This window comes from Eucalyptus grandis, chromosome 6, assembly GCF_016545825.1.
Source record: "Eucalyptus grandis isolate ANBG69807.140 chromosome 6, ASM1654582v1, whole genome shotgun sequence".
NCBI lineage: Eukaryota > Viridiplantae > Streptophyta > Magnoliopsida > Myrtales > Myrtaceae > Eucalyptus > Eucalyptus grandis.
The window spans coordinates 22,165,335-22,307,779 of NC_052617.1; the positions used below are offsets into that span (position 1 = coordinate 22,165,335).

General features: G+C 39.4%; 10 protein-coding genes across 12 annotated transcripts; 8 read left to right on the forward strand and 2 right to left on the reverse strand.

Annotated features, from left to right (window-relative positions):
• The first annotated feature begins 40,216 nt into the window (after positions 1-40,216).
• On the forward strand, positions 40,217-42,281 carry LOC104432551. Its single transcript, XM_010045008.3, has 3 exons — positions 40,217-40,711; positions 40,819-41,498; positions 42,053-42,281. The coding sequence occupies exons 1-3, from the start codon at positions 40,349-40,351 to the stop codon at positions 42,075-42,077; spliced, it is 1,068 nt and encodes a 355-aa protein (XP_010043310.1). The 5' UTR covers positions 40,217-40,348; the 3' UTR covers positions 42,078-42,281.
• Positions 42,282-43,618: 1,337 nt separating this feature from the next.
• LOC104435272 (leucine-rich repeat receptor-like protein kinase PXL1) lies at positions 43,619-47,016 on the reverse strand. Its single transcript, XM_039315222.1, has 2 exons — positions 44,303-47,016; positions 43,619-44,216 (listed from the first exon to the last, which is right to left on the reverse strand). The coding sequence occupies exons 1-2, from the start codon at positions 46,974-46,976 to the stop codon at positions 43,807-43,809; spliced, it is 3,084 nt and encodes a 1,027-aa protein (XP_039171156.1). The 5' UTR covers positions 46,977-47,016; the 3' UTR covers positions 43,619-43,806.
• A 6,498-nt stretch (positions 47,017-53,514) lies between these two features.
• On the forward strand, positions 53,515-58,439 carry LOC104432552 (exosome complex component CSL4). Of its 3 annotated transcripts, none has more exons than XM_039315792.1 (7): positions 53,515-53,774; positions 54,661-54,735; positions 54,950-55,038; positions 55,587-55,671; positions 56,485-56,566; positions 57,324-57,431; positions 58,297-58,439. In XM_039315792.1, the coding sequence occupies exons 1-6, from the start codon at positions 53,595-53,597 to the stop codon at positions 57,413-57,415; spliced, it is 603 nt and encodes a 200-aa protein (XP_039171726.1). In that variant the 5' UTR covers positions 53,515-53,594; the 3' UTR covers positions 57,416-57,431; positions 58,297-58,439. The 3 variants fall into 3 exon arrangements, with proteins under 3 accessions (XP_039171726.1, XP_010043314.2, XP_010043313.2); XM_010045012.3 differs by lacking the exon at positions 58,297-58,439 and adding an exon at positions 58,134-58,267; XM_010045011.3 differs by lacking the exon at positions 58,297-58,439 and adding an exon at positions 57,555-57,906.
• A 9,170-nt stretch (positions 58,440-67,609) lies between these two features.
• Positions 67,610-69,580, forward strand: LOC104432553 (ammonium transporter 1 member 1). The gene has a single exon (XM_010045013.3). The coding sequence runs from the start codon at positions 67,666-67,668 to the stop codon at positions 69,196-69,198; it is 1,533 nt and encodes a 510-aa protein (XP_010043315.1). The 5' UTR covers positions 67,610-67,665; the 3' UTR covers positions 69,199-69,580.
• A 7,388-nt stretch (positions 69,581-76,968) lies between these two features.
• LOC104432554 (dehydration-responsive element-binding protein 2C) lies at positions 76,969-78,114 on the forward strand. The gene has a single exon (XM_010045015.3). The coding sequence runs from the start codon at positions 77,047-77,049 to the stop codon at positions 77,767-77,769; it is 723 nt and encodes a 240-aa protein (XP_010043317.2). The 5' UTR covers positions 76,969-77,046; the 3' UTR covers positions 77,770-78,114.
• A 583-nt stretch (positions 78,115-78,697) lies between these two features.
• LOC104432555 (photosystem I reaction center subunit IV, chloroplastic) lies at positions 78,698-80,102 on the reverse strand. Its single transcript, XM_010045016.3, has 3 exons — positions 79,735-80,102; positions 79,032-79,097; positions 78,698-78,913 (listed from the first exon to the last, which is right to left on the reverse strand). Exons 1-3 carry the CDS (start codon positions 79,984-79,986, stop codon positions 78,812-78,814), a joined length of 420 nt encoding a protein of 139 aa, XP_010043318.1. The 5' UTR covers positions 79,987-80,102; the 3' UTR covers positions 78,698-78,811.
• A 13,707-nt stretch (positions 80,103-93,809) lies between these two features.
• Positions 93,810-96,944, forward strand: LOC104432556 (GDSL esterase/lipase LTL1). Its single transcript, XM_010045017.3, has 5 exons — positions 93,810-94,146; positions 94,246-94,373; positions 94,800-95,042; positions 95,443-95,695; positions 96,459-96,944. Exons 1-5 carry the CDS (start codon positions 93,906-93,908, stop codon positions 96,689-96,691), a joined length of 1,098 nt encoding a protein of 365 aa, XP_010043319.2. The 5' UTR covers positions 93,810-93,905; the 3' UTR covers positions 96,692-96,944.
• A 4,050-nt stretch (positions 96,945-100,994) lies between these two features.
• Positions 100,995-102,713, forward strand: LOC104432557 (GDSL esterase/lipase At5g18430). Its single transcript, XM_010045018.3, has 5 exons — positions 100,995-101,284; positions 101,377-101,504; positions 101,601-101,843; positions 101,965-102,217; positions 102,341-102,713. Exons 1-5 carry the CDS (start codon positions 101,032-101,034, stop codon positions 102,571-102,573), a joined length of 1,110 nt encoding a protein of 369 aa, XP_010043320.2. The 5' UTR covers positions 100,995-101,031; the 3' UTR covers positions 102,574-102,713.
• A 3,030-nt stretch (positions 102,714-105,743) lies between these two features.
• Positions 105,744-106,344, forward strand: LOC104435273 (two-component response regulator 24). Its single transcript, XM_010048056.2, has 2 exons — positions 105,744-106,052; positions 106,168-106,344. The coding sequence occupies exons 1-2, from the start codon at positions 105,744-105,746 to the stop codon at positions 106,342-106,344; spliced, it is 486 nt and encodes a 161-aa protein (XP_010046358.2).
• Positions 106,345-130,232: 23,888 nt separating this feature from the next.
• LOC104432558 lies at positions 130,233-141,685 on the forward strand. Its single transcript, XM_010045019.3, has 13 exons — positions 130,233-130,734; positions 130,945-131,116; positions 131,239-131,456; positions 132,073-132,133; positions 133,262-133,334; positions 134,334-134,411; positions 135,079-135,236; positions 136,262-136,430; positions 137,482-137,944; positions 138,094-138,480; positions 138,979-139,182; positions 140,165-140,298; positions 141,047-141,685. Exons 1-13 carry the CDS (start codon positions 130,312-130,314, stop codon positions 141,219-141,221), a joined length of 2,715 nt encoding a protein of 904 aa, XP_010043321.2. The 5' UTR covers positions 130,233-130,311; the 3' UTR covers positions 141,222-141,685.
• The last annotated feature ends 760 nt before the right edge of the window (positions 141,686-142,445 follow it).

Consider the following 142,445-nt stretch of genomic DNA (forward strand, 5'->3'; position numbering starts at 1 on the left):
TTATAGTTGATTCTGTAGATAATGTTATAGCTGTAGCAAATAATGCCGATTATGTCTTGTCTGTCATTGATTATTCATCGTTTGATAGATGGATTATGGATTCTGGTTGTTCTTTTCATGTTACACCAAATAGAAACTGGTTTACTACTTATCAGTATACAGATGGTAGTAAAGTGTAGTTGGGGAATAATGCTGAATGCGATGTCGTTGGTGTTGGCAATGTTAGAATCAAAATGCATGATGGTATCGTGAGGACATTGACTAGAGCAAGGCATGTTCTAGAGTTGAAGAAGAACTTAATTTCCTTGAGTGCCCTGGATTTAGCTGGGTATCGATATATTTCAGAATGTGGAATTCTAAAAATTGTTCGAGGTGCTTTGATAATAATGAAAGGAATCAAGCACAATGGCTTATATGAGCTTCAAGGTGAGACTGACAAATTTCGCCGTGTAGACGTCGGATGCATCTGTTTGATAGTCTGAATTGTGGCATATGCATTTAGGGCACATTGGCGAGAGAAGCCTGAAGGTTTTAAGTGAAAGAAATCTACTATGTGGTTATGTTTCTAATGAGCTGAATGTATGCAGGTGCTGTGATTTAGATCAACGGCGGAAAGTGTAGTTCAATATGAATGTCAAAGGAACCATGGAAATTGCAGAGTTAATTCACTTGAATGTTCGCAAGTTGTCATGTTTTCCTTCAAGGAAGAGTGCTAAATATATGCTAACAGTTGTTGATGACTATTCGATGAAGACATGGGTGTTTGTGCTTAGGCACAAGTTTGATACTACTGTCAGGATCAATAGTTGATAGCTTTGATCGAAAAGGAGACTGGTAAGATGATCAAGCAGGTGCAGACTGATAATAGTATGGAGTTTTGCTTGAAGCTGTTAAATGAATTATACATGAAAGAAGGCATAGTGAAACATCGCACTTATGCCAACGAACCACAATATGTTGCAGAATTGATGAGCAAAACGTTTCTAGAGACGACCCATAAAATGCTCTATAATGCTGGTATGGTTAGGAGATTCCTAGTAGATGCGATAAGTACAGCGTGCTACCTGATGAATAGATCCCCATCGACTGCGATTGGATACGAACTCCGAAGAAGCGTGGTCAGGTAACGTTGCTGATTATTTTGTTCTTAGAATATTTGGTTGCCCATGTGATGTTTGAGCGAGTGATGGTAAGCTCCATGGAAGGGTAAAAAAATGCATATTCCTAGGCTATGCATGAGGTGAGAAGGGTTATCGATTGTGGTACTCGGAGTTAAATTCACCTATTATTAGCAGAGAAGTTACTTTTGACGAGTCTTTAGTACTTCTGGCTAGGAGTGATTATAGTAGTATTCAAATGGATCTGAACGGTGTTCAGCTTGAGGTGGAGTTGCAACCAAAAACTCTTGAGGTAGCGTATACGGGTACTAGTAAAGTAATTGACACAGATGGTGCTTGTAGCGAGGTGGAGCCTATAGAGCCAATGGTTGCCGTAACTACTAAAATTAACAAGTTACGTATTCGATCTCCTGACATATATGGATGCAACAATGGTTTTGCTTTATCTGCGGTTAAGGAGGTTGCTTCGAAACATCCTTGCAGAGCAATTAAAGGTGTATGTGGAGTTGGTATTCTGATGAGGTCCTCGGTTATGGCGAAGTTCCAGCGAAGTTTAGACTTGGATAATATCTGTAGCGGTTGAGCCCATTGGGGGCTATGGGAGAGTATCAGTAAAGTTTGAATTTTAGTGAAGTGATTGCGACTTGGCTCCAATGTCGAGCCAAGGTGGAGATTGTTAAAATATGTCTCGAGTTTGAGCCCAATATGAAATTCCGAATATTCCGAATTGGATATGTTGCAAACGTCTGGAATTGAGCAAAGAATATCCAAAGATCAACTCCCCAAAATTTGAATTTGTATTAGAGAGTCTAGCCGTTAAAATAGGAAAGTCCAACTTTGACTTAGACTTGGATTTTGTTTAAAACATACAGAGATATGTTTTGGATAAAATCGTTTAAGATAGGAAACAAAATCCTTTGAGAGGACTATATGAGAGAACAAGAAAGTATAAATGATTAACAGATCTATAAAAAAGAAGGAATAAGAGCGAAATGTATAAGGGTTGTATAAGAACTAAATGAAATCTTGAGAATTAAAAATAATGTAAAGAGCAAAAGCAATATTAAAATATAAAGTAAGAGTATGCATAAACAAAAACCAACCATGAAGGTGGTATGGACTTGTATTATATAGAACTGAAATTACATGTATTGAAAAGTGCAGAACTAAAGCATCAAGTCATCCACTAGGGTGGTAATCCGCACTCCAAGGAGTATCGATGTTTGTATTACAAGAAATGGTTAACCAACTATCATGTAAGTTGGTAACCCTGCATAAACTATGCTAGATGTATTTGAAAACAAACTTACTTTGTAACCAGGGGTACAAGGTAAGAAAGCTTGAGGCTTGAAGGGATGAGGGTTTACAAGAGGATGAGGAGGAAGAAGAGAGAAGTGAGATCTGAAAATTTCGAGTCCCCTTCTTCTGTGTCAAGAGAGTGTATTTATAGGAGGTTCTATAGTGTTGAACAGTGTAAAGTAAACAATACTAAGTGAATAGTATAAATGTGGCACCCCCAAAACGGCCCCCAATCCGTTAGGGTTGCCACAGTCACTTTCTCTTGGAGCATACTACTCTGAGACCAAAGAAATTTTAACATAACTTATAATACCTGGGGGTTTTCATTTGTTTTCTTTACTGGTCCTTGTGCAAATGATATGGCGGAAGCATAATCCAACTACCCCTCATCAAAATATAAAGTGATGCACACCATACTAAAACTTTCATAAATTAGGCCGAACACTTTTATTTATATAAGGGATGGACTATGATAGTTGGTACAACAAAACGCCGAGGTCTTTTTGTGCCTGGCGATTACCCAAAAGAGAACCAACTTCTATCCTTGGATATCATCTGCATCCGTCCATCACCCATGTGTCAGCGTCTAAAAAATGCATCTCTTGCTACCCTTGACTCTAGGTCATATCCAGTCAGGTCCGTTGGTCGGTGGTGGCGGCAACACCCTCAGAAGGCGACCATCCATACGGACGAGAACTGATATGAACTCCTGGTGAATAGGCTCGGCAGAGAGGCCTACCTCAAAAGTCAGCAAAATCCTCACGAGCTCGAATACCAACCCGTGCACCCCAAGATGATGGTGCTCTGACCACTCCCACTGTAGGTCAATCAGGAGTCCATAAAACATACCAGGAGTCGCAGGTAGCAGCATCATTTTTCTTTTAGTTTGAAATGTTAGTCCCCAAGAGGGTGAGTACAACCACTCAGCAATAAAAGATCCATTAAACTATATTATGTAGAAACTCTAACTATCCAGATGCATGCAAAACACATGTCATATATATATATATATATATATGCATGCCATCAAGGACTAATTTACCTGCACCACATTCATAAAAACAATTCAATGCCATAACGAACGCATTTCTGATACCGGATGAAACCAACTCAATTTCATAGACAATTCTCATATCATGCCACATGCACACACATGCACTCGTTTAATGTACCGGATTTTAGCATTCAAAGAAAGGTTTCATTCCTTGGGGACCAGTGTTTGCGTCCCTCCGGGCTTTCGCACCCAACCTGGCATTGCGAGACCCTCCGGCACAAACCTCCGGGCATCCAGAGTGTGTTCCATCACACCCCTGGGCATCTCGCACCCCACCTGGCATCACGAGCTATATCCAGGGCTCGCCATGAAAATGGTTGCCCCTTCCCTCCGGATTTACATACAATCCCTACAACCGGGCATCCTAAAACTCCCGGGGACCCTCTGGCACAAACCTCCGAGCATCCAACGGCGTCGACTCACTCGACCCTTGGGCATCCCGACACTCCCAGGGCATCGTCGGCTCACACCTCCGACGGTAACATCCACATCATAATATACATCTCATTACAAAAGTACATTTTGATGCAATGACGTCAAGGGTTCCATGGATCTATAAGACTTTATCAAATTTTTGATGTCATGTGATATGCTGAATGTCACTGCATCCATCAAGTGAATAACAACTCAAGATACAATGACTCTTAGGACAAATTGAACAATTTTGAAATAAAACAGTGTAAAGGCCAGAATGCACGGTTTCAGTAGAGATTTCAAAATAACCAGCAAATGACCATGAAAAATTATGAAATGTTAACACGTTATAATTGAGATCTAGAGGAAAAGGTTTCATTAAGGACACTAAGCTAGATTAATTATGTACAAGTCACAACAGACCGTATATCACAGCTACAAGCTCAAATCAGAGTTCACTTTTCAATCAGGAAGATACCGCATGTTAGAATAATTTTCTGCCACCATCTGATTTCCGAAAAATCTAACAATAATTTATGTTATAGTTTAGGCAATTCTTTACAGCATTCATGAAGAAACCAAAACCAAAATCCTATTAGAAATTTTTTATAGGAAAATCGGCAAAACTACTAGGTTTCTCAAGATAAAATGTCGGACCATACAGATTCAATGGAATCCGAAACCTACACCTTGGTCTACTTACTTTCAAAGGCTCATCTAAACTCATATCTCACAACGTAGTTCATGAGGATTACAAATACGCATGGATAATCAGAGCATTTTCTCAATTTCTCAACCCATCACTACCGAAATCCAGCACACACCATCCATACTGGACAGTAACAGCATCACATTATATAGATTAATGGACTTTCACTTGCCTCGATGTCCTACGGTTCAACGGCGTGTGGTGAGATGGTGAGGAGTGTGCGGCTCAAAGACGGCGGTAGCGTGCACGCACGGCAGGGACTAATCTCCTTCCTTCCCTTGCCGACTCACTCTCTCGCTGCTCACTCGCAACCTTTCTCGCTCACTCTCTCTCGATTACTCCTGGTTTCGCTCACTCTCTCAATTACCCACTTTCACGAGCACAAGATCACTAGTTTTGCTAAAACCAGTCAACAAAAGAGAGACATGTTTCGGTGGTTGAAGGGGGAACGGATAGCTGGAATGGACGTGTCTTCAGCATGCCTCCCCGTGCATTTCGCTGGCTGTCCATACGCCAGCAACGTGGCATCACCTAGCCAAGCTTCAGTCATTCTCTTCCAATTAGTTGACTTAAATGTCGACTATTAAGGGGTTTTTGGGTTGTTTTGGGCTATTAGATTAGTGGACGCGCAGTCCTTAAATAACAAGGCCCAATTCTAAAAAAAACTGATCCTTAAACTTGCACAAATATGGAGCATTCTCGGGCCCATGGTCTTGGTGGTTCAATAATTTATCAAGTGTACTTATTCATGACTCATATTCTTGTATAGAAGAAGAACGAGATTGCACGGTGTTTCAATTTCTTTTCTTATCTCATGTGCACTCAAGTGGTATAATTGTGTCAAGTCATCGAAAGGAATATATATACATACGGTCAGCGAAGTCAATAGTCTATTCAACGATCGGACCCTTACTAAACATGAGATATCGGTCCGTCGATGGAATCAAACAATGCTCATGCAAAATACTAATGATACCATTCGGCGATACTTTTATTGATCAGGCACTGCCGTCGCGCATCACGGTTTGCGAAATTCTCGGGTTCCACAATAAAGTGAACAGTATTTTGTGGATATGGAATAGTGAACAGTATATGCCTATCTTACTAAAGTGCATAGCCTTTGCGCTGTTGCGACAGTGTTGGCATGTGATCTTCTATCTTTAATTTCTGTCTAGATTGATTCCGTAGCAGTTGTCTTCATTGGTGTTTCCACTGTGATGTGACTGTGAGGATCTGTCTTGATTGTCTTGTGATTTGCAAGATCCACATTGTGATTTTTTCGCTTCTGAGAGCATTGTTCTGAGGATATTGTAGTATTCCTCTCTGCTCTGAACTACAACAAGTGCTGCACTTTCTATGGATTTTTCTTGTAAAAATGATGTATTTGACGGGATTGTAGTTAGATGGGTTTTTTGGCTATTTAGCCAAGTTTTAATCGCAGCTTCGGACCCTTGTTCATGGTATTTGAATCCATCCCACCATTTTATTTTGTATTTTTGGATAAGTACTGGTACACCAGGTTTGGTAGATGTATTGTATTCAAATTCCCAAGCTGTTACCCATGAATTTTGAATATTATGAGAAAATGCATAAGGCATGGGAACCTTGTATCATGTGGTGTTGGTACAAAGTATTTAGGAAATATTTGGTATCTTTGATCGACTGTGGGGTGTAGTATTACTTCCAAAGGACCAAAGAGATCCCACCAGGAGTCAAACCAGTTTGGTAGGCTTTGCCTTGGGAAGTTGTCTTTGAAGAATACTAGCCAAGTATGTTGGAAATTTGTATTTTGTCTGAAGAAAACATTCCACCAAGCTTGTTGGTAGTCCCAATAGGTATATGAGGAGGAGTATGGTAGGCTTTGGATAAGTCTAGTTTGGAATTTTCTAGATGTTTGAGGAGAAGCTCCCCAGTGTGAGGGGTGTATGACTTTATTGATGGATATAGTGGAGTATATGATGTTTTCTGTATTTTCTTTGTCAGCAAAGTGAGTGAACCTTGCCGATTCTGTCTCCACTAGAATTTGCTCATAATAAGCAAGGGTTTTGTTTGTATTGTGTGGTTTGAAAAGCCAATTTTTTGGAAAGATGTTTTTTGCGAATTTGATCGGATCTTCATCGAAGAATCCATCTTCCACAGTTAGTATTTTTTGAAAAGATGTTTTGGGGAAAAACTTTGATTTTTGGGAATGAGGGCCCCTGTGGCCTAATGACCACCTCATTCGAAATTCTTTTGTATTCCGCTTGTTTTTTTTGTAGCAAGTGTGGAAGGATTGTTGCTTACCTCAATGGCACTAGATGGCTCTTTCTTTACTGTTTTTTTGTAAAGATTGGGCAAGTAACTCTAGTGTTTCTTTAGGTAGTATGGCAGCTAGCTAGGCTAGGGTTGGTATGGGTTCTTCTTTTGTAGGTGTATTTGGTATTGGATGTTGTTGTAAGAATGACTATTTGTTTTCTACCATTTTTAACCATGACTTGATAGGTGTCAAGCCTGTAGGTTTTGGTGGTGTATTGGAGGTTTCGGCAATGGCTTTGCCTTTGTCTTTTTTGGGTCTTGGTATGATGGTATCCCCTATAAAAATTCTCTTGTGAAAAAATCAGGTAATGAATTTGAAGAACCATTTATAATTTCAATATCAAAGTCAAAGACTGAAAGTATGGCTTGCCATCTGGCAAAAATCTGTTTTGATGCAATGTTTAATACATCTTTTTGTACAATGTCTTTGGCTGATTTGCAAACAATTCTCAATTGTCGCGACCAAATTTTCGGGTAAACTACCTAGGGTTTGGCTAATGGATTGTTAAGCCTAGACTTAACTCGGGCTCTCTCAAGCCCATACCAATTCGCGACTTAGGTTCAAGTTCTTAACATGCGATTGATTTTCAATTAGGAGTCGCCACTAATCTATTTTTGATGGGTCGCTTAGAAACCCAAATAAAGTAACGGGAGATTTACTTTACTCCTACGAACCAGAGATTTATGAGTTCGGGGACTTGATTACGCTAGATTTCTCTCATGCCCTTTCGGTACCTTTCTTTTTATTTTTAAAAATGTTTGGCAAGCAGCTTGAATTAATTTTAAGCTATTTCCCTAACATGTGAGGTTATCATGCGGGTGCGCAAACCACCAATTTAACACCAAAGTAAAATAATAAATAAGTTGCAGGACTTACCTCATAGCAACAAAAGCATCTGCGTTGTTAAATCAGAATTCACATCATCAACCCTATATATGATTTCTAATTAACACGCAATTTCTTTTCTTTTGTTTTCACTTATTTAATGAGAATTATGTGATGCAATGCAATTTGACTTAGTGACAAGTAATTTCTAGCTAAATGGACCTAACCATGATCACTAAATAACATGCATTTCATGAACTTAATTCTATATGGCATGCACATGACATTTCTTATTTTCCTAAAAAAAACATGCAATTTATCCTAAAGGTGGAAACTAATTTATACCTAAGACATTTTTTGTATTTTTCATGAAATTCGAAATTATTAAAATGTGAAAATTATCTACCGAAATTAAAATATCATCTAATTTGTATTAGGAATGAAGTTAAGTCAAATCCTAGTTCAAACTAGGATGTTACCCTAACTTAGAAATCCCTAACTAAAATGCAATCTATCTAAAAAGTTATCTAAACTTATAATAAATTCAAACTATTATCTAGAATTAAACTATCCTAATATACAATGCCCTAATTCTAATTTTTCTTCTTTTTTTTTTAAATAAAAATTCGAAATCAAAATTAGCAAATAATTAAACATGCAATTTAATTTAATGAAACGAAAATCTAACATCCTAAATGTATGCTTTTCGTATTTTCTATTTAAAAAAAAATCGAAAAAATAAAGTTCTTACCCTAAACATGCAAGATAACCCTAAGCATGTAATATGCTAACCCAAACATATTTCAAAATAAAGCAATCAAGACAAGACAAGCCATTTAAAATCATCAAAAGTATCACATATCGTTCGACTCAAGGGATAATATTTCGCTAGTAAAATTGATAAATTCATCTTGAGCCTTAAAGATCAAAATATCAATTTTATTTCCACTTGATTAATTATTTCATCTAAAGCCTTATAGATGAAATAAAAAAAACCCTGGCGCAGTTGCGAATCAGGTGATATATTGGGATTTCCAATTATGCATAGAGAAGTAGTTCAAACAAAGAAAACAAGATATACAAAGATAATAATAAAAAAAAATAACATAAACTTGCCTAATAAAATAAAGCAAAAATACCTAATTCGATTTTTCTTTTTCTTTTTGAAATAAAAAAAGGAAATCTTGACCGCCAATTCGGAGCTCCGACGAGGGTTTTTGGCGAGGGCACGACGAGCAGCACGTCTGGCGCGGGGCAGCAAGGGTTGACACCGGCGAGGGACTTCGGCGTGGTACGGCACCGGCGAGGGATGTTGCAGGGGCGCGAAGCTTGCTGTCAGGCACCGGGGGAACATCTGGGCGTGAAGTGTGGCAGTCAAGGATGTTGGGTCGCAGGGCTTCAGGTCCGGGTAGCAGGGTGTTTGGTTGAGTAGGAACGTTGGTCACTGGTGTCCGGGGCAATGGCGTTAGGTGTCGCTGTTGTTGGCGTCGGGTTGTTGGAGCAGAGGTGGAGACAGCAGCAGCAACGTCGTGGGTCAGAGTCGGAAGCCCAGCAACCGATAGCTACAATTGGATAGCCTGAGGACGGAGTCACGGCAAGAACAATGACTTCTGGATTCTGGTTGTAGGCGAGTTAGATCTAGCGGTATAGCAGCGTTGCAGAGGCTCGTAGGCGGGGCACGGCGGTAGCGATCGGCGACTCGGGATCTACAGGTGGGTCGCTGGGTCGTGGATTGCTGAGATGTCGTGGGCCGGCGCAAGCTCGTGGGTGAGGGGTATCTCCGGCGACTGGTAGGACGCCGGCAGAGAGGCGGTGGTAGAGCAATAGCGACAGAGGCGCGGAGGTGGTTGGTGGAGGCAGTGTCGACGCGGTCGATGGCGCTGGCATGCGGCGCCGGCGTGGGCAAGGCAGCCTCGCGAGGAAGATGAACAGTTGCACCCCCTTTTCTTCTTCTTCTTCTTTTCTCTTTTTTTCTCTCTCTCGCGTCACTCACCAGTCTTGTCTCTCTCTCCTGCTTTTCGGACGTGGGTTCACCCCACCAAAAAGAATTTTTTTTTTTAATTTCAGCTTCAAACCTCAAAAACCCTAAAACTTCCTCACGTATTTTCTCTCAAAAATTTCGAAATCCTCCCCCCCGGTCCGGACGCGCACAACACCTTTTATAGGGGAAAAATTTAAATCTTTAAAGCATATTTTGTTTCCAATTCAACTTGTGCATAATTCTCTGAATATATCATTGCACCACACGTGATATTCTTTTTTGTATTTTTCGCATATTCCATCCAAAATTTTCCTTTTTGCTCGAAAATACATCCTTTGGTGTATATTGCCTAAATATGTGAAAAGTCTTGCATTCATCGATGGTCCAATAAAATAAAATAAAATAAAATAGATGCTCCTAAACTATATGTTGTGCAATTTTTATTTTTATTTTATATTTTTTTGGGTAAGAAATTAACCCATTTTTTATGCAAAAATTTAGGTGCCAACAGCCGCCCCTCTTTGAAGATGAACACATAGAGGTTGCCTTCAAAGACAAATTGAGACCTAAATTTTGGTCATGCACATGCAATGAATGATTTTTGTTGGAAAATGAATTCCATTTTTTAATGCAATTTATATGATGCATGGAAATGCTAATGCAAATGATAAATGAACTTACCTAGAATAACTTACCTTCAAGGAAGGTAGAGTAATTCAAGATAGTTGATGTTACATGTCTAGGACCCGTACCATTCTACGGTCACCTAAAATAGTAACATGACTTTATAAAGAGACTGCTTTCTCAGAACCCGTACCATTCTACGGTCGCCTAGTATGGCAGTGCTTGGTTGTGTCTAGGACCCATACCATTCTACAGTCGCTTGAATGGGGAAATTGCTTTTCCAGGATCAGTACCATTCTACTGTCGCCTGTTAGAGCAATAAATGTTGTTTAGTGTGGGACCCCTTGACACGGCCCCCGATTCGCTAGGGTCGCCACAGCCTACTCACCTATCACTTGTCCTGATAACATTCCACTCTGATACCATTTCAATTGCAGCGCGTCCATACAACCTGTGGGTTTACATCTTTTAGATCTATCCTAGCGCAGTTCATATGACGGAAGCATACTCAACATCTCCCTAACCCGTACACAAACTAAATAATACGATGCAATACACACCAACTACAACCTTTCATATATATATATGCATTTTAGGGCCAAATCACTTTTATTTACATACTAAGATGGATTTCACAAGTCGGTACAACGAAAAGGGCTAAGACTTTAAGTAAGCTTGGCTAAACCAAAAAGAAACCCGACTATACATCAAACGTGAACATCATCCATCAGCTAGTGTCGGCCATCCCAAAAAGTGTCAACCTTCACCAGTCACACACTCCTATCACACCCATCCTGGTGCATCCGTCGGCGACAGCAGTAGCATCCCCATCATCCTCCCATTTCTACAAACATGGACAGACAAAAACTCTTATACAATGAGACCATCAAGTAAGCCCACATCGTACATGACCAAAACATGGACGCGGATAAACACCAAACCATGAACACCAACGCAGGGGTGCTCCGAGCACTCGACCTTGACATCAGACGGTAATCCATAAAACGTACCACGCGTGACGGGTGATAGAGGCATCTTTCAATCTGAAATGTTAGTCCCCAAAGGAGTGAGTACAACCACTCAGCAGTAAAGATCCACCAAACTACACAATACAACAAGCAAGACAATCAAGATATCACTAATAAAGCACATATCATCCATGCTATCAAGCATACATCACCATGCAGTCGTGCATATATCACCATGCAGTCATGCATATCTCACCATGCCATCGTGCATATATCACCATGCAGTCATGCATATCTCACCATGCCATCATGCATATATCACCATGCAGTCATGCATATCTCACCATGCCATCGTGCATATATCACCATGATTCATATCATCCATGCTATCAAGCATACATCACCATGAATCCATTCATGCCTTCATGGTCGCATTTTCAATATCAAATAGCATCAATTTACTTTCATAAGTAGATCATGCATCATGCCATATGCATACACCCATGCACATGATTCAATTTCAGTATTTATCTTTCACAAGGATCTCACTATTTTTCTTCCAGGGACCAATGTTTGCATCCCTCAATTTATCGCTCGCATCCAACCTCGCATTGCGAGGAGCCTCCAGCACAAACCTCCGGGCATCTCGCACCCCAACTAGCATCACGAGGAATCCCCCCGGCACAAACCTCCAGGGCTTCCGAAATTACGTACCGCCATACAACCAGGCATTCCCCCTGGACATTACGTATCGTATACCACCGGGCATCTCGAAACTCCCGAGGACCTCCGGACATGTATTCATAATACAACCAAGCATCCGACTCAAACTTCCGGGCATCCTGACACTCCTGGGGCATCGTCGGCTCACACCTCCGACGGTCTCGTTATTATCACAATTTATAATCACATATGTGTCTCATTTTCAACATGGCATTTGATGCAACAATATCAAAGGTTTCAACCAACTTTTGATGTCATATGATATGCCTAAATATCACCACATATGCAGTACACATAGCACTCATGATATCACATTTCATAAAGCAATTCATTGGTTTTTGAAATTAGAACCAATTTTCGGGTAAAACAGAATGCACCTCTTTAGTAAAAATTCTTGGAAAATTAGTAAAAAATCTCAATAAATTCTGAAAATTTGACATGATATAAAAAATATCCAGATGAAGATATTTCATGAAGAACACCATGTCAAGAAAGTTCCACATCAATCACATAGATCCACACATCACAGCAAAAGAAATTCCAGCACCACTTTTGCACAGTTTCTGAAATAATTTCGATTAAACCCTTAATTGAACTCCGAAAATTCTGAGATTTTAATATGTTATAGCTGAGATCTAGAGGTAAAAGTCTCATGAAGAAATATAAGTCTAATTCCTTCTTTATTAAAAGATAAAATTTTTGTAATTCTCCCTAACTCTCGGTTCACTGTCCAGATTCATCCTTTTCAAAGAAAATCATTTCCCCCAATCAATAATTGTCCGTTTATTCTAAAATTTTAGTATGTTATTCCTCAAGATGTCTTCTACAACTCTGATCAAGAACACGAGATCAAATTTGGACTGGTTAATTTCACAAAATTCACATTATCGCACTAGGTCAGCATAACAGTTTCGAGATCTAGCTTCTTCAAAGAAAATGATTTCACCGACCTATACTTGCTCATTTCGTCTCAAATTTTGATATGTTATTCTACAAGAAGTCCTTTACAACTTTCATTAAGAAGTCAAAGTCATATTTCAAATAGAACATCACATGCAACTCATGAAAACACTAAAGGTCGGACTGTTTTTCCCAGAAATAGAATACTAGGCTAGTACACAACTCCTATAACTTCGAAATTTCACACTTCATCCACATCCGAAATTCACCATTCATCACACAACAAACACAACAAGCAAAGGGTAGATCAATGGACTCTACTTGCCTCTAATCCAAGAAAAACACAGCAAGCAAACGGCGGGGCAAGGCGGCTCGACGGTGGCGACTCGGCGGCTCGATGGCAGCGACTCGGCCTCCCTCTTCCTTTCTCTCTTCCTCTCTTCCTCTCTTTCTCTCCTTCTCTCGCACGGTAGCTGTCTCTCTCCCTCTCGGCACTCCTTGCTCACTCCGCCCACTCTCCCTCTCTTTTCTCCCATTTTGCAATGATTTGCAATCATTAGATTGCATGCAAATGCCACTTGGCCAATCCCCTTAGCCACTTGGCATTTTTCCCATGCAAGATGATGGGCTAGAAGATGGGCCGGCCTCTCCCTCCTTTGGTCGATGGCAACCCCTTTGCTTTTGGGCTTCGTGGGCCAGGCCTAAATGGCCGAATGGTGGGGTCTTGCGGGCTGGTCTTGGGCTAAAATTTCGGCCCACTCCTTCCTTTAATAAGCTATTCTAATTCCCCACTTATATAAATACCTAATTGAAATTTATAAAACCATAAAACATGCAACATAAATTAATAAAATCCAACCTATAAATCACATAGCCAAGAATAGAATTTTCTTATCAATTAATTATCCATCAAAAGCTCGGCCTTAATCTTATTGCAAATCATGGGTCAAATGGCTTCAATATACATTGATGGTACTTCCATCACCTATCCATGGCTCATAACATATCTAGGGGTTGTCATGAAATTTTAGGATGCCACATTTAGGACCCGTACCATTCTACGATCCCTAAACTAAGGTTTTGCTTGGCTAGGACTCGAACCATTCTTCGGTCACCCAACGTTGCAGCATAGATCATCTTACTAGGACCCGAACCGTTCTTCGATCGCCTTAATCAGACTGAATTTGGAGAAAAATCTTTGAAGACAACTCAATTGAGTGTCAATGTATTCAAAAGGGGAATACCTGTGCAACGACAAGTACTTAAGGTATGGGTAGGGATATACTTACCTGGTGACATCTCTGTTCCTTGGGGATATGTCTCTTGCAAAACATGATCGTAGGAGAGGCAACATGCATTTGTAATCATAGACATGCATTAATACCAGTAAGGTTCATGTGTATTGATTTCTATCAACCATGCATCATCATAATTCCAATAGGAATGATTTCGAAAGATGATTCTAATATGAACTCATGAGCGTCATGGATGTGTCAAATGAGGGATCCTTCATTCTGAAAGGACTTTTCACTCATCCTCTTTAAAAGGGGTTGTTTTATCCTGACCTTTGATGCAGGATCTTGACAACCATTCTATCTCACCATCGTCATGCCAGACAAGGGTTTGAGCAATCTCGCAAGTGGTATGACCTTACCAATCTAAGGGATCTTTAACAGGGACCATATTGTTGGCTTGGTCAATAGCTTAACAAAGGGGACTCTTTGAGTCGAGGCTATTGCAAAAATGAGTGATGTTCCACAATCATCTTGGGGTTTACAAGTCAAGAAACATATGAAATGAAGCAGAAATTATCTTACTCGCACTTCTTCAAGCGATGCTTTCAAACATATGAACTCTTACGTTAATTTAAGTGCCCTAATTTGAAGAGACTTTGCAAGGGATGTAACGTATGCTTGGTTCATGGGTTGTGAAATGAAATGATCATTAGGCTCAAGAAGTGTTTAGAGGGTCAAAGTTGGTGATCATCTTGACATTTTCATCAATCTTCCTCCACCGTCAATGATTTTCTTCATATCACAACTCCATTGATTGCAACAGCATTTGAGTTTTTAGTACCTCATTGTTGGTGATACAACTCACTACATCAAGAGTTTGATTTTTTTTTTCTATTTTCTGGGGCATTGGCCTTGCTTTTACCAGGCACACTGTTTTTTCATGCCCCATTTTTGCACTTATTTTCTTTGGACAGAATCTCTATTTTTTGTCAACATTCTAGTTCATGCCACTTGAATGTTTTCGTCTTGCCCCAGTGTTGAGGGATGATCATCAACCGGGTTTAATATGAAATGAATTCATAAGCTCAAGTGGGCTATGCAATGGATAAAAGTGTATAGGATAGAGAAATAACTGCTCTTCATCATCCTAGGGCACTTTAAGCTATCATACGAGTTAAAATGCGAAAGCAATACTCGAAAATTGATGCAAGTGTGAGTAAGAAAATTCCTACCATTCATTTCAAATTTTGTCCCAATGCGGGATGATCCTTGACAGGGATGATTTAAAAGCTCTTCACGTGTGTAGGCTCAAAGGGCTAAATGATGGGTATACCTGTAGTGTTTCAGGTAGAAGAAGAAACTACCTCTCATCACCTTGGCTAGCGTACCCTTTGCAAGATCACCATTTTCCTTGCGGGCATGGAATTTTTCCACACAACTCACTGGGGATTAGTGTATGAAATAGCGTATGGGAATAAGGCTTGCCTTTCGTCATTCTAGAGTATTCCATTTGACACATTCAATTAATCTCACACAATTCATCAAGGAAAACATACAAGATTTGTAACAAATTTAAACAATTCAACTCATTGAGGCAATTTATTCATCATAGAAATGCTTGTAGTTCGAAACATGACATAACAAATTCTATTATGGAAAATACTTCTTGACAACATCAGAATTAATTGGAGTGGAAAACTCACGACCATCCATTTCTGCCAAGGTTAAGGCATCTCTAGGAAGTACCTTCTTCACCACATATGAACCACTGTAATTTGGGGCGAACTTGCCCCCAGGATTGGGAAAAATTGGCAACAACTTCCTTAGAACAAGATTATTTACCTCGAAATGTCTCGGTCGTACTTTTCGGTTGAAGGATCTAGCAACTCTTTGCTGATAAGCTTGGTCATGGCAAAGAGCCTTAAGTCTTTTCTCATCAATCAGGTTTAATTGTTCAAGTCTTTGTTGCGACCATTCAGCTTGGACAACTCTGCTTGGGATAAAACTCTCAGGGATGGAATCTCCACTTCCACAGGCAAAATTGCTTCCATGCCGTACACTAGAGCAAAAGGTGTTGCCCTAGTAGAAGTACGGATCGATGTCTGGTACGCCATTAGTGCGAAGGGTAATCTGTCATGCCGATCTCGATAATTCTCGGCTGTTTTAGCTAAGATTTTCTTAATGTTCTTGTTGGTCGCTTCAACAGCCCCGTTCATTTGAGGGCGATAAGGGGACGAATTCAAATGCTTAATCTTGAACTCGCTGAGCAACTCATCAACAATTTTATTGTTTAGATTTGTCCCGTTGTCAGTGATGATTGCTTCGGGGATGCCATAGCGAGCAATTATGTCACGTTTGATGAACTTCACAACATTGCGGGCAGTAACGCTTGCAAAGGAGGTAGCTTCAATCCATTTGGAGAAATAATCTATTGCTACCAAAATGAATCGATGCCCATTGGAAGCCTTAGGATTTATTGGGCCAATCACATCAATACCCCACATTGAGAAGGGCCATGGCTTGAAAAACTGATGCAGCTCAGTTGGAGGAACGTTTATCTTATCACTATGGATCTGGCAGCGGTGACAACTTCGTACATGCTTGATGTAGTCACTTTCTAGTGTGAGCCAATAGTAGCCTAATCTCATAATCTTCTTAGCCATCATGTGCCCATTCATATGAGAGCCACATACTCCTTCGTGTACCTCTTGCATGATTTGAATGGCTTCGGCTGCATCTACACACCGCAATAAGACTGAATCGTAAGATCTCTTGCACAAATTCTCGCCACTGACGAAGAATTTTGAGGCCATCTTCGTGATGTACTTCTTATCGGCCTGAGTGCTTCCCTTGGGAAATTCTTGCTTTTGAATGTAATCCATGATATCGTAATACCATGATTTTCCGTCAGGCTCTTCAGTCACGATCATACAATAAGCTAGCTTCAGCAAAACCTCTATTTTCAAATGCTCGACTTCTAACCCGTCGGTGACTTGTAACATAGATGACAAAGTCGGGAGTGCATCCGTAAATTGATTATGAGACCTCGGCAAGTATTCAAATGAAATTTCCTCGAACTCCCTTACCAGATCTTCTAAGTACTCGTGGTATGGGAGCAATTTGGCATCTTTAGTCTTCCATTCACCTACGGTCTGAAGTATGATCAGTGCTAAATCTCCGAATACTCTTAATTTGGCTACACCCATCTCGATTGCGGCTTGAAGTCCGAGGATGCATGCTTCATACTCAGCCACATTGTTTGTGCATGGGAATATTAATTTTGCAGCCACCAGATGGTGTTGCCCATCTAGGGATATCATAATTGCCCCAGTACCAGAACCAGACAAGTTTACAGCTCCATCAAAGAACATCTTCCATGAGTCTTCATTTACACTCAAGACACGGTTATCAAGGAAACTGTCATCGTCATTAGAGACTCCTAAATTCTCGGCCAATAGATCAGCAATCGCTCGACCTTTAATTGACTTTTGTGGCATGAATTGCACATCAAATTCGAAAATCAAAATTTGCCATTTGGCCATCTTGCCCACCAAAGCTGGCCGATCAAGTAAGTACTTAATAGGGTCGTTCTCAGTCACGAGGAATGTCTGGTAATGTAGTGTATATTGTCGTAATCTATGCAATACCCACACCAATGCCGCATAAGTCTTTTCAACATCAGAATATTTCAGCTTTGATACAGTGAACTTTTTACTAAAGATAATAAATGGCTCGTTCTTTTTTATCCACAAGATTTTCCTGAGCCAACATTGCACCTAATAATTCACTATGAATGATGAGGTAGAGAATCAAGGGATGCCCCAGCGAGGGTGGGACAAGAACTGGTGGATTCATCAAGTACTGCTTCAGCTTGCCGAACGCTTTTCGACACTTATCATCCCAATTGACTTATGCATTCTTCTTTAGGAGCTTGAAGAATGGCTTGGCAGTTTCAGAGAGTTAGGAAATGAATCGAGCTATGTAATTCAATCTTCCCAAAAGGCTCCGAACTTCTTTCACCGTTGATAGAGGTTGCAACTCGCATATGGCCTTAGCCTTGGATGGGTCAATCTCAATCCCCTTATTGCTTACAATGAATCCGAGTAATTTACCGAATGTTGCCCCGAACACACATTTAGCGGGATTTAACCGAAGCTTGAATTCACGGAGTCGGTCAAACAACTTCTTCAAGGTTTCCACATGGCTTCTTCCAGGCCAAGTCTTTGCAATCATATCATCAACATAAAATTCAATCTCTTGATGCATCATATCATGAATAATGTTACCATGGCTCGTTGGTAAGTTGCCCCTGCATTCTTGAGTCTAAAGGTCGTGACTCAGTAGTGGAAGGTCCCCACGGGGTGATAAATGCAGTTTTCTCCTTGTCTTCTTCCTTCATCCTTATTTGATTGTACTCGGCAAACCCATCCATAAACAAGAATAGTTTGAATTTGACAGTACTATCCACGAGGACATCAATGTGAGGTAACGGGAAATCGTCTTTTGGGCTTGCCTTGTTCAAATCTTGACAGTCGACACAAACTTGAACTCGACCATCTTTCTTCATCACCGGCACGATGTTAGCCACCCATTCAGGGTATTGTGAGACTTCAATAAATCCCACCTTCAAAAGCTTCATCACCTCTTCCTCTATCTTCTTCGAGAGTTCAGGCTTAGTTCTCCACAGCCTCTGCTTCTTAGGTGGCACACCCGAATTAGTAGGCAAGCAATGCTCGACGATCGATGGGTTTAAACCAGGCATGTCAACATAGGTCCATGCAAAGACATCCTGATATTCCTTCAGTAGCTTAATTAGGCGCTCGGCCTTGTCTTCTGGGAGATTCGCCCCAATTTTCACCTCTTTGGCCTCTTCAGTGTCACCTAAATTAATAGTGACAATCTGTTTGGATGTAAGGGCCTTGGCTTTTTCATGTTATTACCAGCTACACTGCACCTCAATGGAATCTTCGGGATCGTCAATATCTGCATTTGTCGTATTGGATTGGATTCCGCACTTTTGCGCGCTGTTAGACTGTCCTTGAAATATGAAGTAGATAAATCAGAAAGACAAACAGAGTAAATTACATCTTTTGCTTTTATTTTTGTTTTATAAGAGATTTTTCAAGGATTTTTTAAAAGCACTTGCAAAAGCATTTTTTTGACATTAGGAAGCATAATGAAGCCCAGGCCTCATAATTCTCCTTGGATTTTCCTATTTTTTTTATCGGCTGGATATCATCACCGGGCTGGTTTGGTGTACCTTATCATGCCCTCAAAACAAAACTTGTAATTTTATTGATATTCATTAATCAATTACATTTATTGAATGGAAAATGCGATTATCAAGTCCTAAAAAGAAAGCAAAAAAGAAGAAATCGAAAACAAGCCCTAGAAAGCGATAAAAATTCCCGCGCAGGGGAATGTGAGAAAGTAGTAAACGAGTTACTCTTGTGGGCCAGGGCCCATCTCCTCCAAAGGTCCTTCATCAATGGTTCCTATGAAGTCATCATTGAAGAGGCTGGTGATTCCTTCCAATGCATCTCCGGGGTTCTCTGTCTCCGCGGGTATCGGATCATCCATGCCACCCCATCCATCTGGGACAATGTCGCGGGGATCAATGTAGAAGCTAGGAGGAGCCGAATACTTCACCAGATAGTCGAATTTTCCGCTTGGTTGCCCCAGAGTGTCAATCAATATCGGAGGACTAGGGAATGTCTCGCGATGCTCGGGGGTAGTGGGTTTTGCCTTCCTCACCCTTGGTCAGGTGGTGGGTTTCGCCTTTCCTGTCTTTGTCCTCCAGAACTTTCCCCACTTCTTCCATGGTACCCTAATCTAGCAGCACGGGACCTTTGAGGGGCTTCAATGGGGTTTCGAATGCCCTGGCCATTTCTTCTAAGACCGCTACCAGGAACGAAACCATTTCCAACCATCACTCTTCCCACTATGAGAGCATCATTTGAAACTTCAGGAGTTGGTGGTGGTGAGTCTCGAGAAGCATGAATAGTGGATACCAACTCAAATGAGTGGTAACTCGATTCGAACTCAAAGTCTGGCTCCACATAGGGGATGGCTGTCTCATGATAAATCCGGTGATCTTCTTCGCCATAGACAGTGACCAACTTCCCTTTGATTACGAACTTCACAGCTTGATGTAGACTTGTAGGTACCGCTCCAACAGTGTGTATCCAGGGACGACCTAGCAGGAAATTGAATGCGGTAGGGATGTCTAGCACTTGGAAGGGAATGTTGAAGACGACTGGTCCTATTTGCACGTCGAGATGGATTTCCCCGATCACCTCCTTTTTTGTTCCATCAAAAGCTCGCACCGAAGTCTTTGCAGCATGTATCATCGATGGGTCTACCTTGAGGCGATGAAGAGTGGCTAATGGACATATATTTAAGGCGGACCCATTGTCAATGAGCACTCGGGACACATGAGAAGACTTGTGCTTGACAGATATGTAAAGTGCTTTGTTATGCCCCCTACCTTCAAGAGGGAATTCCTCATCAGAAAAGGCAATCAAGTCTTTGAGAAGGATCGATCCCACAAATTCTTTCAGCTTGTCTGCCTCGACCATCTCCGGTACATAAATTTCACTCAGCACCTTCATTAGCGACTTTTGATGCATGGGGGATGTCAGCAAGAGCTCGAGTAAGGAGATCTGAGCAGGCATCTTTTGCAACTGGTCAACCACATTATACTCGCTTGCTTTAATCATGGCCAGAAACTCCTTAGCCTCTTCATCAGTGACAGGTTTTGCAAGTTGAGCACTAGCTTGTCCATAAGTCCGACCAAACCTTGTAACGAGGTCAACATCTAGGTCATAAGACCAAGGCACTGCCTTATTGTTAACATACTCATACGGTTGAGGCATCTTTATCACTATCTCCTCGTCAGATGCATCTTATAATGGGGGCATGTCCACGAGTGAAGGATCAACTTCTTCCTTAGCGGCATCGAGCATAGCCTGCTCTTCCTCCCAATCAATAATAATGTGGGAAATAGTGGAAACTATATAGTTGCGGTCAGCATACACGATGATGCCGTCATCCACCATTTTGGCAACTCTTTCCCTCATCAATGATGGGGGGAAATCTTCATGATCTAGATAATATCCAGCTCTCATCAGTCCATTGTAGGCATATGGCACGTGCACCTTTGAGTTCTTGATCCGACTGACTTCAGGTTCCAGGATAGCATTCACCGTACCCTCATGCTCCAGTAACGGATTTTTTTGGACATTCGGCTGAGCAGTTTGAAATGAGAAGGCTTTCGTGTCCAAGAGATTTTGGATCTTGTACTTGAGGGTGAAACATTCATTAGTTGAATGCCCCAGTTCACCGCTATGGTAGTCACATTTCTTCATCGGGTCATAACCTCGAATACTTTCACAATTAGGATGCTTAGGTTCACTAGAAAGCAAACCTTTCTTTCGAAGAATCGCCAACACTTGGAATGGAGATCCAGGAGGGGAGTAAATTGTCTTATATTATTCGCTTGGGCAAACGATTGACGACCGCAGTTTGTTGTTGCCTCGCATTCATCAAGGTACGGTTGGAACTTTCTTAGCTATAAGCCACATTCACATCCATGGCAGCTTCTTTTTCCTTCTTGGTAGAGAATCTTTTACTTGATGGCTCAAGTAAACCATCCTTCCCTTATCCCCATCTCGATTTGTTCTCCCACAGAATAAGGCGATTGAAGCTCTCGACGTACGTGCTGGCCATTCGATTACGGAATTCAGACGGGAGAATCTTGACAAATAGCTTCATCAACTCCTTGTCGTAGGGTCAGGAGTGATTTGAGCTGCTAGATTTCGCCATCTCACGGCATACTCCTTGAACGATTCGCTCCTCTTCTTCTCCATTCTCTCAAAATCTTCTCGAGAAGGTGCAATGTCCATGTTGAACTTGTACTGCTTGAAAAATGCGTCAGCCACCTCATTCCAGGTCTCAAGAAGGTTCACATTCTTCATCACATACCAGTTCAACGCGGGTCTAGTTAAACTCGCATGGAATGATTGGATCATAAGGGGCTCGTTCTTGACATATTGGGCCATGCATACATGGTACATCTGCAAATGAGATTTTGGGCAGGAAGTACCATCGTATTTCTCGAATTTTGGCATTTTAAACTTCTTCGGCATCTTGACCTTCTCGTAGACTGACAAGTCGAATGGGAGTGAGTTCTGTGACTCCTGTAGTTGTTTCACTTTTTCTTCTAGTTTTGCGAAGCGTTCATCCTGCTCCGCCTTAGGGGCGCTATCAAGCTTAGGCTTTCTCACATCGATCGGCGATGAGTCATCTTCCAGGTCAGGCATGTCATCCTCACCCATGTGGGCCTTGTTTACCTACTTCGGGACAACTATCTCAGGGAGAGCAAAAGTGCGTGGAGTCGATTCACTCGGAGGGATTGGATTTGAGTTGTTATAAGCTCCATAGAGGCGGCTAACTGTTGGAGTTGGCCTTCCATAGCGGAGATGTGATCACGCATTTCGATTTGTTCGGCCATTCTAGCTCTTAATCGCGTGATAATAGGCGAACGTGGAGGATCCGTTACCACCTAATTAATAAAATATGAATACACATAAGCATTTCATATAAAACATGTTGGTCCATGACGAAAGTCTAATCACTCTTATTCATTAATGAAATTGTTTGACATTGACAATGTAAAAACACTTGAAAAGCTCTTGACAAAAAGTAAATGACTCAACTTCCTAAACATTAAGCTATAGTAAAAAGACTAGATAGATTCAAGCCACTTTATTTGGCCTCGATCCATAAACAAGTGGGAAGCCAACGCTCGACGTAATTGCCTCTTCTCTTTGGCATCCTTCTTGGCTTGCTTCTCAAGTTCTTCAATCTTCCTCTTGTGACGATTAAGCTCCGCTTGCCGAGTGGGTTTTTCGGTCACATCCGGGACCTTTGGGAGATACTTGGTTGGAATCTTGTGTTGACGGATGTATCGAGCAGTGGCATAATAAGTCTTTTCCTTCACTTCAAGCTCATCTTCAAGCAAGCTCAACTTTTGCTCGCGACATGCGAGCCAAGCTTGTTCGATACATCGGAGCCATTTTTTGTGATCACCATCCTTGGCAGTGAATCGGACTTGGAACAAACCAAGCTTGAAAAGGGATGGTAGATCCTACACAACTCGATATTGACAGGCCACTCGGAGTGGGTAGTAGGAAGTGGCACCAGTGATCCCCAACAGCGGGATTGGCTCATTATCGTCATGAGAGAGACGCGCCTTGGAGACTTGGAACCATTTAGCATGCCATAGGAAAATCTTGGTATTCGGATTTTTCAACAATTCAACCCATTTTGAGTAAGAAAGATTTGGAGTTCGATTCTGATGATTTTTGAATGCCTCGATGAGATGATGGGAATTAGTGACATTAATAATATTCATGCGAATATCGATCTTACTCATATGAGAAAAGAACCAGATTTGTAAGAGTTCAATTGGTGCATGAAAGGTTTTATCTTCATCCTCTTTAAATCGGGTGAGTGACAAAAATGCTTTAGCTAGAATAGTGTTGATAAAACTAATCATAGCACATACTTGTTTGACCACCCATACGACAACAGAATTAATGGCACCTTTACGAAGAGGAAAAACAATAAACCAGAAAAAGGCTAGGAGGAAGATCTTAGTTTTTAAGAGAGTGTTAGCACTAGCAAAACTCCGATCTAGGAAGGAAAAATGACATGCAAGACAATTATCTTTCAACACTCTTTTAATCTAATTCTTATCCATTCTAAGAAAGTCGACAAAATTGATTCGGGTTATATTCCAAGAGGTGGGTTTATTAGTTCCAATTCCAAAGGTTTTCCTATGGCAATGCTGTATTCCTCCGAAGTTGGGGTCAGCTCGTGCTTACTGAATATGAACGTTGATGTTTGGGGGCACAAAAAATGAGCGAGTGCTTGCATGACGCCACTTTGAACATCAATGTCGAAGAGGGGAACAAGGTGACCAAGTCTGCTTTCCACATAGCTTTGACCATCATGGCCTAGACGATCCCACCATGATTTGAGTTCAGCCTTCGGTGTAGGCATGAATCGAATGTCAGATCTTTCCATTGTTTATAGACCAAGACTCGACCAACCTAATGTCATGGACCGACCAAAAACATAATAAAGTAAGTAAATTGCAAGAGTAAAGGGTAGGAAACTTACTTCACCAGATGATTAAAGCAACCACATAAACAAACACATGGAGTGTGAGGTTCGATTTCTAACTAGGAAGGCTAAGCAAGGTGGAGTTAAAAGGGTGGGATGACTTAGTTGTAGCCTCGCATACTAAGTCAAGTCCTCATAACTCTGGCTCAGTCAAGAATGATACCCCAATGCGGCGCAGCCTCGCAGGCAGAGGTAAACATTCTTAACACCAAGAAAAACTTTCGGGATTGAGTTGGGCAACCTCTACTACGCAGCCTCGCGGTCGAACTCGTATCCAATTTAACACCATCTTGTGTATCCTAGTGCGGCCCAAGTCCGGCGGCAGGTTGTATGTGCAAAAGTGTAGTGCAAAATGCAAAGCATGCACAACAGTTTAAATCAAACAACACTTCAATAGCTTGAATTTTAAACATTCATCTCCAACTCCAACCTGCAAGACAAGGGTTAGCAAAGACTACTCCCCTTAAATCTCCTCATATGCAAAAACATTTAACACCTTAAATGTTAGGGACGTACCTGGGATTCTCACTGCCAAACAAAAATATTTTTGAAAGAGAAAGAAAAATTGGCCTAAGTCCACTAAGAGTTTTAACTCAAGTCCCCAGTGGAGTCGCCAAGCTATCGCGACCAAATTTTCGGGTGAATCACCTAGGGTTTGGCTAATGGATTGTTAAGCCTAGACTTAACTCGGGCTCTCCCAAGCCCATACCAATTCACGACTTAGGTTCAAGTTCTTAACATGCGATTGATTTTCAATTAGGAGTCGCCACTAATCTATTTTTAGTGGGTCGATTAGAAACCCAAGTAAAGTAACGGGAGATTTACTTTACTCCTACGAACCAGAGATTTATGAGTTCGGGGACTTGATTACACTAGATTTTTCTAATGCCCTTTGATACCTTTCTTTTATTTTGAAAATGTTTGGCAAGCAGCTTGAATTAATTTTAAGCTATTTCCTTAACATATAAGGCTATCATGCGGGTGCGCAAACCACCAATTTAACACCCAAGTAAAGCAATAAATAAGTTGCAGGACTTACCTCATAGCAACGAAAGCATCTGTGTTGTTAAATCAGAATTCACATCATCAACCCTAGATATGATTTCTAATTAACACGCAATTTCTTTTATTTTGTTTTCACTTATTTAATGAGAATTATGCGATGCAATGCAATCTGACTTAGTGACAAGTAATTTCTAGCTAAATGGACCTAACCATGATCACTAAATAACATGCATTTCATGAACTTAATTCTATATAGCATGCACAAGACATTTCTTATTTTCCTAAAAAAACATGCAATTTATCCTAAAGGTGGAAACTAATTTATCCTAAGACATTTTTGTATTTTTCATGAAATTCGAAATTATAAAAATGTGAAAATTATCTACCGAATTTAAAATATCATCTAATTTGTATTAGGAATGAAGTTAAGTCAAATCCTAATTCAAACTAGGATGTTGCCCTAACTTAGAAATCCCTAACTAAAATGCAATCTATCTAAAAAGTTATCAAAACTTATAATAAATTCAAACTATTATCTAGAATTAAACTATCCTAATATGCAATGCCTAATTCTAATTTTTCTTCTTCTTTTTTTAATAAAAAATCGAAATCAAAATTAGCAAATAATTAAACATGCAATTTAATTCAATGAAACGAAAATCTAACATCCTAAATGTATGCTTTTAGTATTTTCTATTTAAAAAAATTTGAAATAATAGAGTTCTTACCCTTAACATGCAAGATAACCCTAAGCATGCAATATTCTAATTCAAACATTATTCAAAATAAAGCAATCAAGACAAGACAAGCCATTCAAAATCATCAAAAGTATCACATATCGTTCGGCTCAAGGGATAATATTTCGCTAGTAAAATCGATAAATTGATCTTAAACCTTAAAGATCAAAATATCAATTTTATTCCCACTTGATTAATTATTTCATCTAAAGCCTTATAGATGAAATAAATAAATAAAACCCTGGCGCAGTTGCGAATCAGGTGATATATTGGGATTTCCAATTATGCATAGAGAAGTATTTCAAACAAAGAAAACAAGATATAAAAAGATGATAATAAAAATAAAATAACATAAACTTGCCTAATAAAATAAAGCAAAAATACCTAATTCGATTTTCTTTTTTTTTTTTTTTTAATAAAAAAAGAAATCTTGACCGTCGGTTCGGAGCTCCGACGAGGGTTTCCGGCAAGGGCATGGCGAGCACGTCCGGCACGGGCGGCGAGGGTTGACACCGGCAAGGGACTCCCGGCGTGGCGGGGCACCGGGCGAGGGGTGTCGCGGGCGCGAAGCTTGTCTTGTCAGCACCGAGGGCAACATCCGGGCATGAAGTGCGGCGGTTAGGGACGTCGGGTCACAAGGCTTCGGCTCCTGGCAGCAGGGCGTTTGGTTGAGCAGGAACATCGGTCACTGGTCTCCGAGGCAGCGGCGTCAGGTGTCGCTGCTGTTGGCGTCGGGTCGTCGGAGCAGAGGCAGAGATAGCAGCAGCAGCGTCATGGGTCAGAGTTGGAAGCCCAACAACCGGCAGCTACAATCGGATAGCTTGAGGACGGAAGCATAACAGGAACAGTGGCTTCTTGCTTCTAGTTGCAAGCGAGTCAGATCTGGCTGTAGCAGCAGCGTCGTAGAGGCTCGCAGGAAGGCGCGGCGGTATCGACTGGCAACTCAGGATCTGCAGGTGGGTCGCTAGGTCGCGGGTTGCTAAGACGTTGCGAGTCGGCGCAAGCTCGTGGGTGAGGGGGATCTCCGACGACTGGCAGGACGCCGGCAGAGCGGCGGTGGCAGAGTGACAACGACAGAGATGCGGAGGTGGCTGGTGGAGGAGGTGCCGGCATGGTCGATGGCGGCGGCACGCGGCGCCGACGCGGGCGTGCAGCCTCGCAAGGAAGATGAACAGTCACGCCCCCTTTTCTTTCTTTTTTTCTCCTTTTTTTCTCTCTCTCTCTCACATCACCCACCAGTCTTGTCTCTCTCTCCCGCTTTTCGGACGTGGGTTCACCCCACCAAAAAGATTTTTTTTAATTTCAGCTTCAAACCTCAAAAACCCTAAAACTTCCTCACGTATTTTCTCTCAAAAATTTCAAAATCCCCCCCCATCCGTACACGCACAACACCTTTTATAGGGGAAAAATTTAAATCTTTAAAGCATATTTTGTTTCCAATTCAACTTGTGCATAATTCTCTGAATATATCATTGCACCACACGTGATATTCTTTTTGTATTTTTCGCATATTCCATCCAAAATTTTCCTTTTTGCTCGAAAAAACATCCTTTGTTGTATATTGCCTAAAGATGTGAAAATGTCAGTGGAATATGTGAAAAGTCTTGTGTTCGCCGACGGTCCAATAAAATAAAATAAAATAGATGCTCCTAAACTATAAGTCATGCAATTTTTATTTTTATTTTATATTTTTTGGGTAAGAAATTAACCCATTTTTTATGCAAAAATTTAGGTGTCAACATCAAGAAAAATTTTGATTTAATAAATCTCCTTGGAATTTTGATATAGATAAAACTATAGCTAGTATTTCTTTTTTGATTGTCAAATAATTTTGTTGGGTGGAATTCCAATGTTTTGAGATAAACTGAACAACTTGTTCTTTGTTGTTATTGACTTGTTTGAAAATGCCACCGTATCCTAATTCTGAAGCATCTGTTTCTACTATTTTGAAAGCAGAAGGGTCAACTAGGTGTAAACATGGTATATCTTTCACATGGATTTTTATTTGTTTGACAATGTCTGTATAGAATGAAGTCCATGGCAAAGGATCCTTTTGTAACCTTTGGTGTAAAGGTTTGCAAAGAATATTTATATTCGGAAAGAAATCTATAATATAATTGAGGCTACCTAAAAATCTTTGTAATTGAGTTTTGTCTTTAATCTCATTTGGAAATTTGTCAGTAAATGAGATTAATCTTTCTATGGGGGTTATGGTGCCTAAATGGATGTAATGTCCTAGAAATCTAATCCTAGTACGGAAGAGTGCAATTTTAGTAGTAGAAACTACTAAACCATTTTGTATGATTATTTTTATGAAAGAGAAAGATGTTTGAAATGCTATTCTCTATTAGAGGAAAAACCTAGCACATCATCTATGTAGACTATGATGTATTCTGAATAAGGATTGAAGATATCATTCATGATTCTTTGGAATTTTGAAGGAGCATTTTTGAGACCAAATGGCATAACATTCCATTCGTATTGGCCAAATGGGACATAAAAGCTGTCTTGTATTTATCTATTTCATTTATCTGTATTTGCTAAAATCCTGACTTCATGTCAAATTTTGAAAATATCTTAGATCTACAAAGTCTGTTTAGCAAATCTTTTTTATTGGGTATTGGATATCTTATCCATATAAGGGCTATGTTTAGACAATAGATCAAGGATTTCCAAGCCTGTTTACCAACAAAATCAGCCTGAACCCGTTTTAGAAAATACGATTCTCCTCATCACTCTCCTACATACTCACGACGATAGATGCAGAGCTTAATGTTTTAGAAAAACAATTTGAACCAAACAGAGTATTCCTTAACAAGGAATTTAATTCCGAAGACAACAAACAAATCAGAGAATGGTTCTTCAAAACCTTTGCTGATAAAGCAAAAGACGTCAAGCACAAATATTACAACTACATATATGAATATGAAGTCCATATATTTTTCTTTGATTGGTTAGAAGAACAATTCCTTGAACCAAAAGAAATAGTTGTTTTAGATCATCATTATAAGTGAAAACTTGATAATGACGAAACCATGGAATCCAATCATCCATCTCATAGGAGAATAAGAATACAACATAGAGAAAGCGAGGTAACAGCTACTCCTTTTAGGGTTCAGACAAAGGAGACTCCTTCACACTCACAAAGTTATTAAACAAAACAATTATACAAATCAACATTTGGTGACCATAGGAAAACAGTTGAATATGATAGAATCTACCATCCAGAATCCTACTCAACTCATTACACCACAAGTTGATACCCTCAAAAAACCTATTTTTAAGGCTTTTGAATTCCCGAAAAATCTTAGTCCTGAGTTTGCCAAAGCTATAGAACAAAAGAAAAAACTTTTAGGGAAATCAAAGTTAGAACCTACACCTATTTTAGACACCCCTAAATTCCAAGGACTAATTATCAATGACACTCCAAACCAACCTACTATTAGTACCTTGACCAAACCCTTTGGTGACTCTAATAATGAATAAGTTGCTGAGGTAAACAAACTTAATTGGAGACAACCCCAAAAACTCTATTATAGTAGAGCCACCCCACCAGACATCACCCAAGAAGAATCATCGCAAAAAATATAGAATAAATACTCTCCAGATGCTAGTTATGAATGGAATATAGATGGTGTAGCCGAAACCAATATCATGAATATTCTTAATAACATGGTAATTCTTGATAATGCCTATAAAACACAACAAGATGTTTTTGATCATGCTGTTGCATATCTTTTAGTAGCTGGATTTACTGGACAACTAAAAGGTTGGTGGGATAACTATTTGATCGATGAATAGAAAATACAAATTTTAATTGCTTATAAAATAGATAACTTCGGACAACGCATGGATGATGATCAAGGACATCTCATCCAAGATGCGGTGAATAATCTTATTTACTCCATTTCACAACACTTCATAGGAGACCCTTCACATATTAGAGATAGGAATCAAGATCTCTTATCCAATATGCGATGCAAATCCTTAGGGAGATTTAGAGAACACAAAGAGCTTTTCCTTCAAAGAGTCCTTATCAGACTAGATTACAACCAACCTAAGAGTCCTTATCAGACCAGATTACAACCAACCTTTTTGGAAAGAAAAATTCCTTGTAGGTTTACCCAAAATAATAGGTGACCAAGTTAGGGATAAAATTAGAGAAGAATACAATGGCCAAATACCTTATGATCTTCTTTCTTATGGAGAAATAGTCTCCTATGTTTACAGACAAGGAACACAAATGTGTAATACAATCAAATTACAAAGACAACTCAAAGAAGAACAATCCCTCACCAATAGAAGTCTAGGAGATTTCTATGCCCAAAACCAAACTGTAAAGGAATTTGCCCTTCTGAAAAAGAAACAAAGAAACATCGCAGCAAACCTCAACCTCATAAGAATAAACATAGACACCATAATAACAAAAATAGATCTCAGACCGATAAGAAAAATTTTAAAGACATCAAATGTTACTCTTGTAGTAGAAAAGGGCACATTTCAAAATATTGTAGGATTAATAAAAATTGAATGAACTTTCTTTAGACGACAATACTTTATTCGGTTAAACAACATCCTCATACAAAAATAGTGACACTTTTTCTGATGAACTTCTTGAAGAGGATGGTCTTAGGGTTAACGAAATAGAATCCTCTTGATTCGATTATGAAGATGCTCTCTAGAAAAACCCATTCCTGAAATAAACATGTTAACAAAAAGAAAAAGAATTCCTCCTCAACACCGTTGATAAGATTCTTGACCCGAAGGCAAGAAAAGAATACTTAGATAGACTACATTCTTCTATGAATATTACCACCAAGCCCAATACTTCCTACAATTTAAAAGACATTTTGAATAAATAAATAAAAAAACCTCAGTCTAGCCCATAAATATTAATGACCCCAAAATGAAATAAAACAACAAAAATGTGAAATACAAGCCTTGAAAGCAACACAGTTAGAAATGAAATAAGAAATTTCTAGTATAAAATCTCTTGTCCTAAAAGGAAAGACAAAATTAGAAGAACAAAACGAAATTACTAATATTGCTGATACTTCTGATCTAGCCTTTCTTATGTTGTTAACATAAATAACCTCTAGAAAATGGATAATAAATATGAGTATAAAAATCAATAATGAGTATATTATTGAAACAACAACACTTTTTGATACATGGGCTGATCTCAATTGTATCAAAGAAGGCCTTGTTCCAACAAGATACTTTGATAAAACTTCCGAAACCTTAAAATCAGCCTCAGGAGACAAGCTAAATATCCAATACAAATTGCCAGAAGCCTTAATACTAAAAGACCAAATGTCTTACAAAACATCTTTTCTTTTAGTTAAAAATATGAGGCAACAAGTAATTCTTGGAACACCTTTCATATAATTAATCCAACCTTTTATAGTTACCAATGAAGGTATTGAAACTCATGCTCTAAATAGAAAAATCACCTTTAACTTCATAACAAAACCACAGAAAAAAGCCTAAATATTTTACAAGAACACTTTAATTCAGAAATAAATTGCCTAATAAGAGACAAAGAAAACCAACTTGAATTCTTAAAAGAAGATTTAGAATTCAAAAGAAAGAAAGAAAATCTTATAAACCAAACATCATAGAAAAGAGAGCTTCCTTACAAAAACACATGGAGAAAACTATATGCTCCATTTTACCCAATGCTTTTGGGAAAGAAAGAAGTATATTGTTGATTTACCTTATGAACAAGGTTTTTCTAAAAACAAAATACCTACAAAAAGCTCGCCCTACACAAATGAATCAAGAAGTTCTGAAATTTTGCCGGACAGAAATACAAGATCTCTTGAATAAAAAACTCATAAGAAAAAGCCAATCACCATGGAGCTGTTATGCTTTCTATGTCAATAAAAATGCTAAACTAGAAAGAGGAGTTTCTAGATTAGTTATTAATTATAAACCTTTAAACACAGCCCTTAGATGGATAAGATATCCAATACCCAATAAAAAAGATTTGCTAAACAGACTTTGTAGATCTAAGATATTTTCAAAATTTGACATGAAGTTAGGATTTTGGCAAATACAAATCAATGAAATAGATAAATACAAGACATCTTTTACTGTCCCCTTTGGTCAATACGAATGGAATGTTATGCCATTTGGTCTCAAAATGCTCATTCAGAATTTCAGAGAATCATGAATGATATCTTCAATCCTTATTCAAAATACATCATAGTCTACATAGATGATGTGCTAGGTTTTTCCTCTAATATAGAACATCATTTCAAACATCTTTCTACTTTCATAAAATAATCATACAAAATGATTTAGTAGCTTCTCCTACTAAAATTGCACTCTTCCAAACCAGGATTAGATTTCTACGACATTACATCCATCTAGGCACCATAACCTCCATAGAAAGATCAATCTCATTTACTAACAAATTTCCAAATGAGATTAAAGACAAAACTCAATTACAAAGATTTTTAGGTAGCCTCAATTATATTATAGATTTCTTTTCGAATATAAATATTCTTTGCAAACCTTTATACCAAAGGTTACGAAAGGATCCTCCGCCATGGACTTCAGTCCATACAGACATTGTCAAACAAATAAAAATCCATGTGAAAGATATACTATGTTTACACCTAGCTAACCCTTCTGCTTTCAAAATAGTAGAAACATATGCTTCAGAATTAGGATACGGTGGCATTCTCAAACAAGTCAATAACAACAAAGAACAAGTTGTTCGGTTTATCTCAAAACATTAGAATTCCACCCAACAAAATTATTCGACAATCAAAAAGAAACTAGCTATAGTTTTGTCTATATCAAAATTCCAAGGAGATTTATTAAATCAAAAATTTCTCTTGAGAATTGTTTGCAAATCAGCCAAAGACATTTTACAAAAAAACGTATTAAACATTGCATCAAAATAGATGTTTGCTAGATGGCAAGCCATACTTTCAGTCTTTGACTTTGACATTGAATTTATAAATGGTTCTTCAAATTCACTACCTGATTTTCTCACAAGAGAATTTTTATAGGGGGATACCATCACGCCAAGACCCAAAAAGACAAGGCAAAGCCATTGCCGAAACCTCCAATACACCACCAAACCTATAGGCTGGACACCTATCAAGTCATGGTTACAAATGGCAGAAAACAATCAGTCATTCTATAACATTCAATACCAAATACACCTACAAAAAAAGAACTCATACCAACCCTAGCCCTAGCTAGCTACCATACTACCTAAAGAAACACTAGAGTTACTTGCCCAATCTTTACAAAAAAATAGTAAAGAAAGAGCCATCTAGTGCCATTGAGGTAAGCAATAATCCTTCCCCTCTTACTACATAAAAACAAGCGGAATACAAAAGAATTTCAGATGAGGTGGTCATTAGGCCTCAAGCAATTCCTCATTCTCAAAAATCAAAGTTTTTTTTTCAAAAACATCTTTTCAAAAAATACCAACTGTAGAAGATGGATTCTACAATGAAAATCCGATCAAATTCGTAAAAACATCTTTCCAAAAAAATTGGCTTTTCAAACCACACAATACAAACAAAACCCTTGCTTATTATGAGCAAATTCTAGTGGAGACATAATCGGCAAGGTTCACTCACTTTGCTAACAAAAACAATAAAGAAAACATCATATACTTCACTATATCCATCAGTAAAATCATATATCCCCCACACCGGGAGCTTCTCCTCATATATCCAGAAAATTCCAAACCATACTTACCTAAAGCCTACCATACTCCTCCTCATATACCTGTTGGGACTACCAACAAGTTTGGTGGAATGTTTTCTTGAGACAAAATACAAATTTCTAACATACTTGGCTAGTATTCTTCAAAAACAACTTCCCAAGACAAAGCCTACCAAACTGGTTTGACTCCTGGTGGGATTTTTTGGTCATTTGAAAGTAATACTACACCCCACAGTCGATTAAGGATACCAAATATTTCGTAAGTACTTTGTACCAACACCACATGATACAAGTTTTTATGCCTTATGCATTTTTTCATAATATTCAAAATCTCATGGGTAACAGCTTGGAAATTTGAATACAATATATCTACCAAACCTGGTGTAAAGACTTGTCCGAAAATACAAAACAAAATGGTGGGATGGATTCAAATACCATGAACAAGGGTCCGAAGTTGCGCGGTTAAAACTTGGCTAAATAGCCAGAAAAACCCAGCTAACTACAATCCGTCAAATATATCATTTTACAAGAAAATCCATAGCAAGTGTAGCACTTGCTGCAGTTGAGCGAGAGGAATAGTGCAATATCCTCTTTAACAATGCTCTCGAAGCGGAAGAATCACAATATGGATCTTTCAAATCACAAGAGTCAAGACGAATCCTCACAGAGTCACATCACGGTGGAAACACCAATGAAGACGACTACTAGGAATCAATCTAGACAGAAATTAAAGATAGAAGATCACATGTCGACTCTGTAGCAAGATAGGCATATACTATTCACTATTCGCTATTCACACAATACTGTTCACTTTATACTATTCATTCAATACTATTCACTTTACCTTTGTTTAGCTTTGTAGCACCTCTTATAAATACAATCTCTCGACAGAGAAGAAGGGACTCGAAATTTTCAGATCTCTCTTCTCTTTTCTTCCTCCTCACCCTCTTGTAAACCCTCATCCTTTCAAGCCTCAAGCTTTCTTACCTTGTACCCTTGGTTACAAAGTAAGTTTGTTTTCAAATACATCTAGCATAATTTATACATGGTTACCAACTTACATGATAGTTGGTTAACCATTTTTGTAGTACAAACATCGATACTCCCTGGAGTGTGGATTACCGCCCTAATGGATGACTTGATGCTTTAGTTTATGCACTTTTCAATACATGTAATTTCAAAGTTCATACCATCTTCATGGTTGGTTTTTGTTTATGCATGCTCTTACTTTATATTTTATATATTGCTTTTCTCTTTACATTATTTTTAATTCTCAAGATTTCATTTAGTTCTTATACAGCCCTTATACAGTTCGCTCTTATTCCTTCTTTTTATAGATCTATTAATCATTTATACTTTATTGTTCTCTCATATAGTACTCAGATCCTAACCTTATATATATATATATAGACATGTGGCCATGGGTGGCAGGAGGTTGATCATGAAGAAGTGTTCTTGAAGCGCCATCTCGTTGTCGAGTGCTTGGGAGGGATTTTACTTTGTTGTTCTGTCAAGTGAATTGCATCCAAGAAAATTTAGTGTTCATGCCAATTAAATCTTGTGGTAAGATTTGCGTGTAATTCCTTCGTGAGATTGAGGGAGATTATTTCTTGAGGAATTTTGGGGCTAAACACTGTACGTTATTGGGTGTAATTGGGACTTGGGAAATATCGAAAAAGTGTTTGAGTGACTCGAGTGTGTAATCTCCTTGTATCGCTTGATCTATAGTGAAATTCGTCATTGCTCTCCCCGTGGACGTAGGTCTTCTGACCCGAACCCACGTAAATCCAGTGTTCGATTTATTTTCTTCTTCTATCTATATTATTGTTCGATCGCTCATCTTATCGCAACAAGCACCCTATACGTGAAGCTTCCCCACGATTTTTCCCTCAATTCAGTGTATGACCATGTATTCAATTGTGTGCCCCCCCCTTTGTCTATTGTGAGCCTACTTTTATAGCGTCCGACTCTGCACTTCAAAATAGGAAATATTAATATACCAAAGAAAGCCACCTACTGACTTCCCTCTTTTGTGAGGGTATTCATTTGTCACTTTTTCTTTTAATCATTCCAATACAAGAATTTTGTCTCATGCGAAAAAGTTTAGGAACGAGAGGAGCTGTTTTTATCTCCCTTTTATAAAATTTTGATACCAAAACATCATCGTAAGCACTTTAATCTAGGTTAGGCAATATGCCAGAGGTATCATAATTATAACAGGCATTATCTGATTTTCTTATTAAGTAAATCAAAAAAGATGCAGTTACAATTAAAGGTAAAATTCTTATGTGACGGATTTTTTGTTATAACCATCATATCTAACGTTGTTGATAAGTCATGAAAGAAAAATTTAACACGTAACTTTAAAAAATGTTGTGCCATATACCATTCATATTTTGGCAAAAATAAAATAATATTATACTTTTCCCATTTTTCAAATTGAACAGGAAAAATCAATCCGTGATTCTAAAATGACCACTTCAATGAATGCAATTCATACTCACTAAAAGGCCACAATATGTAAGGGAATAAAAACTTTAGGTTATGAATTGTAATAGTATAACCACATTTATTAAAGACTCATGTAGGAGAGTAACCAAAACTTTATGAAAAATAACCTTCTCTATTATTCAACTTCTACTTATAAATGAACTTTCTTTTAATATAGCAACATATTCAATAGCACTTTCATAACTAAGAATGTAATACTAAAGTGTGAAATTAGGAAAAGAAAGTCAAACAATTAATGAAAATCCTCAACATGCCTTTTCACTTTTTCACTTTTTAAATTCACTTTATTTAATGTTAGTGTTGAGACACACGCTGTCCACACGCAAGATGATGATAGATTCTATAAAAAAAGAAAAATAAACATCTTGAGATTGAGGAGTGTTTACTGATGTGGATACATTAATAGTGGAAAGTTGTTAGAAATATATGAAATCGTTGGTTTATTTATAAATGATTTAGTGAGTAGGAAGGTTTATATTGGAATATCCAAGAATCAGGACAATTCCCACAATTATTTTCTTAAGTTATCTTATGATGAATGTCTTTGAACCACTCGTTAAGTACATTGTATAGGTAAGTAATATCATTTCCAATGTATGTGGAGTGAATTCGAAATCAAAGATCTTTCTTTAGATAGATGTTTGACCAATGCCTCTAGGGCAGTTGTTAACGGAATCTACTTTCTTTCTTCTTCTTTTTTATAAATATTTTTCCAAAAATAATAGCTATTTGGGTTAGGTTGAAAGTAGTAACATGTGCAATCGATAATAAATAACAAAAAAGTTATTCAAAATTTCTCAATAAGCCACATCACAAAATACCATTCACAACCCCCTTTCATCTTAATAAATATAGATTATCCTTACTAATTGCTACTGACTAAGATCATTTCATTAATTTAACCATCCACTTCATACATGTCTAATAACTTTCCACTACTGGAGTTGATTAAAAAATTCGTGAATCCTACAATCCATATAAGCCCATTTAGATTGGTCCCATTCTTTTTGGGTTTGGTACTGGAGGCCCAAATCAGTCACTATAAAGTATCTATGATTATCTTATTCCTAGAGAACACCACGCCTCCTTTTGTCTTAATCATCCTCTTTTATGCTTCCTTTTGTCTTAATTATCCTCTTTTCTTCCCTCAAACAATCGACACCTTCTCATTTCACAGACTCCACCCTCTCCATTCTCTCATTCTCATCAGTTTCTGCCTATCGAGCTCCACCGCTCTATAAAGTCTCTCTCCTTCCCTCCTTCCCTCCCTCCCTCCCCCCCGGTTCCATTTCAGATATATCTAGCCCTCTCTATTCGCTTCTCTTCATTGCCGCTCAAGACTTCAGGAGGAGTTTATTCATGATGACTTGGATTCACGTGGACAATAAAAGCATGTTCTTCACTCAAAGTAGAACTATGGGGCATTTTTTTTTTCCTAACCTCAAATTGACAATTTCTTTGGATATTAGCAAACTCGTTGTGAAGGCAGATTCGTAAGCAATTATTTCTCTGCTTGAAAAATCAACTTCATCGCTCCATTTTGATGACGCATTCATTTCTCAAATTGAAAGAATATTGAAGTATTTTCAACAGGTCAAGATTTTCATTAATTTTAGCAAATGAAATGCATATATAGATTGGCTCATGTTTAATTAGAAAAGTAATGATGTGATTTTCGATCTATGTCCCTTTATTTATAAAAGAAAAAGACCCCTTCCTTGACCGTTTCAGTGCTACACTCTGTCAACCCCATCAAAATACTCACTCTAAGTTTTGCAGTTGACCAAGTAGTGCCGGCTTGGACTTTCCAAGTATAGAATTCACAGCTGCTACACCACATTCCGTTGCATCAATGACTATTACATTACACGCATTTACCACGTTTGCTTGCAATAATCTGCACACAACCTCGGGTGCGATAGCTATTACAGCCTATTTCCAAAACACAGTTGCCTCTTTTCTCCCTCTTAGTCTGCCGCTTTTAGAAGAGATCAACTATAAGTGAAATTAGTATATGTTAAGATTATATATATAATTTATATTATTCATAGATCTTGAATTGGAATTAGGCTTATTCCCTTCGATGTTTCAATTTTTTGTTTCTTTTCCAAACATTTTGTCAAAGTATTGATCAAATTCACTTCTGACTTTGTATAATCGATAAATGTAACTTCACATTTCAGCAGATGTTTGAAGATATTATGTTTCAATCACAACACATAGACTCAAACGATGTTGATTTCATCAAGGGCTACAACCCCGAGTCCAATAGAATGTCTGATGAAGAAATCCGCCCCAATCATCCAGATAAAACGGGATAGGAAATAATTTCACTACTACCCAAATCAAGGGCTACAACCCCTGAGTCAAAAATAAATTTTTAAACCATAATTTTCTTGAATAAAAAACTTATTAAATTAACAAAATTGAAATTATATTTCAATATAAATAATATTTGAATTCTAATTTAAGAAAATAAAAATTAAAAAAATTATTTTTAATTAATCTTATTTTAATTTCTATATTCAATTTTAATTCTATTTTATAATAAACATTCAATCTATAAATTAAATATTTACATTTATTATATATTTTAGGTATTTTTGTATTTTAAATATGTTAGTACAGTTTACTATTTGATAATTTTTTTATTAAAAATGATGAAAGGGAAAAAAAGAAATAATAATGAAAATAATATAAAAAAGGAAAAATATAATAAATAATAAATAATAAATAAATTAAGGAATAGTGTTACGAGATATTTTCATCGTCTTCATTTATGAAGATTTAGGTTCATTTATAATGATTTCAATATACTGCACCCGATTCACCAAATCTTGGACGGGGGGTATAATAAGCATTATAAATCATCTATGGGTTTTGTAGCATATTAATCTAAGATCCAGTTAGCATTAATGTAGTTATTAATACAACCAATAATCCTTATAAAGAAAACCACATTTCTAATACGGTTCAAATACCGCATTACCCTTATCAAAGCATTCCAATGATAAGCTGTATCAAGAAAAGTTCATTAAATGTATCAAACTTCCAATAACTTTCACATAATCAAGTTATGAGATGGTCTTTATGTTTCTTTAGACGAAGGTTAGCATCATAAGGAGTACTCACATGAATGATATCAAAATATCCAAACTTGTTATTATAAAATCCAACCCAAAAGTTTAAATTTATAGATGGAGGGAGACTGCACATATATAAAGACCATATAAACTCCATTGTCAAGTCACGTGGAATATTGTAATATCCCCTCTCTCGTGCAAGAGAATTAGAAGTGGCACATGCAAAATGGGTAGAAGTTGTGCTCTAATGCCATGTTAGAAGGTGTGACACAAAAGTTTTTGGATTGAATTTTCTAACAATCATCTTATCAAGACTCATATGACACTTTAATCCCATCTTTGCTCAGTTGGACCCCATAAATCGTATTTGCCCTCATGTTCGGTACATGCAGAACCTCATTCAAGGCCAATGTCTACATGAGCAAAACCTTGCCCTTCCCAAAACTCGCAGTAGGTCGAGAGTCTTCAAGATAGACATCATCTTCGTTAAAGACTTATGTGCCTAATAGCACCGGCGTCCACCGCCCATTCTTTAACATCGGCACCAATATTAGCTTGAGAAATGACCGCAGCAACAATGAATTTGGCACGTGAAAAACGAGGAATGATCTTGAGGCACCAGATCAATCTTGAGGAGCCAATTTCGCAGTGAAGCTGTCGCAAAGTTCAGATAATTTAGTTTTTATTATCACTAACGGAGTGGTCAGAATGACAAGGCATTGTCTTCTTGATAGGTTGTCGCCTTTTTTTATGAATGGCAATGTCTAATTTTAATTAGGGCCCTCCTGCTGGTATCAACAAGCCAACCTCCATAACAACTTCCCTGACAATTCGCAAGCACCCTTACAAACCGACCCTCCATAGAAATGACAGCGCAATTCCTTTTTAAAGTCCATGTTTTTCCTGTGAATGATTGATTCTCAACCAATCCTTAGCCCCTCGCCCCTCGCCATTGCCACGACCGGCGGCTTGCCGCGGTGACAACCATGGCTCCTTCTGTCTCTACCGGCAGGCTCCTCGAACTTAACCTCATATCGGCCCAAGATCTGGCCCCAGTGTCGAAATCCATGCGGACGTATGCGGTCGCGTGGGTCCATCCTGATCGGAAACTGACGACGAGGGTCGACGAGAAAGGGCACGCAAACCCTAACTGGAACGAGAAGTTTGTGTTTCGCGTGAATGATGTCTCTTTGGAGACCGACACCTGCGTGATTACCATCGAAATCTACGCATTGACTTGGCTTCGTGTGGTTCTCGTCGGGACGGTCCGAGCGCTCCTCAGCAGCCTCATTCCTCCGTCGACACGGACGCGGACCAAGAACACGCCCATGAGATTCATGACCTTGCAGGTATAGATCATTTGCTAAATGGAAACCATATAATCCTTTTGATATCAATTTTTTCAGCTTATGATATCTAATAATGTGGATCAAATTGTGAACACCACAATTTGCAGGTTCTGCGTCCATCGGGCCGGCCGCAAGGGGCAATAAATTTTGGCGTCTCGCTCATCAATAGCAGCATGCGCAGCATGCCATTGAACTCGGAGCTGAGCGCATCTTTGGCCTTCGACAGTGGTGAAGAGGCGGACCAAAAGGACAATAAAAAGGAACCTGGTAACGATGGGAACAAGAACTCACAGAAGGATGCCACGAAAATCCGCCTATGGCGGTCGCAGAGCGAGAGGACAAATGACTACTCCTACAATCCTGGAAGCACCGTTTGCAACGACTCGATGGTTGGGTTCAAGCAGACGAAAGGCGGGAGCTTGTTGGGGTCGATGGTATCCGATGTGGGCCCATCAGCGTCAATTGTGGCGGCCGCCATAGCCAAGGGGTTGCTACCCCCGAATAAGAACTACCGCGAGGAGGGCGAGAGCTCGATACTGCTCGACAATTGGACAGAGAACGATAGCAGCGAGGGCCTGAGGACCAAGATCGAGCGGTGGCGAACCGAATTGCCCCCGATCCATAACCGAGGCGGCAACGGCAAGAAGAATGCCAAAACGGGTGCGAACCAAGGTAGAGATCGTCCACGAAGGCACAGTGATGGAGGCGGATTGTTCTCGTGTTTCGGAAACGCGTACGGGTGCGAGTTCTCTATCAGTTGCGGTGGAGGCAGCACCAAGAAGATCAGGTATGGCGGAAGTTAATGTTTTTCTCGATCGAAGTATAAGAAGATGCCTACTGATTCCACAAAACAAGCGCGCATCTCCAATCTTTACGTGATTGAATTGTGTTTTGAGTGCGAGAAGGGAATTAAACATCAGTCTACCAATCAATATCAGAAGTGTCCTTTTGGGGCCTGTTGCTGCAATCTGATATTGATCTATGTGTAATTTCTTTTGGGACACTGAAGTTTTTTTTTTTTTTTTTTTTTTTTTTTTTTGGGGGGGGTTGGGACACTGAAGGATATGTATGTATTAATGTGAAAATTGTTGTCCAAGTGGTAGGATTTAATTTTTAAGAATGTTTTGGATCAGAGTTATATCTGAAAGAACATGTTTGCTCTATTAAGTCAATAGATTGGTTGCTTGCATTTGTATTAATGCAAACAGTATGTTCATATTACTATGTGTTTAACTCTTATAGAACCTAATTTGGATTGTGAAAAATCCTGAAAAATATGTGATTTTCCTATTGTGTTTAATAACAAATTCATAGGATGTATGACAAAATTTTTTGGCGCAGGGACGAGCCCAGTAGAGTTGGATGATCCCAGGACTGCGCAACTTCTTGCCTTGCACGCATGCTTAGTCTGTTTCAAGGGGAAAAAGAAAGCATCACTAGGAATTCGCAGAATTGTTAGAAATCATACTGGAAATATTGTATCGTAAAGGAAAGTGAAGGAAGTAGAGGGAAGATGACTTCTTCTGTTCCTGCAACTCTCATGTTAGCCTATTGTCAAATATAAAGTTTATCAAACTTAGGACTTTGTTAAGCGGTATTTTTTCAGTGCACTCGTCTTCTGCATCTAAAGATTTTCCATCCCTCTGCCATTGAGAGCTTCCCCAACCGGGACTCAGTTAGGTTCGGTTTTATCAATTCGATGTTGATTGACTTCAATTCCTACCCAATTCTTTAAGCACGTCGTGATCCAGCGCCAGCAATCTCCATTTGTAAGACCTCAACTTTGTTTCTGGAAAAATTCAGACCTCTCAGTCAATAAATAGCAGCACGGCACTTGAGTTTTTAGGATCCATGCAAAAAGAATTGGTTTCTAGAGAAGGCACTTTGGCTTTCTCAAGGAGGTTGACAAATAATGATATAGCTGAGCGTATATTACAGCTTTTGAGAGATCATCTCGAGTCTCAACTTTTGTCTTGGAGTTTTCTTTTCAAGCTCAAGCGCCTGACAGATGCAAAGCTTTAAGACATTTTTCAAACATATTTCACCAGACATCGAGTTCATAATGGTAGCATTACAGCAATGCAGTCACACTATAAACACACCCAAATGCTAGAGTGATGACAAACGGTAGTTGCACAATTCCGTGTGTTTTGCCTGTATTAGCGTGTTTGCATTCTGTTGTTCTAGATGAACTGTTGAGATGCTTACAGACGGAGAGAAATGTACGATAGCAATTATTAGTCGATGGATTCAAAATGAGTTTGTTCCAGCATAAGGCTTAGTAAAGCAAATGGCGGACTGAAAATCAGTCTGTCACCAATATTTTTCTAGCTTAAGATTTAGTATATCGAGTGACCAGTAATTTCATTGCTAACCTACTGTTGATGGATATGTTTAGTTCATTGTTTGGGTTAGCAATAGTCCTGCTGAATCAGGACCTATCCGATCAGTCTCTTTTGTTAGAACATATCGAGATGTTGGGTTCTGCCCACTGCTCGTGACTTGAGATCCAAACTCAATCTCAGATCGTGGTAATTGGGCTAGAGATGAAAGAAGTGAAGCTAGATTTGGCATTCGCAACTAGATGCTCATCTGTTGAAGTATACCTTGTCACAAGGATCTATCACTGTCAAGATCGTTCAAATTAGCAGGTTTAAAAGTTCCAGTGTGCCATATGACAGTGCCGATTTGCCAATTTAGATTCGGTAAATGGGCTGTTTCACCTCTTCAATCAAAATCAACAGTGCAAATCTGTCTTCTTCAGGGACCGGCTTTTATGGCCATACCTGAGATATTGAAGTTCAAAATGAACTTATTGACCTCAAGTACTTTGCCAAAACTGCAGCATGAATGGGCAAAAATAGAGCAATTCCATTGTAAAGCAATTAGAAATGTAAATGGATTCCTTTATACCTTATTTGTTTCTTTAGCTGGACCAACATGGTCAACATGAACAACTGATAAGCAAATCAGAAGCTTCCCCGATGGTCAAATGCCCCGGTTCATGCAAATTTAATCGAATCTAGTCAAAGGAAAAAGAAATTTACATCACGAGGATCTGCATATGCTATCAACCTTAGGAAGTTAATGTTGTTCTACAGGAGGCCGACTACGGGCGAAGTAGTGAAAATTGGCTTCTCTTTGCCAGCATTTGATGCATCGCCATAGCAGACACTTTTCCTGCGTGGCTTTGCCTCTCCTAGCATCATCAGGACATCCCGCATGGAAGGCCGCTCCTTGGGAAGCTTCGCTGTGCAGAGAAGCGCAACCCGCAGGACAAGAAGCATCTCTTCTTGGACGGGTTTGCACTGGCCGGCTATGCTGGCGTCCAGCGCTTCTTCCACGGTTTTGTTGTCCTTGATCTTGGTCCGAACCCACTGGACTATGTCTATGGACTCTCCGAACGATGGGTCCAAGGGCGTTTTTCCTGTTAGGAGCTCAAGAAGGACGACCCCATAACTGTATATGTCGCTCTTCTCATCTACTTTCAAGGTGTATCCATACTCTGCAATAGAAAGGCGCAACTGTTATTGATCTATATTCCTAATCGATTTGTTAATCTTAAAGACTGTGAACGAGATTGATACTAACCAGGTGCTATGTATCCGTAGGATCCGGCCACCATCGAAACAGTCTCATTCTTGTGGATCATCATCCTCGCCAACCCGAAATCTGCAATCTTCGCCTCGAGATTTTTGTCAAGCAAGATGTTATTCGACTTGATGTCCCGGTGGATGATTGGCGGATGGCAATCGTAGTGGAGATAGTTCAGGCCTTGCGCCACTCCGACTGCGATGTTGTACCTTGAGACCCAGTCGACCAGCAACTTCCCAGCTTGCTTGTCGTGCAATGCTGTCCCAAGGTTGCCGTTCGGCATGTATTCGTAAACCATCATCACGTCACTCTCGTTGTGAAGATACCCTAATAAACGTACGATGTTGCGGTGCCGGAGCCGTCCTAGGAGATTCACTTCCTGCAACAGATCGGAGCCGTTCTCTAGATCGGAACCTGATCTCCAGAGCTTCTTGACTGCCACGACAACGTGGGGCCGGTGCACTTCAGCCTTATAGACCATGCCAGTCCCGCCCATGCCGATCACATTGGATTCATTTATGCAAGCAAGGATATCGCTACTGGTGAAGCTAACCCTTTGGAAAGCCACCAGCCTCCAAGGCCATTCCTCATTTCCCCTCTTGAACCAGTCATAGAAGAAACCATCATACAAGTACCACCTTCTGTATAGAATCCTCCCAGCGAAAAATGCCAGACTAAGGGATAAAATCACGGACGCCCCGATGGCGAATCCGATGAGGACGTGATATATGTGCATGCCTCTTTTATTTCCTAAAGTTGCAGCAGACTTTTTCAAACACGGTGGAAGAACCCCGCCGCAGAGTCCAGGATTGCCTTCTAATTCAGAAGGATTGATGTTATCAAACATGCCACTTGATGGAATGGAGCCAACGAGTTTATTGTACGACACATTAAACGTCTCTAATGTAGGCGAGCTTCCGATAACTTCCGGTATTTGACCAGCCAAAGAGTTGTTGGACAGATCAAGAATGGCCAATGTGGGCATAGTGGAAATCGCCCTGGGGATGCCACCGGTCAACCTGTTGTTTCTGAGATTAAGTTTGACCAGTTTCTTGCACGATGCTATGCTCACCGGGATATTACCCGAGAAACGGTTGTTTGAGAGGTCGAGCACCGAGAGCGATGGGCAATCTTGGAACTGGTCTGGGATGTTGCCTCTCAGGTTGTTGTCGGAAGCAATGAAGCTCTGGAGTTTGGAAATGGAAAAGATACTAGAAGGAACAGAGGAGTCTAGGTGATTGTATGACAAATCGACAAAAGAAAGCGAAGTAGAGAGGGCAATGTCTTGTGGGATCTCACCAGAGAAGTTATTATAAGCTAATTCTAGCCTTTGAAGGTTTGGCAGATTTCCGAGGCCAATCGGAATCGTCCCAGATAGAATATTTTGCTGGATGCGAACTCTAATTAATGAAGCACAGCTCGAGAGGCCCATAGGGATCGGGCCCGAGAAGGAGTTGTTGAAGAGGATAAGCTTAGTGAGGTTGCCTGAATTGCACAATCCTTCAGGGATCTCACCGGATAACAAGTTTGATGATACGTCTAGCCACTGGAGTGGCGAGTTCTTGCCGAGATTGGATGGCAATGTACCCTTGAACGAGTTCTTCCACAGCTCCAGCACCTGCAAGTTGGTCAACTCCCCGAGACCTTGTGGGATCGACCCACTTAGTTGATTGCACATCAGGTTGAAAAGCTGCAAATTCTTCAAGTTTTCTAGCTCTACTGGAATCTCCCCTGTGATTTTATTGTCGGAGAGATCTAGGAAGATCAATGACGAAATGTTGCCAATTTCCGGGGGAATCTTTCCCTCGAAATTGTTTGAGAACAGATACATGGTAGTGAGCTTTCGCAAGCTCCCCAATGCAGCTGGAATCTGTCCACCGAGAGTGCCAACCGCCAAGTCGAGATACCGGAGATTCGTAAGGTTCCCGAACTCAGGAGGAATCCCACCCTCGAAATCATTGTAACCCATGATGATCGTCTCTAGAGACGACAACTGCCCGAGTTCTCCGGGGATTGGCCCAGTAAGGTTATTCCCCGAAAGCCCGAGGTACTTCAGATTCTGCAGGTTCTTGAAGGACGTCGGTATTGAGCCCTCAAAGAAGTTACCCCTCAAATCTAAGCTCTCGAGAGCTGTTGCACTCCCGAGATCCTCTGGAAGAGGGCCAGCGAAGTTATTGCTCGAAGCATTGACTTGCACTAGTCCTCTGACCCTTCCCAGGCCTACAGGAAAGCTGCCAACAAAATTATTCTGGCTCACATCGATGCTCTGCAGTGAGGTCACATTGGAGAGAGCTCTCGACAATGTTGATTCAAATGCGTTACAGGACAAGTTGATGTGAGAAAGACTGTGTAGCTCTTGAATCTGATCAGAAACACTGCCACTCAGGTTCATGTTGGAAAGGTTGAGCTTCTCCACGAACCCTTTTGAGTTGCATGAGACTCCAGTCCAGTTGCATTGGATTGCGCCACCTTCTGGTGTGCCGCTTGGGGCTTTCCAATCTTTAAGGCAGTCTAAAGGGTCGGTCAGGCTGGATTTTATTGAGAGCAAAGTTGAAAGTTCATCATTGGGTGTGGTTTGAGCTCCCTCAGCAAAAACAAGAGAGAGGCCAATGGAACAGTAGAAGAGCAGCAGTTGGAGTTGCATTTTTTTCAGTGTCTTGCTGTTCTTCATGGACTGCTCTGGGGTTCGTCTGTTCTAGTTGTGTGGCATTTTCGGCTTTGTGGAACAAAGAAGAGATGGGTATGAAATGGGTATTAATATATGCATGCTTATATGGTTCTTTGAGGAATTATAATAAAATTAGTGATCAGTCTGATTAATGTATATAACAATAGCCCGTAACAAGACAAAGTGAGAGAGAGAGAGAGAGAGAGAGAGAGAGATAATGAGGCTTGTTGTGAGTTGAGTTCGTGGGTTCAGGGGATCTTAACCCAGCTAAGAATCAGCAAGAGATGAGTGTAAAGCTTTGGACTTATTGAGATTCTCAGAGACATGAAAACATGGGAGGGAATATGTCTCAGAAGAGTTGAAGTGGTTGGTGGTACTTTGGTTCTTCTATAATTGATTCATGATGGTCAACTAGAGAAGTATTATTAGTTAATAATTGACCTGTACTCCTGATTTCTCTAATACTACTTCTGTCAGTCATTTTTCATGGATTCTGGGCATTTCGGTTCTGAAACTGCGGAGAGGTGAAAAGTATTATAACTACTGTAGATGGACTGCATTCCTGTCCTAAAAACAAGTCGTCTGATCCATCTTCATGTTCTGCTTCTTCCATGACATTTTGTGAATCTAATAAGGTATTGTCCATGAGCATGTTATTTTTCCGCTCTGGTCGTGGCTTACCCACATACATATGGTTTGTGTGTGTACCTGTACAACAGTCCACATTTGAGTACTGTAAGATCGAAGACTTAGCCAAAATCCAGTATTAGAGAAGATGGCTTTTGTATGAATTGATCTTGACTAAAGCTGTCGATATGGGGAATACTGATGTAGGGCAGTACTGGTTAGATTCTTTGGAGAAAGGGAATCTGTGCTATAAAAATCACGATGGATGAATGAGGAACCTAATTATCGAGAAGGATAAATATAGGCAATAATGAAAGATGCCATGTCTAATAAGTCAAATATCATATAGTGTTGTATGGGATTTTCCAGCAAGTGGAACCATCGAATATACCAAGTTAAATGAGTGACAGAAGTAATATTGTAGACTATGTTTAGATACACTAATACCTTTATCAGCGAACTTCTTTCGTGCAAATTTACCAGTAAACTCCAAACCAAAGCTATGTCACCCTGCTCTCATGTCTGTCATAATGGTAACTTACATGTATAAAACAAGGAGGAAGAAGACAACGCTTTCAATCCCACTCTTAACTTTCTTTCTGCAAATTTTGCATTACCAGGTAAGCATTTAATTGTAAATTTCTGCTCTCTCTTTTTTTTTTTTCTTTTTTTCTAAGTAGGTTTTTTTCCCCTTTCTTTGGCTATTTTTGTTTATTTTCCTTTCATATGTTTGATAGGACAGGCGAGGTAAGAATCAACCCATGTCCCAAAAAAGAAGACTAAAATTATGACAGACATCTTGGAACTTTCTTCTGTCAGAATTTGTGTCTCTGATTGAATGACTGAAATGAATTTAAAGAGAGAGAGAGAGAGAGGTTTCATGGTGGCTGCAATAAAGTGAGAAAAATAATCATTTCTGCAAGGTTATCACTACAACAATCATTGTCCTTACCCACCAAACCCCTTTCTCTCTCTCTCAAAGAACAAATGCCGCCGATTATCTTAAAATCCTTCACATGCAAATGCATCTGGCTTTTCAATTATCTTTAGTCCATCAATCTTTATAAATCGATCACATAATGAATCAATGATTCTTTTACCAAACATTAAATAACGAGAGATAGCTCAAGCCATGAAGGTGGATAGAAGCTGGAGCCCATGTGCAAAGAGCAGCTTCTCTGTGGTACCATTATTGAAAGAGAGCAGAAGAGCTGCACCCTCCAAATTGCCATCTGGAAGGTGCTTCCAGTGTCACAATTTTTGTGGACCTTTTCACTTATTTATTTATTTATCCTTTTCTTTTGGAGGCTAATAATTTTTTTTTTCAATATCATATTGAGAACTTCACATGGCCATTCCACGCCAAAGCCACCGCCAAGTTCCATCATTCCATCATCGGTTGTTGGCTGCACGGGAGCTTTGCACGATGGGAGGAGCTTTTTGGCTCCTCTTGGAGGCTTATGGAATTATTTAGATTATTTTGCTTAATTAACAAAAATAATAATAATTGGGGTAGAAAGCTGGGGTGATGTTCTTTTGCAAAAGAAGTTAGCCGAACGACATGAGGTTCCATCATTGCCTATCAATCTCTTTTGACCTTGGTAAAAGTGGAAAATATATTTATTTTATCGTTGGTGCGTAGATCATTGATTTTTCAATTACTTTAAGTGGGGCAAACACCGTGTGGCTCAACAAAATCCTTCATATTTTATAAGCAGAATTTTCTTGTTGATTACTCTACTTCATCTAATAGCACTCATAACTAGCTATGCATGACACAGTAGAAACGAGGATAAATATATGTGAATTTATTAGAGAAAAATCCTTTAGATGCTAGCAATCATTTTAGAGTCAGACCTTTAGGCTGCATTTATTTGTTTCAGCTTTTTCATCGGATGAACAAGGTCATATAAAGATATAGATCGAATTGAATAAAGATGGAATTTCTAATAATTTATACAATGTTTGATATATGTCTTGGATTAAATGTCTAATGTTCTGATGTATTGAATGTTCACATAATGGCTCTTGCTGCCGGTACATACATCCCGCCCCACTCTCCTTCTTGCTCCCCACCTTCTCCTCATCTTTGCCCATGTCGGATTGAATGTTGATGTTAGATCTCTGAACCATCGGGATATCTAATCTTCTTGGCATCACCACCGTGCTAAATCTTCAGCATCCACCCGGTCCCCCTCCATCTTCATCATGGGCCTACGGAAAAATTATGGAAAAAAAGTCTTAAATTTATTATATTAGTGCTAAATTATTCACAAACATTTCAATTTAACTAATTGAGTTATAAAAATCTTTCAATTAATTGTCAATTTAGTGAGCCAACGCGCCCATAGTGGGGTGGGTAAACATTTTTGGATAATTTGTTAATGTAGTCTATCCGAATAATTTGACCAAAGATCGCTAATATAAACAACAACCATTCTACATTACAAGATTCAATACTAACATAGATAATTTTTTTTTTTTAAATTTTCAATATTTTTCAAATTTTTATTTTCTTCTCTTTTACTAATTTCTTTTTTTTTTTTTTTTTTTTCACTGTGACCAATGAGGCTGTAAAGCCCTTGTCAATCACTAACAAAGGTTGCAGCCCTCACCCAAATCTAAAGGAGGCTAGCCTCATCGAAGGCCTCCATGGTCTAGGGAGTCTTACCTTCGCCTGACTAGCAAGGCTATAGCAAGACCTAGGTGAAGGTTTTGTGGCCAGTGAGCTCCAGTGACCCTTGCTGGTCACAATAAAACTTCAAAAAGAAAAGAAGGAAAAGACAAGAACATAAAATAAAAGAAAAAATAATAAAAATTCAGAAAACATTAAAAAGTTGAAAAAATTGTCTGTTAGTGATTTCCTAGCCAAATTTGGTGAGATGAACTACATTGACAAATTATTAAAAAGTTTCAGAACTAAATTGGTCAAATTGAAGGTTTATGATTGAGTTGGCATAAATGCAATTAGTTTATGACTCTCTCTTTTTGGTAATTATCAATTTGACCATTAACCATTGGATTTTGGGTTCATCCCCTTTATTCATCCTTGTTGTCTCTATTCCCATTTGTGAAAGATAAATCTTGTTTCTTGTCGGCCCTTTTTTTTTTTAAACATCATAAATAAATGCGACTTTTGTTCCTAAAGTTTCTTCTCTGTCGTCGCATTCACATGGGTGTGGGGAAACGTTTCCAAAATTCCACCGCAGTCGCCATTCGCTACCCCCTCATTCTAGATAGTGATTTGAAGATATCTGGTTGGATCGAGGATACTACATGAATCCTTTCTCATGAAATTAAGCTAGAAAGGGCTTTGGGGATAATTATATCAAACGAAACAGGTAATCCATAGGGATGACTTGGAAATAGAAATCAGACAGCTCTCTATACATATCAGAAAAGGGTGTTTTCGCAGAGTCAGAATATATTTGTTGGGTGGCCAGACGAGCAAGGTGATTGCCACCCTATCCTCGCGTCGACACCAAGGTTGAGGCCGGGCAGACGAAGGTGTGGTGACTCGTGGGGCGGAGGTGCATTAGATAGAGTTCCTTCGTGGCCAAAGTCAAGTCGAGCTCCACTATGGCTGAGATCCAGTCGAGCTCTGTAGAGTTGAGGTCAATCATGGAGGGACTCTAGATTTAGCCAAGATCAAGTCAAGCTCGTCTCCATGACGAGTCTCGCTGGTGTTAACGAAACAGTGGTCCGTGAGAGTGGCGATCATGGGTGTATAAGAGGTACGGAGGAAAGAGATGAGTGTGAGACATATCCTATTTGGATATATCCATCATTTGATAATGATGAATTTATTTTATTAGGATTATATCTGGACATATTCGGATTTTGAGATGCCAAATATGATCAACATTATCTTATCTAGTGTCATATAATCCCACCAAATGCTGTTTTACCTTTTTTTTTATTTTTTCTTTCTCTTTGACAATATGCTAGGAATCACCTTATAGACAAAAAATAATAATAATAATAATAATAATAATAATAATAATAATAATAATAATAATAATAAAAAAAAAAAAAATACCGGTTGTGGGTAGGAAGATAAATAGCATATGTATCAAATAATTGCATTATTGGATGAGTACATCCTGGCAAAACTCCTTGCTATATATAGTCTTACTAAAACTCGCTGTCCAATCGTCTTATTGATTGTTCGAAATTTTGGAAAGGTTGACAACATTTTACTAGATATAAGAATTACTTTAAATTAAATAAGATGACGAGTTTTTTTCGAATGTACTTAATTTTCCCAAATCTCATGGTCCACTTTTAGGGTATAAAGTGATTTAAACATGGTCATGAAAATCTTGAGAGTGCGGGAAAGTTTTAATTGTTCCATGTCAAATTATATTTTCAAAAGGATAGAATTACAAGTTTTTTTTTTTAATGAATCAAAACTTTATTAATGGTATATATTTAAGATGCGAAGAATATTCTGAGTTATTAGTACGACCCTATTTTCTAGAAATCTATCATCTTAAAACCTTTTTCTTTATTGGGTCGCATGTTCAGGAATTTCAAGTCATGAGCTTTTTATAGGTGAAATAATCGCAATCTTAAAGAACGGCGAACTCATCCACAATCAAAAGCTAGGCAAATTTTTTAAAAATATGATGTGACGTATCTAGCTTTTCTAGACAAAAGTGGTGCGAATTTTATACAGTGGCGAGATTTAGTAGTAAAGGTTTTGTACCGATGGTTTCTTTTTTTTTTTTTTTTTTTTCCTTTACTCCTCTCTTTTATGATCATGTGTGTGATAATCAATAATGATCGAATCCCGAACATGGTGCCCCTTTCCCCAATGGCTTTATTAGTAGGATCGCATGCTTGTTAGCTACCAATGATATGTTGTCAACAATGTGGTTCAACGAGCTCACCCAATTTGGCAATGAGCTCGGTCATTGCTAGAGGTCACAAGCTTGCCAATCATGAGCAAGCTCGAGTCTCACTACTAGTTGTTGCAAGCTCGCCAACCTTAGGGAAGCTCGAGCCTCACCATCGGAGGATGTGAGCTCATGGGCAAACTGATCTAATGAGGCTCAACCTCATCGGGAAAATGAAGAAAAGAAAAAGAAAAGGAAAGGAAAGAAAAAAAATTAAAATTTTTGAAATTTTTAAAATAAAAATAATTAAAAAATTCAAAATTTTTAAAAACATATAATTTTATAGGAGCAAATGTTTTATCAATCAAGTACTAGAACACAAGTGCCGAGAACATGGTCTTTATACATCTGGCCCAAGGGTTGAGGCTGTAACTTGATTGTTGGGCACCTGAGCACGGTCTTTCTCCACCCAAGCTTGGGTGCCAGAGCGTTGGGTACAAGTACCAAGGGTTTGAGGTCGACCTTGATAGACTCGAATGTGGGCGTTGAGGGCCTAGCACTCAACCTAACTACTAGAGGGTTAATGCTGAATGTTGGGAATTGATAATTAACACTAGTGTTCCCATGCTCAAGTATAGAATTTCAAATTTAAGCATCAATATTTATTAATATTTCGAAAAAATGTTTTCTGATTTTTATAAAGAAAAATTATTTTTCTAAATTTAAATTTTGGTTAGAAAACCTTTTTCGTTAGCTTATGCTTAAATCAATTGCCGGAAAATATATTCCGCAAAACAGACACCGGAAAAACGATCCACAATCTGCTGGAACCGAAATTATTGAAATTTTGTCTAACTAAGTCGGCCCGTGTCCTTTTCCAGGCCCGATGGGCTTAACCCGTATCCATTTTAATGAGCAATATATAAATTTGAGGGCCAGTCCGGTTATTCGGGCCTTCCGGACCGAACCCGAGATCCAAATCGTGGAATCAAATCGGGCCCAGAGACCCGGGACCAAAGCCATCCGGACCTCCCCTAAGACAAACCCCCACCGTCCTCGTACTTCCGCCGCCGCGCCTCGCCTCCTCGCCTCGCCTCGCCGCCGTCTAGTTCGTGGTGGAAGAAGAAGGAGCAGGAGGAGAAGAAGCTTTAGCAATATGCAAGAAACGGTGGTCGAGGGGTCGGAGGAGCTGGCGACGCCGGGAGACGTGCTGGGTCGAGCAGCGGAAGTCAAGCCGGGACGAGGCGCCTACCTGGCGCCCCACAGCAACCTCGTCTACGCCTCCCTCACCGGGCGCGTCCGCACCGTGTCTCCCCCGCCCGACGCGCCTGACCAGGTACGAACGAAAGGGAATACCCAGTTGGCGTTTCGTCTGTTTGCTCTGTGTGAGTTCGCTGAGAGAAGGGAATGCAAGAGATAGGGTGATGGTGGTGGTGGTTATGGTTAGTTGGGTTCGTGAGATGGGTTTGTATTGGTTAGATGGCTGATTTGATTAGTTGGGTTCATGTGTGTATGAATTCAGTTGCAAGAACTTGGGTGAAAATGCGGCATCTTCTGTTAGTGTGCTTCAAGATAGCTTTGTGTCTGTGGCGACGTGTGGACTGCGAGATTACGATTAAGTGAACTGTTATGTGGGTAAGCATTGGTTATGAGATTGGAAATATGCTGGACATTCGGTGCTCGGGGCGCTTGGTGGTCTATACAGGGTCATAGTGCTCGCAATGGGAGTATGCAATGTTGTGGAGGTTGAGTCATTGTTGTCTGAGGAGTAATGGAGGTTGTGTTGTGCTGTTGGTGACGGCCCAGCAATTGGTGAAAATGTGGATCTTTCCCCAAGGGTATAAAATTCTACAAAAAATTAGTAATATTTGCTGTGGTTTCTGCTGTTGTTGATTCTGTCATGCTCACAGTTTTTACAAGATATCTTAGCCACATTTGGTTTCTTGACTTATTATAGAAGATCATAAGAAGACATCAATCGCTGTCCCACTAATGGAACTGCATACTCACAACTATGAACATCACTTGCACCTATCAAGTTTGGCTCCTCTGCTTTTACTTTATAGAGGCTTTTATTCCAGTAAATTTGTGTCTAATTGGTGAATTATATGTGAAAATGGAGGAACACTTTCCTAGTCATCCTGTTAATGATTTGTTGTTAAATGCTTTTTAGTAAAATGAGATGGACATTTATTGTATTGGTGGTAAATTGTTTTATCCAGAGGCCGACTGTGGAAGTGATTGGTCACAAAGCCCATGGTGCAGTTCCAGAGCCAGGTTCTGTTGTTATTGCAAGAGTATGTGAATTGCTCATATATTTCCCTACCATGAGTTGGAAGTTTTTGCCTTAGAAATAGGTTCATTTTGCTTTTTCTTGGGCTTTTCAGTGCTGAGATTAAGAATAAGCTCCTATTTCTAAAGGTTATGCAGCATTGCTACCATAATTTCCAAAGGATTGTAGGTCATCCGTCAAACCAATGTGCTGTTCCGGTTTTGTAACTATGGTTGCAGGTGACTAAAGTGTTGAATAGGATGGCCTCAGCTGACATACTTTGTGTTGGTCCGAAGTCCGTCAGGGAAAAGTTCACAGGAATAATTCGGTATGGTTCGTGTCTCTTTAAGTAGTTTGATTAATTTCTATGCGTGTAGTATCTATGACCAACTCCAGGAATTTCTGAAAGTTTTATGACTGGGTTATTTCTTTCAAGTTGAGAGCTTTTTCGATCTCCAATCTCATATCATCTAGGGCATGTGTGACTGTGCATCATGTTTTGTACTATTTATCATTTGATGCATCAGCCCGTGAGAATGTTACAATCTGGTCAGTAATTATAATTTGGGAACTGTCGATCCTAGTTTGGCAAGCTGTTGTCTTTTGAGAACTAAACGGTTTTGACTTATTGGGTGCAATATGAAAAGAAGGATGCTTCAACAAGAAAGGTTTGTCTTTTGTTGATATCCTCTATTGACCACTTATCTTTAGTAGCTCTTGATTAGAATTCGTGGTCAGATCATATTCTTCAATGTGGCATGCCCACTTTGGCCAAAAAAAGTGTGGCATGCCCTGCAGCTGTCTTGTTGATATGTTTTGTGTATGTATACTTCTTGGGGTTTACACAAAGTGGAGCTAAATACTCTGTATTGACAGGCAACAAGATGTTAGGGCGACTGAGATCGACAAAGTTGATATGCACTTATCTTTTCGGCCGGGTGACATTGTCAGAGCTCTTGTTGTATCCTTTTATGCTTGAAGCACTGTGGAAGGCAATCTTCATAAATTTTCTGAATTTTCTTGATCATGGTACTAGTTGGCATGTTTTGTCGCTAAAATATCTAAATAGACTGGGGTCATGCCAGAAACTATTAATTAATGTCCCATACCATATTTACCTTCTTCTGGTAGGGGAGTCAGTAAAGCTTTTTAAAAGCATCAAATTGCCCTTGCTGACTGAATCAGTCAGTTCTCAACCCAGCATACTGATTATGCATCAATCGTGAAGTCTTGGAATCCTCAATGTTCCTCCTATATATATATATATCAAAAACTTTGTGTTAATCTCACTAGGTTTAACTTATTTGTTCTCATGCTTCTGATTTGTAAGTAATGAAGAGAACTCTGCACTTCCCATGAAAGCTCTTTGGGGATTTTTTGTCCTCCTTCGAAACTCTCATCATTGATTCTCTTGCCAAATGGATACGAATTCTTTTTTTGTACTTCTATGGTCTCCATAGCACATAGGTTAAGGGTGTTTTGATGGTCTGAATGATCAAAATAATATTTCTGAGCTCCCAGTCATTAAATGAAAAGAAAAGGGAAAATTAAGGATGTATCATTTTGTTACAATAGCACCATTGAAAAACATGCCTGTGGATGAAGGCTGTTTGTTCTTTGTCCTTGACACCCACCCTCATCCCCTAACACGGAAAAAGACAACTGAAAAAACTTCCAGGCAAATGGACAGAGGGAAATAAGAAAGGGCATCATTCTTGTGTAGTTAGAGTTGGGCTACGGATTAGTTTTCAATTTTTCCTTAATTCATCATTAGCTGTCCCTTGGAGATGCACGAGCTTATTATTTGTCAACCGCGAAGAACGAACTTGGTGTCCTGTCGGCAGAGAGTGCAGCAGGTAAATCATGTACAGCTGTTGCCATCTATATATAAGGTTTCAGTATTTAGTTTCTTTCAGTACCATGTGAAAATAGATATTCCAAATAGGGATGGCCATGGGGTGACACGGGGCTAGTTACTGCAATTCTCACCCCGTGTCGCGAGGAAAATCTGCACACGGGGACAAGAAACCATGCATTGTCTCTGTTTCCATGGGGTACATGGTTGCCCCTTCAATTAAGACAATACCTATGATTGTGAGTGTAAAAACTTGCAAAGATGAGAATAAAAATCAGAATAACTTGCTAAGTCTGTCAACCAGTTCAGAAAAAAGAAAACATCAAAAAAGTGTGCAGGAATTGGAGCTATATTGATGATGGTGAACTGGTGGCTTGAAGTGATGTGCAGGGTGGAATCCCTGTGTGTGGATGGCATTATATCCACTGCAAGTGGAATCCCTAGTTGGGGATGCCAGGAATCCTACCTCTGGGCCATCCCTAGTTCCAACCAAATGGCATTTATACCCACTGCAAGTGAACGCAAGTGAATGCATTTGCATTTATATCCCTAGTCCCTAGTTGTGAACGCATTATTCTTAACATTGCAAGTGGAAAGCCTAGTTCAGAAAAAAGAACACATCAAAAAAGTGTGCAGGAATGCCTCGCCTGGTTGAGATTCGGGCTATCTGAGCCTTCTGTAGCAGTGTTAAGAATAATGATTCTACTTACATGATCTCTTGATGAAACAGTGACGGGTGTTTTGGTCTGGGATTGCAGGTGCAACAATGGTTCCGGTAAGCTGGACAGAGATGCAGTGTCCATTAACTGGTCAAACCGAGAAGAGAAAGGTAGCAAAAGTCGGCAGCTGACGGATTCTTATACAAGGTGAATGATACTGCATTGTCATAAGTCTTGCTAGGCTTGAAACTCATAGGGCGGAAAGATGCTATCTTTGTCTCGTTTGCAATTTTCAGTTAAACTCAGGAATGGTCCTTTTTCTCATTCCAGTTTTCTCGAGATTGCCCTGTAACTAGGCATTGCACCACACGCCATGATGTTTCCAATCCACATCTCATCCTCTGAGTGGAAGGTGGTGCACTTGTACCTGAAAGACGATAAATGCACTTAAAAGCATTCTAATTTAAGATTGTTATTACTGCTTATTTGAGCTCAATACATGATTGAGAGGTCTGGTAGTTTCAACTAGTAAGAAAACACATGCTACTGGGCTTAGATGATATAATGTGTCGGTTGGGTTAGACGAACATGACGAATTGTGTGGTTAGCGAAAAATACAATTTCGTGTTTCTTATTATATTCCAAGAACGGTCCAGGTTTACTACGAGAAATCTATGCATTCCTAATGGCTTCTGCATCACCTTTTGAGGCCCTGTCTCATTTCAGAACTACGGTTGCTTACTTGCACGACATTATGTAAATTTAGATTCATAGATACATGCATGTATTGAGCACGACAAGGGGATAAGTGTTAGAAAAGTTTAAACCCGTTGCATTTGTGCTAATTTAGTTATAAACTTTTTAATTATACCAATTTAGTCCTAAATTTTTTCTTTTGTGTCAATCTAGTCATTCCAGCCAATTTTGACCGGATATTGCTAACGTGGATATCAGCCTACTTACGTGGCACAGCCGAAGCGCTAGTGTGGAAATTTTTAATGATAATTTAACAATTTTCAAATTTTTTTGTTTCTTTTCTTTTTCTCTCTTTTTTTCCTCCTCTTTCCTTCAGTGGCCATTGCTGGCGAGGGTTGGCCTTGCTGGGGTGAGGGTGAGTGCCGGCGAGGCTGCCCTTGCTAGATCTGGTGAGACCATGTTGTAATTGTGGTGAACAAGGTTGGAAATGTGCTGGACAACTGCAAAGTAGTTATCTTTCTTGATTCATCGAAGTAGGAAGTTGGAGGGAGGGTCTGTAGCTGACGAAACGGAGAGATTGGGATTTGGTTATTGGATTTGTGATGGAGGACTCGAGGAACTCTTGAGAACAGCATTTTGCAATTGCCTGTCTTTGCAAAAAAATGAACGTGGTTTAATTAAAGGTTTCAAGTTAAGAAAAGCGCCCCGCCAATTGAATCCCCAATCGTCGTGCATCGCCAGTTCGATACGGAAGCAAACTGTGGCAGTCAGTCTTCACCGGCATTTCGTCGAACATTTCATCTGCAAAGAACGAAAGTCCAGGCACCTCTGAAACCTCGGAAACAACTCTGATGCTGCGTAAAATATCGATCAGCTGCTTGATGTGCGTCCTCAAAAGAGCAAAGTCAAAGTGGGTTCTGGCCAAATCTGGCAAGGTTGACCCTCGCCCAAGCTAGGCAGCCTAGGCGGCTTCGCCAGAGTGAGACCGACCCTCACTTGTGGCGGCAAGGGCCACTCTTGCCATCCATGGCTCTGCCGGCCATTGGAGAAAAAGGAGGAAAAAAGGGAGAAAATTATTTTAAAAAATTATTAAAAATTATTAAAAAATTAAATAAAAATGTCAATATCAGCATCGACCTTGGTACATGTAAGCTGTCAGCATCGACCGTGGTACATGTAAGTTGACCAACATTTACAGAGCAATATCTAATCAAAATTAATTGAAATGATTGAATTGGCTTTAAGTCAAAAGATTTAAGACGACTAAATTGCCACAATTAAATTATTTATGATTAAATTGGTACAAATACAATAGATTTGAGATTTTTTCTAACACTTTTCTCATGTATCAAGTGAAAGATGGATTGGTTGTTGTGTTGTTTACCCTTTTTACTTGTTAAGAAACCCTGTGTATTTGACGTTACTAATACGGTCCCAATCGGTACCCTGCATCTTTTTGGGTCGCTAGGAGTTAAACCAATTACTGATGCAACATTGTCGAAGAAGGTTTGCTGCGGCGGAGGCTCGAGCCCAAGCGGCAGCTGAAGAGATATCGGCTGCTTTGCTGTGCGGCGGCCGCAAAGAAGCCGGCCAAGGCCAAGTAAAATGGACTGGATTCAATACGCGTGTGGGTCGACCATCAGGTATATTTTAATCTCTGTGAAATGAAAGAGAAGGACCAAAAACAAGAGCGGAAAACTAGATGCTTGTCTCGGATCTATCTTTTAATTACACGGTTTCGGTTGTTAAAATAACTGCAAAATCGGACCATTGACATTGTAATTAAATGGCGGCGAAAATTAAAAAATAAATTAAGATAGAACATTGGTAACACTAATCAGAGACTCCAAGTAACCGCGGTGAGCCGACGTGCACAAAGATCGTCGAAATAAAAGAAATTTAAGGAAGAAGTCATAATTTACCGTGCATGTCGCTCTCGAATTAGTCAATAAACGATGCTCGTTATTAAGTTAATCAAAATTAGAGCACAACGCGGCGACTTGGCTCTACAACTATTCTTGGGGTTTTACAAATTCAGTTTAAAAATAAATGATCGATGTGGTCAACATCTGATGGGCATGATCTCGCTGTCCGTGCTAGAATCCCTCCTAAATAAAAATTAAATGTGGGCTTCTGTAGTTGTCAGATTCATTTTTGTAATTTAACTACTTCATTAAATAACTTAAATCAGTTGACAATGCTGGCTTGAACGCCTGCATGTTTCCTCGAGAAGTCGCGTTTTGCTTTAGCACGGCTAGGGTGGCCTTTCGGCTAACGGAAAATTTGCCACTTCGCATATTTTAGTTTTGATAAGAGAGTAAAGTTGAAAACAACAAGGTTCTTACTAATTTAATGATTCTAGGACCATAATAATTAGGTCCAAATTGAATAGATTAAGTCTAAATATTTCTTTTTTGGTTGAATAGATATGAATTAATCGAATGAGAGGGAGAGAGAAGCGGGGTGTTTACGTGGCAAACCAACGAAGTGGTATTTGTTTAATTATGATTTTAAACTCTCCTTGATGTTAAGATTATTGTCTTGACAATGTCAAGTTGGTGCATTGAAATTGGAGATTCTTTCAAGTAAAATAAGGAAGCGTGACAACATTGTGAATGGACTAAACTAGTTGTTCCTTTGAGATTCGTTTGAGAAGCAGCTTCCCTATATATGAACTTCATAACTTGCCAGATTGATCTTCAGTATAACATACTGCCTAGAATATTGAAATACCCAAGAGTATTTATTTTCTCTATGACGTTCAATGAGAACTTTTAGGGAGGCAATTGCATTTTTGGTCTTAGAATCCATCTCTTTGAAGGGAAACCATTTTCGGAAAAATTGTTTTCTGACTTTTCAGTATTTAGATGGTGGAAAACTAATCGATACGGAAAATATATTATATGGATAAACAAAACAAACTTAGATTGATGGAAAATAACTTTCACTTCTGACAAGAAAAAAATATTTTTTTCTAAATCAAATAAACGTAAATTCGTAGAAAATATTTTGCTTTATCGTGAAATTTTCAGTCAAACAAGCGTATTCTTAAATGTGCTATACGAATTCCAATTATATCATAAATTTAATGTAGTACTAAACCATTGTGTGAAATGCAATCAAATTCTCACCAAGTGTCGCCTAAAATTGCTAACGTGGTGATTCATTCATCGAAGGAAGCCCTATGCGTCACAGTCGGCAATCTAACTGTTTTGCTTCGTCCTTGGCGGCTTCAGCTGAGACCTAACATTTCATCTCAATCTCTCAATCCGTAGACTCTAGTCGATAACTTAAAAAGCACCACGATTTTGTATCTGCACACATTGAAGGAAGAAAAAAACATAATATTTGAAATCATGTTTCTTTAATATTTCGTTCACAAAAGCATTTTTTTTCTCCAATCGGAAAAGCAATTTCCATCGAAACGAACGACCCTGAATTCAAAAATCAAATGCAATTCGTAAAATACTGCAATTAGAAAAGCAGGAAAACTGGTGCCAAGTGAGCACATAGAAAACCAAAACGACAAAAACAAGATGTCCTTCTCTTGAAACGTCATTCATCACGTAACCAGTGCCCCCAAAATCCTTAAACAGTTCGCAGCGTCGCAAGTTTCAGGATCATTGTGAATTTACATGTTTGTTTATTGTGATATTAGAAAGAAAACCAAAAGGCCAAGGTAGACTTTATGAAACAAGCCGGCAGGTTTTTTCAACTCCATTGTTATCGGCATTAGGTTAACGATAATCTTTCCAATGTCGTCCTAATGGATAAATAATTATTTCCTTTTTCGGTAAATCGTACCCTATGCTTATACGGACGAAGGATAACAAAATATCAAGTAATATCGTTGATACATCGGATAATATCATTACCGACTGTAATGTCTCGATCATGATGGGTGTCGATCCCTTTATAAGAGGTGCCATAACTATATTCTAAAACTTATCAGAAAAGTACAATTAAATTCTAAAATTTTCAGAAAATACAATTAAGTTGTAAAATTTGTTAAATTAATGCAATCAAGTTCTTTTGTTAACTCCGAAATATTGACATGGCTTTTTATTATTATTATTATTATTTTATTATTATTATTATTATTATTATTATTATTATTTATTATTATTATTATTTTCTCTATCTTACGTGATGTTGATGTGGCTAAAATGACGTTGATCTAATCAAAATTTGATTTATATTATATTAAACAATAAGCTAATTTTAAAATACAAAAAAAAAAAGTGAGGAAATGTAGGCAAGGGATAACCCTTATCATTGGTGAGTGAAGGCGGCTACTAGCCGGCAGCAAAAGTCTAATACTTTCACTTATAAAAATTGTCAAGAGGAAACTTCAATTCGAACCTATCAACACATCCAATTAAACTTACATTCGCTCAAAAGTTTAAGTTTATGAGTTATGAACCAATTAGAATATATTTATTCAACATCATACTAATTTTCCGATGTAAGACTTGTCTATGTGTAACATCTTGATTGTGTAAATAACTCAAAATCTCTCTCTCTCTCTCTCTCTCTCTCTCTCTCTCTCTCTCTCTCTCTCTCTCTCTCTCTCTCGTTTTTTCTATCTTGGTTGAAGCTCAAATATAACGTCGAGTACAAAAGATTATAAATGGATGAAAGGGAAGTATCTAGGATTTAACTCTAAACCGGCTCTATCATTAGCCGAATATACTAACAAATGTTGAACCGCAACTTTTTGTATTTTTAAACAATTAGTCGTATATAAGAACATATATGTATGTATATGTATGTATATTGCTAGAGAGAGAGAGAGAGAGAGAGAGAGAGAGAGAGAGAGAGAGAGAGAGAGAATATTCATGTTAGTTGTGTCCGTGAGATGCAAATGTGTAGATCCAGTTCAGCATTGTGGATTCTTTGCACAGGCTGAGTCGTTGACTCTTCCATACCCCTTCGGCTAACTTACGCCTCATCCTTTATCCAAATTAATACAAATTGGCCAATTGATTTAAGAGAGAGAATATTCATGTTAGTTGTGTCCGTGAGATGCAAATGTGTAGATCCAGTTCAGCATTGTGGATTCTTTGCACAGGCTGAGTCGTTGACTTTTCCATACCCCTTCGGCCGGTCAACTGTAACTTACGCCTCATCCTTTATCCAAATTAATGCAAATTGGCCCATTGATTTAAGCCAATCTTTGCAGTCACAAATAATACGGTGGGGTCCAAAAAATTTATATTTTTTCTAGGGGACACGCATGTTCATTGGTCTTCATGTCCCTCCCCGTTTTTCAAATGTTTCCACATAAGACGCAATCCCTACAGAACATAACCAATGAAATTAGGTTTCGAATTAATAGTAATTAAGTTTCGAATTAATAATTCTTAGCATCTAAGAAGAGGCTTTGGCTCTTGATGTGTTTATCAATCTGTTGTTGGTTGAAGAGGCACTTGTTAAGCTTTGATTCTTGATTTTTTGGTGCGTGTCATCGTCATCCTCGCACGCTTGTTCTCCTGCTTGAAGTCCTGGACTGACTATCTACGTCATTAATTATTAATTAGGTAGATTCTAACCTAATGTCTGTAAATTGTAAAGAAAACTGTGGTTAACTGCGGTCCCCTCTTGCTTAATGCAATTGGAATCTATTCCTTGCCCTTGGGCGGATACACCTGGGCCTTCCTCGCCTGAAATAATGGACGTGTCATTAAGAGAACCTTAGAGGAGAACCCACAAGCAAATTCATTGCGTCATGTGTTTTTAAAGAGATCCAATCGCCATAGAAAACATAAACGCGTGGATATACAGCTTCTATATGAAATGGGTACTTATGAAATCTTTATTTTCTGGAAACAATGGACCTCAAACATATAAATCGATACGTGCATAATACGACATAATTAGATGCGATAATTACACATTTGTAATACATGTAGAGCTTTTTCATGTGTTAGAGAGATGTAAAAAGGAACAAAAAAAATCCCATTTTTCTTTTTTAATAGAGAAAAAGAAAACTTTGTGCTGGGTGCGGGAGAAGCTTAGTCCGCAGTCGTTCTAATTAGAGACCTTCAAAAATTTTAGTTTATGTTTGAAATTTTTCATAATTGTCGACCATAATGTATAATGCCTCTCACTTACACATACAAAACTAACATAAATAAATAATAAAAAGAAACAGATCTTTCCGAAAACCAACAGCGAGTCGCAACAGAAATCGTTCTGATTCAAGAACAGATCCATGTTCTTTAATCTTGACGTGCCGTGATAATCCAGAAAAGAAACAACCATCTTTGCCATTTCCGGAAAATACCTCGCTGCGTTAGGGTTTAGGTTCTTGTTTTCTTCTAGCTGTCAGCAGAGAATCGATCAATCTCTTCTTTAATCTGCTATATCAGTTGACTAATCAGAGATTCAGGAATATTGAGAGCTACTCAATGATAAGTAAACCTGCAAATTGGATCAGATTTGGAGTGATAAACAAATAATTATCGTTTGAAAAAAAAATGGAAAGTGAACTCTGCAGGAGCGGATCATGCCTGCATCACCTCAGAAGTCTGATCTGAATTTCCTGCTAATTTTCTTTTTCCTCTTGGTCTGTAATTTTCTTCTGATTAGATATTGATTAATATAGACTTTGTTGTCGGCATGTTCTTCGGTTTCTCTAATCGGCTTAATAGATCAGATTATAAAAAGACAAAGGAAACGCGTACACACAAATCTCCAGGTTAGGCTGATCTCATTTCCTTTTAATTTTGTAGAAGTGTTTGTAAATTACCAATAATTTATGAATTAATACCACGAAAAATCTCAAACCAGTACACTTGTGATAAATTTATTTCAAATTATTTTTTTGATCACGAAAACCCCATAATGATATACTTGTGACAAGATTATCCCAAATGATCACAAAAAATCCCAAACTTATTACTTGCTATAAATTTACCACAAACTAATTTTTTGACTGTCAAAAACCCCAAAATAGTATATTTGTGACAAATATACCATCTGTAAATTTGAATTAATACAAAAAAACTCTAAATTAGGACAAATTAAGAGTAAAATCCTAAATCGATATACTAGCCAACTATCACGTGTCATCTAATTTAGTAATTTGACAGTAAAATTTAACAGAAACTAATATATGATAAATTTATTACAAATATATCAGTTTAGGGTATGGAGTTTTTGGTAGTAAAGAAATTAGTTTTGAGTAAATTTATTATAAGTGTACCAATTTGAAGTTTTTTTGTGATAAATGTATAATTTATCTTGAAAGAAAGACACGAATTACTATTTTTCGTTACTAATAACTTTCGGCACTAACTGATACTAAACTAAAAGTTATCAGTGTGGCAAGAGAATCGATATCTTTTGTGTGTAGGGAAGTAGAATTATGCATCACTTATACGTGATTAAATAGATTCCGATAATTGTTTATTATTCCAAAGTATAGCTTACGTGTGGATAAATAATGTGCAGAAAATTAGCGTGAATCTCTAGAGTAGATTTCTTTATTGTGTAGGCACTCCTAAAAATGTCTCGATATTTATTGATGGTTAATGAATACATTGTTCTCATTTATAACGATTGAAAAATGCTTGAGACATCTATGTGAGCACATGCATGGTAGGGTATCTTCATATCAAAAAAGCATTCCGTTTTCTTATAGAATAATTAGTAACTCCATTAATTGACTGAATGGTTTAATCAAGATCATGTGCGTTCTTTTATTGCTAAATTTTCGATCGTACGCCATCTAAATAATGAAATTAAATCTACCCTATGTTGATAAGTTCGAAAGATTCCCCCATTTTACGCAGCCCAAGAAAACTCCAAAAAAAGGGACTGACCGGCTTGATATGATACCTTGGCTATCATGCAATCAAATAATGTAGGAATTACCAAGGTAGTAATCATACGTACTTACATGTCCTCTTATATTGTAAATAATGCAACTGGTTACTTAACCGGATTTAATTATTAATTAGAATATCCGAAAATTGGTGGCCGTTGTTCTTTTCTAATTTAGAATAGAAATCTTGTCATATTGATGATCGCATCATCATATTTGACCTAAATGCTTGCCTACATTAGTAAAGCCAGAAGTGGATTTAAATAGTTATAGAATATACTCGAAGGGCAATGATTTCATTGGACCACACCTAGATTCATTGGTAGCTTTCTTACTAACTCCTTACCAAATACATCTCATTCTTTTCGATATTTTGAAATGAAACTGAACTCTATGGTTTTATATGTACGGTTCAAATCATTGGATCAGCGCAATAACTAAAATCAAAATGCGTACACACAAATCTCTAGACCAGATTGATCTCATTTCTTTTCTATATTTTGTGAAAGTGTCCATAAGTTACCAACAATTTATCTCCAAAGAAAGACAAAGTTATTGTTTACCAATGAATTTCGGCACTTATTGATACTAAACTCAAATCTATTAGCGGAGCAAGAGAATCCATATCTTTCGTGTGCGGAGTAGTAGAATTATGCGTCACTTATACATGATTAAATAGATTCCGATAATTGTTCATTATTCCAAAGTATAGCTTGCACATGGATAAATAACATGCACAAAATTCGGGCGGATTGCTAAAGCAGATTTCTTTACCATGCAGGCACACCTAAAAATGTCTCAATATTTATTGATGGTTAATGAGTACATTGTTCCCATTTACAACAATTGAAAAATGCTTGAGACACTTGTGTGAGCACTTGCATGTTAGGATAATCTTCATATGAAACAAGCATTTCATTTTCTTATAGAATAATTAGTAACTCCAGTAATTGAACAAATGGCTTAATCAAGATCATGTGCGCTCTTTTATTGCCAAATCTTCGATCCTTTATAAATTATGAAATTAAATCTAAGCTGGTTGATAAGTTCGAAAGATTCTCCCAGTTTATACAGCCGAAGAAAAATCCAAAAAAATGGACTGACCGGCGTGATATGATACTTTGGCTATCATGCAATCAAATAATGCACGAATCACCAAGGTAATAGCAAACGTATTCACACGTCCTATTATACTGTAATAATTCAACTAGTTACTCAACCGGATTCAATTCTTAATTTAAATATCCGAAAATTGGTGGCTGTTGCTTTTTTTCTTTTTTTCTAATTTAGAATTGAAATTTTGTCATATTGATGGTCGCGTCATCTTGTTTGACCTTAATGCTTGCCTACATTAGTATAGCCACAAGTGGATTAAAATAGTTATTGAATATACTCAAAAGACAATTAATTCAATTGGACCACGCCCAGATTCATCGATAGCTTTTTACTGGCTTCTTACCAAAGATATCTCTTTCTTTTCAATATTTCGAAATGAAACCGAACTCCATGAAATTGTATGTACAGTTCAAATCATTTGAGTAGTGCAATAAGTAAAATCGAAATTATCAACTTATCCCCAGAAAATATTTTTTTTAGCCCTGTTGTAATAATTCATTAGGTCATTATCTGGCTCTAATTATGACTTTAAGTGAATCAATACATGAATATTCTCTTCAATTCCAACCCTCGACTGTTATTATTATTATTATTGAATTATGAAAGACTATAGAGCAAGAGGGCATTACATTAATTCATTTTGAAAAAAAAAAAAAAAACGTAATGCAGACTTTGCCTTCCTATCAGTCCCCCTTCTCCGCCAATATATAAACCCCCCGCCATTCATCATCTTCCCCCACTATCTCATCTCCCTCTTTCACACGTTCACAACAACTTTGCAGGCTTCAACACTCCTCATCCATGGCGTCCACTCTCTCCTGTGCCGCCTCCGACCTCGCCCCGCTCCTCGGAGGCGGCCCCAACTCCACGGCCATGGCCACCTTCCTCTGCAGCCGCTTCTCCGCCATCTCCGACCAGTTCAGCGACACCTCCTACGCGATCAACAACACGTACCTCCTCTTCTCGGCCTACCTCGTGTTCGCCATGCAGCTCGGCTTCGCCATGCTCTGCGCCGGCTCCGTCCGCGCCAAGAACACCATGAACATCATGCTCACCAACGTCCTCGACGCCGCGGCCGGCGGCCTCTTTTACTACCTCTTCGGCTTCGCCTTCGCCTTCGGCTCGCCCTCCAACGGCTTCGTGGGCCGCCACTTCTTCGGCCTGAAGGAGTACCCCTCGCCGGCGGGCGACTACAGCTTCTTCCTCTACCAGTGGGCCTTCGCCATCGCCGCCGCCGGCATCACGAGCGGCTCGATAGCCGAGCGGACTCAGTTCGTCGCCTACCTCATCTACTCCTCCTTCTTGACCGGCTTCGTCTATCCCATCGTCTCTCACTGGTTCTGGTCCGGCGACGGGTGGGCCAGCCCGACCCGGTCCAACGGCGACTTCCTGTTCGGGTCGGGCGCCATCGACTTTGCCGGGTCGGGAGTCGTTCACATGGTCGGCGGCATTGCGGGTCTCTGGGGGGCCCTCATCGAGGGCCCGCGCATCGGCCGGTTCGACCGGGCCGGGCGGTCCGTGGCCTTGCGCGGCCACAGCGCGTCGCTCGTGGTCCTCGGGTCGTTCCTCTTGTGGTTCGGGTGGTACGGGTTCAACCCCGGCTCGTTCCTCACCATACTGAAGGCGTACGGCACGAGCGGGAGCTATTACGGCCAGTGGAGCGCCGTCGGGAGGACGGCCGTCACGACCACGCTGGCCGGGTGCACCGCGGCCCTGACCACCCTGTTCGGCAAGCGGCTGCTGGCGGGCCACTGGAACGTCACCGACGTGTGCAACGGCCTGCTGGGCGGGTTCGCCGCCATCACCTCGGGCTGCTCCGTGGTCGACCCGTGGGCCGCGATCGTGTGCGGGTTCGTGGCCGCGTGGGTCCTCATCGGGTGCAACAAGCTCGCGGAGAAGTGCAACTACGACGACCCGCTGGAGGCGGCGCAGCTCCACGGCGGGTGCGGCGCGTGGGGGCTGCTCTTCACGGGCCTCTTCGCGAAGGGGGTCTACGTGGACGAGGTGTACGGCGGGCCGGGAAAGAGGCCGCACGGGCTCTTCATGGGCGGCGGCGGGCGGCTGCTGGCGGCGCAGATCGTGCAGATCCTGGTGATCTGCGGGTGGGTCTCGGTGACGATGGGACCGCTCTTCTACGGGCTGCACAAGCTCAAGCTGCTCAGGATCTCCAGCGAGGACGAGATGCAAGGGATGGACATGACAAGGCACGGCGGGTTTGCGTACGCGTACCACGACGAGGACGACCTGTCGATGAAGCCCTCCGGGGTCATGATGCGGAGGGTGGAGCCCACCAGCGCAAGCCCCACTTCCTACGAGAATTCCCCAGCCGTCTGATGCGATCTAACTTTTTGATCATGGGTCCGGGGTTTGTCCTACTCAGAGGAGACTTACAGCTTCTCTTTCTTCTTGGGTTTTCTCATCTCTTTTGAAGGTTAAAGTGAGATGGGAAAAAGAGACGAGAGGATGCATACTGCATATACCATAGTACATGCCTACATTGGCGCGTGTGATTTGCTAGTGATGTGTGTGATACTTAAAATAGGCTCCAATAAGTGCCAGTGGGGTTTTGTCTCTGTAGCGATAGATCTGTCTAAAGGAGAAAGAAAGGGGGGGTTGACTTTTCTCCTTATTTTGTATAAACTCTTTCGGATCAGCTTTCTAAAGATGTTGCTGTCAAAAGAAAGCCATTGCTATGTGACGAGACAGTTTTCTTGCTTGTTGATGAGAAAGTTGCGGACCCGACGGGAGTCGTGATTTGCATCGGCCATTTAATAGTCAATTTTTTTCTGCATTAAAGAAGCGTGATAAGGTGCTTGGTCAGCAGCGACGGGTCTTGAACACATCATTTGAGAGTACTGAACTGGCGAGATCGGACGTCACTCATTAGATTGCGCTTTTGAACTTGCCGGTTTTTTTAAAAAAGGGTTAGGTTGTGAATGACGCTGGCCACCCATCGGCATTGACGTTGCCTGCTCGGACGGCGGCGAGCATTTGTGGTCTTTTGAATCGGAAGTTAATCGACATGGTGCCGCAATCACTGCTGGTATCTCGGACGCCTTTGATTTGAGCGTTGGCTCTTTGTAACTTTCGCCCTTATGTGAGCATTACCCGCGAAATCTGTGTGTGCTGTTGGGGAAAGAAAGATGAACAGAAAGAGAGAGGATGGAGATGGATTCAGATTTGCACAATAATTAGAAGGGAAATTATACTTAGTCGAAGGGATTCAATTGATGAAATGCAAAATAGACTAAATCGATAAAATTGAAAAATTTAAAATTGAATTGACACTAGATTTATATGACTTTTTTTTTTTTGGGTACTTTCTCCCCTATTAGAGATGTTGTGCAAGTATCTTTTTAAGAATTGGAAAATCTCATTTTGACTTAATTATATGGAATTTTTTTTCATCAGCTAATTAAATGGATTATATGAGTATCTTTTCATTTCATTTTCTGGCTGAGCCTCTGATAAGGTGCATGCAAGAGTTGATAGTTTAAACAAAATTGAAGGTGAGTTATTTTCCATATTATAATTCTTCGTGAGTTTGTCTGAGTATGAAAAGGTGTTCATTTTAAAGGTGTTTAGGATGTATTTATTTCAAGAAAAATAAATAATTTTAAAAATTATTTTTAAAAAATGATGGCTTGATACACTTAAAAAAATTAATAAATTAAAAATATCTTTTTATCATCCATGAAATAATTTAGAAATAAATTTTTATTGATAATAAAAATATTATTTATTGGTCAATTATTTTAAGTGTTACAAACGATAATTTTTTGAAAAATATTTTTAAATTATTCATTTTTTGAGACAAACGGGTCTTTGGATCTGCTAGAGCAATTGGAGGGATTGGAGCAACGGCTACCATCCCTGGGAAGCAAGCTAGTGAAAATATATGGCCCACTATGAGATGTGAGGAATTTTGCAAGTTGTGGTTAAATTATGTTTTGTCGGTTGGATTTGCGACAGTAAAATTCATAATGAAACTGTTTCCTGGTTTAATGTTTAGTAGAAGGCAACCTGCAAATGCATAATGACCCAAGCTTGCAGTTGGTAAGCATGAACAATTTGAAGCCTCTGGCAAGACCGTCCGACTATTGCATTGCAAGATTCAACCATCAAATTTCAACACTAAATTAAATGTCGGGGAGAAGCAGACGCTCTCTGAGCAATTGATCCTACACGTTAGCTTATGTGGATGTTTGTGGGGATGAGGGAAGCCCATTAGAACAGCTAATAAACCTGCCTAGTTTTCCTACCAGGATTAAAAGCCTATCTAATAAAGCACCCCGGTAGCCTCACATAGGCTTCCATGAAAGACGACCCGTATTAGTAAATGTTGAACTCACACAGGTTCTACTCTGAAATCAAGACAGGATCATGATGGACGGGCCTCAATATGTGTATACTGTTCTTGTTTCTTCTTATCAAATGGGCTTACTTCTAACCCCATGCAAATATGGAGGCAACTTTTCCAAACTCTAAGTAGATACTGATGCTTTCTCAAGATGCTGGAGGTGACTCTGATTTTATTACTTTACTGTACTCCTGTCCTGCATTTTGTCTATTTTCACTTTGCACACTTTTCTTGTTTCTTTGGGTCTCTGCATGATCTCTGGGGATAGGGATTGCACCTTATTTCGCCTTTAGTGAGTCTTCTTTGAGTAACCCAAAAGAGAACGAAGAACTGTTAGTGGCAAACTCACAGAAGTTGACGTCTTCAGCAGGTTTCAGGCCATCGTTGCATAGGAAGATGAGCCACATTAATTTCATCTCTATCAGAGATGCTAGTTTCACGGGCCGATCGATTGGGATCGTGACCGCGCGGCAACTTGGGCAACTTTGGATCACCCAAGCCAAGTCTTGCTCGATCGAACGTCTACCCGCTCGCTTACCCGGATCGTTGAGAGAGAAAGTTAGAGAGAGGAGCTCTGAGAGGAAAGGAAAACTTTGATATTTATGAAATGGATTGAATGATTACAAATAAGGGATGACACCTCTTTTATAGTTGAGAGCCTCGGATTACATCCGTTGATTTACTTTTCATCCGGCGGGCGAGATCGCACCGTCTCAACTACCGACATAATGTCAACTACCGTCTACCGACATAAATAACGGAACAAAAATCTAGAATATGACTCAATGACGGTTTCGTCCGCCCTTGGAAGATTCGGGGAGAAGGCTCGGTGGGAATCCGAGTGAGAGCAGGAGGTCCACGAGTGAGTCGCAATTGCCCCTTGGGAACCTCTCGGGTCGACTCTCTTTAGGCCTGTGACACTAGCTTCACCATCGTTCACTTGAGCATTCACACTGTTCTCACTAGACAGGGTCACAGAATTTGATGGATTATTGTCTTCGTTTCCATTGACAAAGTCCTTCCCTTCAACTACCCTGAGAGGCTTGAATTTGGTAATTTTGTCTAATTCAAACTCGGCCAGTGGCACACTATAATCACTGTATCTTAGCATCTCCCCGCGGCAGCAGAAAGCAATGTTGCTGAGAAAGAACAATCTCATAACTTCTATATCCATCTAACAAGACATTTGAGAAAGATTGGGGCAGAAAATAATAGGAAAAGCCAGAACAGCCAATTCATAGGCCATCGGTTTCTGAAAACCTGCCTGTAACCTCCTGTCATACTTGTTATAGAGAATTCTCCATGACATACCGATATAAATTGGATTAGTGTGTAGCCAAATGTACAGAATCTGCTCTTCAACGGGATATGTTGTGGGAAGTGAGGAAGACCTTGAGAGGGGAAGTTTTAAGAGGTTTAGCCAATAAACAAGTAATGAGAAATTTACTTGACATTGTGCACGCTCTGTCAAGCTGATAAAGTCCTGCGGGAGACATTTGTTTGAGTGAGGCTCAGAAACGAAACAAATGCTAGAGAAAATCCAGAAGTATAGAAGAAACTTTACCCTTATTGTCCCCAGCCAAGTTCTCTTTAGGAGTATCTTTCTCCCGCTATTATCAACAATTCTCTATTGCGGAAAAGTAAATACGAGACATCATCACACATTAAATTTTCGACGTAAGTTCAGTTCTCCTAAGTCCACTCGAGCTCCAAGGGCCATTCTCTGACTGGACCAAATGAACGCGATCGTGGGCAACAGAGGAGTCGTTATTTCCACATGCCGAAACGACTTCTTCTGCCACATTCTAATCGTCATGTTCTTGATGATGTACTGTGTCCCCCACCACAACTCGGTATCCTTCCATGAGGTGAAAAACAGAGTAAAAATTATTGTTCTGAACCAAAGGATACCATAAAGAAAACCTCAAATGTCAAAGAGAAAAAAACTAAAAATTATTTAAAAATTTCCAAAAAAATCCTAAAATTCTTTATAAAAAAAAGTATACATCTGTACCAGTTGTGCCACATAAAACTATTGGCGTCCACGTTAACCATTTCTGGCCTAAATGAATCAAATGAACTTAATAGGCAAAATGTGAAAAAATATTTAGAACTTTTTTGTACATTTCCCTTTAAGCATTCCACTATTCAATTTATAGCACTAAAATTGATTCTATGTGATGCTACAGTCCTTATGTCATTCTTCTCTACTATTTGACCTTATCCGGTTTACAATTAGAAGAGTTTCCCGAAGGTTAAATCGAATTAAGAGCGATGATCACACAAAACGCCAGATTATAGGCTTGAGGCTCATCCCCGGGATATTTGCTTCTGCTATACCTTTCTAACTCAAGTTAAATTTGGCTATTACATGCTATGCTGGGCTTTACAGGATCTTCCTTTGTCATACTATAATGAATAAAGCGATTCAATTTGAGACATTTCGGTGGAAGGTCAAACAATAGCTCAATTGCCCAATGAAATCAAAATTGCGTTTGGGCTCGTTGAGTTCAAATTCAGATTTCAAATATTATATTAGGGCACTTCAGGCCCAAGTCCAGAAAACCTTCTCGATCTCTCGGGCCTAATTTACAAGGAGATCTCGGCTGCTAATTCAAAACTCTTGCCAACGATTTGCGCGATCTCCTACCCTGGGCAGAGTCGCTAGAAGTTTTCTCGACAAAGGGTTTTGTCGCTAAAAAGCCCTCGCTACATGGTATGCATGGCCCATCTCGGTTTTGGGAAAATGACATTGGAAAAATGTAAATATTTTGGATTAAAAGGGTTTTTTGAAATGCTATGATGTATGGTAAATTTGACCATTGAAAAATAACTTTGATTTAAATATTGTTTGGTAAAACTTTTATTTACAAAGAGCTTTTTAGTCAAAATTAAATCTGATGGAGCCTGAGGTCCTTCAACCTTAGAAGAGGTGGCTTAAAGTCGCGCAACCCAATTGATGTCACATGAGATTGCAACCTAGGCGACATTGCCTGAGGCTAGGGCAACCTCAAGTCACCTTGCCTGAGGTCACATGACCCTAAACGGTAGTAGCCAAGGGATGTGTGACCGTAACATAGTTGTTGCCAGGGAAACACGGCCTCTCAGGCGACATCGTCGTTAGACTCTAGTAGCTTTTTGGTGCAAATTGTGGAAGATGAATAGTGAATATGGACTTACATTCTAAAAATGTTGTTCCTATTTACTTTGGGCTTTCACTCTTCTTATCAATTAATGGCACGGTTCCATAACGGGGGGGACTGTTTGACCCAGTTGGTTATGGAACTGTGCCGTTAGGCATGGTCAAATAGCCGTGGGATTTTCACCCACTCCATATCACGCGCGGGTGAGGGATAGGGATTGGTTACCCCATGTTAGCCTAGTCGTAGCCAGAGTTGCCTTTGACGCAGTGTTTCTGGGATTAGTTTTCCACATTCACTGCCTATGGATCCCCAAATCCTTGACCTATATCTATCCACCCGACTGAGGGGATGGGGAGGCAAGTACGTGATATCTCACCCCAGGGGCGGTTCTCCCGCCTTTACCTTTATTGAGTAGTTTAAAGACCTACTCAGATCCAATCTTACGGGGAGTACTTCAGCCGCTATATTTTTCTAAGCACGGGAGCTGCCTATATCCCCATTTAATTTTTTACGGTCGAGAGGCTCCTGCTTTGGCAGGGCGACCCTGCTTGGTTCAGCTGGTTCCCCATCAAGGGAAGACTTCTAAAGAGAACTCCATCGTTATCAAGGGAGCAATTTAAGGATATGCTCATATCCAAATTTCTAAAAAAGTAAATATGCTCATTAAACACCCGACAGTTTTCCCCATCGGAAAAGCTGAACCGTATCAAGTTCTGGCGACGCATCAGCTTGGCCGACAGAAGCTCCCTTTTCGTAGCGAATCTAACGTTGGAATTCGTGTACGGATGTACCGCCGGACAGAAATCCATTAGCATCGGCCTTATCTCTTCGGACAGATGAAATCGTCAGTGCGAAGTCACCCCTATTCAAAACGCATTTTGACGACGGCCACGTTGTCATAGGGTCTACGCTCAATAATGAACATGAAAGCTATTCGACAGGAAGCGGCGTGTCCTGTACCGCCAACGTTACAGAGGCCGTCTCATTAGAATACGTCGTCGTGTATATACAAGCTAGCAAAAGGACTCTTTGCAATGCCAACGTTGAGTATAAATTCTTGTCAAATGGGTAGTTGAGTCGAATCATAAATGATTTGATCTAAGTAAATTAATTTAATTTGATTTGATTAATTTTTACGCAATATAAATTTAGGAACACGTACTCAATCTGATCCATATCATTAAAATACTTATATATTATCCAATTTATAAAAACTCATAATCAAATTAAGGTGAGAGTTGAATGAGTACGAAATCAAGTAAAGACGAGAGAATCATATAAATAAGTTGGGTCTATGTAAGTTGTACACCTATTTATGATGCATCTAACACTTATTTTGTGTCTAATTCATTTATAACTCATTTACTAAATATAACTAACTCATTTATAACCAATTTAACTATTATATAGATTTAGAAATAAGTTTATGATTTATTTTGATGAATCTATCTATTTGTGACACAACTGTCCATAATGCACATTTTTTTCATTTATATCCAACTTCACCCATATTATTAAAACACTTCCATATTTAATCAAATCTACAAAAAATTGAGTGAACAAATGCGAGATCAAGTGAAAGCGAAAAAGAATGAAGAGAGAGTCATAGATGCGGATTTGGATTTAAATAAATTGTAAACCTATTCATGACCCATTTAATATTTACATTGTGTTTAAATCCATTAATAATCTATTTCCTAAATATAACTAAAATGTTTTAACACATATATGGTTAAAAAATGATGACCCATCTTGACCGGTCTGCATCTAGGTCAAGTCATATATGCCCTCAACTTGTTTTACTCTCATCAAAACAGAAGTCAGGCGTCTGCGACGGCTTTCCTCCGTCGCCGTGGCTGTTCTTCTCATTATCTTTTATTTTTCCCTTTCCGTGAATGGGACGTGCTCCTTGAAAACGTAAAACCCATCAGTTCGTCTGGACACGACGTGCGGACAACAACAACCGGAACGAGGGCAGGGGCTTCGACGCTCTCAATTATCACGTTGTCGGACGATACGCGAGACATGCTCTCGTGATGCGCTGGGTTCGTCCTCATCGCGACGGGGAGAGACGGTGGCGTTCTAGGGGGGCTACGCCATGCATCGCGGACGCAACGTGGCGCTGTTAAGGGCCCATGCTTCGACGCAACGCCCAGCGCGCACGTGGCTGGATCTGGCCCCTGCTCTCCCATACTTGAGGACGAAGCTCCTCCGCGAGTCTGATCTCGTCGACACCTGTGCTTCGGGCTTTTGTCTCTCTGTCACCGCCGCAAGCGTCGCGCCTTCCACCTGTCAACTCAGGCCGCCCTCTCTATCTCTCTCTCTCTCTCTCCGAGTGTCAGGCATCCTCCTGCTCAATTAAATAGAAGAAAAGATTATAATTGTTTCACGATATTTACATTGACAGTATAAAGAACACCATCACAGGAATAGAGTTTAAGCAGGAACACGTGGGTAGTCTTTAATTTCGACAAACAAATCCGTTTCATCAATACATGATTTTTCAATTTCCTACTCTGCACAAGACTGTATTTCCTGTATATATCCATCTTATAAAAGGGTCTCTGTCATTTCCTGCGTGTATCCACTGAACCCGCTAATTTGGCATTTCGAGAAGAACAAGAATCAAAGCCTCCCTTCCATCACACGGGGTCCCCCAAAGCCACTTCCCTAGATTTTATGCAAACCATGGATCAATTACATCAAGCGCAAGTACTAGCTGGGAAGAAGAAAGAAGCTGTCAAAACCAAGAAGCCCTCCATGGGCCGCTCGAGGAAGGGCTGCATGAGGGGCAAGGGCGGCCCCGAGAACGCGCTCTGCACCTACCGGGGCGTCCGGCAGCGGACGTGGGGCAAGTGGGTGGCCGAGATCCGCGAGCCGAACCGTGGCGCGAGGCTCTGGCTCGGCACCTTCAACACCTCCCTCGAGGCGGCCCTCGCCTACGACAAGGCTGCGAGGAAGCTCTACGGGCCCTCCGCGAGGCTCAACTTGCCCGCAACAATGACCACCGTCACGACACCGATTGACAGCAGTGACAATAGCAGCAACTTCTCGTCGACTGGTTCCAGCAATAGTTGTATATGCGAGCAGGCAGCGAAGAGCGAAGCGGTTGATGTTAATAGTCGTGACCCTTTTATCATGAGGGATGACACTTCTAATGATACGACAGGAGATGCTAATTACAATTATGTGGATTGGTCAGGGGAGGATTTGGTGGTGCCTGACATGGTGAATGAAGATCAAGGCGATTACAAGTGCTGGCCAGAGTTCTCATTTGGGAGTGATTATCTTGAGATGAGTGATCTAGGGTTTGGTGGTCATGAGGAGCTGTGGTTGCTGAACGGTGGTCAAGAGACTACAGATTGGGAGGGCTTGCAAGTTCCATGGAATTTGTATGCTTGATGTGTGGTTCACTATCTCTCTAAAAGAAAACTTGGGTTTTGGTTTATAGAGGAGTACAGGAGGAGGAAGAAGAAGCAAAGCTAAGAACCATGGTAATTTTGGTTCTTTGGGAACATTTTTCTTTCCTTTTTTCCTTTTTAAAATGAGAACCCCTTTAGGTTGTATAAACTAGTTGGGTTTTACGTTTTTTTATTATCTTTTATTTCTTTTTTTCCGCCCTTTGATGGGGTGATGTAAGGACTAGGAAACTAGGATAGGAGTGAAAGTGGTCTGTTTTGTGTTTTCTTTATATAAGCATAGAAAGGTCCTTTGAGGCTCTATTTGCCTTTTTGGGCTCTTTCAATGTCCTTTTTTTCAGCCTTTTTCATATAGTTTTGTAAGGGCCTGGCCACAACCCATTTATGTTCTGATGGTGGGTTTGAAATGGATTGTAGATTTTATGGTTATTTTCTCTCCTCCTTTCTAGCATATATCTTGTGTTTGTGCTGCTTCATAGGTAGAAAGTCTTTCCGTAGATGTTCGCGAGACATGGCAGGACTTTTCTTCTTTGGTGCTCTGTCTTTACTCATCGTCTTACGCAAGTAAAAGTTCAAAGATGCGCACGAAGGCTCAACAAGCATGTATCACAGAAAACCAATCTAAAGTGATGGAAAATCGCCTCGCATGACGTTTTTTTGGCGTTAAGCGTACAGGAAGGTACTGAAAGGAGCGTCATATTAACATCGACATTCTCATTGATCCTCTCTTTTCCTCATTGTCTGTGTAATTTCTTTTTTATGAGTTTCCATGATCATCCTGCTATTGCAACCATGTACGTTATGATTAGGGGTTTTTCTCTTGATACAAAGAAGGGAGGCTGTGAAATGGATCGACCTCGACCTGTCCATGGCAGTAAGCTTGATCGACTGAAGAAAGAAGGTGTGCGCCGTCGATCTAATAAGGCACTCATCGATGAGTTAGATTGACTGTGGAGGAAGAGAAATGGAGAGGATATTACAAACACACGGTATCATATAAATCCTGGATCTTACAAAGCAAGCATCTAGACTTCAATAATCTCATCCAACGCGTAGTTGTTGGTCGATACGTTGGCGTAGTTGACCTTCTGGAATCTGACCACCACCGGGTACCTCGTCTTAGGGTCCTGCCCACCATGAGTGAACAACAAAGAGCATCAGAAATCAAACGTTTTTGCCAAGATATCTCTGTGTTTTGAAGCGCAGAGAGAGAGAGAGAGAGAGAGAGAGAGAGAGAGAGGAGACCTGATCAACTGCGACCACAGATCCCACATCCTTGAACCAGTAAGACTCTCTCCTCAAGATCTTCACCTACAAAAGAAAGAAAGGAGTTATGATCTGACCCATCTTACTATATGCCACAGTAATTTAGTATAAACCCAATGCAAGAACTGAAATTTTACAGAAGATGCAACTTTTGTAGATTTTGTTGGGTACCCATTAATACCATACTTCATCTCTACTAATGATGACATCGAACTTTAATTGGGTTTATCATCGGTTCTTAGACTGATAATCATCGCAATATTCAACTTTTTGCTGACTTAACGATATGTAATGATCCTCGCAAATGCACGCGAATCATATCTTATTATAAAACAAACAATAATATTATATTTTCTCGACTGAGCAATACTTCGCGTGTCATATTTTAAGCAAAGTGAAGTCTATACTCCCGCAACTAGCAAGGGTAGTCAATTAGTATAAATTTAGAAAAACTCAAAAGCAGTAATTCCAGATCACAGTGTAATCAACGTTCTCCTTCAGATATTGCTAACTACAACAGTCATTTAATAGATTTGAATCTACATATTAATAGCAATCGCTCGATAAGATGGCTAATTGATGAAAAATCATGCAAGATAAGCTTCACAAGTATGGTAATACCACATAATCCATCACAATCTGTTCTACTTAAATGGTAAGAGCTTTGAAGCAAATCGATTACCTTAGTGCCCCTCTTGGGTCCAATCGGAGGGGGCTTTGCGGCCTTGGGCTTGGCCTCGCCCTCGGCCGGAGCCTCCGTGGTGGTGGCCGCCGGCGGCGCCGCCTCCCCCTCCGCGGCCCGCACCACGAGCCTCCTCGCGGACCGGCTGTTGGCGTCCCTAGGGAAATAGGCAATGCTCCTAGCAGTGGAGGAGCTTGCGTTGGAGCCAATGCTTGGGCTCAGCACAAAACTTGCCATGTTCAGTGTAGCCATGAGAGGTTTCCTTTTCCCTTTTCTGCGCCGATTCCTTGCCTAAGAAACTCTGGTTAAGACAAGATGGCAACTGAGGACAGCTAAAGCGAGAGGATCTTTTTCTCCTCCTTCCTCTGTGGGGGATTATCCGACTCCTCTGAGAATTGGAGTGGGTTGATCTTTGCCGCCAATGGGCCGTTGCCACGTCGGCGCAATATCCATAATGTGTGGATAGAGAGTGGGGGTTGATCAGGTAGCGTTTTCGGGGGGGAACTCGCTCTTGCATTGGTGGACCATCAGAAGTTGAATCGAAAATGTAGAGTCCGACGTTCTGTTCCTGGGCCTATTGTATTGGTCCAATTGGGCCTAATCCATGTAAGCACTTTCTTTAAAGAAAGCGGCGCAAGTCCATAACTTCAAGACGCCAGGAATGACTTAAGTCATAACTTCCAAAAGCAGTGCACTTAAGTCCGCCACTTTTTTTTTTTCGAGTGGGACACTTAAGTGCCACCTCCATTACCCTTGCCGGAAATCTACGTGTGCAATATTTTATTATTATTTTTTGCCTACGTGGCTCAGGAGCTCCAAATCAACATAAAAATTAACAAAAAAATTTTAAAAAAGAAAATTTTAAAATTTTAATTTTAAAAAATTTAAAAATTTTAAAAAATAAGAAAATTTTAAAAATTTAAAATTTAAGAATTTAAAAAAAAAAAAAAAAAAAAAGTGGGGAGGTCGAACGGGCGGGCCGAGGCGAGCCCTCGCGCCGCCGCCCGCCGCCGTCGCCAGGGAAGGGCCGGCGACGGAGGGGAGGGTCGGTGGGGTCGCCGGCCCCCCGGCCGGCCCAGACGGCGAGGGCGCGAGCCCTCGCCAAATCGCGGCGAGGCCGCGACCTCGCCCCAGATCCGGGCGAGGGCTCGCGGGCCCTCGCCGCCGGTCGGCCGGCCCCGGCCAGGGCCGCGACTCCCGCCGACCCTCCCCTCCGTCGCCGGCCCTTCCCGGCGGCGGGAGGCGGCGAGCGGGCCGCGACCCCTCGCCGGATCAGGCGGGGTTGCGGCGCGCCCGGATCTAGGGCGAGGGTCGCGGCCCTCTCCCAGATCCGGCGAGGGCTCGTGGGCCCTCGCCACCTCCCGCCGCTGCCGGGAAGGGCCGGCGACGGAGTGGGGAGGGTCGGCGAGGGCCCGCGAGCCTCGCCCGGATCTAGGGCGAGGGTCACGGCCCTCGCCGCGATTCAGCGAGGGGTGCGAGCCCTCGCCGTCGGTCGGCCGGGGGCGCGACCCGGCCGACCCTCCCCCTCCGTCGCCGGCCTTCTCGGCGACGGCGGGGAGGCGGCGACGGCGGGGAGGCGGCGCGGCGAGGGCTCGGCCCTCGGCCGCCCGTTCGACCTCCCCCACCCTTTTTTTTTTAATTTTTCATTTTCTTAATTTTTTAAAAATTTTAAATTTTTCTTAATTTTTTAAATTTTTGAATACTTTATAATTTAATTAATTTTATATTATTATTTACACGTAGGCATGAAACAGGCGTCGTTTTTGCGTTTTCGCCACGTCGGCGTGCAAAACGACGCCGTTTTGGACTAAACTCGCCGGAAAATTGCCACGTCAGCCATTTGGCCGGATTTTTCGGAGTGGCACTTAAGTGTCCCATTTTACTCGATGATGGCACTTAAGTGTGCCATTTTTAAAGTTATGGCACTTAAGTGTCGGCGTGCCAAGTTATGGCACTCCAGGTGTCCTCACCTCCACTTTCTTTATAGAAAATTATAGATTGCATGACTTAATTCTTACTTTTATCCAAGATGTTGCACATTAATAGGTTGATCACCTCTATACAGCCACAGAGAGAGAGAGAGAGAGAGAGAGAGAGAGACTATTGCAAACTCAGATGACATGATGTGAGATCTGTAGCAATTTGTGATGACCCTTCTCTCTCCACCCTCCTTCTCTGTCTTCAAAGTTTTCTAAATTCTTTTTCTCTTTTGTCATTATTCCTTTTTCAATGGAAACTCAATTAGTAACTAAAATGGGTTGACAGTGAGTCTGTTCCAAACGTTTCAAACTCATTAAGATCTGTATGTGGTTAGGATATTATTTTTTGAACTTCTTTTCAACATGTTTTTTTAAGTTTTAAGCAATCTATGTACTACTTGGCCACTAAAGTAGAGTTGGAAAGGAGTCATGTATCCATTTTGCCACCATGACTCGTTTTCATAGCCTGTTCCTTTTTGCAAATATAAAAAGCTAGGGATATGTGGATTGGAAGCCTTAGTATCTATAAGTGCAACTAAGTTCTAAAATTTACAAAAAATGTAATCAAGTCCTAAAAATTATCAAATTAAACCAATCATATCCTTCCATTAACATCATTAACTTGTCTAACGAAAAAAACTGACGTGGCATTTTTAAATTAATTTCTCTCTCCTACGTGGCATTTTTATTATTTTATTATTCAAATATTATTTAAATTAAATTAAAAACAACTAAAGTTGAAATTTTATTTAAAAAAGCAAGATTGAAAAGAAGAAGAGCATGGGTGGCCCTTGCCAGCCTCAAGCAAAGCCTCGCAACCCTCACTAAGAAGAAGAAGAAGAAGAAGAAGAGCGTGGGCGGCCCTTGCCAGCTTCAAGCAAAGCCTCGCAACCCTCACTAAGACCGGGCAAGGATGCCCATATTTGGGCAACGTTGGCCCTCACCTAGGGCTAGCAACCATCACTCACTTGGGTGAGGCCTCCTTGGCCCTAGGAGATGGTTGGTAAGGCCAAATCATGGGTGCCTACCTAGATCTGTGCTACATTGGCTATCGCCTAAGGCTAGTAATGCTCTCTAAGCTCAGGCAAGCGCTATGTCACACAAATCTAGGCGCCCTCACCTAGGCTAGGTGAGGGTTGTCAGCCCTCGCTTAGGGTCGACAAGAACTGGACACCCTTGTTGGCCCCTTTAACAATGGGGGGTGGTGACAGTGGCGGCAACAACACCCACCGGTAAGCCTCTAGCCTGCCTTTTTTCAAAATAAAAATTTACCTTTTTTCTAATTTAAATAAGATTTAGATAAAAACAATTAAGAAATGTCACATAAGAGAGATAAATTAATTTAAAAATGCCACTTTGGTATTTTTCATTAGGCAAGTTAACAGTGTTAATGGAAGGATTCGATTGTATCAATTTGATAACTTTTAGAACTTGATTACACTTTTGTATATTTTAGGACTTAATTGCACTTTTGTAACAAATTTTAGAACTTGTAGTGCACATATCCCAAAAAAACTAAAAGGGTTTTCCTTGTTTTATAGGTTCACACATTTAGAAACACTTCCCCACACACCTCAACATAATGAGATTGTGAAGCGTCACCAAAGGCATGTCTTTGAAACAAGTCATACATTGCTTCATCAAGTGTCTTTTTCATTCTTGTTTTGGTTCCACACCTATCAAGCCATTGCATTCTTGATAAATTGTCTACCTACGTCTTTAAGACTCCAATCTCCTTTTGAGGCTCTTTTTGACTTTGGTCCACATTACTTAAAACTTTAGTATTTTGTTACCTGTGTTATCCTTAGCCTAAACCATATGTGGCAGGCACAAACTTGAATATCGATTGGGACCTCATATTTTTCTTGGTTAATTTCTCAATCAAAGTACTTACAAGTGTTACGGTCCTCAACAAAATGAAGTTTTTGTACATGTCATGTGGCCTTTGATGAGTTTAATTTTCCGTACCCCAGAAATGCTAACCCGCTCCAACATACTATTTGTCAGTCTCTGTCTCTACCACCTCAACGTACTTGTGTAGCTTTAAGTTTTTAATGAAGAATTCGGTCACCTCTTCCAATGCTAGACAACTAAGCCATATCATGTAGGGTTAAAAGATATTTCAAGTTTGATGGTTGGAGAAGTACTAGATCAACATTTGAATGGCCTCACAACTTTGGTGGATAACACCAATTTAATGTCCCTCAATGCAGATTCATAATCAGCCATCGGCTATTGAAGCTCCATTTGTACCTCCCACAGACTCAAACATTTCATTGGTCCCTCCATCACAATTCCATCAATGGCCTCACGTTCTCATTCAATGATTATTCGTTCTTAGAATAACATTTACAAACCCAAATATTCAGTTGCCAAACATCATTTACCTCCCTCACTTGAAACAATGTGTGTTTCCTAGGCCTTAAAAGATCCAAAGTGGCGTGCTTCAATGTTGGGAAAATCTAATGCAATTCTCCGAAATGGTGCATGGCAATTTGTGCCACTTGAGTCTCATCACAATACCATTAGCTACAAGTGGATATTTCAAGTCAAGCGAAACATACATGGTAGCATAACTTGGTTCAAGGCACGACTAGTCATCAAGGGATTCCACCAATGGTTAGGACTTGAGTATGATCATATATTTAGTTTGGTTATTAAACTTGCCGCAATATGGGTTGTCCTTTGTCTAGCCTTATCAAACGGCAAGCCCCTTCTATAATTAAATGTCAACGATGACTTCTTATGTGACACTCTTATGGAGGAAGTCTATATGCATCAACTATCGGTTTTGTCAATTAGTCACATTGTAATCACATATGTCGATTGAAAAAGACTATTAACGATCTTAAGTAAGCCCCTTGCTTGCGGTATCAAGAAACTTAATTCCTTTGTCATCTTGTTTGGATTCATCCAATTCAAATCAAATTCTTCGCTCTTTATATACAAACATAATGGTATCATTGCTTATTTCTTGGTTTATACAGATGATCTGATCTTGATAGGAGGTGATACAATTTTTTTGCAAAAGTTTGTGAGAGCTCTTGTCTGTAAATTTTTATTAAAGAATTTAGGGGATCTATAGTACTTCTTGGGAGTTGAGGTGGTATGCATAAAGTATGGTCCCTTTCTCACACAAAACAAGTATATAAGGGATATTCTTGATTGAGCAACCATGTTAGGAGCCAAATAGGTTACCACTCAAATGGCTACCTGCAGCTCTCTCACTCATGTTAATGGGTCACCTTATATAGAGGCAACTAAATATAGAAAGATTGTTGGCGCTCTTCAATATCTTGCGTTCATAAGGCCTAGTATTGCTTTTGTTGTCAATAAACTCTCCTTGTTTATGTGTCATCTAACAAAGTTACATTGGAGTGCTATTAAACGTGTTTTATGTTATCTCAAAGGAATTATCAATCTTGGCCTGCACTTGCAAAATGGTCCATTTCCATCGTTTCATGCATTCTTTGATGTTGATTGGGCAAGCAATCCAGATGATCGTAAGTCTATAATCACCTACATAGTTTATACTGGTGAATCCTATACCATGGTGCTCTTGAAAGCAACAACCCATTGTTCGTTGATCAGCTGAAGCCAAGTATCACGTTGTTGCTACAATAACTTTTGAGCTCACATGGATTCAATTTCTTCTACATAAACTTGGAGCATCTTCTTCGACCACATGTAGCATCTATTGCGATGGCATTGGTGCTACATATGTTGCACTAATCCTATTTTCAGTCAAAGATGAAACATATTTCCATTGATTATCACTTTGTTCGTGATGTGGTTAACAAAGATCTGTTATGAGTATGTCACATGACTCGTGATCAACTTGCGGATACACTAACAAAGCCTCTTGCATGACAACAATTTCTTGGTACAAGATTAGCATCAGCGATGGACCTCTCTCTTGCGAGGGCGTATAAAAAAAAATATGTCTCAACAGCAAAGCAATTCCAAAAATTGCTCTCAATCAAATCAAGACCAATCAAGAAATTCTTACACTCTTGGCAAGTGTAACGAGAGTTTCCAAAGTTGATAAATTCATGTGATTTTTCTTTGTATGGAGTAATTTATCCTTCCATGTATAAAGGCCGTAGCTTAGGAAAGTTATTGTATTATAATTATCTAGCTAAGGTCTTTCTATAAACCGTCAGTTATCTTGTACTCCATCACCATCCTCCACAATGGTAGCAAACAAAAGAATGACACAGTGCCGTGGTGTCCTAGAGGCTCGCGTTGCCCCTTTGCCACCGTTCGTTGAGGGAGGACAACCCTTTGCCATTGTACGTGGAGGGCCGATACGCACACCATTTCTTTTAAATTCTAGCTAGGACTGATGTAGCTAGGGTGGACGCCATGTGAATGGCACCCTGTCCATTAAAGAAAAAAAAAACAGTAAGTGCATTGGTTGATTGAAACCAAAACTCAATGATCTAATTGATAAGCACCGCCTTAAGTATCGTGTAATACACGGCACTGTTGGTATGTATTGGACTTGGACACTCCCCCCCAAAAAAAAGAGAAAAAAAAAACCACCAACATTTTCCAAATAGATAGTGCACACTCCAAGACAAATTCTAAACTTGTGAGGTCAATTTTTCCATGAATTCAGAGCTCCCCCAGCATAGTTTGCTGCATTTTTAGGTGGAGTGATTCTTCTTTATTGTGTTATTATCAGGAAAATAAAAACAAAAGAAAGAAAAAAAAAACCAATGGGGAAGAGCATCATTATACTTATTTTGACCGTCTTGAGAACAACTAATGAACTCATGGATTTCAGTTTATAATTCATGAGGGTACTGGTGGGCTGGCTGGTCATTTAATAGCCTGAAAACTTCGGTTGAAGTCATATTGCAATAGGGCATGATGCACCGTCTTCTCTTCTTCTTTGTCCAAAGATGAGGGTCGATACCGATATTTTGCAGTACATTGTCCAGCTACTTCATGTCTAAATTCGTTGTAAAAGTAGTTGACATCATTTAAATCTCACTAACCCTAGAAATAGTGAATAGTCTATAGTCTTTTTTATTATTATTAATTATATATCGTATGGGCCATCTTTTTGTAGAATAAGAAATTGCCTCGAAGCCTCTATCAAATTTTTTAGAGATTCTCATAAATGTGGGTAATCATTAATTGTTATGATATTTTATTTTGCAAAAGAAGAAAAATGCTGTTATAAAGCAAATAAAATATATGAGACAATATTTGATAGTTGGGAAACTCGTTGAAAAAATCATAAACTCATTAAACTTTTGCCAATTCAATCATAAACTTTTCAATTTTATTAATTCAGTCCTAAACATTTTCGCTTATTACCGATCGAGTCCATCCGGCCGATTTTCACTAGAATTTACTAATGTGGATGCTGGTTGTTTATGTGGCATCGATAATGATGTGGACAAATTATTAATTTTATATGTTTTCTCTAATTTTTAATTATTATATATATTTTTTGCCCTCCTTTGGCGAGTCATCTAGCCTTCAACAATCGACGAGGATCGGCCTCGTCGGGATTTGGTGAGGGGTGACCTCACCAGTCTTGGGTGAGGCTCACCTTAGCCAGAGCCCAACGAGGGTTGGCCTCATTGGATTTGGTGAGGGCGAGCCTCGTTCGTGACCGGCAAAGTCGACCTCATGGCCTTTGACGTGGGTGACCCTTGCTAGCTTTTGGTAAGGCTTGGCTCGATCTTGTCGGATTTGGCAAGGACAAGCCTTACCCGAGGTTGGCAAGGCCGACACTCGCTAGTCATAACCTCTGGTTAGTCACTGAAGACTGAACAATCAGACAAAGGAAGAAGAGGGCAAATAAAATAATAATAATAATAATAATAAAAAAAATAATAAAAAATAATAATAAAAATAAAAAAATAAAAATAGAGAAAATAAAAAAAATAATTTTATCTACAATAGCACCGACCATGCCATGAGGACAGTCAGCGTCCACATCAACAAATTTCAATCAAAATTGATTGGATGGACTCAATTGGCAAAAAGAGAAAATGATTAAGATTGGGTTCGTAAAATTATAAGGTTTATGATTGAATTGGTAAAAGTGTAATAGGTTTATGACTTTTTGGATAATTTTTCCTTTGATAGTCCAAGTGCAGTTTGTGATCAAACTATATTAAACTAAGCACATCTCAATTGAGTAATAATATGATTGAATGGTTAGTGCAAATCGATATTCTAATAGTTAGGTACAATGTATGGACATGTTAGAACATTTTATATATATAATCTAAGGTATCCTCTCCATGCCTTAATCCACGCACATTGTGGTTTGTCGTCTCAAACACATCGGTCTACATGGTCTGTACTAATCGAAACTTCTGTCTTTGAAGTTAATACAAACTCCACAAAAGAAAGTTGTGCCGATTGAATATGTCAAACTAGGGTTTTCAACATTATTTCATAAATAGTATGCTCCTTATGAAACTTCTTTGAAGACAACATGTCTCTTCTTTTCCTTGTCAGAACAGACTCTTCTTTTCCTTGTCAGAACACTTCTGTTTATGCGAATTGTTCATCTCATTGAAACAAATTAGGTTGGTAGATGCATCATATTGACCTTTCTCTTCAAATTATTCCTCAGATTATCGAGATGGGAATTTGTGTGTGTGAGAGAGAGAGAGAGAGAGAGAGAGAGAGAGAGAGAGAGAGAGATATTCAAATTCATAAATGAGAGTGCAAATTGGTAGATGAAGAGAAGTGAAGGTTGAGTAGTGGCGGTAGTTAAAATTCAGGCCTACCAATTTAAGGAAGTCACATGGCCAACTTTAATCTTTGTGGCCTTTTAGTCTGCTTCCTTTGTTCAATCAATGAGCATCCCGCTGAAGCCAGAGCAGAAAATGACTACATGTGCTCTTGCCAAGCTTAAAGTTATGAGCATTTAAAGCCACATTTTCGACCCTTTACTAAGTTACTATGGATCCTGTCGACCTGTATAGTCGAAGTACTTGTCAAGCATATTTAATTAAAAGTAGTTTGACTTTTCGAACTACGAAATATGCCATAAACAATTATGATTTAATGTATGGATCATGCCTCGATTTCTTGTTCATCGGTAATAAAACATTTTCTTTTGCGTGAACAATGAGATTGTAGAAGAAAACATTCTCATGCTTATTGCTACTCCATTCTTAGTTGTGGTTCCAATTGTTTTTTTACTCATAATATACATAATAGCAGTCGGTCAAAGCCATTTATTTGTGTCAAGATTGAGATTATGACATTTGAATTAACACGAGAGCTTCGAATGTTAAAAGTTTCACATGGAAAAGTGTGGACAAGTCTATCATTAATTTGAATCAAGCTCAACTTCTTTTCGGATTGAGGCACTCTAACAGACATGTAGAGCAGACTTCACGCAGTTTGGGTCACTTCTAGTTCCCGAGCCGAAATTTCTGAAAGCTCCAAGCAACCGTGCCAACCCTGAGGGAGTCGATGAGCGCATCTTTGGTCTGAGCATTCAAAGATTGGCTTGAACCGATCAACTGCATCAAATCTACTTGATTAATTGTTGGGCAGTCAATAAATCGAGTTCCTCCAAAAGAGATCTGCATGTCTTCCGCGAAAACTCCAGCATTGATCTCGGTGAACGATTCGTCATTTGCTAAATTCAGTGAATCATGTGGGGCTAGACCATGCCGAATTTCTACGGGACACGAGGAGGTTATCTTTGGGATTTGGGATCAAGATAGGATAAAGAAGGACGACGTGTTTGGTGTATTTTGGTTACGATGTTTAGTCACATCTCTGGAAACGGAATTGATGTACATCCGTAATAGCATGCCCCATCTCATGCGCTGTTCGGTGTAATTTGGCAAGACTCGGTGGCACCAAACAGCGTTTTTAAGCAAGTTTCAAGGTTTTATCGTTGTATTACACACTTTAGCCCTTAAAAGTATTTTGGTATTCTCTACATGAGGTTTTTGGGAAGAAAAACATTGTTATAGATTGTGTGAAACACTGAGTAAGTTTTAGGTGTAAGTAAAAGCTGAGATCAAGAGGCATAGATTTAGCTCGTAATCTTAGTTTTCATGGTGAATTCATGTCGCCTCTCTCCAGAATGTAGATCACCTGGAACGAACCTTTTAATTCCTGGTGTCGGTTTCTCTTTTCTTACTATTTATTTACACAATTTCTCCACTATTTCATCTTTTTTGAAATATACATAATTATTAACTCTATTCAGATTTAAAATGGTTTTTGGAATTTTTAAGCTGCCCGTACTCTACTAAATCTGTCAAGGTTACTTATATAGTTTTGTGAATGCTAAAAACGAGATACCGTATAATATGACATTTTTCAACGACAGTCAACATTTCCGCCTGTTATTTATTTATTTATTTATTATTATTACCGTTAAAAACAAGATATAGTATAATACGACATTTTCAACAACAGTCACCATTTCCACCTGTTTTTTTTTTTATTACCTTTGGATCTTAGATTTTTATGGTCATTAATCTTAAATTTTTTCAATCTTGTATATGAGACTCCGTAAATTCCTAAGTAGAGATTTACGACGTACGAGTTTCGGATAAAATGTTATTTTTGTAAATTCGAGGTTGTAGATTATTATTTATTACAAAATAGTACTTCGGGTTACAGGTACCAATGGAAATCCTACTACTTTATTGAGGCAATTTGGAATATAATATGAAAACCGCAATGGGTTTGAGATGGGCATGGGAGTGATCGAAAGTTAATGGGACGAATTTGGGACCGCATCAGCCGTGCCAAGCGTATCCCACTGCCAAGATATGCGCATATAGAATAATATTTCTTTGTATTTATGTCCTCTATGTATACGTATTATCTCTCTTTCTCTCCTCCCTCCCCCCTCTCCCTCTCCTCTCTCTCTCTCCTCTCTCTCTCTCTCTCTCTCTCTCTCTCTCTCTCTCTCTCTAATATGTAAACAAGCAAAAAACAGGGCACACACAGAATGTATCCAAATATGGAAAATTTAAAACAAAAGAAGAGAGTATGTTTTAGATTACTTTCGGAAACAAATTTAAATTATCATGAGAAAGATTTGATGCAAACGTTTAATTTAAATGATTAATATCATGGAAAAGCCTAAATGGTATACCGGTGACAAATTTACACTAAACTAAATTTTGTTACAAAAAATTTAAATCGGTACATTTGTGACAAATTTACCCTTTATTGGTTTCCGTTAAACTGTTGAATTGCTGGGTTAGATGACACATGATAGTTAATGGATATGTGATTTTGGGGTTTTACCATCCGTTTATCATAAATTTACAAGGTTGTGATTTTTCGTGATATTAATCTAACTAAACCAAAATTGATGGAGAGTAAATATTACAAATATATTAATTTGGGGTTTTTGATGGTCAGAAAGTTGTTTTTGGATAAATTTATCGTAAATATACCAATTTATAGTTTTTAGTGGTAAATAAAATTGTTTACGATAAATTTATTGCATGTGAACTGATTTGGAATTTTTGGTGGTCAAAAAGTTAGTTTTTGATAAATTTGTCCAATGTGCACTAATTTGAGATTTTTCGTGATATCAACCATAATTAAAAAAAGATTTACGAGATAACCTGATTATTTTATCAATCCTGTAAAATTACCATTTTGTCTAGTATTCAGTCTTATGTCTTTATCATTTGTATTTGGCTCATGTCAAGCACGGACATCCCTTTTGGGCTAAAATTGGAAGTTTAAAGTGGCTTCGGATTTTCTTTATTATATAGAGAGATGAAAAGATACAATGAGATACATAAGGAAATAGGTAGGAAGAGAGACTATGATTGAGATTAATTTAGCAAACAAAGTTTGATTGTTGTAAAATGGAATAGTTCAAATTTAGAACTTATAAAGGATTCACGAGATAACATGATCATTCTATTGTTCTTTTGAAATTACCATTTTGTTTATTATTTGATAGGATTACCACTCAAGCAAACCTTACAATTTTCGAAGTATCGATTGTTCTCATGTTATACGCAATTAGGTCTTGAAAATTGAATTATTATATTTAACGGATTCCAGGAACACCCACTAACAAGGTCGTGAGAACATTTTATGTGATTAGATTGTTTATTTTGTTAAAATGTTGGACACTTTATATATAAATTAGTCATCCAACACCGGCCAACTCGAAATCTTATATAGCAACCCCACTTTTGATCAAAATCACTGTGTACACTTGCTTCTAAGAGGAATTGTCTCCTCTTTTAACTTGGGGAAGACCATTAACAACTTGTTCATGATAATGAATACCACTGCACTGATGTAGCACAGTGGCATCCCAGTAATAATTTAAGTCTCTTTGAACGTCTGGCTAAAACTATGCACTTGCCCTAATTGTATTCCAAGTTACTATTACGTGGTTTAGCCACTAAAAAGGGGAAAAAAAATAAGAAATATTGTTTTTAGAGGATGTTCGGGAAAGACAGAAATTGAAGTCAAAGACTTCTTTCGTCTTGGTAACATTAATTGTCACTAGGACCTTGCCTTCTTATTCCTGCAATCATCCTCGACATTGATTACAAAAGTAATAAGTCTCTGGCAAATTAAAAAATCTGCCAGAGAAAGAGCACTTTAAATTTCGCGAGCTTTGATAAAAATGATTTAAAAAATTTATTTCAATTGCTTATATAGCTTATAAAAATGAATTAACGAAAAACATTTTTATCGTTTATAAAAATGTTTAGACATAAATTATTGTTAAAAATAAAAAAAGCATTTAAAGCGATTATTTTAGACGATATAAATGACCATTTTTAGGAAAATATTTTCTAAATCATTTATTTTTCATAAAATAAAACGATTTGTGATTATACATCTCACTCAACCGTAGCCTTTAGGTCATAGCATATCGGTTGCATTATGGGCTCTTTGTCCCGGTTCAAAATATGTTTACGATCACCATCTTGTAACTTGCAAAGAGTAGGTGTAGCGACAACGACAAGATCAATATAACCATAAATGAGCCTATGGAAAATTCAGTTTGGTCCCTCAGAATTTGTCTCGTGGTCATTTTGCTCCCCAAAGTGTCATGTCAATGTCAATTTTGCTCCTATGCTGATCAGAGTGTGTACTCAAGTTTGCTCTGTCTATTTCTTTGTCAGCGCATGTTGAGCGTGAACATGGTGAGGGTCTTCAGCGACGTAACTAATGAATTGTTCAGACGAATGTCCTCTTAACTGCCAAGGAAATTTATTTTGTGCCAGTGATTGTCCTCCCTTTGTGTTCCATTTAGTGTTTCAAGAGGGAAAACTGTCCAAAATAAATTAAATTTATTGAATAGGACTAATTCAATTTTAAAGTTTTCAATTGTACCAATTTAGTCATAACTCCTTAGAAAATTTGTCAATTTAGTGCTAAACCTTCAAATTGTGTCAATTTAGTTCCAAATTTTTTATTGAGTTGTTAATTTAGTTATGAAACTTTTAATAATTTGCTAATATAATCTTTCCAGCCAAGTACTAAATAACAAGTTTAGAACTAAATCGGCAAATCGTAAAAAAATTTAAGACTAAATTGATAAAATTAAAAAGTTTATGATTAAATTGACCGTTATATAATAGGTTTAAGGCTTTTTAGACAATTATCCCTACTTTAAGATTGATCAAATCTTAGACTGAAAAAAATACAGCGCGTAAGAATTCAGGGCAAATCGACATGTAAAGACAGTGAAAAGTGAGAAGAGCAGAGTGAACGAAATTACAAGGGATCAAAATGATACAAGAATTTACAAACTTTGGAAGGCAAAGAAATATTTTCCCATGAACATTGTCCTTCTAGAAGAATAGCAAGATGCTAAATAGCAAATAAATAAATAAAAGGGGTGCTAGATAGGAAAATAACAAGAAGAGGATAAAATAAACACAGCTAGCACCCGACGCATTGTACAATGCAATCAAATCGTGCTAATTAGTAAATACGCTCTTCAATTCGAAGCCCTACCCCGTGCCCAATAATAGCCTCGCTGCATGTGGACCTTGTCCATCTGTTCTGCGGCGTTAGCAGATAGTGCCATTCAATGCATGGTTCCAAATGATTGATCTTTACATTTACCCCTTCCTTCGCTCTGCTTTTCAATATATATGCGTTGCATGGAGCTAGCCTCGCTCCAGAGGAAGATTTACACTCTCTAGGGTTAAGACAGTGTACGCTGCAGTGCTCTGTCGTTTATTCCCAATGGAGGGCACAATTTTCTCTTGCGTGATTCTAGGTCTAGCGGTGATGGTCGGCGTCGTGACTCCCGGAGTCGACGCGGCGCGCGCTTTCTTCGTCTTTGGGGACTCATTGGTCGACAATGGTAACAACAACTACCTCGCCACCACCGCCAGGGCCGACTTGCCACCTTACGGCATCGACTATCCGACTCATCGGCCCACCGGCCGCTTCTCCAACGGGCTGAACATTCCCGACCTTATCAGTGAGGACTTTTGAGAGAGGAGAATTTCGTATATGTGTTTCATTGGTTTCGGCATTTTTGTGTTTCCAAGCTTACATGGTCTCTCTGGTCAATTTTCAGGTGAGGCGATTGGCTCCGAACCCACGTTGCCATACTTGGATCCCGAGCTCAACGGAGAGAACTTGCTTGTCGGCGCCAACTTTGCTTCTGCGGGAATCGGAATTTTGAATGACACTGGAATTCAGTTCGTAAGTGTAGTCTCGAACTGAACTGCATTTTGCTCTGCTAGCTTGCACATCTCTAGCTCTTGAAAGAAACTAGAGAAAAGATCAATGTCCGATTAGGGTTGCATTTGCAACCACATTTCAACCATAGAAAGCCAAAACAATCAATGCAGATGAAAGGGTACTCCAAATTGAGTCACGAGACGGAAAAGTTGTTGATTATATTAAATGCTCATACATTTCTAGCATTAGAAATCACATAAAAAATTCATGCTTGGATCGTAACTTGTGTAGACAAGACCATTGTAAGTTACGAAACTTAGGTGCTAAGATATATGTTTTTAACCTAGGAGATGTACGTTCAAATCCGTGGATAAATTTCTGTAGCTAGTGTTGAAATTTTCTTCATTGATCTACAATGTTAGTCGTCTCTGGGTTTTCTTTTTGCAGATTAACATCATCCGAATCTTCCAGCAACTGCAATTCTTCCAACAGTACCAGCAAAGGGTTGCTGCGCTCATTGGAGAAGAACAAGCTCAGCAGCTAGTGAGCAACGCCCTCGTGCTGATCACCCTCGGCGGCAACGACTTTGTCAACAACTATTACTTGGTGCCTTTCTCCGCCCGGTCCCGCCAGTTCTCCCTCCCCGACTACGTCGTCTACCTCATCTCCGAGTACCGCAACATCTTGGCCGTAAGCCATTCGAATTTTTCTCATTGGCTGTTGAAAATTTTTAGGCTAGTACCGACAGGAAACATCAACGTCCACGCACGCACACTTGTGATGCCTATTTTCATGACATGAAGTAAAGCTATGCAAGCGTATTTGCGTCGTGAACGAGGATGTTTTCAGCGAAATTGGTTGATGAGATCGAAAAGCATTTTTTTGCTGTATTAGACATTCGCCTTTAATGCTGTCGTGCTGGAAGATGTCTCCTCGTTAATTTCGTCCCTCTAACCGACCAAAAAAATAATAATATTCGTCCCCCCCTCTCTCTCTCTCTCTCTCTCTCGTTCTATAGGCATAAGGCATGAGAAGTATTGGATCTTAAGCGTTACGATCTTTACACCAAGACTCCAATTTTTCATTTCAGAGGCTGTACGAACTAGGAGCGCGGAGGGTCCTTGTGACTGGTACCGGGCCGCTGGGCTGCGTCCCGGCCGAGCTGGCTCAGAGAAGCAGGAACGGCGAGTGCGTGGCGGAGCTGCAGCGGGCGGCTGCCTTGTTCAACCCCCAGCTCGTCCAGATGGTCAGCAGTCTCAACAACGAGATCGGCTCCAACGTGTTCATTGCCGCCAACGCGCAGCAGATGAGCTCCAACTTCATCAGCAACCCTCGAGCATTTGGTAATGTGTCCAAAAAAAAAAAAAAAAATCATGAAACAAAACATGGTTTGCCCTTGAAATGGCAGATGCATAAACCCTCGTATAGCGCTTGGAAGTGAAGGTGATATTAACCGGTGGAAAATATACAAAATCAAATTAGACCTAAAATACATATTTTATATTATCCTAAGCAATTAAATAGATTTGGGACCACTTGGGCTTTATAGTGTGTTAATGTTATGGGAACCCACGTCTAGCATGTTTCAAAACAGAGAAAGTTAAATTATTTATTTATTTCTTTTTATAATGAGAAACTTTTTTGGCACTAAAGTAAATATGGCATTTCTGATATTCAGGGTCTGATTGGCCATTCCCATTAGTAAAATGTGAGATATGAATGACCTAGGTCAGTCACATTCAGTCTAGTAAGTAACGGAGCATCACATCTTTTTCTCACCCTTTAGAGACAAGCCATCATGTCGACCAAACTTAAATCGATGGGGTCGACTCGGGAGTTGAGTGAGATGAGATCCAGCTAAATTCAATCTAACGATACAAAGCACAGTTTTAGTCCAATTATTTCAGGTTTGAACTCAATTGATCTGAGAGAGAGAGAGACTAGAATCTTGCATTTCTTTGGTCTTGATTAGCACCCCGAAGCTTAAACTTTTTTTCCGAACTAGCAACACTCCGACATGTCCCTTACCTATCAACGGATTGAACTTTCTTCCGGGTTGTGCTCGTTTTGATCATTGCTTTCGGTATACATGACCGATCGACGCAGGCTTCGTGACGTCGAAGGTGGCGTGCTGCGGGCAAGGGCGCTACAACGGGCTGGGGCTGTGCACAGTGGCTTCCAACCTGTGCCCCAACAGGGACGTCTACGCGTTCTGGGACGCGTTCCACCCGTCCGAGAGGGCCAACAGATTCATCGTCCGGGAGATCCTGACCGGCGACACCAGATATATGTACCCAATGAACCTCAGCACCATCATGGCCTTGGACACCAGGACTTGAAGTCTTTATCCTGCCTAAATCTGTCTTTTTATATCATTTTTTTCCTTGAATTTCCGATGAAGATCGCGTACGATCGTCATAAACTTTGCTTGCCGATTCTTGGCTCTCTTTGTTCGGGAGGGGTTTAGGAAGCGAGCTCTCTCTCTCTCTCTGGTGTGGTGGTGTAATGTCGTTGGAGTATTTTACATGTTGTGGTCGACGGTGAAAACAGAGATTTATTCAATATGGTAATAATTTCAATGTGCTTTCTTCAGAATGGGGACTTAGACGACCATCTTTTTTTCTCTGATGAGTGCTTATCGGCAATTTCTAATGCCTTGATTGGGATATTCAAATTAGGCTCCATTTATTTTGTTGAAAATCAATAATTTGAAAAATCGTTTCTACCGTTTATAAATATGAATGAAATGAAAATTATTTTCATCTTTCAAAAAAATATTTAAATATTAATTGTTGTCGATAATTAAAGTGCTTTTCATTTATTAATTATTTCAAATGATACAATAGACTTGTTTTCACAAAAATAATTTTCAAATAATATATATATATATATATATTTATATATATTTGCAAAACAAACGGATATTGCTGGGTTTGGAGATGTATGAACAAAAGACGGTACTGAATATTAGGTGAAGAGGATATTTACAACTATTTAAAAAGTTAGTTGTGTATTTATAGGAATTTAAAGGAGTGGGGCATCTCCAAAATGTACCAATTGGTCCCAAATATTGGGATCTTTTTATAATTAAACTATGAAATCTGATGTTTGTATATAGAAGATTGAAACTAAAAGTATAAAAATTATGAATGTTTTGAACCTCTTGTGGTAACTCGTGCCTTTGCACATAAACCAAGAAATATCTGATGTTCAGTAAAATTTTTGTTCAAGTATGTTTTCTCAACTCAGGATAAGGTAATTTTCCTTTTGAATAAAATAAACGTATGCACATATTAAAATACCTATGATGTAAAAATTTATGACAAAATTACTTCAATTTTAATTACACCTATTTTCTTTAGTTGCATAAGGTTATTGCGTATCAGTTATGTACCAAGCAAGTTTGAGTACGGGATAATGTGATGTCAAATTTTTTTCCAAATAAAATGGAAACAAAATTTAGTTGCTAGACTTTTAAAGAGGAAGCAAAAGCACCATCGAGCCAGCATCAAAATAGTAAAGATTCAACCTTTCTTAACCGATCGGGAGAGGAATTAGGAATAGAAATAAGGTAAATTAGTCAAATTGCCCCTTACATTTTAGAAATAAGCCGCCCTCCCGATGCAGTGGGTATCGCCGCCCTCTCCGGCAGCGAAAAAGGGTAGGAGAGGGCGGCCGTTCGCCAAGGGCTGCTAATCGCCAGACCCGTGGGCTAGAGATAAAGACGGCTCACTTTGACATTGCAGCGGAGAGTTGTAAAACCCTCCGCTTCCTCTGGTGGAGGGTTGTGCGTTCACTTTACCTTCGCAATGGGGAGTCGAGAGCAATTCTTTTCTTTTCTTCTCTCATATGCCATATCCGCTTATTCTTTTCTTTTCTTCTCTATTTTCTTTTTCTTTAAAAAATCTAAACTTTAAGTCAAATCTCAATTCTGTTTATCAATTTTTTTCTTTGTCTAAAGCAAATCCCGATTCTACCCTATGTCTGAAAATTGTATAATATTGAAGAAACCAGCGGCCATTTTTTGATGCGGGGCAAATTTTGGATTTTGTAAATTTTTTTTTCAAAATAAAAGGCTTGTGAGAGAATTGAGACCAGATCAAACGTGTGGTTCAGAGTAGATTTAATTAGACAGTACGGGAAGCAGCTCCAGCATCGCAGGCGCAGAATGGCCTGAAGTGGGCCTCCAGCCGATGCTTTTCACCGTCTTCGGAGTTCTTCCTCAACGTTGAGTTGACGATTTCTACCAGGTTGTCCCCCCGTTCTCCGTGCAAAAACGATGATACAAGGCGTAAGGAACGAGCCTTATCCTCCAACCGCGGGACGAGAGAGTTGTCGAGACGACTTTGTCGTTGTTCCTGCTCTGCAGCGGCAAGTACAGCGATCCTCTGACTCCTACGGATGAATGTTCGCGCTGCGTCGTGGACGCCACGGCAAACGAAAAAAGAGTGGGGGGAGGAGTTCCTGACGTGGGCCGCACGATCGGCGCTCCCAGTCGAGATCAACGTCTGCGTCGCGGGTTTTCGTTGGTTGGGGGCAGGGACTCTGGCGACGATCCTCGAGGCCCTCCCGTCCTTCCTTCGCCCTAGTTAAAGCGCCTGAAAAGTGGGTCTGTCCAGTACTGCGATACAGCAGAACACAAGCTAAGTGGGGGTTGGGTTTATTCAATGCTGATGCATGCAGAGAGAGAAAGAGAGAGGGGGGTCAACCGTCCCTCTTTGTCGATTCCTGCATGAAAATGGCACCTGGTCATTGGGAAGTAGTTGATTGATGATGCATCATGGGCAGCGCTCCCCCTTTTCCGGAAAGGCCAGAAGGTGCTTAGACTACGCATGCGCGGCGTGCGTAAGGTATGTACTATATAATACATGACGTATAGATTTATATAGTTTCTTGGATGGAAAGGGGTGTATTGATGTGTATAGATTTATACGTGTGAAGATATAGATTAGCAAGTGACGTCGTGTTTCTTAGGATCTCACGTGAATTTTTCAGTTTTACGATATATATTATGTGATTTCACATGAGATTTTTTTTATCAACATGTTCTAGCCCATCACTTCCACAACTTGATTGGACTGCAAGCAAGACAACAATGAAAAGGAAGCTTGGAGGTTTGAACTCTCGGCATTTTTGCCGATTCCATTATTAGATAGAATCATTTTCCTCAACACTTACCGCGTCAAAAATTGTCAACTAAATGGCCAAACATTAGAGTGTTTATTTTGTTACTTATCTAGAAAAAAAAATGGATATGTCGTATCAAGGTTTGATCCTGCAATTACCTTCTAGGGATTGCGTAAAATTGGTTGGGGCGTTGGAGATTTTTTTGGCTTAATAATTGAAGGTCACTTATTATGATCCCATCGAAAGAGTGCAAATTATTCAGAGTAAGGTCTACTTGCGTCGTAGGCCTTGGACTTAACCAAGTTACAAAACTTGCAGGATATTTCATAAGTATCCAAGAACTGAATCTTTGCACTCATGCCCTGTTTACGAAAAGAAAACACAAGAAAAGTGAAGCAATACTTTTTACAAACCAACATATAAGAACCTAATAAGGAAATGAAATCGTGAGGTCCCCCAAGGAAAATCACTGGACACAGCTCGCGTCGGTGATGCTCTATTTACACACATCACATGCCAAGTTCTGAAACTATTAATAGCTAGGGGACCTTGTTGAGAAAACAAGTAGAATCATCAATGTCAAGCCAAGTTCACTTGACTTTTGCTGTTCATATGATTTTATGTACCTAAATCTAGCAAAGCACAAAGGGGAAAAGATCGACAGAGTCGAGTCTACATCAAGGCACTTTTCCGCTTTTTTAAATCAACCAATCATCATTAGGGGGACTCGATTAAACTTTTGGAGAAAAGGTTCAGACTTGATTGTATCAATCGAAAGATTTAGAACTCAATTGTATGCAATGCATGAGTTTGAAACTTCGGTGCACATGTTTTCGGCTTGCTCCCTCCACGGTCATTACCAATTTTATGGTCCAATTTTTTATGCGACACATGTTAGATTTGGCACGAGGAAAGTAATTGAAACATGAAACTAGCCGAATCTCAACCTTCGAATTTGAGATTTCATGCACACTAACAAATTTTAGAATCGGTTCGGTACCATCATTCAATAGGCTATTATAATCAAAGACCTCGAGCTCGTATTCTCCTCCCACTCATTTACGGGTTCTGCTTCTCTGTATACCTTAGATTCAGATCGTTGTTCGATCCACTCACCAAGCTCAGATGCGCAAAGGATTTCGTGGCACTGTTGATAATTTTTTTTTTGGTGACTGAGGATCCGAACGGCTCCTAAGGGCCGGACCCCCCACCAAGCTCGGACGCGTAGCAAAAGGGAATTTCGTGGCGCTAAGGAATGGACTCTCAATCAATTGCGTTGATAATATTATTTTCGACAATTAACATAATGCACTCAACTTTCAACAGAGTAATCATACACTTCCATCTTGTGAAAAATTGAAGTTGAGAATTGAATGATGTTCATGGTCATTGGTTGCTTTTGATCTGGCAAAGACCTAATTCAAAACTTTGTGCCACTACCTCTGTATGTACTTAAAGTTCTTCCCCTTATTATTGTGCTCACGTGTCAAAGCGAGTGAAATCACACCATAAAAAGAGAGCCAGCCATTTCGAGCTTCTCACACCCACTCCAATGGCCAGCTCCTCATTTCAGGCTTCATGGCTCGCTCTCGTTCTCGTTGCGGCATTGGGGACAGCCCTCGCTCCGCTGCGAGCCGAGGCGGCGCGGGCCTTCTTCATCTTTGGGGATTCGCTCGTCGACAATGGCAATAACAACTACCTGACGACGACGGCCCGGGCTGACTCCCCGCCCTATGGGATCGACTACCCGACCCACCGGCCAACGGGCCGGTTCTCGAACGGGTTCAACATCCCCGATTTCATCAGTTGGGGCCTACGAAACTTACGATCTCTTCATGAGAACTTGCCTTGTCCAATGTTTGAGCCTTAGCGCTATTCTCTTTTCTCATTTGGACAGGTCAGGAGATTGGGTCGCAGCCCACGTTGCCATACCTGAGCCCTGAGCTCAGAGGGCAAAGGCTGCTGGTGGGTGCAAACTTCGCTTCAGCTGGAATCGGAATTCTCAACGACACTGGAGTTCAATTCGTGAGCTTTTTATACCCCCTTCTTTTGCAGTTCAATTACATAAGAACAGGCGCTCGAATTCCATTCGCTAACAGACGCAATATGAATTTTATGCAGATCAATGTGATAAGAATGTACCAGCAGTTGGAGTACTTTCGTCAGTACCAGCAAAGGGTGTCTGCATTGATCGGGCCGGGGCGCACCAGGAAGCTCGTGAACCAAGCCCTCGTGCTCATCACCGTTGGAGGCAATGATTTCGTAAACAACTACTTCTTGGTTCCCTATTCTGCAAGATCTCGCCAGTACTCTCTCCCTAATTATGTCCGCTTCGTCATTTCCGAGTTCAAGAAGCAGCTCATGGTAACGGATTTGCGATCACTTTCTAGGGTTTTTTCATGTTGTTCCAAGAAAAAGAGAAGACTTCTCCTACGGATGGGTCTGTGTTCATTGGTCCCTTTGTGAATCCTGTTCGTTCTTTCAGAGGTTGCATGATCTCGGGGCGAGGAGGGTCTTGGTGACTGGCACCGGGCCGCTGGGGTGCGTGCCGGCGGAGCTGGCGATGCGGGGCCGGAACGGGCAGTGCGTGGCCGAGCTGCAGCAGGCTGCATCGCTGTACAATCCTCAGCTCCTCCAGATGCTCAAGGATCTCAACAATAAGTACAAATCCCAAGTGTTCATCGCTGCCAACACCCAGCTAATGCACAACAACTTCATCGCCAACCCTCGAGCTTATGGTACGTACACATGGTTCCAAAATGGACTTAAGTCGAAACCGGTCCCTATACTCTTCCTCGACGTTCGATTCGGTTGTCACGACGTCTAAATCTTTTGATCGATTTGGTCCTCGAACGCTGCAGGATTCATCACGGCAAAGGTGGCGTGTTGCGGGCAAGGGCCGTACAACGGGATCGGGCTGTGCACGGTGGCGTCGACCCTCTGCCCCAACAGGGACCAGTACGCGTTCTGGGACCCGTTCCATCCGTCGCAGAAGGCCAACCGTCTGATCGTCCAGCAGATCATGAGCGGCTCCACGAAGTACATGGATCCCATTAATGTCTCCACCATCATGGCCTTGGACTCTAGGCTCTAATACTACTACTATTACTACTACCACTAATAATAATAATAATAATAATGTCTATCGTTTTCTCTCTGTGTGACTATGTATCTTCTACTTAAATCTTTGTGAAGGATTTAGTTAATAATGGCAATTTGTGCATTTTAAGGACATATAATCGCGTGCATTGTTCCTTAATATGGTGGCGCTTAGCAAAATTGAGAATTGTTAACCCAAACATGGCCAAGCTGACAATATCGGGTTGTGGAGTTATCATTTGGTGGGTACGATGATGGCTGAAAATGGACTCGTTGGTACGGCGTTTCCTGATGCGCTTTGTCCCAAGTTTTGATCTTACATTACCTGCTTTTCTCTGATCCTCATCCAATCCGATTCTACTTTGGAACCATTCGAACATGTATATTGCTAGTGATTCATGTGATTTTCTTAATGCAAATCAGATTTTTTCCATGACCAGAATTAGTTCTTTTGCCCCTTCACAATGCTTCATCTTCAAATAAGATGTTTTTAGGCTTTAAGGAAGCAGCTATTAAACACAACTTAACTGTCATTAGTTCCCAATTGGGCGACTTCACAGATAGCATACACATCTTACATCATGGCTAACTAGGATTTGCTTCAGTGGTTGGACTGTTTAGCTATTGGAGTTCATCTAATTTTATGAGAAAAAAAATAGTACTAATAGGTCAATTAAATTCAAAGTTGTGGAAGAAAAATATAAAGAAAATATTGAAAAGAGTTTATAAAATTGAAACATGCCCAAAATGTGGATATGAATCAAAAGGGAGGTATTGAGTTTAGATTACATAACTAATTTAAGTATGTCAAAGTGTATCTCACACAATATGCTTTATGAAGTTTATATGGATTTATATCCATTAGGTCTCTGTCAAATCCATAGTTTGAATGACTTCTATTTAAACCACGGGTGTTGTATAGAAATTTTTCCATAAGCAAGGTAAAAATGTCCATTTTTAATTTTGGTAATAGCAGCATCCCATTAGTAGATATAAATTTCATTCAAACTCCTTTTGTTTCACGAAAAATGAATGATTCAAAAAAAAATTATTGAAAATAATCCCTCATATCCTTTAAAATAATTAGTCAATGAATCAACAATAATTAATGTCTAAACATTCTTGTAGACGTTGCCAATATTTATTGTAAAATTATTTTCCATTTATTAATTATTTCAAAAAATATAGGCAATGATATCTAGGAAAATATTTTCCGAATCAATCATTTTCTACGAAACAAATGGAGCTTTAATACCTTTTTGTATGTCAGGGATTTTTCATAAAAACTTATAAGTGTTGGAATATTTAATATAATTTTGTATGTAGATTAAAGCAATTCCCATGTGGAAGATGATGGATTATAGAAATGGCCAATGACATATTGAGGGGTTTAAGGTTTCTTTTGGTTGGTGGAAAATAAAAATTTTAGAAAACATTTTTTCCTAAAATTAATCACTTACAAAATGATAAACTTAAATATTTTCATCATTTATGAAAAAAATTTAAACATAAATTATTATATATAATGAAAATATTTATCAATAATTAATTTTTTGAAACGATACAAGCGATTATTTTTAGGAAAATACATTTGAAATCATTCATTTTTTTTAAACAATTGGAGCCTAAGTATCGGCCTTTTGCATTAATTAAAAGCAAAAGTATAAGTCGTACAAGGTTAGCTAATCAAGCTTTTCACCGGGTTCTTTATCTTCCTAACCCTTGCGTTTTATTAGCTTATACAATATTCTCGAGAATCATAAATAAATGATTTAAAACCCAAGTTTTGTAACTTATTCAATCTCTCTCTACTGCTATTGCTTAATTAATTAACAAAATGTATACTTAAGATGATACTATAAAGTATTTGATAATTTCCTAATGTTGCATGTGGTAAATTTTTCGGTTAATTATAGATAAGTGTTTAGGCATGCCCTGCGCATGCATACAAATAATTATGTAAGGAAGTGCATGAAACAAATAGTTATTGTACTAAAAATGTAATTTATCGTTTACAATATTTCTTTTTTCAATGCAATTAAATATCATATAATTTTTAACAGCTACTTTGTTAAATGCTATGATTATCATATAAACTATTTTCCCAACTACATTTTTACCTTAAGGATTTGCCATGTCTATCCCAAATTGACAATGATGGACTACGAAGAGCCTAGAATTTAAAACTTTAGGGGAAAATCTGATGCTTCCATTTTAAAATTTGATGAGAAAGGTGGATTCGACATTTTTCTAGCGATAAAAACTTAATGAATCTCTTCCAAGAACTCGCTAAAGTAATGATTTCCACACTTTGGGTTAAAGAAAGAACGAAAAAACAACATAACTTAATGTTAAGAAATTTGAATTCTCAAAGTTTCTATAGTAAGGTCTCATGTATATAAGTAGGTGGATCTTAGGTATGCCTTGAGCATGTCACTTTCGTTATTAAAATAACTAGTTCGCGAAAGAAATAGTATCTGAAACAATAATTGTGAATCCATGACTAAATCACGATATTGATGGTATGATATTGATTGTAGATTCGGAGATCAGGTTGCAATATTAATATTTAGGATATCACTTTCAATTGCTTTGCAGTCTTCTACAGTTTCAAATATGTCTTTTTTTTCCAGCGTATTAAATTCACTTTTTTAGGTCGAATAATGAGCAGATATTGGCAATCAGATTTTGTTTTTGCTAATTTTAAATGCGATTTAGATTGCTTTTTCCCTTCTCTCGTGCTATATAATCTCTGCTGAAGATGTCAAAAGAGGCAAGGAAATTAAGAGTCCTAGCTCCTTCCTGCAAGCCTCCATTCTTGTATGTGAGCGATCAAGTGTTTCTAATTAGCTTTGTAATTTATTCATTCTTTCGAAATTACTTCTTTTAAGCTGACTTTAGAAGCTCCATGTATGCATGCATGCAACTCATTTCATTTTCGTCATCCAACGCATCCTAAAGAATGACTACACAAAGAACTTCAAGATGAAATCCTATAAAAAAAAAATCATTAATTAATTGAATCCTTATAAAAGTCTCATCAATTTAGAGCTTTAGATATAAAATAAATTATCGTCCGACCTATTATGGAAAAGACGATTACATGAATGCTTGAATCTCATGTTAGAATAACATTGACTGCGCAATGGGGTGTTAGGGGAAACGATGTCGACGCAAGTTGTTGGTGCAGCTAGCCCCGGCTCGAGGAGCGTTGGAAGTGGGAAAGCCGAAATGGGTGACGGGACTAGGGTCGGCTCAACCTCTGCACCTGCGAAGAAGAAGCTGTCCGTGCTGATCGTGGACGACGACTCCATGATTCGCACGATCCATACCATCCTTGTGAATAGGGTGGGCGTGGAAGTGGAATCCCAAGTGGCTGAGAACGGGAAGGTGGCTGTGGATCTGTTCCGCTCTGGGGAATCCTTTGATGTCATCCTCATGGACTGGGAGATGCCCGTGATGAATGGAATCGAGGTAACTGCGAGCTATCAAAGATGCGCAAGTGTAGTTTTCCACATATATCTACAGTATTCACCGATCATTCGATATCATTCCATGCCATGATGACGGCATTTCATCTTCCTCGCAGGCAACGAAGGAGCTACGGAAAATGGGAGTCAGCAGCATGATCGTGGGAGTGACCTCGCACTCCATGGATATCGAGAAAGATACTTTCATGGCAGCCGGTCTGGATGATTGCTATGGGAAGCCCCTGTCGATCAAGATCCTCAAGAATATCCTCCAGAAGATGAAGATCGACCGTTGAGTTCTAGAATGTGGGAAGAATCTAGTTTTCCTTCCGTGTTGTGCAAGTCTTGGGGCTTCATGTGTGAGGCTGGTCAATCCATCAATATTATAATAGAATGAATGTTTTCGTTTTAATCCATATCTTATGAGAACAAAGCCTTGATCATTAAGATTAAAAAAAAAAAATACTTACGCATTAAATCTACCTTAGGATGCGTTTATTTTGCGGAAATGGAAAGCTATTTTACTAAAAGTGTACTTAATATTGGTTAATTTCCATGCAATTAAATATCGGATAACTTCTAATGGCAACTGTGTTACATACTATGATTTTACCCATAGAAACTAGTTTTAAACTACATATTTATTGTTGACACCTAAATTTTTGGAGTTAATTTTTGCTAAATAAAAAAAAAAAAAACACACATGGCGTATAGTTTAGAAACATTTTATTTTCATTTTTGTTTTATTTTATTTTATTTCTTGGTGAAGGAAGATTTTCACATATTCCATTCAAGCTTTTCATATTTTTAAGTAATATACACTAGGGGTGTATTTCGTGCAAAAATGGAATTTTTTTGGATAGAATATGTGAAAAATACAAAAGAGAATATCACATGTGGTGCAATGATATATTCAGAGAATTATGCACGAGTGAAATTGGAAATAAAATACGCTTCAAAGATCTAAAATTTTCCCCTATAAAAGGCGTTGCGCACGTACGGACAAAGGGGGGGAGGAATTTCGAAAAAATTTGGAGCAAAAGGGGTCCCTTCCGTCGAGTGAAAAGGCACAAAAAAAGAGCAAAAAGTGAAAAGTGAGTGAAGAGAGAGGAAAAGTAAAAAAAAAGTAAAAGAAAAGGTAAAAAAAAGTTCCCCGCGACTGTTCATCTTCCTCGTGGGGAGGGGTCTCTGCCGGCGCCGGCGCCGTCTGCCCGCGTCGTCGCTGTCCCGACGCCGCCTCCGTCCGCGAGCCCCGACGACCCGCGCGCTGCCCCGACGCGCCACCGCGTCCCCCGTCACCTCTGCAGATCTGTCCCGCCCATCTCCACGAAGACCCAGATCCGACGCCGCCTTTGCTCCGCTCCTAACCACGCGCAGATCAGACCCCGACGCCCGAAGCTCGCGTCGCCCCGACGCCGCCTCTGCCGTCGCCGATTTGCAGCGCCCCAGCTCCCCGATCTGCTGCTCCGCCGCTGATCTCGCCCTCGGTTCGCCTGCAACTCGTGACCCAGTAGATTCCGAGCCGGCTCGCCGCCCCTGCCTCCTCGTTCGCTGCTCGTGGCCCCCGACGGTAGCCGGTCCAGATCTAAGCGCCGACTTCCAAGCTTCGCCCGTGACGCCTCGCCTCCGCCGAATCCACCGCCTGCGACGCTCGCACCCAGCTCCGTGCCGATCCCGAAGCCCCGGTGCCGCGCCGCCGACGTGCCACCCCTGCCTCCCTCACCGGAACCCTAGCCGACGAGCTCTCCCTCGCCGGACCTCCGAACCGGCCAAGCTTTTTCTTTTTTATTTTAAAAAAGAAAAAAGAAAAAAATTAAATTAGGTATTTTTACTTTACTTTATTAGGCAAGTTTAGTTTTTTTTTTAATTATTTTTTAAATTATTATCTCTTTATATGTTGTTTTTTTAAGATGAAATACCTATCATGCATAATTGAAAATCTCAATGTATCACCCGATTCGCAACCGCGGCAAGTTTTTTTTATTTCATCTATAAAGCTTTAGATGAAATAATTAATTAAGTGTGAATAAAATTGATGTTTTGATCTTTAAGGCTTAAAATCAAATTATCGATTTTACTAGCGAAATATTATCCTGATCGAGCGATATGTGATGTCCTTTTTGGGGTAATTTTGAATGGATTTGATCGTTTTTATTTATTTTGAGATATGTTTGAGATAGAATATCACATGTTTTAGGGTTATTTGCATATTTAGGCAAAGCATTATATTTATCATGAATTTTCGAAATAAAAATTGGGTTAGATTAGATGCATGTTAGGATATTACTTGTTTTAGGGTTTGCATATTTAGAATAGGAATTTTAATTTCGAATTTCATAAAAATCAAGAAAAATTCAAATAAATCAATTTAGGTTGCTAGATTTTAATTTAGGTTGCATGCTTAATTACTTGGCAATTATTAATTTCGAAATTTAAAAAAAAGAAAAAGAAAACAAAAACGCAATAAAAAAAATCATCATACACTTGTCATGTAGAATTAGGGCATATTTTGCATGTCATTGCATATTAGGGTTAAATGGTATTTAGTTTGATTTAGATCATTTTTTTTAATAAGTTAATGTTTTATTTTTAGATATATTGCATTTTAGGATTATTTAGGTTAAGATAATATTTTAGTTTAAATTAGGATATGGCTCAACCTAATTCCTAATATAAATTAAATAGGATCTTAATCTAATTAGGTAATTTTCACATTTCACCTAATTTCGAATTTCATGAAAAATACAAAAAATGCCATCGGTTGAATTAGATTTATTTTCTACGATAGATTGCATTCTTTTAGGAAAAAGAAATGTCACATGCACATCATTAGGATTAGATTCATTGAAATGCATGTCATATGCTAGTTGTTACTAGGTCAATTCAATTAGAAATTACATGTCATTAGAGTTAGGTTATTTAGTTAATATTGCATCACATATTGCATAATTTTCATTAAATAAGTGAAACAAAAAAAGAGAATTTGCGTGTTAATTAGAAACCATATCCAAGGTTGTTGATGTGGATTTTGAATTAACATTGCATATGCTTTCGTTATTACGAGGTAAGTCCTGCATTTCTTATTCGCTTTATTGGGTGTTAAATTGATGGATTGCGCACCCGCATGATCGCCTCACATGTTAGGAAATAAATTTAAAATCAATCTGGCTAACTTGCCAAACATTTTTCAAAATAAAAAGAAATGTACCGAAAGGGCGTTAGAGAATTCTAGAGTAATCAAGTCCCCGTACCCATAGTTTCTGGTTCGTAGGAGTAAAATAATTTTTCCGTTATTTTACTTGGGTTTCTAATCGACCCACCAAAAATAGATTAGTGGCGACTCCTAATTAAAAAAATTTGCATGTTAAGAACTTGAATATAAGTCGCGAATTGGTATGAGCTTGGGAGAGCCCGAGTTAAGTCTAGGCTTAACAATCCATTAGCCAAACCTTAGGTGGTTCACACCCCGAAAAATTGGTCGCAACATTTATCTTTAGGATTTGCAATGTCTAACTCAATTTATAACCCTTTTGAGGGAAAATCCAATGCTTCAGTTTTTTTTTAATTTTAGGAAAATCAGGTCAATTCGACTATTTTCCAGCAATAAAAAATAAATATATCTTTTTCAAGAACTTGCTAAAGTAATAATTTCCACACTTTAGGTTAAAGAAAGAAAAAAAAAACGACATAATCTAATGCTCAAAAATTAGTTTTGATATTCTAAGTTTGACATTCTCAAAATTTCCATAGTAAAGTCTCATGTACACAAGTAGGTTGATCTCAGGTATGCCTTGCGTATGTCACTTTCGTTATTAAAGTAACTAGTTTGCGAAAGAAATATTATTTGAAATAATAATTATGAATTCAAGACTAGATAACGGCTTTGATAGTATGACCAAATTAGGATTCGGAGACTAGATAACGATATTAATATTTATGACATCATTTTTGATTCTTTATAGTTTTCTACTTTCTCAAATATGTCATTTTCTAGCATAAATTCAATATTTTTAGGTTGAGTAATGAGTCAATATTGGCTATCAGATTTGTTTTGGTTAATTTTAAATGCAACTTAAGTTGCTTTTTACCTTCCTTTGTTCTATATAACCCACGTAGAAGACGTAAAAAGAGGGAAGAAAAATAATCTAGCCTCCTCCTTGCGAGCCATCACTCTTGTGTGTGCATAGCTAGGTGTTTTGGGTTAGTTTTGTAATTTACTCATTGTTAGAAATTACTTCTTTCAAGCCAACTTTAGAAGCTCTATGTATGCATGTGTCACGGCCCGAAAGAACGACCATCCAAGAGGTTGCTATGGGACGGCCGTGACACGACTATGGATCAAGCGACCATTAGCTTGTATCCCCGGCTGCTAAGGTTTTCTTGAGTAACATCTTGGGCCCCATTATGTAATATTATCCGCTTTGGGTTACCCGCCCTGGCGCGGACGAACCGCCAGGAGCGATACTGTAAATGTATTCGTATGTAATAAATGCGGATAGTTGGTAGTTAGTGTAACATCCTGGATTCTACTGTGTAATATTATCCGCTTTGGGTTACCCACCCTGGCGCGGACGAATCGCTATCCCAGCCACGGTCTTTTCCCTCACGGTTTTAAAATGAATTAAAGCGGTTAGAGGGACCCAAACCTTATAAGCTAACTAAGATCTCCCTCCCTAGGTGATGTGGGACAAAAGAGGAGGCTGTCACACTCTCCACCTCTTAATAGAAGAGCGTCCCCACGGGTGTCAGAACAGCCCCACGAGCGTCAGAACAGCATTCTTGCTGTAGCCCCACACACGGTCGGGAGTCGGATCTAATATCACTTGTAACATCTTGGGGCCCACTGTGTAATATTATCCGCTTTGGGTCACCCGCCCTGACGCGGACGAACCACCATCCCAGCCACGGTCTTTTCCCTCACGGCTTTAAAACGCGTTATACAGGTTAGAGAGACCCAAACCTTATAAGCTAACCAAGACCTCCCTCCCTAAGCGATGTGGGACAAGAGAGGAGGCTATCACAATTAGGGAGATATAATTTCCACCGTTAGATTAAGGAGAGATTTACAGATACGGTTTGCCTTGTCTTTATATAAATAGGGGTATCCTCCCTTCATTGTATCATCTCATTCACAAGTGAAATACAAAACCAGAGCTTTTCTCTCTAGAGTTTCTCTCTGTAAGATCCTTGTGAGTCAAGTGTGAGAAAGCCTGACTTGAGAGAAATCCTAAGGCCGCACGGGCAATGGAACGCTAGACCAATCGGCCAGTGACTCATGCATGCAACTCATTTCATTTTGGTCATCCTTAACACATCCTAAAGATTGACTATACAAAGATCTTCGAAATAAAATCCTAAAAAAAAAAAAACTCATTAATTAATCTAATCCTTACAAAGTCTCATCAAACTAGAGCATATCATATAAAAGAGTTTATCGTCCAACCTAATATAGATAAGATGATTACATGAATGATTGATTCTCATGTTAATGCAACTTTGATTGCACAATGAAGGGGAAATAATATCGAAACAAGTTGCTGGTGCAGCTAGTCTTAACTTGAGGAGCATTGAGGCTATCTCAATTTATAAAGCTTTTGAGGGAAAATCTGATGCCTCAATTTTTTAATTTTACAAAAGTCAAGTTGATTTGACTATTTCCAAGCAATAAAAACTAAATATATCTCTTTCAAGAACTTCCTAAAGTAATAATTTCCACACATTAGTTTAAAGAAAGAAAAAAGTAATAATAACATAACCTAATGTTAAAAAGATTTGTTGTTCGTATTCTAAATTTAACATTCTCAAAATTTTTATAGTAAGGTCTTATGTACAGAAGTAGGCCGATCTCAAGATGCTTTAAGCATGTAATTTTATTTATTAAAGTAACTAGTTCACGAAAGAAATAACATTTGAAACAATAATTATGATACCAAGACTAACTAATAGTAATGATAGTATGATACTATCTGTGGATTTGGAGACCATATAATCCTATTAATATTTAGGATATCACTTTTGGTTGCTTCATAGTTTTTTTTTTTTTTTTTTTTTTTTTGTGTGTGTGTAAAAGTAAGCAATATATTGGGGAAATGCCAAACTGTAGGCTTAAAAAAACTTGCACTCGAGATAAGAAAATCATTATGAGTGGAAGGAAGCTGGGAGAAAAAGCCAAGCGGCTAAGACAAGAAACAAAAGCAGAAACAACATGCACATCGGACGTAGCTGTCAACCAAAAACAAACGACTACAACAGCAAGGGCAAGGAAGGAGAGAAACAAACGCCTTCCACCAAGGCATCGGTAGCCTAATACCAGGAACGAGACCAGCAGAATGATCGGTGATAAGGTAGTTTAGACAAACGGATGAAGATCTGTAGTAGAGAAAATTATCGAGTCAACGTCCCAACTACGTTGCAACCTCCTATTCCTAATAGAGTCCTTCACATTTTTGAATGTGACAACCTTGTCTTTGACGACTTTGAGAAGAGGCTTCTTCATGGCCGGGACAGAAAGCGGCTCCCCTCTGAAGAGAATATTGTTCATGTTCTTCCAAATGATATGGCAAAGCGCACAAAAGAAAAGCGAGTAATACATTTATAGAACTCCTTGCCCGAAAGCAAGTTAATGGCCCAATGGAGATTCTCTCCCCAAGACCTGTTACACTAGGGAAGATTATATCTGGCCGCCCAAAAGAAAGCAATACTAGATGTAATGCGACACCCAAAAAAGATATAATCAATAGAGTCTGGCACAACATTGCAAAATGGATAGGAAGCATAATCAATCCTACCATAAGACAAAAGGAGAGCTTGGGTGGGAAGCCTACACTTGTTGATGAGCCAAAGGTTAAATTGGAACCGAGGCAAGATGTATTGTTCAAAATGAAAGGATGCCAAAAGACTCCGGACTTCTTTCGCTTTATGGTCTCCCAAGCCGTCGCAATCGTGATAGTTTTCTACTTTCTCAAACATGACTTTTTCCAGCATATTAAATTCAACTTTTTTAGTTTGAGTAATGAGTTTATATTCGCTATCAAATTTTATTTTAGCTAATTTTAAATGCAACTTACATTACTCTTTTCATTCCCTTGGGCTATATAATCCTTGCTAAAGACGTTAAAAAATGGAAGAAAAATAATCCAATTTCCTTCAACACATCATTCTTGTGTGTGAGTAACGAGGTATTTCAAGTTAGTTTTGTAATTTACTTATTCTTCAAAATTGGGCAGAAGTACAGCCCAAGTGCCATAATTTGGCACCGGGGGATACTTAAGTGCCATAACTTCAAAATGGTACACTTGAGTGCCATTTTCGAAGTTAAATGGGACACTTAAGTGCCACTCCAGCGAAAATCCGGCCAAATGGCTGACGTGGCAACTTTCCGACGAGTTTGGTCCAAAACGGCGTCGTTTTACACGCTGACGTGGCGGAGAAAATGCAAAAACGACGCCGTTTCGCATCGACGTGTAAATAATAATATAAAAATTAATTAAATTAAATTAAATTAAATTTTATTAAAAATATTCAAAAAATTAAAAAATTAAGAAAAATTTTAAAAATTTTAAAAATTAAGAAAATTCAAAAAAAAAAAAAAAAAAAAAAAGGTGGGGAGATCCAACAGGCCGAGGGCCGAGCCCTCGCCGCAGCCGCTCCCCACCGTCGCCCGAGAAGGGCCGGCGACGGAGGGGAGAGGGTCGGCCGGCCTCGCCGGCCCCCGGCAAGGGCCCCGCGACCTCGCCCGACCCTCCCCACTCCATCGCCGGCCCTTCCCGACGGCGAGGGCCCGCGAGCCCTCACCTAGATCAGGGGGCGGGTTGCGGCTCTTGCCGCGATTCGAAGAGGCAACCCTCGCCGTCGATCGGCCGGGGGCCGACAACCCCGGCCGACCCTCCCCCTCTATCGCCGACCCTTCCCGGCGACGGCGGGAGGCGGTGGCGGCGAGGTCTTAGCCCTCAACCACCCGTTCAACCACCCCCTCCCCCGTTTTTTTTTTATTTTTTAAATTTTATTTTATTAATTTTTTTGAATATTTTAAATAAAATTAATTTTAAATCTAATTTAATTAATTTTTATATTATTATTTACACGTCAGATACGAAACGGTGTCGTTTTTGCATTTTCTCCGCCACGTTAGTGTGCAAAATGATGCTGTTTTGGACCAAACTCGCCGGAAAATTGCCACGTCAGCCATTTGGTCGGATTTTTGACGGAGTGGCACTTAAGTGTCCCGTTTTACTCCGATATTGGCACTTAAGTGTACCATTTTAAAGTTATGGCACTTAAGTGTCCCTCCGTGCCAAGTTATGGCACTCCAGGTGTCCCAACCTCTTCAAAATTGCTTTTTTTAAGCCAACTTTAGAAGCTCTATGTATGCATGTGTCACGGGTTGATCGATCTAGCGTTCCCTAGTTCGTGCGGCCTTAGGATTTCTCTTAAGCAGCCTTTCTCACACTCAACTCACAATGATCTTTTAAAGAGAGACTCTGGAGAGATAACTTTTGAACTTGTATTTCACTTGTGAATGAGATGATACAATGAGGAGAATGAGACCCCTATATATACAAGTATAAGAAAAATTGTATCCGTAGATCTCTCATCGATTTAATGGTAGAGATTGTATCTCCCCAACTATCATCTACCCGCATTTATTACATAACTGTACAATTATTATATGGCCCGCCCCCAGGAGTATTCTAGAACACTTGAGAAAACCCTAGGACTCAAAGATACAAGCCGAGGGTCGCTTGTTCCATGGATGGGTCATGGCCGTCATTTAGAACCCTCTTGGATCGGGCTTTTCCTTTGAGCCATGACATTCTCCCCCACCTAATCAGGCGATGCCCTTGTCGCGTCTTCGGCATGAAAAACGTCAATCTCCTTCTTGAACTGCCAAAGAGCTTCCGTGGGTTCCCAACTAGCTTTGCTCTCCGGAAGACCCTTCCATTGGACTAAGTATTCTCGCTTCGGCATACAGTACCGCTTCCGTATAACTCGATCCACCATTATGCACTCGACTTCTCAGTCATACGAGGTTTTTGTCCCGAGTGGCGCCCGTTGTGACTTCCCTTGATTTGAATTTTCTTCATCAACTTAGAAAGGCTTAAGCATACTCACATGAAAAATCGAATGTACCTTGAGTTTTGGTGGCAACTCCAGCTTGTATGTGACCTTTCCGACCCGTTGTAGCACACGAAATGACCCCTTGTAGCAATGGATCAACCCATTGTGCACGTCTTTGTATTAGAGAACCGCATGCAGCTTGGCCAACACTAAGTCGCCGACCTGGAACTCCACATACCGTCACTTCTTGTCGGCCCACTTCTTTATGCGCTTGGGAGCCTTGTGTAGACACGTGCGTGCTAAGTTGGCATGCTCTTGTCAATCCTTGGTGAACTTGTATGCGGGCGGGCTACTCCCCCGATAACTCGACGTGATTACGCTTGGGGTTTGTGGTTGTTGCCCGGTCGTGATCTCGAATGGGCTCTGATCGGTGGACTCACTCCGCTACAAATTATAGGAGAACTGGGTTATGTTGATCAACTTCACCCAATTCACTTGCATTGTGCTCACATAATGTTCGAGATAAGTTGACTCACTTTGTCTGACCGTCAGTTTGGGGATGCAGGCTTGTGGAGAGGTTCAACTTCGACCCTAGCAGCTTGAAGAGCTTGAACCAGAAATGCCCCGTGAATCGAGGATCAAGATCGCTCACGATCGTTCGTGAAACTCCCCAGTACTTGACCACGTGCTTCATGAACAGCTTGGCCGCCTCCTTGGTCAGACAATCCTTCGTTGTAGACATGAAGGTCGCATATTTGGAGAACCGGTCCACCACGATCATGAGAGTCCGAAACCCTTCAAACTTTGACAAGTTGACGATAAAGTCCATGGAAACACTTTCCCATGAATGAGTTGGAACGGGAAGCAGCTCCAAGAGCCCTGGCGACGAACGTTGTTCCAGCTTGTCTTGTTGGCATACAAGACACGTCCTCACATAAGCTTCAACATCGTCCCGCATCTGAGGCCAATAATACCGATCTTCAATGAGGGCCAATGTGCAGTGGATCCCTGTGCAGGTTGTTCCTTAATATCCGTGAAGTCAAGCAACTGGGGACTAATGACAATTATTATTTGGTGGTGGTGGTGATGATGGCTGAAAATGGACTGGCTAGTACGACATTTTCAGATGCGCTTTGTCCCAAGTTTTAATCTTGCAATATTATCTACTTTTCTCTGACCCTCGTCCAATCCGACACTATTTAGGAACCATTCGAACATGTATGTTACTAGTAATTCATGTGATTTTCTTAATGCCAATCAGATTATTTCCGCGATCAAAATCAATTCTTTTGCCACTTCACAATGCATCATCTTCAAATAAGATGTTTTTAAGCTTTGATGAAGCAGCTATTAAACACAATTTAATTGTCGTTAGTCCCCAGTTGCTTGACTTCACGGATAGCATACACATCTTACGTCATGGCTGACTAGAATTCGCTTCAAAATTGTGGAAGAAAAAATGAAAGAAAATGTTTAAAAGAATTTATAAAGTTGAAACATACGCAAAATGTGGATATGAATTAAAAGGAGGTATTGAGTTTAGATTACATAATGAATCTAAACATGTCAAAGTGTATTTCACACAATACATTTTATGAAGTTTATATTGATTTATATCCATCAGGTCCCTATCAAGTCCAAAGTTCTAATGAATTCTATTTATACCACTAGTATTGTAAAGAATTTCTTCCACAAGCAAGTTAAAATGCCCATTATTTATTTATTTATTTGGGTGACTGCATCATCACTCTAGTAGATAAAAATTTCATTCAAGCTCTATTTGTTTTGCAAAAAACGAATGATTCAAAAAATATTTCCCTAAAAATAGTCTCTTATATCGTTTAAAATAATTAGTCAATGAAATAGTTTTCATTATCAACATCAATTAATGTCTAAACATTTTTGTGGACGATGAAAATATTTATTGCAAAATTATTTTTTATTGATTAATTACTTCAAACAATACATGTAATGATATTTAGAAAAATATTTTCCAAATCATTCATTTTTAGTGAAACAAATAAAGCTTTAATACATTTTTTTGTGTAAGGGATTTTTAATAAAAACTGATAAGTGTTGGAATATTTAATAAAATTTTATATGTAGATTAAAGCTATTCCTAAATGGAAGATTTATGACCAATGACAACTTGAGGAGTCTAAAGCTTTGTTTGTTTTGTAGAAAATAAAAATTTATAAATATATTTTCCTATAATTAATTGTTTGCAAAATGATAAACAAAAATATTTTTACTGTTCATGAAAATGTTTAAATATAATTTGTTGTCAATAATGGAAAATTCGATGCTTCAATTTTTCAATTTGACAGGAAAGTTGGATTCGACATTTTTCTAGAAATAAATACTTAATGAATCTCTTCCATGATCTTGCTAAAGAAATGATTTCCGCACTTTGAGTTAAAGAAAGAACCAACAAACAACATAACCTAATGTTCAAAAATTTGTATTCTCGAAATTTCTATAGTAAGGTCTCATGTACACAAGTAAGTGGATCTCAGGTATGCCTCGAGCATATCACTTTTGTTATTAAATTAACTAGTTCGCAAAAGAAATAGCATCTAAAACAATAATTGTGAATTCATGACTAAATAACGATATTGATAGTACGTATTGATTGTAGATTTGGAGATTAGATTACGATATTAATATTTAGGATTTCACTTTCCATTGTTTTGCAATCTTCTATTTTTTCAAATATGTCTTTTTTTCCAGCGTATTAAATTCAACTTTTTTATGTGGAGTAATGATTCGATATTGACTATCAGATTTTGTTTTTGCTAATTTTAAATGCGATTTAAGTTGCTTTTTCCCTTCTATTGTGCTATATAATGCCTGCTGAAGATGTCAAAAGAGGCAAGGAAATCAAGAGTTCAAGCTCCATCCTGCAAGCCTCCATTCTTGTGTGTGAGTGATCAAGTGTTTCTGGTTAGCTTTGTAATTTATTCATTCTTTGAAATTACTATTTTCAAGCCAACTTTAGAAACTCTATGTATGCATGCATGCAGCTCATTTCATTTTTGTCATCCAATAAGTCCTAAAGAGTGACTACACAAAGATTTTCAGGATGAAATCCTACCAAAAAATAAAAAACCATTAATTAAACTAATCCTTACAGAAGTCTCATCAAATTAGAGCTGTAAATATAAAACAATTTATCGTCCGACCTATTATAGACAAGTTAATTACATGAATGCTTGATCTCATGCTAATGTGACATTGATTGCATGATGCGGTGCTAGGGGAAACGATGTCGAAGCAAGTCGCTGCTGCAGCTAACCCTAGTTCGAGGAGCGCCGGAAGCAGGAAAGCTGAAATGGGTGACGGAACTGGGGTTGGCTCAACACCTGCACCTGTGAAGAAGAAGCTGTCCGTGCTGATTGTGGATGACAACTGCATGATCCGCACGATCCATACCATCCTCGTGAATAGCGTGGGCGTGGAAGTGGAATCCAAAGTGGCCGAGAATGGGAAGGTGGCTGTGGATCTGTTCCGCTCTGGAGAATCCTTCGATGTCGTCCTCATGGACTGGGAGATGCCCGTGATGAACGGAATCGAGGTAAACTAGGAGCTATCAAAGATGCGCAAACATACTTTTTCCATATGCCTACAGTTTTCTCATTAAGTATCCATTCTGTGCCGTCATGACGGCATTTCATCTTCCTCCCCAGGCGACGAAGGAGCTGCGGAACATGGGAGTCAATAGCATGATCGTGGGAGTGACTTCGCACTCCATGGATACGGAGAAGGACGCTTTCATGGCGGCTGGTCTGGATGATTGTTATGGGAAGCCGTTGTCGATCGAGATCCTTAAGAATATTCTGCAGAAGATGAAGATCGATGACTGAGTTCTTGACTGTGGGAAGCATCTGGTTTTCTTTTCGCGTCGTGCGAGCGTTGGGGTTTTATGTATGACGCCAGTCGGTCTATCTAATTAATAAACTCAATGGTTCCCCTTTTAATCCATATCTTATGAGGAAGGTGTCATGATGCATTACCTGTTCCAGTCCAAAAATCTAACGAGAGCTCTGATTACAAGTGAGGATGGTGAGAACAAAGCCTCGATCTTTAAACTTAAGAAAACTTAAGCATTAAATCTGTGAAGAAACGAAGAACAAAAAAACACAAGATGTAGACGAAAGATTTCTAAGAGCAAAGCATACATTCAACTGAGAGCTTTTACTTCTGCTCTTCAATTACTCTCTTCATCTCTCTATTTCTATGCTATACTCTGTATTCAATCTACACACTCTGAAAAAACAGAGTACCTTACAAGAGACTTGAGGAAGAAGACGATCCAAAAATGAACAGACTCAACACCGGCTTAACAACTTAGGTTTTATATCTAACAGAATAACCGCCCTAATGTATTAGAACACGTGTGTCTACTTTTGAAGTCTTCAAGCTCTACAAACACGTGTGATGAAAAAAGAATACACTCTCTCTTCATGTCGGTCTTGGATTCACTATCTTCAATGCTTCTTCCTTATAGCCAATGCTTTGTCATTGCCATAGAAAGAACAATTCGAATAGTAGCATGTTTAATGACAGGACTGAAGGTCTCTGTGAAATCAATACCTTTTTCTTGATGAAACCCCTTAGCTACTAGTCTTGCTTTGAGTCTGTCAAGCTGACCATCTGCAGTAAGTTTAGTTTTAAACACCCACTTGCACCCTATGACATTCATGTGATCAGTTCGATGCACTAATTCCCATGTCTGGTTTGTGTATAAGGCATCCATTTCATCTTGCATTGCTTGATACCATCCTCTGTCTGCCAGTGCAAATTTGACTGTTTTTGGTTCGAGAGGAACTTTATATTAAGCCAAGCATGCATATTTAGGATTAGGTTTGACTATTCTAGATTTTAATCTGGTTTGCATAGGATGAACAGACAATATACCTTATGTGTTGTATGGAGAACTGCTTTGTGCTTGATCAGTATTGATCTCTGGCAGTGCTAGCATAGAACATACTGGTTCCTCAGTATGCATTTTTGGTAATTCAGTAGAATCTGATGCATGAGTATGGATATTCTGTACCAATCCAGTATCTTGCAGATGTCCCATATGTTCATTGGACTTAGGCTGAACTTGTTCTGTAGCTATAGAGTCTAGAAAGGTTACTCCATTTATCCACTGTTTGTACAAGTTGGTACCTTGATGATACTCAGTTGGTAGTCAATTGGTGAAAGGAAAAACTGATTCATCAAATACCACATGACGACTTGCATAGACATGTCCATTAGTGGGTAGAAGACATCGATATCCTTTATGTCTTTCATTATATCCCAAAAATATGCATATAAGAGATCTTGGATCAAGCTTGGGTTGTGCATATGGTTTGAGGCATGGATAACAAGCACATCCAAAGACCCTTAAATGTGTATAGCTTGGTTTCTGTTGGTACAATTTACTGTAGGGTGAATTCATATAGAGCTTTGAAGTAGGAAGTAGATTAATGATGTAATTTGCTGTCATGAAGGCATCTACCCAGTATTTTAAGGGTACTTTGGCATGATATAGCATTGCTAGTCCTAACTCGGCCACATGTCAATGTTTTCTTTTAGATAGTCCATTTTGTTCTGTTGTATAAGGACAGGAAATATCTGTTTAATTCCACATTGTTGTAGATAATTCTGAACTTTGTTGCTGGTGAACTCATCTCCTCCATCACACTAAAAGATTTTGATCTTATGATCAAACTAATTCTCGACTTGCTTTTGAAACATGACAAAGATGTCATAAAATTCCGACTTCTGTTTCATTGGATATAGCCAACTGTATTGAGATAAATTATCCACAAAAATGACATAGTATCGAAATTTTTGAAAAGACTGAACTTGTGAGGGTCCCCAAACATCACAATGTATCTTTTCTAGGGGAGTATTAGATGTATAGTCTGACATAGGAAAGGGCAAAGCTGAACTCTTAGCAATCTGGCAACTACTACGTATGCTTTGAGTTCTTGAATTACATTGAATTAGGTGCTGACTTTGCAAATACTTCATTGTTTTTAAACTGGCATGTGCCAGCCTCTGATGCCACAAGTCTTCTCCTACTTCTTTTTGAATATAAGTGAAGAAAACTTCTATGACTTTAGGGTCAACTTGATACAGTCCCTTGACTTTCTTTCCTAGCCTCACTGTTGTATTGTTGCAGTTGTCCTTCAGATATACCCTATGTTTGTCAAAAATAAAAGAACAGGGATAATCATCTATTAACTTCGAAATAGAAAGTAGATTTTTCTATATTTCAGGGACTATCAATACATCATTTATTGGTAAATAGCTAGTTTTTGTATGCAATAAGCCATCACCAACACATGAGATTGATAAACAAGAACCATCTCCTATCATAACAGTATCGGTCCCACTATATAAAGAACAATATTGAAGCATATCAGGGTCTGCAATGATATGAGCTAAGGCTCTGTATCTGGATACCATTTAGTGCCATGAGAGTCTTCAATGTGCATTGCTGCTAGTGCAGTTGGTATTTCATCTGCTTGATATGAATTATCAAAGCGATACCAACATCGAAGTGCTGTATGTCCTGGCCTTTTACAGATTTGGCATTCTAATGGACTATTATTTGCTATTTTCACGTTATGCATATTCTGATAAGATGCTGCACTTTGTGGTGGATATGATTTGTTTCAGAAATTGTTTTTGGTGAGAAATGAAGCTAAAAATTTTAGCTTCTCTATTTCTCTGTTCCTGAAGTAGAAATAGAAATTGTTTCTATCCATCCCCTTCTTCCTTCAGCAAATATCGACTCTTCTCTCCTCACTACCGTAGCTTCCCCATTCCTTCTCCTCACCTCAAACCAGAAACCCTAACGACTCCGAAGCTGTTCATCCTCACCGTCGCCGCTCATCTCGCCGTCGCCGTCGCCCTCGCCGCTCATCTCCACCGGCCAATTTGCTCCGGTCGTCCCGTCCGACCCGCCTTGTCCGTCCGTGTCCCCAGTCGCGCTCCAGTCGCCATCGCCCAGTAGCCGTCGTCGTCGCCCAACTCCAGTAGCCGTCGCCGTCGCCCATCTCCGTCGCCGTCGCTCAACTCCAGTCGCCGCGCCCATCTCCAGTCGTCGCCCATCTTCGTCCGCGGATCCAGTCGCCCAACTCCACAAAGCTAAGACGGCGCGTCGTTTCGTTCCCTTCTCCTTCACCTGGCAATCTCCGTACCAGCGTTGAATCCATTTTCCATCCTCCATAAGCAGAAGGCAGAAAAGGCAAATGGCGAGCGACGAAGAAGAAGAGAGAGTTCTGGAGGTTCAGCTGGAGCTCCAATTGCAGGAGCAGAGGGACTCCCTTTCTTCGCTCAAGGAAGCCCTTGCCTCCGACCCTGCCAACACCGAGATCCTTGCGGTGCGTGCGCTTCTTCTCTCCTCCCTTGTTCGTCTTCTTGGTTTCGGTTTTTTTTTCCTTTCTGGGCACCGCTTTTGGCCCTTGGAAATTGATGTATTCTGGGTTTTTGAGAGCTTTCTTGATATGGGTTTGGTTGTTCTTTGGGGAATATGCGTCTTGGGGAGTTGGTTGTTATCTGGCCTGTTTGTTTTGTGTACTCTATTGCTTTGCTTGTGATGTTTGATTGGTGCTGAGGTCAGTGGAAGCCCCCAAGTTACGATTCTGATCATTTTTTCGATGAGTGCTTGATAAACCCAAGAGCAATCTGGAGAGGTTTCATTACGTCAGAGGTACTGTCGTGTTGGGCATAATTATGATCAGCTTATCTCTAGCTGCGGGTTACGGAGGGAGTATGCATTTTGAGTTATGTCTATATTGGATAAAGATACTCGGTGGCTCTAGTTTCTGTGTGTTGCATCAGTGAATCGTGCGTTAGCAGTCGATGCTTTAAGATGAACTCTATTTGCATGATGAAGTAAATACATGTGTGTAAGGTCCTCATCCATGGAAGGAGGGTGCTGGTGGTATTTCTTTATTTATTTTTCCTTTGGGTTCCAAGTGCAGCTTTCTTTCTTTTCTCCCCCATTACTATAAGCATAGGCTTATGTATTATGTTCCTTTCAGGACAACTGAAGAAAATACGATAAGTAGTTCATGTCACTATTTAAGTCCTTCATTGAGATCCTGATAGTAAAGCTGGTGTATGGAGAGAAGCTGAGCTTGAATCATGGGATGATGAATGTGGTCTTGGACAAGTTTGGCGTTGATTGTATAGCACTATCTGAGTATGCGGAAATCGGTGATGAAGAAGAGAGTGATTTAAGCTCAGAGCAATCTGACTCTAGTGACTATGAAGAAGAGGACCCTCAGGGTCTGGGATTTCTTGAAATCACTTTTGAACTGCCATCTTTGCTAAGTGGGGAGCATGTTTACAGGCACAATTCCTTTCCTAAAGCACCAAATATTCATGCTGATGTTGTTCCAGAAATCTTAAACTTTCTTTTTGTAGCTTGTATAAAGCCATAGGACTAAGGACTAGATTGCTTTTAGAAAGATTACCTTTTTTATTGAGTAAACTGCAACTAATACAAAATATGATCTATTTGTTAGCCTTTAGAGCCATCTTGTTTCACTCATTTTATCTCGTTTCACATGTTAGGTTCTGAGAGATAATACTTGATAGGTCATCAGTTAATCTAGTTGCTATTGAGCTTTTAAGTGCAGTTATACATTGTAATCAGTCCTACTTTGAAGTAATACATCTTGAATGAGGAGAATAAATAAAACTATTTCATATTAGCATTTGAAACTACCAAATCTTTTATAGTTTGCATATTAGCATTTTTTATACTAATTACTAGATTTTATTTACATTAATTGCTAATGTTTTGAAGTTCTTAACTACTATAGAATTACCAATATAAATTAAAGTGATTTACCAAATCAAATTAAATTACCTTCAAGAAAAGTGAGGTATCTCATCAACAGGTTTTCAAATGGCATTAAGTTGATCACAAATGGACTTAAACTCTCCATAGAAGATAAACATTCAATGTTCCTATCTGTCTCAACATTTTTGATTCATGCTTGCATCCTCCTCGACTTTTCCCCTTAGTTAGGCTAGATTAGGATTATATTGGTTCACAAAATATGTTTGTAGCCTAGTTTTTTGCATCACTAGTTGAAGTTTTAAGCAATACATTTTGTGTGAACACCAAACATCTTGATCTATGTTTTCAAATGGCATTAAGTTGATCACAAATGGCTCGAAGATAAACATTCAATGTTCATCTCTTTTTTGACATGATGTCTGAAACGATTATGAAGAGTCTGCCATACCTCATATGATGTCTCTAGCCCGATGATCAAGCTTAAAATGTTCTCAGACACTGCTCCACTTATCCAAGATGAGATTAACTGATCAGTCTTCATCCAATCTGTATGATCAGGATTCACCACTTTTGTTTCATTACCTTCAATCTCAACCTGCATCATTTGAGCTGGTGGTGGTATTTCACCATTGGTGAATCCAAAGAGATCCTGACTTCGCAAGAACCTGTGAAACTGTGCTTGCCAAAGTAGGAAATTATCTTCATTTAATTTTATTGTAACAAAGTTCGCTATGTTGACATGGATTGGAAATGGATATTTCTGTATCCTTGCTGCCATTCTGTATTTCCAGAAACTTTTGAAGATATGCTTTCTCGGCTACTATCAAACAGAAACTAGATTATGCTCTTGATCTTCTTGCTATCGTCTGGATCACACAGACTCTATAAGACTTCAAGCAGTATAGTAAAGGAAGCTAGAGCTCTCAGGAAAGCTCTGATACCATGTGAAGAAATGAAGAACAAAAAAACACAAGATGTAGAAGAAAGATTTATGTATTTCTTGAATCAAAGAGCAAAGCATACATTCAACTGAGAGCTTTTACTTCTGCTCTCCAATTACTCTCTTCGTCTCTCTATTTCTATGCTTGTATTTGATCTACACACTCTGAAAAAACAGAGTACCTTACAAGAGACTTGAGGAAGAAGACGATCCAAAAATGAACAGACTCAACACCGGCTTAACAACTTCGGTTTTATATCTAACAGAATAACCGCCCTAATGTATTAGAACATGTGTGTTTACTTTTGAAATCTTCAAGCTCTACAAACACGTGTGATGAAAAAAGAACAGACTCTCTCTTCATGTCGGTCTTGGATTCACTATCTTCAATGCTTCTTCCTTATAGCCACGAGCATAGCATTAGTCATCACGAGCATAGCATTAGCAGTCACGAACTTCTTTTTCAGCTTCTTTTTCCTTATGCATTGCCACAGATGCTGTTTTCAATTCACTATCTTTAACAAAATCTACGTTGGGGTACTTTTATTTTGCAGAAATGAAAAATCATTTTACTAAAAGTCTGCATATTCATTTACAATATTTCTTAATTTCCACACAATCAAATATCGGATAATTTCTAATAGCTACTGTGGCAAATCTATGATTCTAATCATGGAAACTATTTTTCAACTACATATTTACCTTTAGGGCTTGCAATGTCTATCTCAATTTATAAAACTATTGGGGGAAAATCCGATGCTTCAATTTTTTAATTTTACGAAAGTCTAGTTGATTTGACTATTTCCCAATGATAAAAACAAAATATATCTCTTTGAAGAACTTGATAAAGTGATAATTTCCACATTTTGGGTTAAAGAAAGAACAAAAAAACAACACACCCACTTACCAAAAAAAAAAAAAAAAAAAAAAACAACACACCCTAATCTTCAAAATTTTGTTTTTAATATTCTAAGTTGAACTTTCTCAAGATTTCCATAGTAAGGTCTCATGTACACAAGTAGGTTGATCTCAAGTATGCCTTGAGTATATCACTTTCATTATTAAATAACTAGTTACGAAAGAAAGAACATCTAAAATAATAATGGTAAATCCAAGACTGGATAACAATATTGATAGTATGATACTAATTGTGGATTCGAAGACTAGATAACGATATTAATATTCAAGATATCACTTTTGGTTGCTTCGTAGTTTTCTACTTTCTCAAATATGACTTTTTCCAATGTATTAAATTCAACTTTTTAGGTCGAATAATGAGTCCATATTGGCCATCAGATTTTGTTTTTGGCTAATTTTAAATGTGACTTAAATTCTTTTTTCCCTTCCCTTGTGCTATATAATTCCTGTCAAAGATGTAGAAAGAGGGAAGAAAAATAATCCAAGCTCTTTCTTGCAAGCCATCATGCTTGTGTTTGAGCAACGAGGTGTTTCAAGTTAGTTTTATAATTTATTCATTATTCGAACTTATTTTTTTTAAGCCTACTTTAGAAACTCTATGTATGAATGCATGCAACTCATTTCATTTTTGTCATCCTTAGCACATTCTAAAGAGTGACTACACGAACATCTTCAGTATGAAATCCTTAAAAAAAAAGAAGAAGAAAAAACTCATTGATAAATCTAATCCTTACAAAAGTCTCATCAAATTAGAACCTAACATATAAAAGAAGTTATCATCCGAGCTACTTTAGACAAGATGGTTACATAAATGCTTGATTCTTGTGTTAATGAAACTTCAATTGCACGATGTGGTTCTAGAGGAAATGATGTCCAAGCAAGTTGCTGGTGTAGCTAGCCCCGACTCGAGGAGCATTGGGGCTATCTCAATTTATAAATTTTTTTAGGGAAATCCAATGCTCCAAAATTTTTCATGTTGATTCGATTATTTCCAAGCAATATAAACTAAATATATCTTTAAAGAACTTGCTAAAGTAATAATTTCCACACTTGGTGTCAAAGAAAAAACAAAAAACAGCACAACCTAATATTTAAAAATTTGTTTTTAATATTCTAAGTTTAACTTTCTCAAGATTTCCATTGTAAGGTCTCATGTACACAAGTAGGTTATCTCAAGTATGCATTGAGTATGTCACTTTCGTTATTAAAGTAACTAGTTCACCAAAGAAATGACATCTGAAACAATAATTGTGAAAAAGAGACTGGATAATAGTACTGATGTTATGATACTAATTGTGGATTTGGAGACTAGATAACGATATTAATATTTAGGATATCATTTTCGGTTGCTTTGTAGTTTTCTACTTTCTCAAATGTCTTTTTTTTTTTTTTTGGTCGGTTCTCAAATGTCTTTTTCCAACATATTAGATTGAACTTTTTTTAGGTCAAGTAATGAATTGATATTGCTTATCAGATTTTGTTTTAGCTAATTTTAAATGCGACTTAAGTCATTTTTTTCCTTTTATTGTGCTATGTTGTCCCTGCTAAAGATGTAAAAGGAGGGAAGAAAAATAATCCAAGCTCCTACCTACAAGACATCATTGTTGTGTGGGAGCGACAAGTTGTTTTGAGTTAGTTTTGTAACGAAATTGCTTGAAATTATTTGTTTTAAGCCAACTTTAGAAACTCTATGTATGCGTGCATGCAACTCTTTTCATTTTCGTCATCCTCAACACATCCTAAAAGAGTGGCTACAAAAAGCCCCTCAGGATGAAATCCTACAAAAAGAAAAAACAAAAGAACTCAATTGATAAACATAATCCTTAAAAAAGTCTTGTCAAATTAGAGCTTAACATACAAAACAATCTATCGCCGAACATATTATAAACAAGAGAATTATATTTATGCTTGATTCTCATGTTCATTATAACTTCGATTGCACGACATGGTGCCAGGGGAAATGATGTCAAAGCAAGTCGCCGGTGCAACTAGCCCCTGCTTGAGGAGCACCGGAAGCGAGAAAGCCAAAATGGGTGACGAGACCAGAGTCGCTCGACCGTTGCACCTGCGAAGAAGTTGTCCGTGCTGATCGTGGACGATGACTCCATGATCCGCACGATCCATACCATCCTTGTGAATAGGGTGGGCATGGTAGTGGAATCCCAGGTGGTTCTATTGTTCCCTGGAACAAAGAAAGAACGTAAATCTGTTTGATAAAAATTTTGTTTATGAGAACAAATTTGGGAAGAAACAAGAAATAAAAAAAAGTAACTTCTTGTTTCCGAGAACAATTTCTAGAAACAAACTAACTTTTTCTTTTCTTTTTTTCTTTTGTTTTTCTTGCTTGCTACCGCCTTGGGTGGCCGCTTGCCAACCGCCGACCACCTTCGGCCGGTCGCAGCCATCGTCGGTCGATTGTCGGTCATCGTCAACCATTGCCCCACTGGCGGCGACAATCATCGCCGCCACCGTTTGATCGTCATCGCTACCGCCCATAGCCCACCGGCCACCCCCAATTGTCGATGACCGCCACCAACTACTGTTGCGGTCGTTGATTGCTGGCTGCCACCCGGTCGTCGTCGCCATCGCCCAATGGCCGGCGGCTTGTCGCCCGTCGCCGTCGGCGATTGATGGAGATCGATTGGCTGTGGGCGGCGATCGGTGGCGGTTGGCAGTCGGTGGTCCTGTGGTGGCTGCGATTGGTGGCCAACGGTCTTGCGACGGCAGCTAGCAGCGACGAGTGGTGGCCACCGACAATGAACGAAGGGCGGCCGCCAATCGGTGGTCAGTGAACAGGAATAAAAAACAAATAAATACAAAAAATAAAAGATCATACCAAACCTATTTCTATTCTTTTTCTATTTCAAGAATAGAAATTTTGTATAGTTACCAAACATCTTATTTTACTCAGAAATTGTTCCCTGAAATAAAAATAAAAAAGAACTATTTTTGAAAAAAAAAAACTGTTCCCGGCAAAAAAACATTATCATGCGCACCTTTTAACGTCATCCTCATGGACTGGGAGATGCCTGTGATGAATGGAATCTAGGTAACTACGAGCCATCAAAGATGCGCAAACGTAGTGTTCCACGTATGTTTACAGTTTTCACCGATCGCACGGTATGCCGTGATGATGGCGTTTCATCTTCCCCACAAGCAACAAAGGAGCTACGGAACATAGGAGTCAGCAGCATGATCGGGGGAGTGACCTCGCACTCCATGGATACCGAGGAGGACACTTTCATGGCGGCCGGTCTGGATGATTGCTACGGGAAGCCATTGTTGATCAAGATCCTCAAGAATAACCTGCAGAAGATGAAGATCGACAACTTAGTTCTTGAATGTGGGAAGAATCTAGTTTTCTTTTCGTGTCGTCTGAATGGATGAGACCGGTCGGTCCATCTAAATAATAAACTCAATGCTTCCCCTTTTAAATCATATCTTATGAGGAAGGTGTGGTGATGCATTTACCTGTTCCCGGTCCACAAAGCCTTCATCACTAGACTTTAAAAAAAAACTTAAGAATTTGGAGAAACCTTTTCAGATTATCTTTAACTCATAAATTATCATTTGAAATGTTTTGAGAAAATAGTGATATGCATAAGATGTGTTGGCGTAACAAATAGGAAATGCTCTGAAGTTGCCAAAACTTTCTCTCTCCCTCTCTCTCTTTGCTGTCCGCTCTTTCTCCCACCAAGCCCTCGTTGGACTAACAAATCACCACATCTAACTAATGAACTTCATGATGGCAGAGGCAACATTTTCAAGGAGAAGGTGGAAGTCGCATGGTGGTTCATCAAACGAGGACTTAGTTGTGACTCAAAGAGGGAGAGAGAGGGAGAGGGAGGCATAGCTGGAAGGGGCTAGCGATTCGGCAATGGTAGAGCTGGAGGGGCAGCATGGTGGCTTGCTAGTCGACGAGGGATCAGCGGTTCGTCGGAGGGAGAGAGAGGGGACAAAGTTGAGAGTGTCAGGTCAAGAGAGAGAGAGAGAGAGAGAGAGAGCATGCAGGATAAGTTGAAGCCGAAAGGGCAACATGGTGGTTTGTTGGTCAAACGCGGGCTTGGTGGGAAAGAGGAGGGCGGCAAAGAGATTGGGGAAGAGGGAAGAGTGCCCGTTCAATTCAAAGTAGTTTAATATTTGAATTTCATTTTGGATATTCATGGCAATCTCAAGACTCTTCTTATTTGTTGCATCGGCATATCTTATATAATCAATATTTTCTCGACATTAGATATTTTTACCACGTTAGTATTTCCATACATATTTGTTTGTTCCGCGGATGATCAATTAAGTAAAAAAAATTATAATTTAGAGATGCAAGTAAAAGATTATGAGACAAGCATTAAGTAATTGAGGTTGAGGAGAGAGCGACCAACGCGACGGTTGCTCTCTCTCTCTCTCTTATCGCGACGACATTCTTTAGCCCGTTAAACCCCCCCGTTCTCCCTCCTCATTTCTCGCGCTTCGAACACTCCACTTTATCCAAAACCCAAAAACTCCCCCCTGCTCCCCCTCCTCCTCCTTCCCCCGCAGATGCTCAACGCGCTCTCCGCTCCTCCCCGCTCTCGCCTCTTCTTCCCCGGCCCGCCGCGCCGGCCCCCTCCCTCCTCCTCCTCCGCGGCGCGCGCCGCCGTCGCCTCCCCCGCGCCGCAGAAGAAGGCCCGCAGGGGCAGGAGGAGGAAGCAGCCGGAGCGGCTCGGCCCCGGCGGCGGCGCCGGCGGCGATGGCCCCGGCTCTCCCGCCACCCCGGCCTCCTTCCTCGCCTCGGCCTCCGCCGCCGAGAAGTCACTCCGCCTCGCCTTCATGGAGGAGCTGATGACCCGCGCCCGGGGCGGGGACGTCGCCGGCGTGTCTGAGGTGATCTACGACATGATCGCCGCGGGGCTCAGCCCCGGGCCCCGCTCGTTCCACGGGCTCGTCGTCTCGCACGTGCTCAACGGAGATGTGGAGGGCGCGGTAATGCACGATTCGAGCTGGAAATGCTAGGATGTTAATGCTAGACCAGACCAATTTCGGTTCGGCAGATGGAAAGATCGTCTCCTTGCGGTCCCCTAATGAGTCGCAAGAACTGAATTTCGAAGCTGTTGAATTGCAGGAGTTGGTCTTGCTTTTGGTGCTAGAGTTGGTCTGTTGTGTGACAATGGCGCGTTGTTGGTTTGACTGCAGATGCACTCGCTGCGGAGGGAGCTCAGCGCGGGGCTTAGACCGGTGCACGAGACGTTCATTTCGTTGATTAGATTGTTCGGTTCCAAAGGATACTCGAGAAGAGGAATGGAGATTCTTGCAGCGATGGAGAAATTGAACTACGATATACGCCAAGCGTGGGTAATTCTTGTCGGTACGTATATCCAGTTTTTTGTTTTGTGCGTCAGGTTGCGTGTGCATATGTGTATGAGTGCTATATTCTTTCGCATGAGTGCAATGATTTCTGTTTTTTTTTTTTTTTTAACTTTCGGACAGAGGAGCTTGTCAGGAGCAAGCATCTGGAGGATGCTAATGATGTCTTCCTCAAGGGAGGAAAAAACGGTTTGCGAGCTACGGATGAGCTCTATGATTTTCTAATTCAAGAAGACTGTAAGGTTGGGGACCATTCTAACGCTTTGGAAATTTGTTATGAAATGGAGGCAGCAGGAAGGATGGCCACAACTTTCCATTTCAATTGTCTTCTTAGCGTTCAGGTTTGTCGTGACTCTTTATGGGCCTAATTCTGCAATCTGACACATCAGTGATCTAAATAAAGCTTTTATGTGCATAGGTTTGTCCGTTATGTGTTTCTAATCATGTCATGGTTTTTGGAATAGTTTCTAAGGCTTAATAAGCTTGGTGGATCAATGTTTCTAGGGCTTAATAACTTTGGAAAGCACACTTTTGTGAATGTATGCTTATGTGCTTCAAGGAGCCTGTTTGGTATAGCTGTGGTTCATCTATAGCTATGATGTGAAGTGCTGTTAGTTATACAATTGGTAATAGATGTTGCAAAGCTCTAACACCTCAAAGTTGGGTGAGATTGCTTGCTACAAACTATTTTAAGCTGCCGTAGCCTTTTAGAGGTGCTGCAGCTGTTGAGCTGTTTGTCAAACACCTTTAAAAGCTCAACTGCTGCAATGTGTCAAGCAATATTTAAACCTATTTATGAGAGGCACCAGAGCATGAAATCTCTTTCTTATTGTGGAATTGTAAGTTATGACAAGCTTGTATGTTGAGCTTAATTATTAGAAGCTTGTTGATATGTTTTGATTTTCTTCTTTCTTTTGAAGACTTAACATACTGATAGCATCTCTATCTGTTAATTAGGCTACTTGTGGGATACCAGAAATAGCTTTTGCCACGTTTGAGAACATGGAATTTGGAGAAGGTCTCATTCTCTTCTCCCCTGATTGTGTCTGTGTTTCTTTGACAATTCTCTCCCTTGGGCATGTTTTCTTTTAAAAGTAGTGTTGTAACTTATTGAATAGTCTCCTGATTAGTCAGTGTCAGAGAGACCTAGGTGTACCTCGCATTTCCTTTTCTAATGCTGGTGAATTATAACGCTTTAACATGTTCTACTGTAGAACCCCACGCTATAGATGGTTTTATTGTTTTACTCCATAAGTATTCCAAGAGAACGATCGATTTCTGTATGTTAAACACGAGGCATAAAATCTAGAAAACCATAATCATACTTTGGTTTAATCAATTCTTGTTATTTTTTTATTCTGGATGGTGGCAGGTAGGCGTAAAATACTACATACACATGCATGCTACAAATATACCCAAATCATATTTATTTAAGTTGTTGATTTATAGATGGTTTAGCAATGTGGATTTCAACTAAGCCAAAAAGAAATTGCAGTTCCAAGTCAAATGGCGTATGCAATAATTTTGGTGTTTTAATATGTGTCAGAATAAATTATTGCTTTTAACTTTTTGATGCTCATTAGATTCAGTTCTAAATTCGGCGTAGTCATTCATTAGCTTTCCCCTTCCCTTCACCTTATTAATGAACGTGGAGGCGCATTTGAATTTTATGGAGTTAAATCAGATTTCTATTTTTTGTCATGTCCCAAGTTCCAAACTTACGATACGTGTTAAGAATATACTCTTGTCATGTATTTTGTCGTGTGTACTCTCGTGTCTATTCACCTAGTCATCAAATTTGTGGACTATGAAAACATGCAGAAGTAGATATTTTTTGGCCAATCTGTCTTCATTGGTCAACATTTGGTCGACCTTCCTAGTTTAAGTCATGTGTATGTAATTAATTAAATATTGGTCTTGGGACGACCATGTGCGATCTGTCAGATATCATGTTGATCATGTGTTTCTGTTCATGGACATTTGGATAGCAATAATTCGTTTTGCTTCTTATTTATCTAAAATTACTTGGATGGAAAGGAAATTATATAAAATACAAGTGGAATGGAAATTTTTCTCTAGATGGTTGGATTGAAGTCTTTGGCCTGCAGCTTATTATTATGTTTCTGTCAACTTTCTTGGTTAACAGATTATATGAAACCTGATACTGAGAGCTATAATTGGGTCATCCAAGCATATACTAGAGCTGAATCCTACGACAGGTAAAGTTCTGGTCAGCTGTGAAGATGTAGCTTTTCGTTATGATGACAATAGCTTTTCGAAAGCTGATATTCATGCTTGATGTGTGTTTGATCTGAAAAAGAGCAGTTTGAAGTTGTTATAGGTTCACTCTACTCTTTTCTTCATATGAGTCATAGCTTAACGAAATATCACCTTCATGAAGAGTTTCCATATTGTCATAGTTGCTAGTTTAACTCGTGAATTCCCATAATGGTTTCTCCTCTCCTAAGGCTTCACTTTCATGAATCTCTACCGTGTTTTTTCTCGGCCACTGAATTTTAACCATGAGTAATTATCCCATGATTCATCCTAAAGTTATAGTAGGTTTATTTGGTGAGGTAAGATTGCAACTGTGGTAATACCCCTGACAAGAATTCAACAGATGCGTTTACGGATCTTACTGAAATTTACATGTGGTTCTATAACTATTAAGAGATACAATAGGAAGAATTTATCTGGTGTACGCCTTGACAAGAAAATCAAGTGATGACTTGTGAACTATATTTCTGCTTTCTTTTCATTTGTCCTTTTTCTTTAGTGATATACTATCAAGGCTTTTGTTCTTTGATCAGTTTGCTGCAAACTGCAAAGCCTGGAAGAGGCTTTTTCGGTAAAAAAGAAGTTCCATTTGTACGCCATGTTTAGTCCAATTATTTGGCTATTAATCAGCACAAATTCTTGCCAAGATGTTCACAAGTTTAGTCATTGTTCTGCCCTCCTATTTTTTTCTGTTCTGTCAAAAGTTGCATTATTTTTTACCACTATTGAGCATGTTGTTCTGGTGAAAATGCAACGTTCCCGATATTTTGCACAGTGAATGGGCTGAGTTCTACTGACGGCACTTCTTCTATTGTGTAATGTGGCGCATGCTTCAACTATATTCTATCTCAACATCCAGATGTTTCTGATCATCTGCTATATTTCGGTCCTTAGATACTTATATTGTGCGGACGTGCTTCTTTCATCCTTGTTTTCTGTAGAGTACAGGATGTTGCTGAATTACTTGGCATGATGGTTGAAGACCACAAGAGGTTGCAGCCTAATGTGAAAACTTATGCGTAAGGGACACCTATAGTCATCTTCTTTGATACAAGTAATCTGAATAGCATTTCTTTTCGTTATGCTACAAAAACATGCTGTACTGGAGCAGTGCAGTCATATAAGTACAGGGTTCGGCATATGATGCTAACTGCTGACTTCGTTGTTCTTTACATGCTGAATCAATTGAGACTATATTGAAATTTTAGATGAATGTATGGGCTGGTTGACTGTGTGACTATATAATCCTTACATCTGTTTTTTTTTTTAACTTTGATTTTATGGAAGGCATACCTTGTCTTACAGTGGAACTGTTTGATAACCTTTTTTATGATTTTTTCTCTGATATCTGGACCTCTATGTTAAAATCTGTTACTTAACATTGCTTGTTGGCATCACTTGCTTTTAGTCTCTCTCCACTCGTCAACTTAAGCTTTTAGGTTGGAAAGTTCCTCTTGCAACTTTCATGCTATTTCAGTCTGATTTGTATGTGTAGGGCACTTATATGTATATATTCTCCATCCGCCTAGAAGTTTAAAATTATGAATTGAAAATTTTAACACTTAAAATATGATGTTTCCTGCGAATTCATCGAGCAGTCTAGTATGATTATGTCAAAGTGAGGAGGCTCAAAGTGGTGACTTTTATTCATGTCAATCTCACCTTTTGATATTCTTCAATGCACAGGTTGTTGGTAGAATGCTTTACCAAATACTGTGTAATGAGGGAGGCAATTCGTCATTTCCGTGCTCTGCAAAACTTTGAAGGAGGCACAAAAGTTTTACATAATGAAGGGAATTTTGGAGATCCTTTGTCCTTGTATCTCCGAGCTTTATGTCGAGAAGGTTAATTATTTAGCAGGCTTAATATATTGTGTTCTGTTTCCAATCTTCTAGATGAAAATTCTTTTAGAATCTTTATGAACAATACGTTTCTGAATTTCTTCCACTTCAGCCTGCATCATAAGCTATGTTTCTTTCTTTAGATCATTTATTGATCTTTTTCTCATGCTCTATAGCTTTTACCTGTGATGAGTATCACTCGTGATCCTTCACAATGAGGGACAGCATAGAGCTTCTTCTTCTGCTTTTGGAGCAGAAGTCATCTGTTGGTTCTTACTATAAATGGTTGTTATATACTGTCATTAGTATGGAAGTATTTGTGTTTGATTAGTTTTTGAATCATGTGGGGTTTGTGAATCTGTCAACCAATTGCATTAGTTCTGTCTAAACGCAAAATTAGTTATTTAGGAGAATTCTGCATTCAAGAGGTCATACGTAAAGCCATTCTTTTGTTGTGTGCTGGCCTTGGATGAGTGTCTATATTAGGAAAGAAACTTTAAATTCAGCTAGTTCTTGAAATTAGGAGATTCTTGAAGTCAACTGTACCAGATACTGTGGGTGTTGGTTCTGATAAAAAGAATGGATTAGTTTAGCCATCGAAACTTGTGTGACCATGATACCTGTTTTGCTTCCAGATAAGCAGGAAGAAATGATATTATGCTTTTTTGGTATTTGTTTCTTGAATTGAGGCTTGAGTATTGACCATTGTCGTATAATTTCAGATTGAAAAGATGACTGTGAGGACCACATTTCATTTGTGACCTTGTCCACTGTAAAATTGTAGGCTGTTCCGAATTTAATGAAATGTGAATGCATGTAAATTGCAAGGGTTTTGAGGCTGTAACTTTTAGCTGTTTTTACCTGTATTTGCTGCTTTTCTTTTTGGCTTTACCATAGTTTGCAGACCCTGATATGGAACCATCTCATGATTGCCCAAAAAAATCGGCGTTGGAATCTTTAGTATAGTTAGATTGCATTCTATTTTGATCTACTCACTCTTCCTTCTATTTGCTACATGCTAAATTCAGGAAGAATTGTGGAATTGCTGGAAGCATTGGAGGCAATGGCCAAAGATAACCAACCGATTCCTCCACGAGCTATGATCTTAAGCAGAAAATACCGAACCCTTGTCAGCTCTTGGATTGAACCTCTACAAGAAGAAGCTGAACTTGGATATGAGATTGATTACATTGCTAGGTGTGTTTCTCAACTCATATATAAGAAAAGCCGCATTATCTCCCTTCTGCTATTTTTTTTGGAGGAATTTATTAAAATTTCAGTTTGGTCACCATAAATTTGTTATTTGGCAAACAACCAGTGTAGTCAAAGGCAAAAAAGTGCACTTAAGAGTTTAAGGCCTTAATACGCCTGAGGTGTAAAGTGCAGAAATAGTGCACATCTGAGCGAAGCTGGGTGCGATAACTCAAAGTTGGTAAGGGACATATACAGGTTGCACAGTATAAATTGTGTGAGAAAATTACAATACAAATAGAATAATTATGATTATCCTTAGAACAGAACATACAAATTGAAGCAGGGAGAGAGAAGAACACGAAAAAAGAAAATTGAGTCTCACTGGTTAATAAATGACTTAAAAAGTTGGAACCAACAGAATTGAGAGAGAAAGAGTCCAACAACTTTTCTTTTTGAAACAAACAGTGACTTGGCATCCTGCAACTCTGTCTAGTCCTTTCTCTGATGATGGCATTTTTAAAGAGAGAGGAAATTGAATTATCAGCAAAGGTCTGAACAGTGCTTAAGACTAAGTAATACTTTTTTTGGGATCCAGTTTGTCTAAGCCTATAAAAAAGGATGAAAGAGTTTTTGTCAAAAAAGAAACCACTCTGGCATTTTCAAAGCCTAAGGTTTTACCAACTAGAACTATTGCACTCGTGCTTGATGCATTAGGCAAAAGGGCTTGTTCCTGATTGAAGACGCATCACTTTGACATCCAAGAGGCGGAACTCCATTGCCCCGCCTTGCTTCAGTGCCTAGGCATGCACCTCAAATGCCTTTGACTACACTGCAAACAGTAGCAAACAATAAGACATTCATACTGTATGCTTTGAATTAATTTTTACTGTGTTATCAAAACCATGGGCTTCTTCATTAGTATGCTACATAAAACAAAAGGAGGATGTAAGAATAGTGGTGTGACAGTTAAATTTTTCAAATTACCTTGTTATTTAGTGTGTGCTGAAAATGTCTTAATAAGTAATTTTTCGAGTAATTTTCCCTGTTAAATCAGGTATGAGGCTGAGGGTGGGCTTACTGGCGAACGCAAGCGCTGGGTTCCGCGAAGAGGAAAGACCCCTTTGGATCCTGATGTGGCTGGATTCATATATTCAAACCCTATGGAAACCTCCTTCAAGCAAAGATGTCTTGAGGATTGGAGAATGCACCATAGGAAGCTTTTGAAAACCTTGCTGTACGAAGGACTTGCAGTTCTAGGTGATGCTTCTGAATATGATTATATTAGAGTGGAGGAGAGACTGAGAAAGACTATAAAGGGTCCTGATCAAAATGTTTTGAAACCTAAGGCTGCCAGTAAGATGACAGTATCTGAATTAAAGGAAGAATTAGAGGCTCAAGATCTGCCAACAGATGGAACCAGAAATGTTCTTTATCAGCGCGTGCAGAAAGCAAGGAGGATAAACCGTTCACGTGGACGGCCCCTTTGGGTTCCTCCTGTAGAGGAGGAAGAGGAGGAGGTTGACAGTTTACTAGTTTTCACGTTGTCTGTATTGGTTTTGTAGATTGCTTACATGTGCGGGCATGACTGTCTTGACTTCCATACAGTTCCCATTTTTGCTGGATAGTGTAATTACCTTGGTGTTGTTGACTTCTATTTCTGTCTTAGGTTGATGAAGAGCTGGACGAACTTATTTCTAGGATCAAGCTAGAGGAAGGAAATACAGAGTTCTGGAAACGCCGATTTCTTGGAGAAGGAATGGATAGGAGTCAGGGAAAAACCATAGAGGTGGAGCAAGTAGAAGTTTCAGATTTAATGGATGATGTTGATGCTGCAGAAGATGCTGTAAAGGATGTCGAAGATGAAGAAGGAGATGAGGAGGAGGAAGTTGAACAAACTGAAACGGAGATTCCGGATGGAGAGAGGGTAAAGTACAAGGAAGCTGAAGCGAAAAAACCACTTCAAATGATTGGTGTCCAGTTACTAAAAGATTCTGATCAAACAACTACCTCAACAAAAAAATCACGGAGAAAGGTGTCTCGAGCATCTGTGGAGGTAGATATTGTCTGATCTGTGCTCATAGTTGTCTCTTTACTTCATTTTCTGTTCCACATAATTGAGACATTAGATTTGTGTCAGCAATGACAATAATAGGTTTATGTAGTTCTTGCAATGGTAAAAAAAAAAAAAAAAAAATGAGGCAACTTTTGCTTGATTTGTGCAGTAAATAACTTAAACTCTATATTCAAGTTAGGGACATTGGTTAGTCAAACTCTGCATTGAATTTGTCAAACTCTGTTATTGGCTTTTGCCTGCTATATTTTCCTGATTATTGCGGTTGGATTTATGGTCTTATGGGCCTTGTCTATGTTCTTTGTTCAATACCTCAGGTGAGTTGTTGAAATGATTATACTCTAGCTAGAATACTTGTTCGAAATAAAAATCATGCCGATGTGTAATTTCCAGGTTGTACTTGGTTTCTTTTTCCATGATCCTGTTCTGCATGGCTAGAGCCATTAAACTCAATCTATTGGTTGTATGCTATTCATGCAGGATGACAAGGATGAGGATTGGTTTCCTTTGGATATATTTGAGGCATTTAAGGAACTGCGGGAAAGGAAAGTTTTTGACGTGTCAGATATGTATACAATAGCTGATGCTTGGGGTTGGACATGGGAGAGGGAGTTGAAGAGCAGGCCACCTCAGAGGTGGTCTCAGGAATGGGAAGTGGAGTTGGCAATAAAAACAATGCAAAAGGTATGTTCACTGTCTCTCATACCTGGCTCTTCTGTTCTTTCAATGCCACAATGTTTCCTTTATGCCAGATTGTGCTTCTCTTGTCCTTATTTTTCTTGTTAATCCCAGCATCATTTGAAAGGTTTTATTTTGCTTGCTAAACTGCTTGCCCCTTTCCTCTTAATTTGGGAACTACTTTAATCAAATTCCCTTGAGCGATGTGATTTATTGTAGAGCAGTTACTGAAATATTAAGAGTAGCTTATAGAAAATTACTTAGATTGAAAGTGCTTTAAGTACAATCACCTTTAATTACTTGGCCTTTGAATGTTAAAGTCAAGCAGTTCAGATAGCACTTTAGAAACTTTAATTTTATTAGTAATCAATGCAGCTAAGTTCCCTCAATGATGTAATAGCTTGGAAAATTTGACAAATGCGCAATTAGATCATTTTATTGTAAGTTTAAAATATGCCGTGAGTAGTAGTATTATCAATGGTTTTCTGTTCTTGAAAGAATTTGAATGAACTTTGCTAGTAGGTCAATAATATCATGAATATTGTAGGCCCTCGACAAAAGCTATGTGCATTAAAACTCATTACAGGATGGGTTAAGGACCTTAGCACGTGCTGCTGTTCGCTGAACCTTCTCGAGATGTTGGGACTTGCTAATTTGAAAAAAAAAAAAAAATATGTGGGCATCTGAATTGTTCTCTTCTCTCTCTCTCTCTCTCTCTCTCTCTCTCTCTCTCTCTATATATATATATATATAGAAAGGGACAGTGCAATACCAACATCATAGACTTGTCAGTTAGCTATTATGTGCTATAAACATGAGTTGGGTTTGTCCATTGAGCAGTATAGGTTATTTGGATGTGTTGAAGAGTTTAATGACTACAGATTTTCTTGTCAAATAGTTAGAAAATTATCTCAAAAACCAATAGTAAGGGAAACTTTGATAACTCTTCTTTCAAAAGAATTTTATTGGCCAACTGAAATTTTTTCAGGTAATAGAATTGGGTGGGCAACCCACTATTGGGGACTGTGCTATGATACTTCGTGCAGCTATAAGGGCTCCTCTGCCATCAGCTTTCTTGAAGATCTTGCAAACTACACATGGTCTTGGTTATGTGCTTGGGAGGTATTGGATTTTCATTACCTTGTCGTATCATGATCAAGAAGTTTCATTTTCATCTGTATTGGTTCTTGGTCTGCCATGATCTGAAAGCTTTATTTGTTATGCTGCTGCATACTCTGCCCCTTCTCTTCACTTTTTGAGAAAGGGTCTCCATTTCAATATGATCAGCTTTTTGTAAGTCTAACTTGAAAGCTCATTCGTGTATCATTTGGATGTGGTCCCATTGCTTCTCTTGATGTAGAGCAGGGTATATTATATTCATGGAGTACCAATGCATTCAACATCATAAATCTCATGAAAATTTATTGAAATGGATTTCTTAAATCAATCATGTGTGGGTTTCATGGCCTTATTTGAAATTTTGGTTACTTGACATGTGGGATACTCTCTCAAAATTCGTCTGATTTTAGGGTCAAGATTAACTAGCATGAAAAGAGTAGGTGATTTTTCTTTACACATTTACCATCTCCATGGTATTGAGGGGAGCAGAAAGTGCCTCGATACATGCATGTTTGTATTTTTGTTAGATGAAAAGGAATGGACAGAGGAAAATACGTGAACATGTTAAATACTAACACGTTCTGTGCTTCTTTTAGTAGGAAATAATTCGAAAGGTGCTTTTCTTATGTCGGACTATTATGATGAAATCCTGCCAAGTATGGGGAACTATAATGGATGCTTAGATACTTGAAGGAGTAAAAGAGGCTGTAACATCCACCTTACGAAAAATGGTTTCCCTCTTCTTTTGCAGTCCCCTATATGATGAAATCATCTCACTGTGTCTTGATCTTGGAGAATTGGATGCTGCGGTAGCCATTGTTGCAGACATGGAGACCGCTGGAATCACGGTGCCTGATCACACCCTGGACAGGGTCATTTCTGCACGGCAAGGCCTTGATAGTGTCGCTGATGATGTGCCCAAATAACCGTCCTTTCTGTTCATCTCCTCGGATCCTTGCATTCAAGGGTTATCAGAGTTTGTATCAGGGTGTCAACGAGTACTCCAGATACCTGAATGTGGGGCTTGAGATTATCGACAAAGCTGATTGCAAGGGCGAAGCCGATTTTTGTCATGATGAAGATGATTACAAGTGAGATCCCAAGGTATGTTTACATTCGAGATCTTCACTGGAAAGAAAGGGAACTCAACATACCGATGAGACGCATCAGAGAGATGAAATCTGAATTGTACATACCTTAGTCTTATAGTTGAATGGGGCCGTTTTGGTAGTAGATTTATACGTTTATTATTTATTGGACCCAAAGTCGCCTCTTGTACGCCCTGGAAAACGAGCGAAATTGTCGCAGAAAATTTTCTGCGTACATCTTAATCATGTCATCGAGGGGAGCTTTTCCAATAGTAGACGAAAATGCAAGAGTTGGTTTTTCATGCTTGTTTGTCATTGTAGAGATGGTTTTTCAGAAAACGCTACTTGCAAATTTTTTCTGTTATACCGCTTGACACATCCCTCGGCGCGACCGTGCCTTGTTTTGTTCGAAACTTGCTAAAATCCCGAAGTGACGATCTGGTCTCGTGTGACCAAACCTTCCGGAATCCGTGGGGATACTTCCTTTAAAAAGGACGTATCATTGTCTCAGCTTCATGCCGAAGCAATCGCATTTGGCATTTTTATTAGTGTGCTATAAAGTTCAAATGATTCGATTGACTTGTCTTTGAAGCAAAGAGCAAGCATGATTTGTCTTGCCTTCCATCTCAATTTTCCACTAATTTCGCATGCAAGCCGACTTTTACTAGGTTCTTTTATTTTAAAAGTCTAGAAAAAAAAACCTCTTTTTCCTTTTGTAAAATGTTTTATGCTAGACAGTGTTCCTTGCCATAGAGGATCTGACTAATTACACAAAGGGCAAAGCAGTGAAAACATTATCTATGTCAATGGTTATAAAATAGATGTAGCAAAAAAATGGGCAAAAGCAATATCAATAAGATGCATGTTGCGCATGATGCCAATGTTAAAGAAGTTAATTCTTTTTCGTTTTAGAAATAGATTTGCACTGTTGAAACGTCTTGTTTTTTTTTATATAATTGATAATTGGATATGATTTTTTTTGTCCATGCGACATGAATTATATATTAGTTCATATGATTGAAAACATGAATTAATCGTGAAACTTACCGCTCACTAGCCTTT

What these genes read in the sequence shown, in the direction of transcription:
- LOC104432558 (XM_010045019.3), top strand. Translation starts at nt 130,312, where the DNA reads ATGCTCAACGCGCTCTCCGCTCCTCCCCGCTCTCGCCTCTTCTTCCCC. An exon ending in GAACATGGAATTTGGAGAAG is followed by an intron (nt 132,134 to 133,261) that starts GTCTCATTCTCT and finishes CTTGGTTAACAG; the next exon opens with ATTATATGAAACCTGATACT. An exon ending in CCTAATGTGAAAACTTATGC is followed by an intron (nt 134,412 to 135,078) that starts GTAAGGGACACC and finishes TTCAATGCACAG; the next exon opens with GTTGTTGGTAGAATGCTTTA.
- LOC104432557 (XM_010045018.3), top strand. Translation starts at nt 101,032, where the DNA reads ATGGCCAGCTCCTCATTTCAGGCTTCATGGCTCGCTCTCGTTCTCGTT. An exon ending in CAACATCCCCGATTTCATCA is followed by an intron (nt 101,285 to 101,376) that starts GTTGGGGCCTAC and finishes TCATTTGGACAG; the next exon opens with GTCAGGAGATTGGGTCGCAG. An exon ending in CGCCAACCCTCGAGCTTATG is followed by an intron (nt 102,218 to 102,340) that starts GTACGTACACAT and finishes CGAACGCTGCAG; the next exon opens with GATTCATCACGGCAAAGGTG.
- LOC104435273 (XM_010048056.2), top strand. Translation starts at nt 105,744, where the DNA reads ATGTCGACGCAAGTTGTTGGTGCAGCTAGCCCCGGCTCGAGGAGCGTT. An exon ending in CCGTGATGAATGGAATCGAG is followed by an intron (nt 106,053 to 106,167) that starts GTAACTGCGAGC and finishes TCTTCCTCGCAG; the next exon opens with GCAACGAAGGAGCTACGGAA.
- LOC104432555 (XM_010045016.3), bottom strand. Translation starts at nt 79,986, where the DNA reads ATGGCTACACTGAACATGGCAAGTTTTGTGCTGAGCCCAAGCATTGGC. An exon ending in GACCCAAGAGGGGCACTAAG is followed by an intron (nt 79,098 to 79,734) that starts GTAATCGATTTG and finishes TTTCTTTTGTAG; the next exon opens with GTGAAGATCTTGAGGAGAGA. An exon ending in CTGTGGTCGCAGTTGATCAG is followed by an intron (nt 78,914 to 79,031) that starts GTCTCCTCTCTC and finishes CATGGTGGGCAG; the next exon opens with GACCCTAAGACGAGGTACCC.
- LOC104432554 (XM_010045015.3), top strand. Translation starts at nt 77,047, where the DNA reads ATGCAAACCATGGATCAATTACATCAAGCGCAAGTACTAGCTGGGAAG.
- LOC104432553 (XM_010045013.3), top strand. Translation starts at nt 67,666, where the DNA reads ATGGCGTCCACTCTCTCCTGTGCCGCCTCCGACCTCGCCCCGCTCCTC.
- LOC104432551 (XM_010045008.3), top strand. Translation starts at nt 40,349, where the DNA reads ATGGCTCCTTCTGTCTCTACCGGCAGGCTCCTCGAACTTAACCTCATA. An exon ending in TGAGATTCATGACCTTGCAG is followed by an intron (nt 40,712 to 40,818) that starts GTATAGATCATT and finishes CACAATTTGCAG; the next exon opens with GTTCTGCGTCCATCGGGCCG. An exon ending in GGCAGCACCAAGAAGATCAG is followed by an intron (nt 41,499 to 42,052) that starts GTATGGCGGAAG and finishes TTTTTGGCGCAG; the next exon opens with GGACGAGCCCAGTAGAGTTG.
- LOC104435272 (XM_039315222.1), bottom strand. Translation starts at nt 46,976, where the DNA reads ATGAAGAACAGCAAGACACTGAAAAAAATGCAACTCCAACTGCTGCTC. An exon ending in CTACGGATACATAGCACCTG is followed by an intron (nt 44,217 to 44,302) that starts GTTAGTATCAAT and finishes TTTCTATTGCAG; the next exon opens with AGTATGGATACACCTTGAAA.
- LOC104432556 (XM_010045017.3), top strand. Translation starts at nt 93,906, where the DNA reads ATGGAGGGCACAATTTTCTCTTGCGTGATTCTAGGTCTAGCGGTGATG. An exon ending in ATGACACTGGAATTCAGTTC is followed by an intron (nt 94,374 to 94,799) that starts GTAAGTGTAGTC and finishes TTCTTTTTGCAG; the next exon opens with ATTAACATCATCCGAATCTT. An exon ending in AGTACCGCAACATCTTGGCC is followed by an intron (nt 95,043 to 95,442) that starts GTAAGCCATTCG and finishes TTTTCATTTCAG; the next exon opens with AGGCTGTACGAACTAGGAGC.
- LOC104432552 (XM_039315792.1), top strand. Translation starts at nt 53,595, where the DNA reads ATGCAAGAAACGGTGGTCGAGGGGTCGGAGGAGCTGGCGACGCCGGGA. An exon ending in ACATTGTCAGAGCTCTTGTT is followed by an intron (nt 55,672 to 56,484) that starts GTATCCTTTTAT and finishes ATTCATCATTAG; the next exon opens with CTGTCCCTTGGAGATGCACG. An exon ending in GTCGGCAGAGAGTGCAGCAG is followed by an intron (nt 56,567 to 57,323) that starts GTAAATCATGTA and finishes CTGGGATTGCAG; the next exon opens with GTGCAACAATGGTTCCGGTA.